Here is a 144,179-nt window from a genome sequence, read left to right on the forward strand (position 1 = left end):
ATAGCCCCCACCTCCTGTAGCCTGCGGGCCTTGGCAGCAAACATGCAGTCGCCACGCAGTGCAAGGGCAATGTGCCCACTCAGCTCCTGAGCATTCTCTATGGGCCCACATGCTGTGTAGGGAGAGGTCTTCACAATGCTGCCCTTCACCTTGGAGAGGAACAGGGTGTGTGTGTGTGTGTGTGTGTGTGTGTGTGTGTGTGTGTGTGTGTGTGTGTGTGTGTGAGTGAAGGGAGGAGAGATTCCTGTAAATACTCCATACAGTAGTGACACATGCAGACATCCAAAGAGCTCCAGAAATATCCAAAACTAATGCTGACATGGGTAAATATTTAAATTTGAGTCTTTGGGTGATACATTTAAGAGGACTAGGAGATGCATGCCTGTCTTTTATCAATATTCTGAGTGACATAGAAAGCAAATACAAATAAATGCAAGATTCAAGAAAGCTCACCCCATGCTCCTGCTTGATTAGGTCCATTCCAAACTTGGCTGGTCCAGCAGTCAGGACCGTTCTACCCAGATACGGGGGGGATATGAGCTGAACGATGAGGGGCACTACTTCCTCCTCTGGGGTCTGGGTCACCTCTGCCACCAGTTTCACCCTGTAAACACCTTCATGTGCCTCATTAAAAGAAAGACATTGGTGAAATGAATTACACAGGAGCATGAGGGAGACAGAGTAATGTTGCCCTGCTTAGCAATAGAGACAATAGAATGCTAGACCACATCCCAAATTGCACCATATTCCCTATATAGTTCACTACATTTGACCATGGCCCATAGGGTTCTGGTCACAAGTAGTGCACTATATAGGAAACAGGGTGTCATTTGGGATGCAGACCCAGAGGCAATAGAGTGCTATAGATAAATAAGCTGCTCAATCATCTTACCCCATGTGTGTCTGTTGCCCCAGCGTCATTCAGTGGGGTGAGGGAGATGCCCATGCTCCTCAGAAACTCCACTGGCTCCATACCGTGGTCGTGAAGTGGCAGCTCGATGCCCCTGCAAACACACAATCATCAGATAGGGAGTTTGATTAAGCTGAACTGGGGTAGGCCCCGGGCAAAAGCGGTGAGGGAGTCTCCTCTCAAATCAAATAGTCATCTGCGCTGCCTGGTCATATTGTCAACAAGGCAGCATGGTGCAATGTTCAGAAACACACAAAATGTATTTTACATAAAGTATGTTAGAATTTTCAAACTAGTTTTCCTCAAGGTGGCAGATAAAGCACATATGTTTTTATCAGGGGAGCATGTGAAAACTTGGAATCCTTAGACATTACTCCACATTAGGGTTGGATAGGTTACTTTCTAAATGTAATCAGTTAGTTACTAGTTACCTGTCCAGAATTGTAATCAGTAACTTTTGGATTACCCAAACTTTAACGTAATCTGATTACTTTGTTACTTAGATTACTTTCCCCTTAAAAAGGAAAGATTCACCCATTTTGAACATTATATTGTTTTTTTTTCATCTCTGAGCAATATTCTACCGATTCCCGGGTTCATTACACTGTATCTGAGCTATTGCCGTTGAAGAAGGCCGACATTTGGCTGGTATGACGCATTTATAACTAACTCGAGATGGTTCATCTGTGTGGTTTACAGTGGGAGCAAATGAAGCAGTGGGCAGAACAAGCACGAGCTAGTGATATCCTATTGGCGCGTTGTAGAATTTATTTGCATATTTCCATTAGCGAAAGCCTTCTTTGAAGTGCGCGTGTGCACAAACTCAATTCAATCTTGCACTCCTAAACAAGGTAATTTTCTACAACCTTGGCAAATCGTCAAGTCTATAAAAAAAAAACTTTGTGCACTGTGTTCGTAACAGATTCTAGTTTTGAGAACAGAAATGTATTGAGATTTTGCAGAATGTCGTCCCAGTTTCACCTAGTTCCATCCTCTCCCACTACCCGCGAATGAAACTTCCTCTCACTACCATATTTGGTGGTGATAAAACGTTCTAAACGGACACTTCAGTTTTATAGCCCCTGTGACGTTTCTGGATTACTCAGTCTGTGACGTGTCATTGCGATAAAGCCGCTATCACTACACTGGGAGTTAATATGATTACGACTTTTAGATTGTGAAAACATCTATTTTACATTACAAAACTGTCCGATGTCAAAACGCGGGAGGTTGTCTTCTTTCCAATGAGTCATTGATCATATTTTTGCGATACTCTGACCTCAAGAAATGTGTAATTTAACAGAGGGTCCACCATATTTCTCCTATTTGTCTGCCTCTTCAATCCAGGGTACATTGCATGGTGCTGTTGCCTGGCCATTGCATGTCAGATTACACTCTGCGAAGCACATCAATCTGCAGTGTAAACATAGTGAGATTGTATACTCCTAAATTGATAGTGGAGTTTGTTTAGGCCATTTTACACTTAACTACCTAATACACATTCTGATATAAACTTTGGTATTATTGTGTGTAGCTACGTTTGCTAGCTAGCTAGCCAGCCAACCCATAGAGCATTGGATTGTGGGTTTTGTAGTCGGCGTGAGCTGCAGATTTCCACAATGATTTTCCCGTTGCTACCAACCTTATAATAACAACAACATTAATAATTTGTTCACAGAAGATATTGTTGTCACAGTGTTATTTAACACTGTAAATTGCAGGAATTTGTGGTTTTGGGTGGATTTTTCCTTTAAGAGGTAATATAAATTGTTCTACTTCTAGAAGCAAAAAAAATAAAAAAACGTAATTACCAATTGAACGGCATTTATAGCAGGATAAATCAATGTTAGAGTTTACATAGCTGGCCATAAATGATGTTTCATTTTCCTTTATGTGTTGGTTATGTAGGCTTCTTCTAACCAATTTCTACTACATATAATAATATGATAAGGCCATATCTTTACATTAAAAGCAAAAGTCGTTCAGATTTTCAGTCCTTCCAATCAATTTAATATCCCTTGATCCACAAAAAAAGGACTTGGAAATATAGATTACCCAAATTGTTTTACCTGAGCAAAACCCAACAACTAAGGATGTATTAGCCTACTATGTTGTTTATGATTTTGTTGTCATGGAGGATTGATTGGGCTCATTGCTTAGTAAAAAAAAAAAAAGCTGCTCTCATGGAATGGCATGCTTTGAGAACTACAGAAAAGAGCCATTTGCATGTGAAAATGTAATGCCATATGTTGCATTTGCTATAGGCCTTTTGTCTTTTTTTTGGCGACACTTTCACATCTCGATAATTTGTTTCAAGTCTATCAAAAGTGTGAGAGTTTAAGCATGTGTCCATTAGGTCTTTGGATTTTTTTTTATCAGCATGAATTAGATCGAGCAATAAAAGCCCCACTCTTCTTAAATTAAACTACTTTAACAGTATGGACTGGAGCACAATATACCATAGAGGAGTTTAGAATGGAGGAACTCCCTCAAACGTTTATTTGAAAGGCTGCAAACCACACTATGAAGCTGTTGCAAGAGAGCATTTTTCATTGGCTGTCCACTGGTCACAAAAACAATGATTGATAGGTGGTTAAACTCATTCAATTCAACCATTATATATATATATATGTGTTAAAATACACATAGGCCTACACATTTAAACAGCCATCCACAACAACCACAATCCATCCGTAAGGCGCAAATAGCTAAATGAGAGAGCAGCAGTGTGATTCACATCAATGCGCTATGTACAGCAGATATCAATAAGTGATATCAGTATCGCCAGTAGGCTACACCACTGATGTCATCCTTACCGCCAAGCGTTTATTCAAGTTGTATAATTTTTGGATGCCGGGGTTAACACGAAGGATGTAACAAAAGGAAAATTTAAAATAATAAATCTTAGTGAATGTGCAGCTATTTACAACAACACATGAACACGGACACAGACACACCTGTCAGGTGAAGCGTGGAATGCCCGGCCCACCCCAGTCAGGTACTTGTAGCTGTCCCTTATGGTCTTGGCAAAGGAGGGGTTGTTGGGGAACAGGGTCTGGGTGCTGGGGCACGAGTAGGTGAACAGGTCCTCCTCCACGGCAGTGGGCGCTTCCTGGAACGTATAGACACAAAATGGCGGATCAGTTTCAGCTCTTCTGACCATAACATAACACCCGTTCATAACTGGACAGCTGGTTCAAATAGACACCATATGGCAATCACAACTGTTGGTAACTGACTGAGCCTCACCGTGTTGTTGCCCCGACAGGGGGGCTGTGAAGTGGACAGGGAGACAGGCAGCAGGTGGGCCTCGGTGGTGAAGATGTATTCGTCGATGTCGAAGTGAAGCTGGTTCTTCTCAGAGAACAGAAGGTACAGGTACTTAAACATCTCCGCTAGGAAGAATGAGTCCATCCTAAAGAGAAAGGGAATGTTTGAAATCACTTGAACAGAACAAATAATGTGTCACATGACACTGTCATTTGAGCTCTCTTGCTAAAGACCAACATATCCATTAGTAATATTGGAAATAGCAGTTGAAGGCTGGAGTGAGAAGGAATCAGTGGAGATGACCTGAGGTTTCAGATTTTAACCCATATGTTTCACTGTGTTCCCCTACCTATCCTCGTGGGTCCCTGTGCGGACATCCTGCACGGCTGCAAACCCACAAGGCACCCTGGTATGAGCATTGAGCTTCTCCACTATGGACTGGCCCACTCTGAGGTAGTAGGGGTCACCTGTGGCCTGTGGAAGGGAAAACATGGTTTATCCCATTCCCAGCCCCTCTCAACCAGTTCAGAGTACACCATTTACTATGCACGTTGGCTTTTCACAGCGGGAACAGCATTACCTTGTAGAGGTAGTAGGTGCTTTCTGCAAACTCTGGCCTCAGAGGGTGTTGACCCCAATGAACTCTGAACTCCGTGGTGAAAGCCTGCAACGTGAGGAATACCATGCAGTCAAGCAGAGCTGAGAGCAGATTTTATCCTCTTGACTCAAATGTCACTTTTTCTGACCTCAGGGAGAAACTTGTGTTGCTTGGTGACCTGGTAGAGCATTTCATGGGTCTCTATGGCTGGTTTCAGGTCTCCTCTCAAAACCTATATTGAAGAGGTTGATAAGGCAGTCTTTACTATGAACGATTCCCTTTCAGAGCGTATACTTGATCATACAACCCACTTGAAAACTATAGAAACTCAACCTAAAAACCAGAGAACCTTCTTCTGCTGTAGTGGAAAGAGATGTGGTCATGATGATGTCATGCTACAAACAGAGTGTCTCATTGTTCACTTATGTCATATTTGTATTCCAAATAGCACAATATGGGCCCCCCAAAAAAGTAGTGCACTGTATAGGCAATAGGATGCCATTTGGGATGCATGCTATGTCAAATTATTAGAGGCAGGGGGGCTAACCATAACAAGTGGCGATGATAGAGGACGTGTTATGGGACTCACCTGCAGGCCGGGGAAGAAGGCAAGTAGGGAGTCCATCCAGCTGCGGACGCTCACCGTGGGGTTGTGCATGTGCACGTTGAGCAGCAGCGGAGGCTGGCTGATGTACTTCATGATGGCGCTGTAATGCTGTAGGAGACAACAGACAGCCGGGGTCACTAAAGATACCTACATTATGCATGATGTTTTGATATGGGGGGGGTTAGATCACTGATGTGACTGAGACCCCGTTTACACGTCATACTAATGTACATCTTGTTTTATCTGATTTCTGTCTGACCACAGTTAATCTGAACTCAGAGCATTTGATATGAACATGCATTTTTTGTTGTCTGGTTCTGCAATCTGGATGCAGGTAGCATTTTAAATTCAAATGTAAATGGTGTCTGAGAATTTGGAGTGTTATCTACAAGCATAGAGCAATACATTGCAATATATCTGCAGCTGGTGATAGTACAGTAGAGTCTCACAGTGTTGAACCTCTCCAGGTAAACGTTGTCTCCCAATAGAATGTAGGCCTTCATTAGGTACTCATAGTAGGAGTCAATGCCAGCACCCACACCACTGTCTGAAGATACACAGAGGAGGGGAGATACTGTTAATATAGGACCTGACTGAGCTAATGTAAATAACAAAACAAGCAGAGACACGTATTCAAAACCAAACTAGTAGTATTGGAAGTGACTAAATAGTATATAAAGGAACTGAGTGGGACAATGCGTCATCACATGATGCGAGGTGATAAAATGTTTGTTCCTACGGATACATTTTGACTTTAAATTAGAGTGGTTGACTATGTGTGAAGGTGAGGGCGAGTGTGTGCTTTCTGCTAGAGGTCGACCGATTATGCTTTTTCAACGCCGATACCGATTATTGGAGGACCAAAAAAAGCCAATACCGATTAATCGGACGATTTTTATATATATTTGTAATAATGACAACAATACTGAATGAACAATGAACACTTTTATTTTAACTTAATATAATACATCAAAATCAATTTAGTCTCCAAAAAATTATGAAACATGTTCAATTTGGTTTAAATAATGCAAAAACAAAGTGTTGGAGAAGAAAGTAAAAGTGCAATATGTGCCATGTAAAAAAGCTAACGTTTAAGTTCCTTGCTCAGAACATGAGAACATATGAAAGCTGGTGGTTCCTTTTAACATGAGTCTTCAATATTCCCAGGTAAGAAGTTTTAGGTTGTAGCTATTATAGGACTATTTCACTCTATACCATTTGTATTTCATATACCTTTGACTATTGGATGTTCTAATAGGTACTTTAGTATTGCCAGCCTGATCTCGGGAGTTGATAGGCTTGGAGTCATAAACAGCGCAATGCTTGAAGCATTGCGAAGAGCTGCTGACAAACGCAGTAAAGTGCTGTTTGAATGAATGCTTACGAGCCTGCTGCTGCCTACCACCACTCAGTCAGACTGCTCTATCAAATCATAGACTTAATTATAACATAATAACACACAGAAATACGAGCCGTAGGTCATTAATATGGTCAAATCCGGAAACTATCATTTCGAAAACAAAACGTTTATTCTTTCAGTGAAATACGGAACCGTTCCGTATTTTATCTAACGGGTGGCATCCATAAATCTAAATATTCCTGTTACATTGCACAACCTTCAATGTTATGTCATAATTACGCAAAATTCTGGCAAATTAGTTCGCAACGAGCCAGGTGGCCCAAACTGTTGCATATACCCTGACTCTGCGTGCAATGAACGCAAGAGAAGTGACACAATTTCCCTAGTTTAATATTGCCTGCTAACATGAATTTATTTTAACTAAATATGCAGGTTAAAAAAAATATACTTCTGTGTATTGATTTTAAGAAAGGCATTGATGTTTATGGTTAGGTACAGTCATGCAACGATTGTTCTTTTTTTCCCGCAAAAGCGCTTTTGTTAAATCATCCCCTATTTGGCGAAGTTGGCTGTCTTTGTTAGGAAGAAATAGTCTTCACACAGTTCGCAACAAGCCAGGCGGCCCAAACTGCTGCATATACCCCGACTCTGTTGCACAGAACACAAGAGAAGTAACACAATTTTCCTAGTTAAAAGAAATTCATGTTAGCAGGCAATATTAACTAAATATGCAGGTTTAAAAATATATATACTTGTGTATTGATTTTAAGAAAGGCATTGATGTTTATGGTTAGGTACACATTGGTGCAACGACAGTGCTTTTTTCGCGAATGCGCTTGTTAAATCACCCGTTTGGCGAAGTAGGCTGTGATTCAATGATAAATTAACAGGCACCGAATCGATTATATGCAACGCAGGACAAGCTAGATAAACTAGTAAGATCATCAACCATGTATAGTTAACTAGTGATTATGTTAAGATTGATTGTTTTTTATAAGATACGTTTAATGCTACCTAGCACCTTACCTTGGCTCCTTGATGCACTCGCATAACAGGTAGTCAGCCTGCCACGCAGTCCTCATGGAGTGCAATGTAATCGGCCATGACCGGTGTCCAAAAATGCAGATTACCGATTGTTATGAAAACTTGAAATCGGCCCTAATTAATCGGCCATTCCGATTAATCGGTCGACTTCTACTTTCTGCATGGTTGAGTGTGTGACAGTGGATCTTTGGCTCACCCCTGCGGACCCAGTCTCCATTGTGGATATTGATGACGGTGCCAACGAGGTCACTTCCTCGCTGTCTCTTCTCCCACAGGACGTCCAATGCTTTCCTAGCATGCTCCTGTGGGACACAGAAACATTATCTTCATGCACACTGGCCAATAAATACAAAACAACACTATCGATTATTACTGGAATTACTAATGTACCTCGAACACAGCCTCCCCAGACAGCCGACTGAGAGCAGCAAACTCCAGAATCATGGTCCCTGCACAGGCTGTACAGGTGTCCGACTCAGTGCCTGTGCGTGACAGGGGGTTAAGGACCCCATACCTCAGGTTTACCTGGAAACAAACAGACAAGAAGTAAGTATATTGAATGTACTACATGCATATTGTCAGATAGTAATAAGACTACAAAGCCATCTTGAATCACTTTTAATCCTCTATTCATATTTGACTGGACAGTCCGGTCAGACCTGAATCTGGTACTTTTCCGTTCATGTGACATTGTGGAAGTTCTGATAAACAACGTTTTTCACCCAGGGGTCCAGAAAAAAACAGAAGCATGGAGACTGAGTGAGGTGTGTTACCCTGGGGTAGGGAAGGCCACTGGTAGTGTTGAAGGCAGGCAGCAGTCTGTGGCCCAGCTCCTTGGCCATGTGGAGCAGCTCATCTCTGTACCACTGCATCCTCTCCCCCCGCTGACGGAGCATGTCAGCCATCACATGCGCCCCCAGCAAGCCTCTGTAGGGAGAGCAAGATGGTGTGGTGGGCAAGATGGTGTGGTGAGCATGTGGCAATGCCCAGCCAATTTCCCATTCATCTCAATATAAAAATACTGACAGCCCTATATTATGAAGTCATATAGTTATTTTATCATACAGTCAATAAGACATTTGGACCAGTATCGTACACAATCTTGGTGAAGCTCTGTGTAGGAGTGAGACAATGCATTGCATAGGTTCGTACCCCAGGACTCGGATGTTGGTCTCAAACACAGACACCACCACATCATTGTCCAGCCTGACATCCCTCAATGTCCTCCTAACTGCATCCTCAAATTCATCCAGCTTGTTCAACACCTGGACATATGTACAAGACAAATGCGTTAATAGGGTAATAGACAGAATAAATAAGTGTTTCATTACTTAGGCAAAAAAAGACTTACATAAAAACACATAGCTATTTGAATAATTCCTGTGAATTACGACATTCAATGATTTTTTGCTCAGGTTTCCAGAACCGTAAGAAGGACTATCCATTTAATATATACTGCCATTGACTGTATGTGTGTGGCTCTGAGGGGTTTCAGGACAATGGATCCCATTTGCTCATTGATTTCTCTACAGACATTTGTGTTCGTATAGCTGGCTCAAAAACTTACAGACAGGATAAGACACTCACCACTAAAGTATCCAGGGTGTCGACCAGTGTGAGGGAGAACCTAAGAGAGAAAACAGGGCTATATTCATTAAGGAAAGGGGGATACCTAGTCAGTTGTACAACTGAATGCATTCAAAATATACCTTTGAAATGTGTCTTCCACATTTAACCCAACCCCTCTGAATCAGAGCACACCATAGCAAATGTTTTGCAACAGTTTCAGTCATTTTCTTCCATTTGGTGCTTAATACATATGACCCAGGTCAGGAGGATGGCGCACAGCAGAGGAACTGGATCCTGCGCCATGTCAGCTTCACCATGTAGTCTCATCGTCTATTGTGCTTCCAGGTTAAGTGTGTTTTACAAGGTCTTAAGGAAGAATCAGAGAGAGGTCGGATTCCCTTAAGAGATGTGTTCCTTCCTTGTATTTTCATAATAGGCTAGGTTTTCCCCACATGATTTCACAACGCACCTCAATTAACTTCCTTTTCCTATGAAAATTACATATTGAAAAACATGGGACATCTTTCTCTACCTAGCCCCCGTCCCTCCATCAGTGCAGGGGATGACATAACAGACACATAATGAATCCATTGTGAGACTGAGTTGGCTGAGTGGCTGTCTCTCTCTATACATCAAGAGACCCCTTTGAGTACAAAAGTAAGCCGATAAACAGCTAAAATCACCACAAAGGCTAAACTCAGAGAAACCACATGTTGTGAGGAGGCTTTCCGTGCAGTTATACTCACTTCCCCAGAGAGTCATCGATGTCTCCCCTGTTGGGCTCCAGGCCACGCACTCTCCCCCTGCAGCTCAGAGGCATCAGCTCGTCCGCTGGGTATGCATATTTCTGTGGCAGAATCAGGGCACGGGGCTACAGTCAGGGTACGGTACACATACTCAATAGGAGGAACATTTGATTAAATGTTTGAACCAGCGGAGGTTGCTGAGGGGAGGATGGCTCATAGTAATGGCTTGAATGCAGTCAATGGAACGGTATCAACCAATGGAAACAACATTTGATACCATTCCATACCAGCCATTATTATGAGCCGTTCTCCCCTCAGCAGCCTCCACTGGTTTGAACTTAGAAGTATAGGCCGAGTGTATGGCACACAGTCAAGTTAGAGAGGCTGGTTTGAGCAGTAACATAATATCATCTAGGGCCGGGACGATACCAGTATTGCGATATTTGTTAGTATCGTGGCAAGGAAACAAAACACCAAGCGGATTTGACTTTTTCAGGGAAACAGCCATAATGTTGGAAACAAACAGCATTATGATGTCATCCAGAGTCACATTTATATATTTTCCAAGCTCTAGTACACAATATTTAACATAACATTAAAGGACCAAAAAGTTCTCTGCTTCGTGTTTTCATTTTGCCATGAAAAAAATATTGCAGTACTGGTATTATCACAGCCCTAACATAAACCATAATGAAACCGTCAACAGCAGCATGCCCTGGCCTGCGACATGGTCAGTAATACAGATGGACAACAATAGCTACGGGTTGAAACATCCAACTTTGCTCAGTGTAGTTGAGTGGCAATTATGTGGTCAGACACAGACCTACCATATAGCTGCCATAGGCATGATCAAACATCTCAACAATCTGGTCCCTGTAACAGAAAGAAATACACAAAATCAACATAACCAAGTCATTTCTAACAGACAAGTGGACGGATAGATAGTGATGGTGTGTTTAATGATTTAGTCCCTTCATCTTTATAGTATGGACTTTGCCACTCAGTAGAGGTGGGCATTGGGTAATACTGGAGTGTGTGATCATACACGGTTGTTATCTCACCTGATTTTGGTCTTTTCTTCAGGTAACATGGTCAGACCTTCTTGGCCATTGGCCCAGCTAAGAAGGCTTGTGAGGAGTAGGGCTCTCAGCATCATAGAAATGCCAGGAGAATCCTGTGGTGAGCAAAACAGTTTTTCTCCCATTTAATCTTTGACAGGTCTGTACACAAGTAGGTGTTCCTGTGCTCTCAATGACGCCCCAGAAATATCAAATAATCCAATGCATTTCCTCTGCATGGTGTGGCCTCATGGACAAGCACCAAGAGTTCATAAAGTTGACAACTGGCTGTCTCCACTACAGTTGATGGTTTTAGCTGTCAAGCTAGTTGTCAAAATGGCTAATTGACAACAATGTCACATTAACCCATACCGTACAAAAAAAGATTGCAGTTTTGAAACGGCAGTAAACGTGCAGTAGACTGTGGTATTTTGGACGCAGTAACTGCAGAATAATACAGTGCAGTCACTGTAACAGTAGTTACACTGCAAAATCACTGCAGTTTAAAAAAAAATTGGACGCAGTATTTGCAGAATACTGCAGTTATATAGCACTTTAACTTCTGTTATACTGCAACGTTTTTTCGTAAGGGATAGCAACTGTCAACAACTAACAGGTTACTTGATATGTACACAATGACAAGGCATGTTACCCCTGGCAGCTAAGGATAATTAATTAGTTAGCTGGCTTAACAAGTGAACCAGTTGACATCTGTACAGTTGACGTGTACCTAGCCAACTTGCTAGCTAGCTAGTAGCTATGTCCATATACTTCGAATCACACACGAAGCTCCTCGTGTTCACTACTAGTGTGATTTCCCAGTCTATGATCAGGTGTATACTCCAAAGAACAGGGAGGATCTCCATTAGGTTAGCTTGCTTGCTGGCTAGCAGTTAGTTAACTAGCTAATTAACAAACAAGACTGAACGCCGGTGGTGATGTCTTCTTTCATATTGCAACACAAATATCCCTATTATTCCGTGTCAGTCCCAGTCTCACAAACAACGCCGGGTCTCCCAACCCAAAAAGGGTATTTCAACCAAACCGTCGATGAAACCCCAGCGAGAAAACTATTTTCGGAAATAAGACTGTGCTCAGTTTCTTTGGTGCTTCTTTAGCTGGCTAACGTTACTTTACTAGCTAGCTACTCAACAACCCTTGACAAGCTGGCGACTGAGAGTGCCTCTTCATTCTATTGGTTAAGGCGGCGGAAGTAAAATGAAAACATTATTACATTTGTATCACGATAAAATGGCGAGTGATATTGTTTTATAAAGTTACATTCTTACTAGTTATGGGCATAATATTGAATTACAATGTATCCGATCCGTACTTTTTAACTTGAAGAAACATGAATTCCTCCAGTCTTTTAAAACAACACTGCAATGTACCTATCTTTTTATATATGCATTATTACTTGATTATACCTGAAATGTAGTGTATATACAGATTTTTAATTTTTATTTTTTTTGGAAAAATAATTTTATTTTCATTTCTCATTGAAATACAATTACAAAATCAGTGCATTACATAACATCGATTCATAAAAACAGTATCCAAAAGTAGTGTAACAATATAACAATAGCAAAACTATTCAAAAAAGTGCTGTTCTGCAGAACCTGACCAGTATTATTACATTCAAGTTTAACTTGCCTCTAACAATCTCCAAAAAACAATACAAAGAATTCTATAAATACAAACATATACATATACCAAAGTGAATTCTGAATAAACCTCAGTGTATATCAAATATGTACAAAGGCTTAGCCTACATTTCAATTGGCTCTAAAAACATTTACAGTGAAGGGTAAATCCCTTTCCATTTCTGTTTCACTGATACAATGCCCCACTTATCTATTTCGAATTGTATTATTTTCCAGATGTCCTGTTTTATAAATTCAACTAATCCCGTCGGTGACCACTTGAGGGTGTCATTGACCGCACCACATCTGGCCTCCCAAAGTTTGGTCTTGATAAGGGACACCAGTCACTAATGCTAATAATTGCACCCTTTCCACATTTGTTAGTTCAAGTTTGGCTACCCCTTCATAATCAATGTTTTTTTAAATCTCAAAAAATAGTTTAATTTTTCTCCAAACTAATTTGGCAAAGGAACATTCCCATAAAACATGGGGAATTGTTTCAATTGCAAAACAATTGTCCCTGGGACAAAATTTATTCAGGGTCAAATTATGATCGTGTAATGTTGAACGGACCGGAAGACGTCTGTGTAAAACAAGCCAATTAAAATCTTTCAGTCTGTTGTCTAAACCTTTTAATTGTGTCCGTAGCCAGGTGGAAGGCGATATTGGTAATCGGTCTCTAGGACGACAATTTTCTATTAATTTCGCGTATAGCAATCTGTGGTTGATTACGTTTTCTTTTACTTTGCAGACAGGGGTTTTCTTTGCCCATTCCACTATTTTCTTAAAATGTAATGGGATACTTTCAGCTTTTGGCTTACTATTACCCCATTCCACCATGAACCTTAACGGTACAGACAGACAGAATTTGATTAAAATGTGACATTTGTGTACAGAAGACGACAAAAGACAACAAACGTTTGAATAGAACAACGCATCTAGCTTGAGAGGAATATGAGGGAAATCCCTTCCACCAGCCTCTATAGGCTGGTACATCCGATCTCTACGGATGTACTCATATCCCCCCCAAAAGAAATTAAACATACTGCATACGCATAGTTGCCTCCAGCACGTAATTGTATAATGGACACGAGACTCCAATTACCATCTGCCCTTGCGATATTTTAACGTCACATGGGGGCGGGCTCATGCTGTTGATGGTAGCCTACATCCCTGCGATCAAAACAAGTATAAGTGGAACGCAGCTAAATTACTGCAAAAAAATGTCTGCAGTTCGCTGTCTTCTGTGATGGGGAGTCGAGTGACCCGAGGATTCCCCCATAAAATTCTTATTCGTCTGCTAAAGTTGATCAATCATGTCTGTAAGTAGTTTCTTCGCCTAGCCTTCTATGTGTTGCCTTTGATTTGTCCCCCCTAAAATACAGCTTTTTTTAAAGGAACTCAGCCCGGCTTTAAATTTACTCTTGAAAGTTGCAATAGTAGAATGCACAAGGTGCAATTTCGAAATTGGGTAGTGCATCATCAGTTCCTCTTGTCATGTTAGTCATTGCATACCTAGGAAAGCTATTTATACTAGCCCATGTCAGCTAACGTTCTTTAATATTTTTTTTTGCCCATAGATATTGTTGTATTGTTGTAGTCACTCAAATATAACATGAATAAACATTAGACATGGCAAAATGTATAGAATTGCCATAAAATTAGCTTTAAAACTGCAAAATGTTCTTTGCACCCTGTGACAAGATGTGTAGAATTGCAGAAAATAAGGTTTAAACCTGCAAAATTCTCTCCACCAACAAGAGGGGTGTGAACAGTTTGTGTCATGAACACTGCTTGGAAAAGTTAGAGTCCATCCTCCCCCGAGTTAAGAAAATATAATTTTCATAGTCATGGCATGCTTTGTGAATGAATGAAGGTGTGGATTATTCTCCATCCACCCGAGCTATTGAAGATTTTAAAGCCAGAATACATTTTTTTACTACATTTCAAAAACAAAAAAATCTGTGGATTTTTGTCCATCCTCCCAGATTCAGAATATATCATTATCATAGTCATGGCACACTTTGTGTAAGAACTATCGAATATTGAAATCCGAAATCGTATTGATTAAAAAATAAAATAAATTGAGGTTTGGATTATTCTCCATCCACCCGATTCAGAATATACCGTCTTCATAGTCATGGCATGCTTGTTTCAATAGCGAGTCACGAGAGAGAACCGAATATCCTGTATAAAACGAATTGTACCTCGTAATTAAACCGTCTGATATTAGCTCATGAGGGAAGGCTGGGCTGTTTTTCAATAGTAGCTGTGTCAGTGAAAGCAGCATCTGTTTGCTCCAAGCATTACGTGGCCTCTGTCATTAATTGCCACAAACGATTTGGTCTATTGGATTAGATTGGAAGACAGAGACACCCTTTAAAAAAAATGCAAAACCTGACAAAGGTAGGTAGAGGGGCAGGTAAGGAAAGGTTTTGAGATTTTACGGGGCCGTTTCCCCAAAAGTATCTTAGGTTCCAACGATGAACGTAGCCTTAAGTAAGAGCATCGTTAACCGTTGTTACTAAAGTTTCTCTTGAAAACGCTGGTTATTTAACGATTGCCTCAAACCAGTCCACTCGTAAACTGCTACATCGTTAGATGCTTTTTTTTTTGCCTTTCTGTGTCACATACACAGATCTCCCGTGTGGTCCCGTGTGGCTCAGTTGGTAGAGCATGGCGCTTGCAACGCCAGGGTTGTGGGTTCGATTCCCACGGGGGACCAGTACAAAAAAAAGTATGAATGTATGTACTTGTAAGTCGCTCTGGATAAGAGCGTCTGCTAAATGACTTAAATGTAAAATGTAATCTCCGCTAAACACAAAATCAAGATTGTTCTGTCTTTCTGTGACACTAGATACAGTATGTTTCCATTAACTTGTCCAGGGGTTTCTTGTCGACATTAAGAAAGTTTGCATGGAACATTGATGCGACAATTGCCTGCTAGGATGCGTTTACATGTAACTATCTTGTAGATAAAAACAGCTGGGTGTAGTGACGTCGCACCTAAAAAAAAACATTTTCACAAAACCTACGGTGTCGAATAAAAAGTGTTTCCATTACCCATTCAGGCAAATTGCACATTAATTTATTGGCGACAGCCTGTAATGACCTCGCACCTATCGGTTTCATGGCTCAGGTAGCCCGCGAAAGCCAGCAAATATTTGCCACTTTCTAATAATTATATGCCAATGTATCCCCACGGTTCGTGCCATGGTGAAACTTGCAGTTTGACAAAAGAAAAATACACTCCTGTCGAATGGATGAAAATGTTGATCTTTAGAACATTTCTGCAGTAGACTCTGTCATTTCCATTACACATGTCCCAATATATTTATGCCAAATTAACCTGGGTCAATGGAAACCTGCCTAGAAACTAAAAATACAAAATTGCAATTTTCTTTGCATAACAAAGGATATAAAACCGAGAACTGTATTAAAATATAAATACAGTATAGGCCACATAGACCTATATATTTCAATGACAACATATTTCAATAGTTTTATGTAGCTATTTGTAAGTTTTTGTCTTTAGGCAAATGTTTTGCCTCAATATATTTCATGATGTGTAACGTGCAGAATGATGCGCCAAATCTTGATTTAGTTTATTATTATTATTTTAAATTTAACTCTGCAAGCCAGTTAAGAACAAATTCTTATTTACAATGACGACCTACACCGGCCAAACCCTAACCCGGACTTCGCTGGGCCAATTGTGCACCCCCCTATGGGACTCTCAATCACGGCCGGTTGTGATACAGCCTGGAATCGAACCAGGGTCTGTAGTGACGCCTCTAACACTGAGATGCAGTGCCTTAGACCACTGCACCACTCGGGAGCCCAAAAAATGTTGTGCATTATTATAGGATATGCATTAGAATATGCTGCCTCAATATTTGATATCTCTCTAGGAGATGATTCGTTGTCACTATTGTGGAATAATTTGAATTTTAAGGTAAGATTTAAAAGGGAGAATGCTGATCCGAGAGCAGTGCTTCCGTTCTTTCGATCCTATCAGTATCGACACATGCCTCTACGATGAACTTAACAAACGTTGTCTCTGCTTGGTGTGTTGGGAAATGCATGTTACATCTTGGGCCGTTGTAGGAAAGAAAGATGCATCATAAACCACTCGTAAACCTAAATTCCAGATCTATGCATCAGGAAACCGGGCCCAACTTTTGTATACTTCCCCAAGATGTAGAGAGAATGAGTTTGATTTCCTCTTACCAGAGCTACAGCTAATTGCTTTCACGTGGTATAATAATGAAGTCCACATCATGGCCTCACATACAGTTACACAATTCTTTATTGTGCATGATCAGCTCCTATGATCAGTCATTCCAATGGAGGACTATTGGACAGGTGCCATATTAACAGGACTGCATCTGTCTGGCAGAGTTTGGGTAACACCAGCAAAGCACATTCCTGTGTTGTCATTATCTACCTGACTAAATAAAAAATATTTTGTACATTTTATATATTTGTTGATGTAACCACTGTTCATTGGTTAAGGATTTGCTGCACAGGTCCCAGATCTGGTCTTCTGCCTTGGAGTATATTGCTGTTCTTTATTGTAATTATATGGCTCTCTTTTCTCATACAGATGACCTTTGAGGCAGGGAGTAGAGTGAAGCTGCTGTTTGACTTCTGGGATGTGCAGGGACCCGCAGGTAGGCTAACATTGATGACAGGCCTGTGCCTTCATGATAATCTACACAGTAAATCATATAGTTCAGAACCTGTTTGTCTGGCAGTCAAAGTGCAGTATAACTGCAGTATGCTGCAAATACTGCATCCCCAAAAAGTTATTTTTAACTGCAGTAGTTTTGCAGTATAACTGCATAGTGTTTCAGGTACAACAAATTCACTTCTTGCAAATGAGATATTTTAGATCTGTTTCAATAGGGCCCCAAGTGATGGATGTACTGATTTCTCACATTCTTAGATTAGGTCACTGTTGTAGTCTGTACAGTACTATGTACAGTTGAAGTCGGAAGTTTATATACACTTAGGTTGTTGTCATTAAAACTCGTTTTTCAACCACTCCACACATTTCTTGTTAACAAACTATAGTTTTGGCAAGTCGGTTGGGACATCTACTTTGTGCATGACACAAGTAATTTTCCCAACAATATTTTACAGACAGATTATTTCACTTTTATAATTCACTGAATCACAATTCCAGTGTGTCAGAAGTTTACATACGCTAAGTTGACTGTGCCTTTAAACAGCTTGGAAAATTCCTGAAAATTGTCATGGCTTTAGAAGCTTCTGATAGGCTAATTGACATAATTTGAGTCAATTGGAGGTGTACCTGTGGATGTATTTCAAGGCCTACCTTCAAACTGTGTCTCTTTGCTTGACATCATGGGAAAATCAAAAGAAATCAGCCATGACCTTAGAAAAAAAATGTAGACCTCCACAAGTCTGGTTTATCCAGTATTAACACCATGGGACCACGCAGCCGTCATACCGCTCAGGAAGGAGATGCGTTCTGTCTCCTAGAGATTAATGTACTTTGGTGCAAAAAGTGCACCAATCCCAGAACAACAGCAAAGGACCTTGTGAAGATGCTGGAGGAAACAGGTACAAAAGTATCTCTATCTACAGTAAAACGAGTCCTATATCGACATAACCTAAAAGGCCGCTCAGCAAGGAAGAATCCACTGCTACAAAACCGCCATAAAAAAGACAGACTACGGTTTGCAACTGCACATGGGGACAAAGATTGTACTTTTTGGAGAAATGTCCACTGGTCTGGTGATACAAAAATAGAACTGTTTGGCAATAATGACCATCGTTCTGTTTGGAGGAAAAACGGGGGAGGCTTGCAAGCCGAAGTACACCATCCCAACCGTGAAGCATGGGGGTGGCAGCATCATGTTGTGGGGATGCTTTGCTGCAGGAGGGACTGGTGCACTTCACAAAATAGAAGGCATCATGAGGGAGGACAATTATGTGGATATATTGAAGCAACATCTCAAAACATTAGTCAGGAAGTTAAAGCTTGGTCGCAAATGGGTCTTCCAAATGGACAATGACCCCAAGCATACTTCCAAAGTTGTGGCAAAATGGCTTAAGCACAACAAAGTCAAGGTATTGGAGTGGCCATCCCAACGCCCTGACCTCAATCCTATATAAAATTTGCCCCAAATTTGTTGACAGAACTGAAAAAGCGTATGCGAGCAAGGAGGCCTACAAACCTGACTCCGTTACACCAGCTCTGTCCGGAGGAATGGGCCAAAATTCCCCCAACTTATTGTGGGACGCTTGTGGAAGGCTACCCGAAATGTTTGACCCAAGTTAAACAATTTAAAGGCAATGCTACCAAAGACTAATTGAGTGTATGTAAACTTGTGACCCACTGGGAATGTGATGAAAGAAATAAAAGCTGAAATAAATAATTCTCTACTATTATTCTGACATTTCACATTCTTAAAATAAAGTGGTGATCCTAACTGACCTAAGACGGGGAATTTTTACTATGATTAAATGTCAGGAATTGTGAAAAACTAAGTTTAAATGTATGTAAACTTCCAACTTCAACTGTATAGTTCCAGACCGAGCTGTGGTCACTGAACATTATTGCTGTCAGCCATGATAAGCTCTGTTGTCAATGTGTTTGCAGGGATGGTGCTGTCTGTGTTCGTGGTCCTCCTGTTGACAGTGTTCTACGAGCTGCTGAAGGTGTGGAAGGTCCAGCTGGGAAAGCCCTTAGAGCAGCCCACTCAGCCAGCCTTCCCACTGCCCTTCCTCCCTCCCCTCCACTCCTCAGACTGCCAGGGAAGCAGCGCCGTGTTTGCCAGTAGCCTGTCAGAGTCTTCTCTGGCCCCCACGGAACAGGCTGCTCCCACTCCCTCCCCCATGAACAGGTAGGATTCACACAGGAGCCCATGTAGTTCTCTGTAATTAACATGTTCCAGGGATGCTGGCTTTAATCTACTGCTTCACAAATTGTCAAGAGTGCGCATGTGTAACAGTATTGCTTCCATCCGTCTCTTTGCCCCAACTTGGGCTCGAACCACAGACAACAGTCACCCACAAAGCATCATTACTTATTGCTCCACAAAAGCCACGGCCCTTGCAGAGCAAGGGAAACTACTACTTCAAGGACTAAGAGCGCGTGACATCACTGATTGAAAAGAATCCACCGCTAACTAGTTAGCCATTTCACTCCCTTCCCTCCCGGAGGACCTGAGCCCTGGGACCATGCCCCAGGACTAACTGGCCTGATTACGCCTTGCTGTCCCCCAGTCCACCTGGTCGTGCTCCTGCTTCAGTTTAAACTGTTGTCTGCTGCTATGGAACAGCCAGAAGAGGACTGGCCACTCCTCAGAGCCTGGTTCCTCTCTAGGTTTCTTCCTAAGTTCCTTCCTTTCTAGGGAGTTTTTCCTAGCCACAATGCTTCTAGATCTGCATTGCTTGCTGTTTGGGGTTTTAGGCTGATGTAAAAAGGGCTTTATAAATACATTTGATTGATTCACACAGGTTACACATGCACCTGGTTTCCCATGCCTACATAATGCACTGATAAATGATGAATAATTAACAGCTGATAATTAGACCCATGAGAACCTGAACTGTGCACCTCTATATAATGACTCCAGAGAGAGTACTGCTGTAGTCCCAGTTGTATTAGATAGAATGTTGTGGCCCTGTCCGCCTGTGTGGAAAACAACCTGTGGTTACCTAGGTTATCCCATTGGCTCACAGAAAAACATTGCCTGCATTCTCACTACTTAGAAAAATGTAATGTTAGGACTTCCCTCATGCCCCTTTTCATGACGGCGCTAGCAGCCACAAGAGTGCTAGCTAGCTACCAACTGAAACATTAAGCTAGCCAAAAACAACACAAACAAACGGTCTACACAGCTACAAGTAGTGAGTGGAGTTAGTTTATACTAAACAAGTTAAATGTCTTATCTGTGATGAAATGTTTTTCACACACATAGCTATGTGTAGCCTACTTGTACACCGGGTCCCCACATTTCCCACTGAATATCCCAAAGCAACAGGCTACATGGAAGCATTGCAACCCGTAGGTCGGGATTTTGTTAACCTAATTACATGTACATTGAACAACAGAAGCTTTTCGGCATGTTTTGTTATTTCTGTATAACAACTTTGACAGTTGGCTCTTTTACAGTGGGGGTCAATGTTTTCCCCAATTTGTTGGTGGTGGTCGAGGGGAAATTCCTTCTTATGACCCGAATACCGACTTGGAGTATATTACTCTTCTGTCTCCTCTCCACCAGATGGCGTCTTCATGGTATCCAGACAGCCATACACATCCTGCAGGTGACTCTGGGCTACATACTGATGCTGTGTGTCATGTCCTACAACACCTGGATCTTCCTGGGGGTCATCTTGGGCTCTGTCCTGGGATACTTCATATGGTTCCCTCTACTGGGTCAAATCTGATCAAACAGCGGAATCGAAAAAGTCCTTTTCCTGGACTACAGATCTACAGGGACTAGATATCCCATACCTGTTGGTCAAAGATTTGATCTGAAGAGCATATCGTACAAACTCCCATGGTGTTTGTCATTCTGACTCTGTTGTGCACTGATGCGCAATATATCTCCCTGTGACTGTGTCGCTTATCAAGTTACCTGAAGTGGAAGGTTGTCACAGTATTTCTTCCCTACTTATACATGATCTTAAGTAAAAAGCAAGATGGAGACTTCCATATAGTGACAGATGTACACAGAGTACAGCATGGTAGATGAGTGATCAAGCACACCCATGGTACCTTTTTATCACAAAGTTTCATCAAGTTTTACATTTTGTGTTCAAGCAAGGCAACTGTTACCCTGTACTATGTACTACACATCCACAGTCATAATTTTGACCAGGGCCCGTGAGTAGCTACAGGGCTTGAGTTCAATGTTGTCAACCTGTGGTTACTTGACTTAATGCAGGGCTGCCCAACCCTCTTCCTGGAGATCTACTGTCCTGTAGGTTTTCTGTCCAACCCTAATTTAGGATATCTAATTAGTAGAATCAGGTGTGTTTAAATTAGGGTTGGAATGAAAACCCACAGGACTGTAGATCTCCAGGAAGAGGTTTGGGCAGCCCTGACCTAAGGTTTGTCATTCTACCATTTCACTCCAAGGTCAGACTTCCAGCCAGCACTATAGTCACAAGACAACATTGAGGAATTGCCACCTTGACAGCACAGAAGCATGTGATGGAGTATTGTAAACTCCATAGATACCCAATGAGCCTGACATGCAGTAACAGATTGTTCTAGTGCTCTGAAATACAGAGAACAGAATCTGGGTCATGTTGCGTTTTTTAATCATTTGCAAGAGAGCCACTGTGGAGAAACCAACCATTTAGTGCCTTTTATATCCAATAAACAGATGGATATTTTCATTTTAATTAGCTATTTTCTGTTGAATTATCCAGTAGCCTAGTTTGAAAACATGGATGAATGCAATCCTTTTTTTTATGCCCAATTGATCTATAAAGTCAACTGAAAGTAGATAACGGACTATTCATACAAGGCTTCTAAAGTGGTTTTGTTCAAAAAGTTCCTATTGAGAAATACCCATGTAGACATGTGCTTACTGTTGTTTTAGTGTAATTTTATTCTAATTATCAATAAATACCACCAACTTTAAGAATTTTCAGAAAATCGAATATGATATAATTGATTTGAAAATGCATTTTAGTCTAGAGATACAGATGAACAATAGGAAAACCATAAAATCAACTTATTTATTAATCCATACAACTATACCCAGTCATACATATAGCTAAACACAATCAATAAAAAGTTATTGCATGGAGCTTTACATATAAAATAAAGAATATAGCAGAGGCTGGTGCATTGAGCACCACACAGTATGTGTCATAAATAAGAAGGAAACAGAGGCACTGAGTGAACTAACCCTTTAAGTCATGGAGTTACATGGAAATAATTTCCTCAAGGCTACAAACTGATTAAGCCTGATTTAAGAACAATGTGCCTTGAATATACAGTGTCCATAAACATAGCATTGATAGTTTAGGAAATAATACATTTGATTTCCCTCATTTTAAAAGAGTGGGGGAAATGACTTGGTTATTTTCCCATGATTCCCTTTGTTTGGCCAGAAGAGACTGACACAGAGGCCTCTTCATGACAAGGTACATAGCCTGCTGTCAGTCATCCAGACCTCCCACACGCAGACAGCATTCTATCTCAATGAGATTCTGCTGATGCGTCACAGTCAAAAGTTATCAGCAGAGAAAGTCCCTTTAGTAACAACTGTAAGCATAATTATGACGGTGGCATTTCAGTAGCACTGTAGCCGACATGGGACCTCTAGCATCTATAATACGACTGTAGTGACTGCTACCATTTGAGCAGCTCCCCTCACACTTAAGGGTTGGACTAACATGCATAGAAAATCAGTCAGTAAGCAAGTGCCATTTCATGCTGAAGTCATGCACTGTAAAAATATAGTGTTGAAACAATAAGGCCACTTGTGAAAATAAAACAATTATGGTTGAAAAAGAGGCTCAACATACACTTATTCAAGACAAAATGTCTGACTGGTTTTATACAAGTTGCTAAGTCAATGTAAAAACATGTTAAAAAGCAGTGCTCCCAGACCCTGAATAGAATGACAGCTACATCTCTATAATGATATGTTATACACAACAATGTCCATTACAGTAGGATAACATGCCAGACTGTTTGCGTCAACCGCCTGCCTACAGTGCCCCCTACTGCTGAATAAAAGGACATGTAATGACCAGTGGGTGTGTGACTGCCCATGAACCATAGAGTTCTAACTATCTATGTCATGCATCTCTGTGAACATATCCTTAGGGCCCTTGCAGATAGGCCTCTGTAGTGTAATGTGTATCTTCTGCATCCACAATTCTCCCCACATCCCTTATCCAATTCTGACTTAAATTCCTTACTCCTTAGTGACCACACAATCTAAGGATAATGCAGCAGATACCTGGGGTTCAGTGTCACACACAAAAGCTTGAGGAATAGAGTAAAATAAAATGTAAAATTAAGAGAAATTAAACTTGAACAAACATGACTTCAGATGAGAGGTTGGATGTCACAGTTAAATAGGCCACTCTTGTAGATGTGACTGTACGGAATATAAACCAGAAAAACAATGCTGAGGGGTCAGGAATTATCAGTTAACACCGACTAAAATGAAACGTTTATGCTCCCTTGTCCTACCATTCAAAATCTTATATACAATTTCTGTCTTGCCTTCTGCTGTTTTCCCAGTGAAGTCCTCCCCGGTCTCACTCGTTGTGCAGTGCAGTGTCTCCCGGCTCTAAAACCACCACCACCTCTCCTGGGTCGACTACAGTGTCCTCTGTTTTCAGAGCATCCATGATTGGCTGAGCTTTGCCCTCATTCAAGGCCTCATTGGTAGGCGGCTGGAAGCCGCTGTCATCATGCCCCCAGGGGCTGGAGTCGGCCAATGGCGGGGCCAGCTCTGCGTCAGAGTCTACGGCACACTCAGTTATCCTCTCTCCATCCTCTTCCTGTACCGCTATCTCTATTTCCTGTATGGCGTTCTTGATGGCCGCCTCGTCTTCCTCCCCCTTGCCTTCAATAGCTGCCTCCCCCTTTTCCTGAAGCCCCCCCTCAGCTTCCTGGTCTGGACTTCCTGTTTCTACCAGCTGCTTGTTCACTTCCTGTGGGGCGCGCATCCACTGTGGTGACTTCCTGTGTGTCTCCTCCACCACGGTGGTGATGAGTGTCACCTCCTCCTCCTTCCCATCCTCCAGCGTCAGCGTCCCTGTCCCATTGGTGAGAACAGCTAAGTCCTCCTCTGAAGCCGAGACCATCTCCACCACCGGTTTGCTGTGGTAACAGATCTCCTGCACGCTGTCTGGAGAATCAGGCTCCTTGGGGGGGTGTGGTTCCGTGGGGGTCTCTTGCTCCTTGGGCTCCTGAGCTTTAACCTCCACCTCCTCAATCTCTCCCTCCTCGGGGATGAAGTCCACCCCCGGCACCTCCAGGCATGACTCGTAGGGCAGTGGACCCATCTCGTCCAGCTGGATCATGGAGACCACTTGCCTACGCCTCCTGCTGGACTGGCCGCCTCCTCCCAGGGCCCCCTCAGGCTCCTCATTCCCACCCCTGAACTGGGTGGCCCAGTCCACCGAGGGGTTCTCCCCCAGCAGGTGGAGGTTGGGGTCGCTGTTGGTTAGGATCATGCTGTCTCTGTACAGGTTGTGTTTCTTATGGACCGCCGCCTCTTTCACAGCTGTAGGCAAACAGAATCACTACCATGCTAACAGTTCATTTGTGTCACATTTACATCAGGGCCATATCACCAATCACCTCAGAATAGCACTGCTGGATCTGCTGATCTAAGATGACCATATAATCTTGTTCAGTACTCTGAGATGCTTTGTGAATCTCTCCAATTATCTAGTCTATGCCAGGCCAGTGTCTCCATGTGTGTCCACCACTCACCCATCATGATGTCCTTGGTGACAGACTGCAGCACCACCTCCTCAAACACGTTCTCCACCAGAATGAACTGGGAGAAGTCCTCAAAGATCAGCTCCTGAAAGCGAGGGAGGTCCTGAGAGGTAGGAGATGAGGTTACAGACGAATGCATTCAACATAGGTAACGTCCCAAGTGGCACCCCAGTCCCTATATAGTGCACTACTCTTGACCAGAGGTTATAGGGTTCCATACGGGTGGCTAAAGTCTGAAGGGTATCACTATATTCAGTGAGCCTCACCAGATGGAAGGAGGGAGAGAGCTGCTTCAGCATGTAGGGGATGATGATCTGTAGCAGGGCCTCTCTGAAGAACTTCTTACGCACCGTGCTACTGTCATAGTCATATTTCTGAGAGGGATAAAGACACAAGACCTTAGACTCTTTGATCCGTGATGGCAAGGGTTGCAAAATTCCATAAACTTTCCCAAATTCCCAGGTTTTCCAGCCTCCCGATTGGAATATTCCCGGTAACAGGTGGGAAATCTGGAATCCTCCAACCAGAATTTCGGGAAAACCTTGGAATTTTTGGAAAGTAACTGGAATTTTGCAACCGTATTGAGGGGCAATCTATTCTTATATCAATCAATTAATCCATTCAATCAATCCAGTCTTCATCCTAATCCACCCTCAGACTAACTAACGAACCTTAAGCACTCTGTCTTGACAGCAGTGGATGGTCTTACACAGGTCCTCTCCTCCCTGGACCTTTCCCTCCAGACTCTGATGGAGCAGATGCTCAAACGTGTACACAGCATTGTCCATTTGCTGTTACAGAGGAGAGAAGACATAAGTGATACATGTGGGGGGGAGGACATTCCTACTGATCATTCCTACTGATCTGACACACTTGTTTGCCATTAGCCAATTAGCGTTTCTCAACAAGTTCAAAACACGTGAATGCATCCAACTAATATTCACTACTTCACAACTAGAAATTACCACCTTCCCACTTGGTTATGAACACAGCATCAGAGCTTCAAAAAACTAAAGTGTTGGTAGTCTGGTGTGGCAGGGCACATCCATGCCCACTATGCCTACTAGGTGGTGGGATTTGTGGGTTAAGGTCTCACCTCTCTCATGAGGATTTGAGCCCTTTGGATGAACACGGAGGGGCTTGACACATCAAACCTCTGCTGCAGTCCCTCCAGATTCAGCTGCTCCACCTTCTCATAGCAGCTCTGCATCTTCACCGGGTGGAACGCCAGCATAGAGATCTTCTCCATGTGCTGAGAGAGTGATGGTGAAAGGGGCGAGGGGAAAGAAGGAGAGACAGAGGGAGCGAATGAGAAAGAGGTGGGGGTAGGTAGAGAGAGAAAGGGTAGGGGAGCGAGAGAAAGAGTGTGGGTTAAAGACAGACAGAGGGATGAGGACTTGGCACCAAAGACAATCCCCCAGGGTCCCTGCGAACCCCTCTGGTGTGTCCAGTCCGGTGGTCCACTCACCTCCGCCAGTTTGTCCTTGCCCCCTCCGTTGAGCGTGTTCTTGCTGACCTCCACCAGCTCTCTGAAGAAGACGTCTCGGACCTCGGAAAAGCCTCGGCTAGTGGGCTCCATCAGGGCCTCCAGGATGGAGCTGAGGAAGGGCTGGACGCTGACCCGCAGGAGCTGCTCTGCCCTGGGCAACACCAGAGCTACAGAGTGGGGAGACATGGAGGAGTATTGTTAGTCACCATGGTGGTCAGTAGAGAGTAAACACCCACACTTCCAGACCACAGTATTACCCAGAGCATTACCTAGCAGCCTAAACTCCACTCCATGGTGAAGGAAGTTTCTGATGAATTTCACCAATGGAGTGGATCCGAGACCAGGCTTTGTGGAATCTAGCTCTGACTGCATCGATTCGCCCAAGGTCAATACTTTAAAAAAAATACAAATTATGAAATGGCCACCTTTGTACCTTTGTAGTTACGTGCCTCTGTTTGCTGAAACCATACTTTTCTAATAAACGTTAATCAAATACAACCAACTGTTTGCTCTTTGGTGTTGCTCTAAGATTTCAACTCAGCGCAAATGCGCATGTGGAAATTGAATCTCAACAAGGAAAAAGTCGGTGGCGGTATTTGATTAACGTTTATTGAAAAAGTATTTCTGCAAAGAAAGGCATGCAACTACAGAGGACAAAGGTACAAGGTTGGCGTTTCATCATTTAAAGTTGGAGCTAGATTCCACAAAGCCTTGTCTCGGCTTACCCAAAGGCATCAGACTGAAAAGTCCGGAAGAAAGCAAGGGTGGGAACAGGTTCAGGGAACAGAACACAAAATAATGACATTATTTGAGAAACAGAACTCGAACTGAAAACGAAAGTGATCTATACTGTTCCTGGAACAAAGCCGTTATATTATAAGCATGGAAACTGTTTAATAACATTATTTTACGTTCCGGGCATTTTTTTTCCAGTCACACAAAAATCCTAACAAAGCGCCTATGCAAAGCCCTCACTCCGTCACTCAGAAACTTATTCCAGCATCTGCCTGCCAGCTGGAAATCTTTGCTACTGGGCGTGTGTGTGTGTAGGCTACCTGCCCCTCCACACTGAAGCATAGGTTACTGTAGCCTCCTGACAACGTTACATAGGTTACTGTAGCTTCCTGACAACGTTACATAGGTTACTGTAGCCTCCTGACAACGTTAAATAGATTACTGTAGCCTCCTGACAACGTTACATAGATTACTGTAGCCTCCTGACAACGTTACATAGATTACTGTAGCATCCTGACAACGTTACATAGATTACTGTAGCCTCCTGACAACGTTACATAGGTTACTGTAGCCTCCTGACAACGTTGCAAAGGTTACTGTAGCCTCCTGACAACGTTGCAAAGGTTACTGTAGCCTCCTGACAACGTTGCAAAGGTTACTGTAGCCTCCTGACAACGTTACATAGGTTACTGTAGCCTCCTGACAACGTTGCAAAGGTTACTGTAGCCTCCTGACAACGTTACAAAGGTTACTGTAGCCTCCTGACAACGTTACAAAGGTTACTGTAGCCTCCTGACAACGTTACAAAGGTTACTGTAGCCTCCTGACAACGTTACAAAGGTTACTGTAGCCTCCTGACAACGTTAAAGGTTACTGTAGCCTCCTGACAACGTTACTGTAGCTTCCTGACAACGTTACATAGGTTACAGTAGCCTCCTGACAACGTTACAAAGGTTACTGTAGCCTCCTGACAACGTTACGTAGATTACTGTAGCCTCCTGACGACGTTACTGTAGCCTCCTGACGACGTTCCGTAGGTTACTGTGTGTGTGTGTAGGCTACCTGCCCCTCCACACTGAAGCATAGGTTACTGTAGCCTCCTGACAACGTTACATAGATTACTGTAGCCTCCTGACAATGTTACATAGATTACTGTAGCTTCCTGACAACGTTACATAGGTTACTGTAGCTTCCTGACAACGTTACATAGGTTACTGTAGCCTCCTGACAACGTTAAATAGATTACTGTAGCCTCCTGACAACGTTAAATAGATTACTGTAGCCTCCTGACAACGTTACATAGATTACTGTAGCCTCCTGACAACGTTACATAGATTACTGTAGCCTCCTGACAACGTTACATAGATTACTGTAGCCTCCTGACAACGTTACATAGGTTACTGTAGCCTCCTGACAACGTTACAAAGGTTACTGTAGCCTCCTGACAACGTTACAAAGGTTACTGTAGCCTCCTGACAACGTTACAAAGGTTACTGTAGCCTCCTGACAACGTTACAAAGGTTACTGTAGCCTCCTGACAACGTTACAAAGGTTACTGTAGCCTCCTGACAACGTTAAAGTTTACTGTAGCCTCCTGACAACGTTACGTAGGTTACTGTAGCCTCCTGACAACGTTACGTAGGTTACTGTAGCCTCCTGACAACGTTACTGTAGCTTCCTGACAACGTTACGTAGGTTACTGTAGCCTCCTGACTACGTTACGTAGATTACTGTAGCCTCCTGACGACGTTACTGTAGCCTCCTGACGACGTTCCGTAGGTTACTGTAGCCTCCTGACGACGTTCCGTAGGTTACTGTAGCCTCCTGACGACGTTACTGTAGCCTCCTGACGACGTTACGTAGGTTACTGTAGCCTCCTGACGACGTTACGTAGGTTACTGTAGCCTCCTGACAACATTACGTAGGTTACTGTAGCTTCCTGACGACGTTACGTAGGTTACTGTAGCCTCCTGACGACGTTACGTAGGTTACTGTACGCTCCTGACGACGTTCCGTAGGTTACTGTAGGCTCCTGACGACGTTCCGTAGGTTACTGTAGGCTCCTGACGACGTTCCGTAGGTTACTGTAGGCTCCTGACGACGTTCCGTAGGTTACTGTAGGCTCCTGACGACGTTCCGTAGGTTACTGTAGGCTCCTGACGACGTTCCGTAGGTTACTGTAGGCTCCTGACGACGTTACGTAGGTTACTGTAGGCTCCTGACGACGTTACGTAGGTTACTGTAGGCTCCTGACGACGTTACGTAGGTTACTGTAGGCTCCTGACGACGTTACGTAGGTTACTGTAGGCTCCTGACGACGTTACGTAGGTTACTGTAGGCTCCTGACGACGTTACGTAGGTTACTGTAGGCTCCTGACGACGTTACGTAGGTTACTGTAGGCTCCTGACGACGTTACGTAGGTTACTGTAGGCTCCTGACGACGTTACGTAGGTTACTGTAGGCTCCTGACGACGTTACGTAGGTTACTGTAGGCTCCTGACGACGTTACGTAGGTTACTGTAGCCTCCTGACGACGTTACGTAGGTTACTGTAGCCTCCTGACGACGTTACGTAGGTTACTGTAGCCTCCTGACGACGTTACGTAGGTTACTGTAGCCTCCTGACGACGTTACGTAGGTTACTGTAGCCTCCTGACGACGTTACGTAGGTTACTGTAGCCTCCTGACGACGTTACGTAGGTTACTGTAGCCTCCTGACGACGTTACGTAGGTTACTGTAGCCTCCTGACGACGTTACGTAGGTTACTGTAGCCTCCTGCCGACGTTACGTAGGTTACTGTAGCCTCCTGCCGACGTTACGTAGGTTACTGTAGCCTCCTGCCGACGTTACGTAGGTTACTGTAGCCTCCTGCCGACGTTACGTAGGTTACTGTAGCCTCCTGCCGACGTTACGTAGGTTACTGTAGCCTCCTGACGACGTTACGTAGGTTACTGTAGCCTCCTGACGACGTTACTGTGGCCTCCTGACGACGTTACATAGGTTACTGTGGCCTCCTGACAACGTTACAAGCGTGATTCAGAAATTAGGGAGAGATGTTTAAAAGAATGTATTAACTTTTTTCAATGCTAGTTAAGGATACTATAGTTATCACGTTTCACATTGGATTTATGAACTACAAAAAGGTAAGACGTGTTTTTAATTTTAGTGCTGCTCTGCAGACACAAGCCTGTTAGCTAGCTCTGGTTAGTTTGCTCTGGTCCAACGTTAAACCAAATCGAAAGTTCAAAGACATTTAAAGTTCCTCAATAGATGCCGCTCCTCCATCACATAGTGGACCTGTGAGCCCTGAGCCCGGTCTTAAGTGTACCAGTGGTATAAAGTGAACATTGGACTCCAGTGACATCTAAGGAATGCAGTCTTTCAACATTGGCTCCATGGGAAACAAAACACAAGAAAAAAAAAAAAGTGCCCTTTTTCTTTTTAGGTGGAATGGTGACAGTGCTAGAATAAAATAGTGAAAGATGCTTTATGGTTAAAACAAGCAGGCAGGCAGACGAGAGAGAGAGAGAGTGCTATGGTAAAGAAAGAGAGAGATGGGAGTAAGGGATGTGGGAGAGTAAAGAAACAGAGTAGAAGTTTGAAATGTGAGAGGGAAAGGGAGGGTCAGTTACAGTACAGGATCCCTCTGGTGGCAATTGTCCATAGAAATTCACCAGTAACATGATGCCATAGTCTAATACTGTAGTGTTACTCAATGTGCGCATCCCAAATGCCACGCTATTCCCTATATAGTGCACTTCTTTTGACCAGGGCCCATAAGGCTCTGGTCAAAAGTAGTACACTATGTAGAGAATAGGGTGACATTTGGGATGTAACCAGTAACTGGTCTTACTGCTTTACTGTGCCAATAAGCCCTTAGCTCTGCACTCAACAAACCAAAACCACTAGAAGTGACAAACGGTAGGCACTCTAACAATGGACATTACAGACGCTAAGACTGCAGAAGTACAATTGTTGAGAGAACTAATACAGTGTGATTTGATTAGGATCTCTTTTAGTCCCGATTTGGATGAAGTCTACATATCAGTAAGGAGTGTTTTCTATGGGTGCCGTGTGTGCATGTCTCTCACCGCGGATCTTGCCGCTGACGTGTTCCTTGGACGTGATTATCTGGTCCATGTCTGTGCGTAACACTGCGTCTAGACGGGATGTCTGAACCTCACAGGCCTGGACTAAAGCCTCATACTGAGCCTGGGTCTGAGACAACACCTGCTTATACACCGCCTCAGAGATCTGTAGAGGGGGAGAGAGCGAGAGGTTGAACACACTCTCTGCGTCCCAAATGGCACCCTATTCCCTACATAGTGCACTACTTTTGACTGTGGCCCATAGCTAGTGCACTATGTAGGCATGTCAAATGTAATGCACTATTTAGGGTGCCATTTGGGATGAGGACCATTTGACCAGGGCCCATAACATTAGCTGAACCATACAGTGGCAAGAAAAGGTATGTGAACCCTTTGGAAATACCTGGATTTCTGCATAAATTGGTCATTACATTTGATCTAATCTTCAGCTAGGTCACAACAATAGACAAACAGTTTGCTTAAACGAGCACACAACCAATTATACGTTTTCATATCTTTATTGAACATACCGTGTAAACATTCACAGTGCAGGGTGGAAAAAGTATGTGAACCCTTGGATTTAATAACTGGTTGACCCTCCTTTGGCAGCAATAACCTCAACCAAATGTTTTCTGTAGTTGTGGATCAGACCTGCACAATGGTCAGGAGAAATTTTGGACCATTCCTCTTTACAAAACTGTTTCAGATCAGCAATATTCTAGGGATGTCTGGTGTGAACCTCTCTCTTGAGGTCATGCCACAGCATCTCAATCGGTTGAGGTCAGGACTGACTGGGCCACTCCAGAATGCGTATTTTCTTCTGTTCAAGCCATTCTGTTGATTTAATTCTGTGTTTTGGGTTGTTGTCATGTTGCATCACCCAACTTCTGTTGAGCTTCAATTTGTGGACAGATAGCCTAACATGCTCCTGCAAAATGTCTTGATCAATGGAATAATAAATTCCGAAGTTTATGATAGCAAGCTGTCCAGGCCCTGAGGCAGCAAAGCAGCCCAAACCATGATGCACCCTCCACCATACTTCACAGTTGGGATGAGGTTTTGATGTTGGTGTTGTGTGTTCCTTCCAAACAACTCAACTTTAGTTTAATTTGTCCACAGAATACTTTGCCAGTAGCGCTGTGGAACATCCACGTGCACTTTTGCAAACTTCAGACGTGCAGCAATGTTTTATTTGGACAGCAGTGGCTTCTTCTGTGGTGTCCTCCCATGAACACCATTCTTGTTTAGTGTTTTATGTATCGTAGACTTGTCAACAGAGATGTTAGCATGTTCCAGAGATTTCTGTAAGTCTTTAGCGGACACTAGGATTCTTCTTAACCTCATTGAGCATTCTGCGCTGTGCTCTTGCAGTCATCTTTGCAGGACGGCCACTCATAGGGAGAGTAGCAACAGTGCTGAACTTTCTCAATTTATAAACAATTTGTTTTACCGTGGACTGATGAACATCAAGGCTTTTAGAGATACTATTGTAAACCCTTTCCAGCTTTATGCAAGTCAACAATTCTTAATCTTAGGTCTTCTGAGATCTATTTTGTTCGAGGCATGGTTCACATCAGGCAATGCTTCTTGTGAATAGCAAACTCAAACTTTGTGATTGTTTTTTATAGGGCAGGACAGCTCTAACCAACATCTCCAATCTCGTCTCATTGATTGGATGAAGATCAGATGAAATTTGATTACCAATTTATGTAGAAATCCAGGTAATTCCAAAGGGTTCACATAGCATTTAGGCTTACATTAGCTACAACTTTAGCGTATTGAAGTTAACTTACAACAAACCAGACTTCATTTGACCAATATCATGCAAATCATTACATTAAAAATGTTTCATTGCGCCTGAAAATGTTGGTAATTCACTGGGGAGATGCTGCTTGCAGTTCCTGCCTGCTGTGTTCTGAGATTCCCTTAAAGCTACAGCGACCATTTGAGTAACAGGCTATTACAGCAATTCCAGGTAAAACATATATAAAACAAGTCTAAAGTATAAGGTAAATGTCTATACATTTCAGCTGTTTTAAAAACATTGCTCTGCTATTAAGATTTTTACTATAGGGGCAAACATTTCTCTTGGATACTATTTTGTTTACATGAACTGCTTTGCGGGGGCAGTCTCGTACGAGGAGGTGGTGTAAGAGATGTAAAAAATGAATCAAGATTCTAGTCTTTACACTATTGTAATACATCTAGCCGCGGGTATTTTTTCCGATTTCTCTCGGGAATCTATCGTAGTGTAAATTCACTCTGTAGGGAATAGGGTGCCATTTGGGACGCCGGCGCAATCAGCAATGTGGTTAGGAATGGTAGGTTCAGGAGTTTTCCTGACTATGTGACCTGAATGGGAAAAACTTAACATGTGGTCGGGGTAAACTCCAGGTTCTAGGAAAGAACACAGTGGAGCATGTAGGAGGGACAACAACTCACCAGCATCCAGTTCCTCTGTCGCTGTTGTATCTTCCCCTTTAGACGAGGACCAATCAGATTCCTCAACTCTGGATGGAGGGTCTCCATCACTAGGTTGGCTAGGATCTACACACACACACACACACACACACACACACACACGGTGGAGACAAAAGCAAACACTTTATGCATTATCACTTACACTCCTTCTTAGGGCTGCAATCCCGTTAACGGGATCGATATGACAACAGCCAGTGAAAGTGCAGGGCGCCCAATTCAAACAACAGAAATCTCATAATTAAAATTCCTCAAGCATACAAGTATTTCCCACCATTTTAAAGATAAACTTCTTGTTAATCCCACCACAGTGTCCGATTTCAAAAAGGCTTTACAGCGAAAGCACCACAAACGATTATGTTAGGTCACCGCAAAATCACAGAAAAACAGCAATTTTTCCAGCCAAAGACAGGAGTCACAAAAAGCAGAAATAAAGATAAAATGAATCACTAACCTTTGATGATCTTCATCAGATGACACTCATAGGACTTCATGTTACACAATACATATGTTTTGTTCGATAAAGTTCATATTTATATCCAAAAACCTCAGTTTACATTGGCGCCATGTTCAGAAATGCCTCCAAAATATCCGGAGAAATTGCAGAGAGCCACATCAAATAACAGAAATACTCATCATAAACTTTGATGAAAGATACATGTTTTACATAGAATTAAAGATTAACTTGTTCTTAATGCAACCGCTGTATCAGATTTCAAAAAAGCTTTACGGCAAAAGCACAATATTCAATAATCTGAGAACAGCGTTCAGCCACAAAAGGAAGCCATACAGTTACCCGCCAAATTGTGAAGTTAACAAAAGTCATAAATAGCATTATAAATCTTCACTTATCTTTGCTGATCTTCGTCGGAATGCACTCCCAGGACTCCCACTTCCACAAGAAATGTTCGTTTTGTTCGGTAAAGTCCATCATTTATGTCCAAATAGCTACTTTTGTTAGCGTGTTTGGTAAACAAATCCAAAGTCACGAAGCACGTTCACTAAAAGCAGACGAAATGTCAAAAAGTTCCGTCACAGTCAGTAGAAACATGTCAAACGATGTATTGAATCAATCCAACCGGTGTTCCAACCGGAGAATTCCATTGTCTTCAGAAGTGCAATGGAACAGAGCTCCCTCATGTGAACGCGCATGGTCAGAGCATGGTCAGCTCATGGCAGACCTTACCCATTCCTGTCTCCTTCGGCCCCACTTCACAGTAGAGGCATCAGACAAGGTTCTACAGACTGTTGACATCTAGTGGAAGCCGTAGGACGTGCAAACTGACCCATATCCCACTGTGTATTCGATAGGCAATGACTTGAAAACCTACAAACCTCAGATTACCCACTTCCTGGTTGGATTTTTTTCTCAGGTTTTTGCCTGCCATATGAGTTCTGTTATACTCACAGACATCATTCAAACAGTTTTAGAAACTTCAGAGTGTTTTCTATCCAATACTAATAATAATATGCATATATTAGCAACTGGGACTGAGGAGCAGGCAGTTTACTCTGGGCACCTTTTCATCCAAGCTACTCAATACTGCCCCTGCAGCCATAAGAAGTTTTAAAGTGTGTAGGAGGTGTCTCTATAAATAACCCAGAGGAGTAACTAGTGGTTGGCAAAACTTGGCATTAAGTAAAAGAATAAGACTTCAGAGAAGCTGAATGAGTCAGGTGTTTCCACAACAGAGAAAATTACATGGTGTTGAGTGCAGGAACAACTTCTGAGTCACCCATATGAATGGGTTGAGTGGTGTGTGATTCAGAGGATTTAGTACATGGAAGTGGGAAAGAGGGCAGTGATGTTGAAGCACTACAATGAGAAACAGCATTATGTGGCTCCTCTACAAAACATAATAATAACTAAATGTATGAGTAAGGTGCCGTTCCCAATACAAGGTACCATACAATACCTATCAATACAACACCAAATAGTTTAAAGGTCGTGTAATAGATTGTTCTGTGAAAAGTCAACTGAATTAAAAACTGTAATATCATATGTATTCAGTGCTATGGTATTGTCTCCCTAATTGTCTCAGCACCCACAACTTCATGAAATACTATTTTCTCTCTAAAATGCAGTAAAATACTCACACACTCCAAAGAAGCCCAACACGCATAAATCTGCTTGGAGTGGGTTTGTCAGAGGGCCAGTTCTCCATTTCCATTAAATGGAAAATAATTCAGGGTATAAATAAGATCTAAATATTAAACACAGCATTCAGTCAGTATCATCTAAAGGTGCAGTGGTCTTGGCTGCAGATTACAAAACCATAACTCACGTGTTTTAATTGAATATGCTTGTACCAGGGCTTGACTTGGCCCACTCTGCTTTAGACCTAATTGAATAATCGCCTCAATGCGGTCCAGGCAGCATATTGGAGCTGAACAAAGTGGCTAGATACATGACATGCAGAAGATGTTTTCCTTGAGCATAGATGTCCATATAAAACTACTGTGTTGTTGGTGAGGTACAGTTCATATTTTAGGATGCCTGTGATGCTCTGGTGCAACTAATGCTACGTAAGCTAGAAACACACTATTAGTCCTTCCAGGACAGCTGTTATTATACTGAGCTAACATAAAACGCAACATGTAACAATTTCTAATTTTACTGAGTTACAGATCATATAATGAAATCATTCAACTGAAATAAATTCATTAGGCCCTAATCTGTGGATTTCACATGATATAGATATGCATCTGTTGGTCACAGAAAAAAAAGGTAGGGGAGTGGACCATAAAACCAGCCAGTATCTGGTGTGACCACCATTTGCCTCATGCATCTCCTTCACATAGAGTTGATCAGGCTGTTGATTGTGGCCTGTGGAATGTTGTCCCACTCCTCTTCAATGGCGAAGTTGTGTGAAGTTGTTGGATATTGGCTGGAACTGGAACACACTGTCGTACGCGTCGATCCAGAGCATCCAAAACATGCTAAATGGGTGACATGTCTGGTGAGTATGCAGGCCATCGAAGAACTGGGACATTTTCAGCTTCCAGGAATTATGAACAGATCCTTGCGACTTGGGGCCGTGCATTATCATGCTGAAACATAAGGGGATGGCAGCGGATGAATGGCACGACAATGGGCCTCAGGATCTCGTCGCGGTATCTCTGTGCATTCAAATTGCCATCGATAAAATGCAATTAAAGTTCGTTGTCTGTAGCTTATGCCTTCCCATGTCATAACTTCACTGCCACCATGGGGCACTCTGTTCACAACATTGCCATACATGTGGTCTGCGGTTGTAAGGCCGGATGGACGTACTGCCAAATTCTCTAAAAAGACATTGGAGGCGGCGTATGGTAGAGAAATTAACATTAAATTATCTGTCAACAGCTCTGGGGGACATTCCTGCAGTCAACATGTCAATTGCACGCTCCCTCAAAACTTGAGACATCTGTGGCATTGTGTTGTGTGACAAAACTGCACATTTTAGAGTGGCCTTTTATTGTCCCCAGCACAAGGTGCACCTGTGTAATGATCATGCAGTTTAATCAGCTTCTTGATATGCCACACCTGTCAGGTGGATGGATTATCTTGGCAAAGGAGAAATGCTCACTAACAGGGATGTAAACAAATTTGTTCCCAAAACTTGAGAAATAAGCTTCTTGTGCATATGGAACATTTCTGGGGTCTTTTATTTCAGCTCATGAAACATGTGACCAACACTTTACATGTTGCATTTATAGTTTTGTTCAGTGTACACAGGGCCATGATATTGACATGATAAATCTTGGGTGCCTGTCTGAATAGCACCCTATTCCCTATAGTGGACTAATTTTGGCCAGGGCCAGTTTAGGGTGCACTATATAGGGAATACGGTGCCATTTCAGATGCAGACCTACTGTCTAATGCCCAACACTTGGACCCCTTTAAAGTTTAGTGTCTCATTTCTACTGAGTAAGTGTGATCACTTCAGGACTTCACAGAGTAACAGTGTCCCGTCCCAAATGGCACCCTATTACCTTTACACTGCAATACTTTATCAAGTGAAACCAGAGTGATTTGACTCAGGGAATGACACCCCTTAGTCCCTACTTGTACCTTTACAATGGTAGCAAGCAAAACAAACACTCCCAGTCCCACAGTAGGCACAAACAGGTCGACAGTGGGAAGTGTTGATGATAATCGGGGGAAATGGAGCTAGAAATGGAGCTCTTTTAGGGGAGACCCCACCCAGAGGAGCAGAAGTCTGGCATCACTGACAGAGGGAGGTGGTGAGGTACAGCATGTTCTCTACACTGTTTTCTCAGGGAGAAGATTTTTCTCCTTCCACGTGTACTCTCAGATAAACAGTCAATCCTCAACAAACAGCTGTGAAATACACACCGGCTGCCTGACTGACATCCATCATGGCCACTGACCACTCAAGAGGTTTAGCTAAGGCCGGGAATGACCTGCTGTAAGATTGCTCCTGAACTTTGGTTAGCGATCTTGAATACAGTACATATACTGCAAGGTGTTAGCATCACTAATTCAGAATACATTCAAATGAAATGAGATTGACTAAATGTAACAAAGTCCTCAAGAGCTAGAGCCAGCTCTATAGTGTTCCTCTCACCTGTGGTGGCCCTCCACACATCATGTCCCAGGTGCCGTAGTGTCCCTGAGCCTGCCTGTGGAGTCGCATCGCATCTGTGAAGGCCGGGGTCTGCACCCTGCACTCCTCTGACAGACCTGGAGGGGGCACCAGAGAGCACATATTTTGGATAGGTTGGAGCTTCTGCAGTGGTGGTGGTTGACATGTGTGTGTCCAAAAGGTGATAGAGAAATTTGAAAAATCTTTTCACTTTCAGGAAGTAGGCACTCACCGTGTGGGTTGGTTTATGTGGTGAAAAAAAAACAGCACTCAAAATCAGGGGATCCTGAAATGAGGATCTGTTTCTATTAAGGTCTCTGTATTGTGACACCCTCTAAAAGTGAGTGTGTTGAGAAGTGTGGCCATGAACTGAATAGCCACAAGCGGGTGTGCCTGCCTCGGTCTGCCATATGGATTGACGGATGAGACAGTGCCACAGCATGTATACAAAGAATACACAACACGCAAACACACAAGCCAGTTGATTAGGTACACCCATCTAAAACCAGGGCAGACCCCCCCACCTCCCACTTGCCTTACAAGGTGTTGGAAATGTTCGTTGCGCAATTGGTATTAAGGGACCTAACAAGTGCCAGGAAAACATTTCCCACACACCAGTACACCAGGCTGGATGGGGCCATGGACTCATGCTGCTTACACCAAGTCCTGACTCTGCCATCAGCATGATGCAACAGGAACCGGGATTCGTCAGACCAGGCAATATTTTTCCACTCCTCAATTGTCCAGTGTTGGTGATCGCGTGCCCACCGCTTCTTCTTGATTTTAGTTGATAGGAGTGGAACCTGGTGTGGTCATCTGCTGCAATAGCCCATCCGTGACAAGGACAGATGAGTTGTGCGTCCCGAGATGCCGTTCTGGACACCACTTGTTATACTGCGCCGTTATTTGTCTGTTTGTGGCCCGCCTGTTAGCTTGTACGATTCTTGCCTTTCTCCTTCGACCGCTCTCATCAACGAGCTGTTTTCACCCACAGGACTGCCACTGTTTTTTGTTTGTTGCACCATTCTCGGTAAACCCTAGACACAGTGCACAAATGTGACAGGTGGGATCGAACTACTACAACACTCCACAGAATCAGTAGAGGATGGCTCTCAGCTTAGTAGAAGCCAAGCTACCTACTGGGAAAGGACTGTACAAAGGAGACCCCTGCTAAATATAACCAAGAGGTATAGCCATATATGGTAAAAAATTATGTCTGACATAAGCTCCAAAAACAGCATCACATATCACTTCATGACTCCACAATAGTCAAGCATACAGGAAAAGCTCAACTTGAGTGTGAGTGTCTGTGATGTAGTGTAGTCATGTAGCAACAGTGGTGGGAAAAGTTAAATTGTCATACTTCAGTAAAGGGAAAGATACCTTAATAAAAAATGACTCAAGTAAAAGTCACCCAGTAAAATACTACTTGAGTAAAAGTCTAAAAGTACTTGGTTTTAAATATACTTAAGTATCAAAAGTAAATGGAATTGCAAAAATATACTTAAGTATCGAAAGTAAAAATAATTTCAAATTGCTTATACAGTGCTTTCGGAAAGTATTCAGACCCCTTGATTTTTTTCCCACATTGTCAGGTTACAGCCTTATTCTAAAATTGATTAAACATTGTTTTTTTCTCTCAATCTACACACAATACCCCATAATGATAAAGCAAAAACAGGTTTTTAGAATTTTTTGCAAATGTATTAAAAATAGAAAACTGAAATATCACATTTACATAAGCATTCAGACCCACCTTTGGCAGCGATTACAGCCTTGAGTCTTCTTGGGTATGACGCTACAAGCTTGGCACACCTGTATTTGGGAAGTTTCTTCCATTCTTCTCTGCAGATCCAAAAGCTCTGTCAGGTTGGATGGGGAATGCTGCACAGCTATTTTCAGGTCTCTCCAGAGATGTTCGACGAGGTTCAAATCCGGGCTCTGGCTGGGCCCCTCAATGACATTCAGAGACTTGTCCCGAAGCCACTCCTGCATTGTCTTGGCTGTGTGCTTAGGGTCGTTGTCCTGTTGGAAGATGAACCTTCGCCCCAGTCTGAGGTCCTGAGCGCTCTGGAGCAGGTTTTCATCAAGGATCTCTCTGTACTTTGCTTCATTCATCTTTGCCTCGATCCTGACTAGTCTCCCAGTCCCTGCCACTGAAAAACATCCCCACAGCATGCTGACACCACCACCACGCTTCACCGTAGGGATGGTGCCAGGTTTCCTCCAGACGTCACGCTTGGCATTCAGGCCAAAGAGTTTAATCTTGGTTTCAGGTCTGAGAGACCTTTAGGTGCCTTTCGGCAAACTCCAAGCGGGCTGTCATGGGCCTTTTACTGAGGAGTAGCTTCCATCTGGAAACTCTAGAATAAAGGTCTGACTGGTGGAGTGCCGGAAAGATGGTTGTCCATCTGGAAGGTTCTCCCATCTCCACAGAGGAACTCTGGAGATCTGTCAGAGTGACCATCGGGTTCTTGGTCACCTCCCTGATCAAGGTTCCTCCCCGATTGCTCAGTTTGGCAGGGTGGCCAGCTTTAGGAAGAGTCTTGGTGGTTCCAAATGTCTTCCAGTTAAGAATGTTGGAGGCCACTGTGTTCTTGTGGACCTTCAATGCTGCAGAATTGTTTTGGTACCCTTCCCCAGATCTGTGCCTCGACACAATCTTGTCTTGGAGCTCTACGGACAATTCCTTCAACCTCATGGCTTGGTTTTTGCTCTGACATGGACTGTCAATTGTGGGACCTTATATAGACAGGTGTGTGCCTTTCCAAATTATGTCCTTTCAATTGAATTTACCACAGATGGACTTCAATCAAGTTGTAGAAACATTTCAAGGATGATCAATGGAAGCAGGATGCACCTGAGTTCAATTTTGTGTCTCATAGCATAGGGTCTGAATACTTATGAAAATAATTTCTAAAAACCTGTTTTCGCTTTGTCATTATAGGGTATTGTGTGTAGATTGCTGAGATTTTTTATTTTGGAAAAATAAGGGGTCTGAATACTTTCCGAAGGCACTGTATTAAGCAAACCGGACAGCACAATGGACAGCACAATTTTCTTATTTATGTATTTACGGATAGCCAGGGGCACACTACAACATGCAGACATAATTTACAAACAAACAAAGCATTTGTGTTTAGTGAGTCTGCCAGATCAGAGGCAGTAGGGATGACCAGGGATGTTCTCTTGATAAGTGCATGAATTGGACCCTTTCCTGCTAGCATTCAAAATCTAAAGATTACTTTTGGGTGTCAGGGAAAATGTGTGGAGTAAAAAGTACATTATTTTCTTTAGGAATGTAGTGAAGTAAAAGTAAAATAGTAAAGTACAGACACCCCAAATAACTACTTAAGTCACACTTTAAAGTATTTTTCCACCGCTGTGTAGCAGATGTGTGTTTTTGATTATTTTACCCTACTCTTACAATAAGTGCCATGGAATCTTTAGTGACCACAGAGAGTCAGGAAACCCATTTAACATCCCATCCTACACAGGGCAATGTCCCCAATCACTGCCCTGGGGCATTGGGATATTTTATTTTAGACCAGAGGAAAGAGTGCCTCCTACTGGCCCTCCAATACCACTTCCGGCAGCATCTCCCATCCAGGGACCGACCAGGACCAACCCTACTTAGCTTCAGAGGCAAGCCAGTAGTGGGATGCAGGGTGGTATGCTGCTCGTGTGAGAGTCTATCTTGCATGCTTTGGCTGTGGGTTAGACAAAGACAGGAAATAAACGGAGAGAGTTGGGGAGGGGTTGACAGGAAGCCCTCTCTCTGCCCGCTGTGCCAACTCCGGGCTGATGGGTGAGGGTGAAACAGGGCTAGATTGTCTAGGCATTGACTCTCATGAGAACACACTGGACATATAGATCAGCTGACCGAGGCTGCATCCCAAATGGCACCCTATTCCCTATATAGTGTCCTAGCCGTATCTTATAAAGTGCACTCAAAACTAATGCACTATATAGGGAATAGGGCATCACTACGGACGCACACCAAGAAAAATGTGTCACTAGGGATGAAGTTTGAACCCCTTTTAAAACAGGACTGCTATGAATTCCTTCATAAAAATAACAATTTCTCATACCATGTTCCTCTTGGGACATGGAGACTAGTGTGAACCTTTACTAAGTTACATGTATTTACACTGAGTATACAAAACAATAAGGACACCTGCTCTTTCCATGACAGATGAATCCAGGTGAACGCTATCATCCCTTATTGATGTCACTTGTTAAATCCACTTCAATCAGTGTAGATGAAGGGGAGGAGACAAGTTAAAGGATTTTTAAGTCTTGATACTATTAAGACATGGACTGTGTATGTGTGCCATTCAGAGGGTGAATGGGCAAGACAACATATTTAACAATGGTCCACCCCTCAAAGGACATCCAGCAACATGGGCCAGCATCCCTGTGGAACGCTTTCGACATCTTATATAGTCCATGCCCCCGACAAATTGAGGCTGTTTTGATGGCAGTCAAAGGGGGCAATCCTGGAAAAGGGAATAAATGTTTGATTCAGAATATGACTTGTTGGAAACCATTACTTATACCAAGATCAGGGAGCAGATTGCATCCAGAGTAGCATGAAAAAGTGTGAGTGTGTAAAGTGTGTGTGTGTGTGTGTGTCTGTGTAAAAATATGTGGTAGCGTTTACCATGGTCTCTTTATTTGAGACATTTCCCTGTCCATCTCTGCACTTCTGCAGTTGGCGTGACTCCTGCCACAGCCAGATCCCAGTTCCCTTCACATCTAGCCTGTGCGTGTTTATTGTTAATCACTTGTTTACAGGAGTCTGCGAGACAGTACCGTCAACCGGCTCTCCGTCAGCTTAGAGGCAAGATGGGTTCAGAGTTCAAGTGTATACCACGATAGCACCTCATGGTAAGATACTGAAACGTACTATAGCCCTCAGCTCTATTCTCTACAACCAAGCTCTGACAGCATTACAAAACTCCTTCACATGCTGTCTGTCACAGCCTGGGTGTGTACCAGCCTCACTACGATAAACACACCAGGACAAACAGAACCCACTCTACAGTCAGCCAACACATTATGAAAACATACAATGAACCACACTATGGTAAACATATGCCCCACTCAGTCTGCTAAGGGTTAAAGCAGTGATGTGGAGGTGTGGTGCTCAGACCAGAGGGGTATAATACTACAATGCTAGCTATATCTATTCAGGATTTTAGAAAGCTAGCCAGCTTTATGTAGCTTCACATTCCAGCTCAGGCTTTATCCATGTTAAGAAGGTGGATTTTGATCCTGCACCTGCCGCTTATTTAAGCCAGGCTTGTAACTGCACGTGGCTAGTGGAACGCCGAACTCTTCATTAAGACAATGCTGATACAGCAGTTGATGGCTCCCTGGTGGCTGGTGGCAGCCCAGGGCTAGCTCTGACTGCCAATGAGATGCACCGCCCTGCAGGAAATACAACTGGTATGGTGATAGACCATGGCTTAGACTGACAGACAGGCTGACTAATCATGAGAGATCATCTCGATCACATACCATAAGCCGACCATAAGCACAGGACTATGAAAAGTTCAACCAAAAGGAGAAAACGTGCTGGAGAAACAGTATGGAAATAGTCTGATCTTATACAGAAGAGACAATTAATTATATCTGCACGGCCTTGATATATTACATTTTACCTTTATTTATACAGGTTTTTTCTCATTGAGATAATATATCTTTTCCAAGAGAGACCTGGTCCAATAGCAGAACATTGATTGAAGTCAGCTTTTGCACAAAAGACAAAATCCCTCATGAGTTACTATTCTAACCGTGTGGGTGCATTGGTAATGAAGATGTCATCAAGTGACAACAATACCGTCATCTACCACAGGTAAGACCACAGGAACGAGTGGGCGGTTTTTCTGAGTGGTTGTCATGGACACCAGGTATAACAGCAACATGGCAATTATCCCCCACAGTGACAAGCACCTGTGAGTCTTCCCTATTCTGCTCTAACTCTCTACAAAAGGGAAAATAGAGAAATCAGCCATTTCCTTCCATGCACTCCACTAGCTTTGTGCTGAGGCCTCAGCTTTTATTACATTTCTCAAAGAAGGCTTATATTCAAATAGGACTCAGGCATTTCATACAGCAGGACACTGAGCCACAAGCACAAAACCAGCCTGAGTCTGCATCCCAAATGGCACCCTATTTTGAAAAAGCTGCACACTATTAAGGGTGCCATTGGGGACTCAGCCCAACCCAGTCCTACCCCAGCACACAATAGATCCTCTGAACGTGATGCAAAACACTGTTGCTAACACTTTTACTGGACTGTACTTCATGATAACCAATTCCGCTGCGAGTATGCAGCAAGCCACACAATGTGTGTGTGTATTGGTGGTTAGACTTATCAGGTTGTTTCAGATTATATCACAACGCAGTATCTCCAATGACACACGGCTCTCGACCTTCGCCTCTCCCGAGTCCGCACGGGAGTTGCAGAGATGAGACAAGACTGTAACTACCAATTGGATACCATGAAATTGGGGAGAAAATATACAGTGGGGCAAAGAAGTATTTAGTCAGCCACCAATTGTGCAAGTTCTCCCACTTAAAAAGATGAGAGAGGCCTGTCATAGGTACACTTCAACTATGACAGACAAAATGAGAAAAAAAATCCAGAAAATCACATAGTAGGATTTTTAATCTATTTATTTGCAAATTATGGTGGAAAATAAGTATTTGGTCACCTACAAACAAGCACGATTTCTGGCTCTCACAGACCTGTAACTTCTTCTTTAAGAGGCTCCTCTGTCCTCCACTCGTTACCTGTATTAATGGCACCTGTTTGAACTTGTTATCAGTATAAAAGACACCTGTCCACAACCTCAAACAGTCACACTCCAAACTCCACTATGGCCAAGACCAAAGAGCTGTCAAAGGACACCAGAAACAAAATTGTAGACCTGCACCAGGCTGGGAAGACTGAATCTGCAATAGGTAAGCAGCTTGGTTTGAAGAAATCAACTGTGGGAGCAATTATTAGGAAATGGAAGACATACAAGACCACTGATAATCTCCCTCGATCTGGGGCTCCACGCAAGATCTCACCCCGTGGGGTCAAAATGATCACAAGAACGGTGAGCAAAAATCCCAGAACCACACGGGGGGACCTAGTGAATGACCTGCAGAGAGCTGGGACCAAAGTAACAAAGCCTACCATCAGTAATACACTACGCCGCCAGGGACTCAAATCCTGCAGTGCCAGACGTGTCCCCCTGCTTAAGCCAGTACATGTCCAGGCCTGTCTGAAGTTTGCTAGAGAGCATTTGGATGATCCAGAAGAAGATTGGGAGAATGTCATATGGTCAGATGAAACCAAAATAGAACTTTTTGGTAAAAACTCAACTCGTTGTGTTTGGAGGACAAAGAATGCTGAGTTGCATCCAAAGAACACCATACCTACTGTGAAGCATGGGGGTGGAAACATCATGCTTTGGGGCTGTTTTTCTGCAAAGGGACCAGGACGACTGATCCGTGTAAAGGAAAGAATGAATGGGGCCATGTATCGTGAGATTTTGAGTGAAAACCTCCTTCCATCAGCAAGGGCATTGAAGATGAAACGTGGCTGGGTCTTTCAGCATGACAATGATCCCAAACACACCGCCCGGGCAACGAAGGAATGGCTTCGTAAGAAGCATTTCAAGGTCCTGGAGTGGCCTAGCCAGTCTCCAGATCTCAACCCCATAGAAAATCTTTGGAGGGAGTTGAAAGTCCGTGTTGCCCAGCAACAGCCCCAAAACATCACTGCTCTAGAGGAGATCTGCATGGATCACAGTGTGTGAAAACCTTGTGAAGACTTACAGAAAACGTTTGACCTCTGTCATTGCCAACAAAGGGTATATAACAAAGTATTGAGATAAACTTTTGTTATTGACCAAATACTTATTTTCCACCATAATTTGAAAATAAATTCATTAAAAATCCTACAATGTGATTTTCTGGATATTTTTTCCTCATTTTGTCTGTCATAGTTGAAGTGTACCTATGATGAAAATTACAGGCCTCTCATCTTTTTAAGTGGGAGAACTTGCACAATTGGTGGCTGACTAAATACTTTTTTGCCCCACTGTATATATAAATATATAATATATATACAGTATATCACAAAAGTGAGTACACCCCTCACATTTTTGTAAATTTGAGTATATCTTTTCATGTGACAACACTGAAGAAATGACACTTTGCTACAATGTAAAGTAGTGAGTGTACAGCTTGTATAACAGTGTAAATTTGCTGCCCCCTCAAAATAACTCAACACACAGCCATTAATGTCTAAACCGCTGGCAAAAAAAAGTGATTACACCCCTAAGTGAAAATGTCCAAATTGGGCCCAATTAGTCATTTTCCCTCCACGGTGTCATGTGACTCGTTAGTGTTACAAGGTCTTAGGTGTGAATGGGGAGCAGGTGTGTTAAATTTGGTGTCATCGCTCTCACACTCCCTCATACTGACTGGTCACTGGAAGTTCAACATGGCACCTCATGGCAAAGAACTCTCTGAGGATCTGAAAAAAAGAATTGTTGCTCTACATAAAGATGGCCTGGGCTATAAGAAGATTGCCAAGACCCTGAAACTGAGCTTCAGCACGGTGGCCAAGACATTTTTTACATTTACATTTTAGTCATTTAGCAGACGCTCTTATCCAGAGCGACTTACAGTAGAGTGCATACATTTTATTACATTTTTTTTTACATACTGAGACAAGGATATCCCTACCGGCCAAACCCTCCCTAACCCGGACGACGCTATGCCAATTGTGCGTCGCCCCAAGGACCTCCCGGTTGCGGCCGGCTGCGACAGAGCCTGGGCGCGAACCCAGAGACTCTGGTGGCGCAGCTAGCACTGCGATGCAGTGCCCTAGACCACTGCGCCACCCGGGAGGTGTGTCATGCAATAAAATGCAAATTAATTACTTAAAAATCATACAATGTGATTTTCTGGAATTTTGTTTTAGATTCCGTCTCTCACAGTTGAAGTGTACCTATGATAAAAATTACAGACCTCTACATGCTTTGTAAGTAGGAAAACCTGCAAAATCGGCAGTGTATCAAATACTTGTTCTCCCCACTGTATTTCAAGGCCTACCTTCAAACTCAGTGCCTCTTTACTTGACATCATGGGAAAATCAAAAGAAATCAGCCAAGACCTCAAAAGAAATTGTAGACCTCCACAAGTCTGATTTATCCTTGGTAGCAATTTCCAAATGCCTGAAGTTACCATGTTCATCTGTACAAAAAATAGTACGCAGTAATAAACACCATGGGACCACGCAGCCATCATACCGCTCAGGAAGGAGACGCATTCTGTCTCCTAGAGATGAACGTACTTTGCGAGAAGTGCACCATCCCAACCGTGAAGCACAGGGGTGTCAGCATCATGTTGTGTGGGTGCTTTTCTCCAGGAGGGACTGGTGCACTTCACAAAATAGATAGCATCATGAGGGAGGACAATTATGTGGATATATTGAAGCAACATCTCAAGACATCATTCAGGAAGTTAAAGCTTGGTCGCAAATGGGTCTTCCAAATGGACAATGACCCCAAGCATACTTCCAAAGTTGTGGCAAAAAGTCAAGGTATTGGAGTGGCCATCACAATTTTATAGAAAATGTGTGAGCAGAACTGAAAAAGCATGTGTGAGCAAGGAGGCCGACAAACCTGACTCAGTTACACCAGCTCTGTCAGGAGGAATGGGCCCAAATTAACCCAACTTATTGTGGGAAGCTTGTGGAAGGCTACCCGAAACGTTTGACCCAAGTTAAACAATTTAAAGGCAATGCTTCCAAATAGTAATTGAGTGTATGTAAACTTTTGACCCACTGGGAATGTGATGAAAGAAATAAAAGCTGAAATAAATCACTCTCTCTACTATTATTCTGACATTTTACATTCTTAAAATAAAGTGGTGATCCTAACTGACCTAAGACAGGGAATTTTTACTAGGATTAAATGTCAAGAATTGTGAAAAGTGAGTTTAAATGTATTTGACTAAGGTGTATGTAAACTTCCGACTTCAACTGTATATCTGGAGTATTTCTCCTGTATGAATTCTCTCTCACATCGGCTATGAAAAGCCAACTGACATTTCCTCCCGAGGTACTGAGCTGTTGCACCTTCTACAACCACTAGTTATTATTTGACCCTGCTGGTCATCTATGAACGTTTGAACATCTTGAAGAACAATCTGGTCTTAAATGGCCATGTACTCTTATAAACTCCAACCAGCACAGCCAGAAGAGGTCTGGCCACCCATCATAGCCTGGTTTCTCTCTGGGTTTCTTCTTAGGTTCCTGCCTTTCAGGGAGTTTTTCCTAGCCACCGTGCTTCTGCATTGCTTGCTGTTTGGACAGCTGGCAGGCCTGGACATGTAGGGGGAGTACAATGACTTTGATTGGCTCCAGGCCTGGACAGGTAAGGGGAGTACCATGGCTCTGATTGGCTCCAGAGGGGCCAACAAGGGTTGAAGATTCTGGAGCTTCTTATTGTTCGTACAAAGAGTCAGAGACGATAGTCAATGTGCAGCTGAAGTGGATGTGTTAAGCCCACTTAAAATATATATCCTATTTATGAGAATGTTTTAGTAACCAGAGCTGATTACAGGAGCATTTCGGTTTAAGTGCCTTGCTCAAGGGCACAGACAGATGTTTAACCTCGTAGTCGGCTAGGGGATTCGAACCAGCGACCTTTCAGTTTCTGGCCAAACGCGCTTAACCGCTAGGCGCCGCCATAAAAATAGGCAAATGATGAGTCTATGAGAAAAAAGTATGTACTTATAGTTCTACTAACTATATACTGCATGGAAATGACTGTATATAGGATGCTTTAAATCAATCAGCAGAAGACATTTTCAAAGGTTGAAGTCAAAATGGACACAAACACTGTGTCAGCACCTTGTCAGTGTGTGTGTGTGTGTGTGTGCCTGCATGTGTGTATGCACGTGTGTATGCATGTGCGCTTTGATCCCAAGTGAACACGGCTCAGATCCTCCCAGGGTGTGGGGTGTTAGTGGTCGAGACATGCAAGTGTGTTTATTTAAAGTGCATTATGGGAAGGTGCTGACGTGATGTCGGAGGACCATCAGTGGATCAGTGCAGTGATCACCATTTTATTGTTGAGCTGCTTCTGCAACCTGTGGGATCCTAGCAAGTCTGTTCATGTGATTTCATCGGCCCACTTTGTCACTCAATGAATAATCACATTGTTTCACCTTCCTGTGAAATCCTCCCTAAGGGGATTTCTCACTTCTCCAAGTTTCTCTGAAAATGTGTGTGCGTGTGTGTGTGTGTGCTGGATGAGGTACAGGAATACACACAAGCACATTTACGATTGCCATGGAAAGGGGGGGCTCACCTCATCCTATACCAATGTGTAACCCATTAGGCCTCTGGACAGAAATAATGCACTATATAGTAAATAGCGGGCCATTTGGGATGTTTCCCAAGACAATAACTTCAATAACACATTCCTGCCCTGCTGCGTTTCACCGTCACTGATAGACCAGCTCATTGTGATGGTATGCAAACTTTCACAAGACACACACAGGTCTGTGTTGTGAACACTGGCAGTGAGGCAGAAGAGTAGTAATTGGTCAGGGTGGAGCTGAGGGAGAGTCTCTATGTTGTTCTCTATCTGAGATGGGTAATCCTCTATCATGCAGAACCACCAATTGGGTTTGTCTGCATGAGGTGATATTCTTGCTGTAAATGTGTAGTGTAGAATTTTGAATGGAAATCAATTTTAGGTCCCGACAAGGATAGTATATGCTGTTTGTGTGCGTTATTATGACAGTGTGTGGTGTGTGTGTTCAGACAGCTCCTCACCATTGTTGCTGTGTCTGACACAGTCCTGAAGCACAGCGTGCCACTTCTTCTGCTCCTTCTCTGTCAGCACACAGAAGTAGTGGTGGCGGGCGTACGGGTGCCACAGGATCAGGGGGAACTGGGTGGCACACTTCACAAACGGACCACTGCCCACCTTGGCCTTTATACCTAAAACACAAACACACATTCAGGTTTATAGGTGTTCATAGCCTCCTCAACAGGGCACCAAAACAAAGAAAACATATTGAATCAGAAAAGGAATTCCAGAACTTGTCCAATAGGAAACACTCATTGCTAAATATTTTGCTACAGTATTCCCTAATGAATATGGCCAAGCTAGTCACTGAGTACTTTAGTACTTGATCTCACATTGGGGAAAGTGCTGGTTATACCAAAATCCAACAGTGTCTATGATCAGCTGTTTATTATACACAAATCAGCTAGTCAGGTGTAACCAAATGATATCTCTTACCTGGCAGGCTGGTGTTGATCAGTTCAAGATACTCCTCCATGGAAGTTAGAGCTTTGTATCCAGCACAGTTGATGGTTCCTTTAGGGCGCAAGCTCCTCTCGTGAGCCTATCAGAGTACAGATTTCAAGGAAAGAGGGTGAAAAATGTACAAACAGTTCAGAACCATCAAACCACAGTTAAAGTTGTGACCTAAACGATTCAGACTAGCTGGCATGTAAATCTGTCTGATTATGAAAGTAAAAACAAATCTAGCAACAACAAAAAAGAGATGGTTTCAGTTTTCCGACCACCCTCACCACTTTGTTTTCGTAGAAGCTGATGTTGTAGGTGTCGGCCACAAAGACAAAGCGGTTCCTCCATCTCTTGTTTTCCTCCAGGTACTGGAACAGACCGCCAGAAAAGATGGAGTGGTCCTCCAGAGGGTTCTACCACAACAGACAGTTAGCATTAGAGCTGCTGTCACTTGTATTATTGTACTACATGCGATTTGGTTTGATTAGAGAACAAATCGATACAATTCGGTTCGATGCACTAACAACTGTTGCATAAACACATTAATTTTCCATTCTAAATGAAACTCTGAGCTGGGCCTGTCTGAGCTCGGCCTGTCTGAGCTGACTTCTGTTTGTGTGTGTGTGTGTGTAAATGATGTATGTCTATGGTGTATGTATTATGTAGGCACTTGAGCTGAGCCATAAGGGAGACTAGGCATCTACTACCCCACTACGACTACCAGATAAAAAAAATTACCTACGCAAAAACAAAAGTATTTTTCATTCTATAGCTTGTTCTCCATCTTCTTTTTAAATAGTAATCCAACATGTTTCCAGCACTTATTTCCATGACTGATCTAGCCAATTAAACTCAACTCCACGATTTACGATGCAGTTTATTGGCGACTAGTGTGGGCAGACTGGAGCTCCGACAACACAAAAGGCTTTCATAAAAAACTACTGATTTCAGCACCCAATGAATAGTGCGCAATTACACAGGACAATGTCATATTGTATCGGCGTCTAAGTATCGTGATAATATCGTGTCATGAGGTCCCTGGCAATTCCCAGCCCTAGTTCGTTAGTACCAGCAAAAGCAGTAATGATGGGCTTCATCCCGAATGGCACCCTATTCCCTATATAGTGCACTACTTTTTACCAATTCTGGTCAAACACAATGCACTATAAAGGGTATAGGGTGCAATTTGGGACACAACCGTGGTGTTTGCAGTTGTACAAGCGATGCTGATCTGCACGGTCAGTTAGTTACCAAGTTAATTACAGATCAATCAATCTAATTCAGACACTATTTAAAAGGACTGAAAACCACACACTAAAGCTGTTCAGGAAATACATTGGACACCATTGGTCTAAACATGTCTTGTAACATACAGAGAAGGCATCCCGTGTGTGGAACAACAAGGTCCTGACACAGACAGGCTGCATCTCAAATGGCACCATAGGGCTCTGGTCAAAAGCAGTGCACTATATAGGGAATAGCGTGCCATTTGAGACTCATACATACAGTAATGTAAGGCCTGATATCATTTGACACGCTGGTGGAGGTTGAGACTGGATGGCTAAAGTGAGAACACACAGGTGTGGTATATTGTTTACACCACCACTTTGTTTTTAGATGTCCTGTTGTAGAACAAATACTGTAACTCAAACAGCATAATCCCAGCTGAGGAAGAAAGGAAGGGGGGTGGAGCTGGAGAAGAAGAAAGGTTGTGTGTGCTTGGAAGGTGCTAACTGGCAATGCTTGGTTAAAGGTGGTGCCTATGAGGGCCTCTGTTTTAATCTGAAAGAGTTTTGCTGTTTTGCTGTTTCCTTGTGTGAATGTAAGTATGTGCATGTGTGTTTGTGTTTGTGTGTGTGCGCGCATGTGTTGATGTGTGCATGTCACTACCCAGAGCATCACTTGGGCACTGAAGAGAATAGACAAGGAAAGCAGTCACAAGATTCTTAGCACCATCACTGTTTGTTCATGTGTGAAATCTGCTTTAATTCCCTCCAGTGACTCGATGGTGGAGACTAACACAGAACTCAACAGTATTACAGTGGAGATAGCTACAGTACACGTTTCATATCTGTGTCCATAGCATTTTGACTGTTAGAGTGTAAACACTGACTGTTAGGTTGACTGTTAGAGTGTAAACACTCACGACCTAACAATGAGATAAAATCTTAAGGGAGACTCAGAGGAGGATGGTGAGGTAGATAAAAACAGAGGATGAGGAGCGGAGGAGGATGGTGAGGTAGATAAAAACAGAGGATGAGGAGCGGAGGAGGATGGTGAGGTAGATAAAAACAGAGGATGAGGAGCGGAGGAGGATGGTGAGGTAGATAAAAACAGAGGAGGAGGAGCGGAGGAGGATGGTGAGGTAGATAAAAACAGTGGAGGAGGAGCGGAGGAGGATGGTGAGGTAGATAAAAACAGTGGAGGAGGAGCGGAGGAGGATGGTGAGGTAGATAAAAACAGTGGAGGAGGAGCGGAGGAGGATGGTGAGGTAGATAAAAACAGTGGAGGAGGAGCGGAGGAGGATGGTGAGGTAGATAAAAACAGAGGATGAGGAGCGGAGGAGGATGGTGAGGTAGATTAAAAACAGTGGAGGAGGAGCGGAGGAGGATGGTGAGGTAGATAAAAACAGAGGATGAGGAGCGGAGGAGGATGAGGAGCGGAGGAGGATGAGTAGGAGAGGGACAGATGGCGTGGGAATACTGTGATAGAGGAAAATGAAGTAACTGAATAAACAGAAGAGGGACAGCTTAATGTGTAAATTAATGTATAGAATTTATTATAAAAAGAGAGAAAATTCACAAGGGTGCAGTGAGATACCCAATGATCGGATACTTTTACCATCAATCATCTCAAAAAATATATACTTAAAAACAGGAAATCAACCAATCCTCCACCATTAACACAATGAAAAGGTCAAATGCATTATCTAAATGTTGAAAGTGCGTGGGTGACAGAGAGAAACAAAATGGTGCAGTTTGAGGCCATGTGGAGGAGGGTAATGTGGGCGCTGGAGATGAGGGTGTGAGCAGGTGGGTCTGGGCAGGTGTGATGTAGTTGATGTTTGTGTGTGTCTGTATGCTGTCGTTTGTGTATGTTTTGTATTGTTAAAATATATATATATATAAACATAAACTCAGCAAAAAAAGAAACGTCCTCCCACTGTCAACTGCGTTTATTTTCAGCAAGTTTAACATGTGTAAATATTTGTATGAACATAAGATTCAACAACTGAGACATAAACTGATGAAGTTCCACAGACATGTGACTAACAGAAATGGAATAATGTGTCCCTGCACAAAGGGGTGGGTCAAAATCAAAAGTAACAGTCAGTATCTGAGGTGGCCACCAGCTGCATTAAGTACTGCAGTGCATCTCCTCCTCATGGACTGCACCAGATTTGCCCGTTCTTGCTGTGAGATGTTACCCCACTCTTCCACCAAGGCACCTGCAAGTTCCCGGACATTTCTGGGGGAATGGCCTAGCCCTCACCATCCGATCCAAAAAGGTCCCAGGCGTGCTCAATGGGATTGAGATCCAGGCTCTTCGCTGGCCATGGCAGAACACTGACATTCCTGTCTTGCAGGAAATCCCGCACAGAACGAGCAGTATGGCTGGTGGCATTGTCATGCTGGAGGGTCATCTCAGGATGAGCCTGCAGGAAGGGTACCACATGAGGGAGGAGGATGTCTTCCCTGTAACGCACAGCTTTGAGATTGCCTGCAATGACAACAAGCTCAGTCCGATGATGCTGTGACACACCGCCCCGGACCATGACGGACCCTCCACCTCCAAATTGATCCCGCTCCAGAGTACAGGCCTCGGTGTAACGCTCATTCCTTCTGCGACGGTTGGATTCCTTCCGCGAATCCAACCGTCAACACTGGTGAGACAAAACCGCGACTCGTCAGTGAAGAGCACTTTTTGCCAGTCCTGTCTGGTCCAGCGACGATGGGTTTGTGCCCATAGGCGACGTTGTTGCCTGTGATGTCTGGTGTAGACCTGCCTTACAACAGGCCTACAAGCCCTCAGTCCAGCCTCTCTCAGCCTATTGCGGACAGTCTGAGCACTGATGGAGGGATTGTGCATTTCTGGTGTAACTCGGGCAGTTGTTGTTGCCATCCTGTGCCTGTCACGCAGGTGTGATGTTTGGATGTACCGATCCTGTGCAGGTGTTGTTACACGTGATCTGCCACTGCGAGGACGATCAGCTGTCCGTCCTGTCTCCCTGTAGCGCTGTCTTAGGCGTCTCACAGTACGGACATTGCAATTTATTGCCCTGGCCACATCTGCAGTCCTCATGCCTCCTTGCAGCATGCCTAAGGCACGTTCATGCAGATGAGCAGGGACCCTGGGCATCTTTCTTTTGGTGTTTTTCAGAGTCAGTAGAAAGGCCTCTTCAGTGTCCTATGCCATTCCCCCCTGAAATGTCCGGGAATGTGCAAGTGCCTTGGTAGAAGAGTGGGGTAACATCTCACAGCAAGAACTGGCAAATCTGGTGCAGTCCATGAGGAGGAGATGCACTGCAGTACTTAATGCAGCTGGTGGCCACACCAGATACTGACTGTTACTTTTGATGTTGACCCCCCCTTTGTTCAGGGACACATTATTACATTTCTGTGAGTCACATGTCTGTGGAACTTGTTCAGTTCATGTCTTAGTTGTTGAATCTTGTTATGTTCATTTAAATATGTTCATTTAAATATTTACACGTTATGTTTTCTGAAATAAACGCACTTGACAGTGAGAGGACGTTTCTTTTTTTGCTGAGTTTATATATAAATAAAAAAATGGAAGAGGGACAGATGGAGCGAGAGAAGAACAGAGGAAGACACAAAAACAGCAACAGGGGGTAAACGAGTGTGACAGACAGTCGTTTCCGGGCCGGCCTCTTGCCTTGCGGTGCAGGAGTTGTGACTGGGGTTCTCCTCCCCCCTCGATCTTAAAGCGGACACTGTTGAAGAGGGCCACTGCATACTGCTGCTCGTACACATGGCCAAATTCCCCCGTCAACTGCCTGGTACGAGCTGTGGGCAGAGATAGATGACAGTTAGAACTTACAGTTAGAGACACATTCACAGAACACACACACACACACACACACACAACACAGCTGCAGAGCAACACAGTCTGAATAACCCAGTATGTAACGTAAATGACAACAGGTGCCAAGTTACTCAAACATCAATGTCAAAACAGACATGTCAATGTGACAAAACACAGTCACACACACACAGAGAGAGAGACAGAGAGAGAGAGACAACATGCTAGACAGTCACAGAAAAACAGACAGAGAGTGAGAGTGAAAGAATAAGAGCAGCAAAGAATGCGGGAGAGAATGTGGGAGAGCGGGAGAGAATGTGGGAGAGCGGGAGAGAGAGCACAGCTAGGCCACACAGTCCCAGAAACTTCAGCTGGCAGCAGGGCCAGAGCATGACATCAGTAATGTGACTCATCAGAGCGCAGAGGACTTGGTCTTGAAGAGAAGCTGTGAGACTACCGAAGGGGACAGACGACAGGCTTGTGGAGAGGCTATACTATAGGGTGACTCGTAACGAAAGGTGGACTGGACCGGACTCAGACAGGTAAAGCAGAGAGACTGTGTGAGAGGGCATTAACCCTCCAGTATTTTTACCACCTTTCTATCAGCCGTATATGAAAAGCCAAGCAGTAAAATTGCTCTCACATGTCACTATAAGGAATTATACCAAGTCATGAGTTATAGTATGTTTAAACAGAGACTTCATTAATTGAGAAAGGGCTAAACACACAGAGTGTACAAAACATTAAGAACACTTTCCTAATATTAATATTGAGTTGCAACCACCTTTTGTCCTCAGAACAGGGCATGGACTCTACAAGGTGTCGAAAGCACACAGGAAACTGTTGAGCGTGAAAAACCCAGCAGCGTTGCAGTTCTTGACACACTGAAACTGGTGTGCCTGGCACCTACTACCACACTCTGTTCAAAGGCACTTAAATATTTTGTCTTAACCATTCACCCTTGTTTCAAGGCTTAAAAATCATTCTTTAAATCTGTCTCCTCCCCTTCATCTCCACTGATTGAAGTGAATTTAACAAGTTACATCAACAAGGGATCATATCTTTCACCTGGATTCACCTAGTCAGTCTATGTCATGGAAAGATTTCCTAACGTTTTTTACACTCAGTTCATAAAGGTAGTACAATAAATTAATTCTAAATTGGAACAGATAATGAAGACTTCTACAGTCAAGGCACATTAGGGCCTACAATAACATTGTACCTACTGAATTTGTACCACACTACAGACTATATGGAGATTCAAGCATCAGGATGTTGAATGGTAAAATACCATGGTCTAACCAGCAATAAAGACCATCTTCTTTACTATAAAAACAAGTTATTTTTGGAAGGACTTTTCCTAAGATACCAGTAGTACTTTTCCTAAATATAGCCCTTTTCCTAAAGATCCCTTATAGTCCACGGGCTTAGCTTGTGGTGGCTCCGTGTTCTCAGCTCAACTCTGACATGACACAGTAATCTGTGAGATGTTTATGGTAGGGGCACCACAGGAAAGAGAGAACAGTCTTTGAGTAGGAGGGCAGGAAGGAAAGACCTGACAAGATAGGAAAGAGGGGAGAGAAGTAATCTCAAAGTAGCACTCAAACACACGTTCACACTAGGTGTATTTTAATGCACTGTATAACAAAAATATACTTGGTTCAATCCTGGGTTTCAGAACCCAAAAAATAAATACTGAGAAGGATCTAGACATAGATACTAAAAAGGGTGTTCCCCTCAGTTCCACCTGTATAATATATTCCACGCTGGTCTAATTCATCATGACACCACCCTCAGTGTGTATTTGTATAACAGTGGAAACAGGCCAGCAGGGCTTGGATGTTTTTTGAGTCATCATGAGGGTACCAGATATCTCCTGCTACATCTGTGAGCACTTTGATCCATTATTTCCCACACATCCTCTGTACTGTGCCTGTGACCTCTGACTGAGAAGAATACACTAGACACCCGTGTGTGTTCTCTGAGGACCAGAGCTAGCCCCATTCACAACCAGAGGCTAGAGTTGCTATTTCATTCACATGCTGCACTTTCCACAGGCTGGGTTAGTGTGCCAAAGCCTGCAGACTGGCCACAGGGAGAGTTAGGTCAAATGACACACTTCCCCACTGGAATGAAGGCATGGCTTGAACGACAGTCTGCATCAAACTAAACTGATGGAGATCTGATTGCACTTAAGGGCTAAATTAGGAAACTGTGTGTGTGTGTGTCTACTTAGTGCCCTGTCATCCCAAATACAAGGAGCAGGCACCCCCAGTGCCGGGGATTAGAGACTGACAGCACAACCACCTACTTCTAGCCTGTGTTTGAGAAAGAAACAAAGAAAGGCAGACAGAAAGGTAGAAAGGCAGACAGAGTGAGTGAGAGTACAGTAGTCAGAGTGCATTGATCATTTCCCTTCCTGTTTCCATTGGGTGCAGACCGTCTAAACAGCTGGAAAACTCTAAGAATCAGCAGACATCCTGTAGCTTGAATGGTACACTGTCACACTGGGATGTAGGCTAGACCTACTGTACCATATTGTATAATGTATTAACCCTCCTACTGTGTTCCGGTTGAATTGGACCGATTTACAAGTTCTCTCTGAAAAATGTAGTTAATTTAATCTGATTGTCAAAAGGTTCCATGACTTTGTCCACACAGAGCATCTGAACACACAAAATACAATGATGATTTTCATTACATTTTGGGTGTTTTATCTAACTTTTGTACACCTGTGGCGTTCCCGGTTTTAGTGTATAAAATTTCATCAGATGGACACACTTCCTCTCCCAGACCCCCACATGCATGTGTGTTTTAGCACACACACACACCTCACTCCCCTTCTTGGATTCCATGGCAACCCCCACAGGAACCTTTCCCCCAATAGAATCTTTCCCCCACGGGAACCACACCTGTTGGCATTCTCACAAACAATCACAACATTGTTTCAATAATATATAGAACTTTTCTTGCAGCTCTGGTATATAAAGCTTTTTGAGGCCTTGCACACATTTCATTCTGTGGCAGCACAATGACCAAACGATATACTGTATGTGAGACTCTTGATCATATCTTTGATCATGACACTGGTGAGGAAAGAGTCCTTATTAAACTGACACAAAGTAGTCTGTGATAAATAGCACAATATGTTTCATCTTAGTATTTGTTATAGTAAAAATAACCCAGACATTATGCTTTTTTTTACTCAAAAACTAGTTGTATGAGCTCAGGTCAATGAGGCCTACAGGCCATAAATAGCAAACAGAAGGAACACAGAATGAATTAACATGAAGCGAACACAATAGGAGGGTTAAAGGGATGAAGGAGCGACGGACTAGGTTCAAGAGGTTCACTGACACCTGATTAACACAAGTCTAGGAGTAGGAAAGATAACAGAAATGTGTGTGTCAAAGAGGAGTTCAGCTGCTGAGAATGTGCCTTGACAGCAAATGTGGAGACGTCGACCAGTACAGCCAACTACTCCAAACAGTATACTCCCAAAGGAAAAGAGCTGACTAACCACTCCTCCCACAGGCACAAACATGTGCGCAGACACACACACACACTGCTCTCACCTGGGTAGTGACTGTGAAATAGACAAAAGGTTTAAGATGAAACAATAGAAATATGACAGGTAGAAAGAAAGCTGCATAGAGAATGAAAAAAACTTTATATAGGATTTTTAGGCCAAAAGAACTACATTGTGAAAGAGCGAGGGAGAGACAGAGAACAAAAATAGGGCAGTGTGTGAGAACCAAACTGGCTTTCTGCTCAGTAATCCCAAGGCATGTTCCTACCTGTTTCTTCTTCTGTACACACACTCACTTCCCTCTCTTTCCTTCTAAATCTGCAGCTTTAGACATCTTTAGAAGCTACACAGGGACAGAATCCTGAATCTCTCAGCCTCATGGCAAATGATGTAGACTAGCTTGAGATGAGCTAAAAAACAGCACATTTCTCACACCCATGACAAAATGTAGTATTGCAGGAAAGTATCTTTAAAACCGCAACATTTTCTCTTAGCCTCATGACAAAATGTGTAGAATAGCATTAAAAAAAATAATCTGTTTTCCAAAAATATTAAATGAGCATACGAAACATAAGAAACACCTTCCATAATATTGAGTTGTGCACCCCCTTGTTGCCATTAGAACAGCCTCAATTCATTGGGGAATGGACTCTACATGGTGTCAAAAGCATTCCACAGGAATGCTGGCCCATGTTGACTCCAATGCTTCCCACAGTTGTATCAAGTTGGTTGGATGTCCTTTGGGTGTTGGATCATTCTTGTTTTGTACACTCAGTATATATAATAGTCAACCGAGAGTCATCGGTTCTTTCGACCAATCGATTGGTTGAAATTTTAAAACGTGTATTTTTCAATATGTAGACACACCCCATGTTAGACTAAAATCAACTATATGTAGGCTACTTTGTCTGATGCTTTAAGCACTGCAATAAAAAATGAAGACACAAATTACGAAAGAGGGAACCTGAGATCAATATAGCTTAACCAGAAGTAAAAACCTGTTCCCAACCCTCCTCCTCCCGCTGCTGGCCTTTGCAGATTCTGCCATTTTGCTCCTGAAGTTGCCGGTAATAGGCTACACCAGCATTCTGCAACCTTTTCCATTTGGAGTGCCAAGTTATTATACCATTTCTACTGATCTGCATGCCAGTTATGATTTTCATATGCACATTTTCATGGAACAGTTTAATTTATAATAAAGTCTTCATATCTCAAAATCAATGTAATGTGGTTAATCAAAATTCTATCTAAATGAAAATGATACAAACCTAATAGTAACTTCTATTCCCATTGCCAATACTTAAAAAATAGCCTACATAAACCAACAAATAAAAACATTGCAGCCCGCAGGTTGAAAATATCCCGATAAAAATAAATATCCTATAAATCACATTGGCTCTGTATGGCCTGTCTGCAAGGAACTTGAAACATTCTATCAACTATTAACTTGAGTCAGGCCTGAAGCTGGTGCTAGCAAACTTGCAACATTGTATACAATATTCTGGGCCCTCAGAGTTTACCATGCCAGTGAGCTCCAGACAGACAGCTGTAGGGTATGTGCACAAGGGATAAGAAGTAATCAGGTTGGCTTACTTTATGACATTTGCATCGGATCAGAGCATGAACTACTTTCTCAATAGATGTAAAAACAGACTTTGTTCACTTGCTTTTTGAGGCAAAGAAAAAATTACTTTGAGAAGCTCCACAATGATGGTGAGTTAAGAAATAGTATCAGATTCCCAAATGGGCACATTTATAAGCCTAAATTTGCGCACAGGCCAGGTAGCCTAGGCCTAGTTCTATGCATAACTCAAATTTGACAGGAGCGCTCCAAACAAAAGACAATGAATAAATTGACTACTCGTAAACGGAATCAAATAAATAACATGCCCACTCCTGCAATGAGAATGGTAAGACTATATTATTATTACTACATTGAATGCATTAACAGAAATGACCTTATCCAAACAAACATTGTAGATTAGAGATGGTAAATGTACTATTGGTGAACCATCCCCGCGGTTTACACAATGGATTAGACCACTCAGACAGGCGTGAATCAGACAGGCGTCTCGTGTGCCATAACATTTATTTTGATATATTTGCCACAGCTCGACAAAAAAAAAATATTGGTTGACCAACATCCTATCGACCAGTCAACTAAATGGGGTCAGCCCTAATAATAACAACCATCAAATCCATGATATAATAACCATCATATCGAAGTAAACTTGGAGTCATGCGATGACATGTTGTGTGGTCCTCCCACTACGACTCGGGAAACCATGCAGTTTATTAGGCTACAATAAGTTACGATGAACTTCACAGGGTGGTGAAAGTGCACTGTGATGAGCTTGATGCGCCTTAAATTGAGGGTCTTATTCTGGTGACATGATGATCGATGCTTGGCTGCCATTTGACAAATAAAAATGATCTTGCTCTTATCCAAAATAATAATTTGGTCAAACAGAAAAGTACATTATCCTCATGATTCCTGTAATGACAGTGTCTGCCTGCCCCTGTACCCATTTCGTTGGGGCCTGTTGCTGTGTCAAGTGAACCACTCTTTTTCCCAGGGGGGGAAATGCTCTGGGAGAAAAAAAGGGTTTTCTGATTGTATAACATTTAAAATCATATTGTGGGGAAAACACAGCCATTCTGTTGCCACAGTTGAATAAATGAGGTTATCAGCTTTCTATAGCTATACTTTCTATTTCGCAGCTCTCAATTTTGAGCTCAATAGCAACTATTTTTACAACGAAAATATGTTATATGGCTTTGAGATATGGAGCGCATGAAATACGCACTGGCAATTGCGATTACCTAGGCAGGGCATTAAGTGATATGCAGTTTGCCAACGATTCATTATTTTTGAACTAACTCTTTGTACTGACTCGAGAGTCATGATTAGTTTTTTTTTGAGTGACTAGTCATTTGTTTGACCTGCTACTGCTGGCCAGGATTAATACACGCTCCTCCGGCTCAGCGGCTCAGAGACATGCTTTGACCACCAATTATCTGTCATATGCGCACAGGAAAATAGTTAATGAGCAAAGAGAAGAAAAACCCATCTACCAATAGGTGCCCTTCTTTGCAAGGCATTGGAAAACCTCCCTTGTCTTTGTGGTTGAATCTGAATTAGGCTTGCCATAACAAAGGGGTTGAATACTTACTGACTAAAGATATTTCAGCTTCAGTTTGAGTTTCCAATATAAACTAGCCTTTCGTATTAGTGCACATTAAGACTTAGGCAAATTCATTCAATTGGAGAATTATTTTTTCTTCTGGAGCCCTATTTTAAAATGTAAAATAAAACATCCTAATAAAACACCCACTCACATACAAGCTGCTGCTACTCCGTTTCTTATATCCTGTTGCCTAGTCACCTTACCCCTACACAGGGGCGCAACTTTCACTGAGGGGGGACATTCTGAATTTGCACCCCCCCCCCCCCCCCCCCCCCCCTCAGTTTTATAATTGGAATGTGATACAAAACGAGACAATGGTGTGCTTTAGGACCATGTGGACGCCTCCGAGCGGTCGGGTAGGCTGTTTGGAGTGTTTATCCGATCGGATAAAAAATTATAATAATTGTAAAAAAAAGAATGCCCCCCCAATTCTAAAACCGAAGTTGCACACGTGCCCCTACACATATACCTCCATCACTCCAGTATCCCTGCACATTGTTAATATTGCATTGCAACGGACCCTGTATAGTATGCTTACTTACTTAGTTCTGATTCAGAGGGGTTGGGTTAAATGCAAAAGACACATTTCAGATGAATGCATTCAGTTGTACAACTGACTCGGTATCCCACTTTCCCTTCATATTTTTGTGTTTTTTTCTAGTATTACATAGTTATTGATTATCGCAATATTGGGTTTCGAGATTTCAAGAAAGGCATTTCACTGTACTTATGCATGTGACATTAACTTGAATCACAACATGAAACAATGTATTACTTGAATACGATCAAATTTTTTAGTAAAGCACTGAATTACTTTATAAGATAAAAAAATATATATATTATGTGACGGCGTTGTGTGACCAAATCATGGGCTGGTGCAACTGAAAAACTTAGTGGCACCAGGGGAAAATGTTAGTCTGGAGCCCTGTGAGGGTGAGTCTGGGGGGGAAAGTGGCATACAGTGTTTCCAGCCACAACCACACACACATATCCTGGATTCTGAGGTTGGAACCCCAGACAGAGTGGCTAGCCATGGAAAATACAGGTCTGGAGTAGCCTGATCAGACCACAGTTCACCCAAGCAAACTCGTATAATCAATTCAACATGACTGAATTGAGAAATGGTTCAGTGAAACACACCTCAGCAAACATGACCCCCATTGGCCCCATGTGGGTTTTCACACCAGTCCGACATGAGCTAGTCATTCCAATAAGTGTTCTGTTGTGTGATGACCAATTTTTCTTTATCTTGTACAATGCCAATGACGAAGTCTTTAAAGATACTTCAATGCCTAAGTGCATGTGACATATGAGAAACGTAAAAGGGACATTTCACTGCTGCTCTATTTATGCCCATTAATATGTTATTAACATGTGAATAAATTCTTGATTTTTATGACTACACGGAAATCGAGGGTTTCTGCATTTCACCGGTAGAAAACGGGCCATCTACATTTGCTGGTTGTAAACCAACCACCATATCCAGAATTCATAATTTCAGGATGTAGTACCGTCCTGGTGGAGGTGGATCCAGTTGATGTGAATACTCCCATGGAGAAATAAAAATGTCTGTGTTTGTGGCCAACACTTTCAGACAACGGATTTTGAAACGGATCGGAAGTCTCAACTCATGGTGTTGCCAGGTCGAACGTTGAAAAGTGACGCTATCCCATCGATTTCCCCCCTCACGTCAAAGAAGAAGGCATCCGATCAGCCGACATCAGCGCAGCAGAAAAGAAGAAGTCGAGCTGACGTTACCTAGCCAACTAGCTAGCGAACTACATTTGTTTATCTAAACCAGCATTTCCCCAGCTTTCATAATACGCTGGCTATTCAAAAAATATATAACATTTTTTGTTTTTCTTCATTCCACACTAGGAAGAGCTGGCCGCATGGCCAAACTTCTTCAATTTTAGAATGATGGAGGCCACTGTGTTCTTGGGGACCTTTAATGCTGCAGACATTTTTTGGTACACTTCCCCAGATCTACCCTTGCCTCGACACAATCCTGTCTCAGAGCTCTACGGACAATTCCATCGACCTCAGTCTGAGGTCCTGAGCGCTCTGGAGCAGGTTTTCATCATGGATCTCTCTGTACTTTGCTCTGTTCATCTTTCCCCCGATCCTGACTAGTCCTCCAGTCCCTGCTGCTGAGGAGTGGCTTCCGTCTGGCCACTCTACCTACCATAAAGGCCTGATTGATGGAGTGCTGCAGAGATGGTTGTCCTTCTGGAAGGTTCTTCCATCTCCACAGAGGAACTCTGGAGCTCTGTCAGAGTGACAATCGTGTTCTTTGTCATCTCCCTGACCAAGACCCTTCTCCCTCAACTGCTCAGTTTGGCCGGGTGGCCAGCTCTAGTAAGAGTCTTGGTGGTTCCAAACATCTTCCATTTAAGAATGATGGAGCCCAATGTATTCTTGGGGACCTTCAATGCTGCAGGCATTTTTTGCTACCCTTCCCTAGACCTATGCTTCGACACAATCCTGTCTCGGTGCTCTACAGACAATTCATTTGACCTCATGGCTTGGTTTTTACTCTGACATGAACTGTCAACATGTGACCTTAGACAGACAGGTGTGTGCCTTGAACAAATCATGTCCAATCAATTGAATTTACCACAGGTGGATTCCAATCAAGTTGTAGAAACATCTGAAGGATGAGCAACGGAAGCAGGATGCACCTGAGCTTAATTTCGATTCTCATAGCAAAGAGTCTGAATATTTATATAAAGAAGGTATTTGTTTTCTCATTTTTACTACATTTGAAAACATTTCTAAAAACCTGTTTTCGCTTTGTCATGATGGGGTATTGTGTGTAGAAGGATGGATATTTTTTTTAATCAATTTTAGAATAATGCTGTAATGTAACAAAATGTGGAAAAAGTGTACAGACAAGTGACTAGATGATTCCTGCTGCATCGGAAACCAATAAAGTGTTGACTTCAACATCTGGATCGTCTCATTGTGGTATTCATTAAATGAATTTGCATAAACTAGCTATAATCTTACTGCGAAAACAGATACTTTCAACTAAAATTTGTTGGCAAGTAAACATGTTTCAATAAAACAGTAGATTATTCTGTCAAATAAGTAAACATGGTTTGTTTAAGACAAGTTTATTTGCTCTGGAGACCGAGGTGAGTTTACACAGCAGTAAGCAGGAACAGTTATGGCAACATATGACATATATACAATAGAAGAAAAATATACTAACGCCTATAATAAATACTACAGTTTTACAAAGGGAATACTTGCATATGGTGGGTTTAGGTGGTGCAGTGAGGTGTTCGGAGTCACTTTGATACAAGGGGAGATTGTTGTTATGGGACCTTTCACATCTCTTTTTGAGAGTCATCAACTTCTTTGTATCCAAGCGGAATTGTCTGTGAAAGAAAGACAAACTCTATTAGACATTTGTGGGAAATCGCTGTGTACTGTCTATATTCCTATTGTAGCAACATGATTTAGAATTAAGCAATAAGGCCCGAAGAGGTGTGTTATATGGCCAACATACCACAGCTAAGGGATTTTCTTATGCACGAGTGCCTGGACACAGCCCTTAGACATGGTATATTTGTCATGAACCACAAACCCCCGAGGTGCCTTATTGCTATTATAAACTGGTTACCAATGTAATTACAGCAGCAAAAATACATGTTTTGTCATACCCGTGGTATACGGTCCGATACTGGTCTTTCAGCCTTCAGAGCTCGAACCACCAAGTTTATAATATGAGACACTTTGAAATCTCACAGACACACATTAGCTAGCTAGCTACAACACACAAGTATAGTTACTCCAAGACTAATGAGTCATAAAGCCAGAGTCATTCCTTTACTCTTCGTCATCAAAATATTTCCCTAGTTTTGCTCCTAATGAGGTGCACTGAAGCTAGCTAGGCTAGTTAGCTAGCTATAACTTCAACTACAGTACATTTTAGGTATAGGAAACAAAGCTAGCTTCAAAAACGTGGCTTGTAGTGGTACTAGCAAGCCCCGTTATGGCCGAATCAATCACAAAATTGTACTGAACAACACTGCCTCATGTTAAAAGAGCTTATATTGCTAGGTAGCTATCGACTGCAAAACAACTTACTTGTTTGTCATTTGCACTCCTTATCCAGCCGCTGCTGCTGCTTGCTGGTCTCGCAATTATTTTTCTCGCTGTCTCAACTCCTCTTCAGTGCATTACGGCTCAAATAAATAGGGCTGTACCTTCCTATGTAAAAAAATATATATTCTTTGTCCAGCTCTTCTTGGGAAGAGGAATAATCAGAAGCAGCTATTGTAATTATTTAGTGCATGGTAAAATAGCTCCCATGAACCTGTAGAAACGAATACCGGCCCCGTTTTGAAAAACAACAATTGGACAGGGTCAAACTACTGCCCAAACATTATGATCAAGCTGACTGTCCTTGGGAAAGCAGTTATTATCTTAGCTACAGATTGGTAGACCAGATAATGTGATTTAACCAAATATTTTTGTATCCATTACTGGGAGTTAAAGGTTAGGTACTGTTTGGTGTAGCACAGAACATTTACGACCAAGCTTAACTTGGCGACAATATTTTTGTTCTCGATTCGGCCAAACATGTATCTTCTAAAATGTATGTGTCCAGTTGCAGATGGTGCATTTGAATTTAGAGAATGCTCCATTATTAAAATAAATCCATTTGAAATATTGCTAAGTTAAGGTTGGTGGAAAATGATCTGTCCTATACACCAAACAGTACCTAACCTGTAGCCCTTGATCGTGACTCTCAGTTCCATTACATTACACAAATGAGTCATTAGACAAAGGCATTTTCTGTATGGGGGAGTTTGTGGTAGGGTTTTGGAAGCATAAGGACCTTATCTTTCATATCAGCAAGAAATAATTATATATATATTTTTTTTTATAGGTTAAATTGATACACACCTTTATAAAAGGTTCCCACAACGCCATATTTCCATGTTACATCGCTTGTTTACAGTGGTGTAAAGTACTTAATAAAAATACTTGAAAGTACTTCTTAAGTAGTTTTTTGGGGTATTTGACAACTTTTACTTCACTACATTCCTAAAGAAAATAAATGTACTTTTTACACCATACATTTTCCCTGACACCCAAAAGTACTTGTTCTTTTGATAATCATTAAAATCTCTGGTCCTCCCTACTGCTTCTGATCTGGCGGACTCAATAAACACCTTTCATTTGTAAATCATGTCTCAGTATTGAAGTGCTGAGCTATCCATAAAAATAAAAATACATTTAAATAGTAACGTCTGGTTTGCTTAATATAAGTCATTTTTAACTATTTAATACTTAAATATATTTTAGCAATTACATGTACTTTTTAAAGTATATTTGTAACCAAATATTTTTAGACTAACTCAAGTAGTATTTTACTGGGCAACTTTCACTTTTACTTCAGTCATTTTCTTTTAAAGTATTTTTTTGACTTTACTTTTTCTCCCCAGTTTTGTGTTAACCAATTGGTAGTTACAGTCTTGTCTCATTGCTGCAACTCCCGTACGGACTAGGGAGAGTCGAAGTTCGAGAGCCATGACTCCTCCGAAACACGACCCTGCCAAGCCGCGCTGCTTCTTGACCTACTGTTCGCTTAACCCGGAAGCCAGCCACACCAATGTGCCAGAGGAAACACTGAAGTCAGCTTGCAGCCACCCCGCACGCCACAAGGAGTCGCTAGAGCGTGATGGGACAAGGACGTCCCGGCCAGCCAAACCCTCTCCTAACCCGGACGACGCTGGGCCAATTGTGCGCTGACTCATGGGTCTCCCGGTCACGGCCGGCTGTGACACAGTCTGGGATCGAACCCGGGGCTGTAGTGACTTCTCAAGCGCTGCGATGCAGTACCTTAGACCGCTGCGACACTTGGGAGGCCCTGTATCTTTACTTTTACTCAAGTATGACAATTGGGTACCTTTTCCACCACTGCTTGTTTACGGAAAACATACGGAAGACAGAGTGCTAATTAGCTATCTGCTTCGCCGTACACCTGTGTGTGGAAATGGAAGACAGACGCCACAAACGTGTTGTCACTGAAAAAACTGTTGGCTGCAACTGTGTAAAAAAACAGTTAAAACAGAGTACAGTGTGTATTATGCATTTGTGAAATTATTTTGTGATATGAAAGTAGATGGATTTATGGTTCTAGAACCATACCACAATGGAGAATCAATTCACGTTTAGATGGAGTATTTGGCTGTTTTGTCTTCCAGAGACAATTCACCTTTTAAACAGAACGTGTAATGTCCTTGGATAAAGGAGTAACATTAGGCTCTTTTTAAGCGACCTAACCTGTAACTCCCAGTAATGGATACCAAAAATATTTGGTTAAATCACATTATTTTGTGTAACAATCTGTAGCTATTATCATCTCTGAGAAATAAGGTCTTTCAGACTGGGCTTGATTCAAGTAGGGAGAGTTTGTCCGTTTAGAATGTAATTCAGCTGAATTTTATGCGAGGCAACTTGACATTATGTACAATTCTAATTTATTGCAACAATGTACATTTTAAAACTTTCGAGGGATGCTGACTGTCGAGTAAGTTTCCTGTGCGGGAATAGAAAAAACAGTGGGTAAGGAGCCCATATCCTTTTAAATGAATTGTCTTGTATCCTTCTTCACATTTTACGCAAATATATTAAGCAGCAATTCAAGATGTAAATTGGAGGGAAAGTCAAGGAGGAGCTTACCGGTAATCATCTCTCGCTTGCCTTCGTCCAGGTGAGTGGAAATTACATCCCCCATCGTTACAGCCCCGCTGGTTAACCAACAAACCCCAAGAGAAGGGGCAAAAAGGCGCGTTGGCCAATGTCAAGGACAGGATCTCAACCTAGGAGAGGAAAAAATACACGAGCCTACCGCGTATGACTTCGCCTTTCCCCGAAATGACGCCACATACAATGTTTGAAACGCAAGTTGGTCAGAAAATCTGGGTCGACAAAAAGTTGTGGAAGAGCGTGTCCTGTTGTACCTTTTCTGGATCGTGAGAAAACTCAAATGAAAAGTTAGAAAGTGGGCAAAGTTAGTTCATTCTGACAAGACACACCCTCTCAAAATCATCACTCCATCGTGTTCAGCCTGGGTGTGGCCTTTAAAGGAATCTTCCGGGTATACAATTACCAGACTGTGGAGTGCGTAAAGTACTCTTTTGTGATTTACAGAAATGATATCTGGCCCAAATTTCAACTTCATTATTGACGTGCGGAAATGTTGCTTTAAGCCTTTGCAAAATAATGTAGGCTAATAATCGTTTTTCAACACTAATATAGCGTAGGCTACAATACAGCCATCTATCATGTCATGTGTTATGATGTTATTATGTAAAGTTTTTGTCAAATGTTTGAATACTGTTTTTGTAAGAAAGTCATCTTTGACAGGAAACAAAATGCCATGTTTAGGGAGAGGATGATGAGCTAGGGATGGGGATGAGACTGCTCAAACGAGGAGGTATACTGCCCCCGTGTGGACCATCAACATTGGCAAAAGTGAAAGGACCACCACGGACCATTTTCATCCAGTTTTGGCTGAAGATTCTTGATACTAATACAAATTATTATTTATTTTTTTAAACGTTACAGACTATTATAACGCGTCGGTGATTCGTATAGCCTACGTAACATAATTGCACTACAAATGTACTCGAAAAATCAAAAGTTGGGCCTATCAACAAATAGGGCCTATCAACAAAACACATAGATGCAATTTGGCAATTAAAATGACCTACACCTATTAAGAAAAAACGACAGAGATGAACTACATAAGGAATTAATTAGTAGCTTAAAGATTAGGATCCATTAGGAAAAGTATCAGTGGCGATTTTAGTATGTCAATCTTGGTGGGGGAAACTCAAAGAAAAAATGTGACATGCATGCCAACAAAGCCACAACACAACACTAAAGAATACATAAATTCAGGCCTGGACAATTATTTTCTATTGAGGGCCACATTAGAAAATATTTTTGCCATCGCGGGCCAGAATCATATTACAGGATTATACATAATGTGTATGACTATGTTGACAGATATATCTACTGTAAATCACGTCCAGATATGCTACTTATTTTACTTTTTTAACATGCACAGAAATAAACCACATCAATGTTCTCCTTTTGGTTGGTATTTTCATTATTAAACATGCAATGAACTACACGGAGTGAAAAGTACACTGTGCATTCAGCACCACGGACAGAACTCTTGATAACGTGTATGCACAAAAACACAAGAAAGAGAGAGCTCAACATTACATTTTAAACTACTCAATCAGTGTGTGGAGTGAAGTCTCTGATGGGCATTAACTAGAGCAGTGAAGTCAGGTATAGTTTCTGACGTTGCTATGCACAAGATTGCTGAGAGATGAGAGTCAGTAAGAGATGATCTGTGCCTTGACTTGTTATATTTCATCACTGAAAATGTCTGTTCACATACATAGGTTGACCCAAACAGTACATACACCTTCTGAGCATGACTCCTAATTTTTGGAGAGTTTTGTTCATCGAGAGATGCATAGAACCTCGTCAGTGACATTGTTTTGAATAGTTCTCCAATCACTGCATCAGACTGAAGACCAATAAACTCAAGTTGCAGGTCAGTGGTTATCCACATTGAAGGTGAAAGGAGAGGAAACCAACAGCATGTCATTTTCCAACACTTTGAAATCCTCAAAACGACGAGAAAACTCACCGTTCAAAGCACGCAGCCGCGATGTATACTGCTCCCGCTGGTCATCTGATAAGGAACAGACTAGTAGTGTCGGATGGTGGGAGAGATCGTTGGCTTCTACTTGGCGGGTCAGAAGGAGCAATATTCTCTTGAAGGCTTTGACAAGGCTGTACATCTGATGTGCAAAAAGGCCCTTCCCCTGTAGTTTGGAATTCAGTTCATTCATGAAGGCCATGATGTCCACGGTGAATGACAAATCATCCAACCATTCTTTATCTTGCAGTTGAAGGAAGTCCACATGTTCCTTTCATTTGCAAAAACTCAGCAATCTCACGTTTGTGTGGTAGGGGAGATCTCCATGACCCGACTAGGTCTCTTCCAACAGTGAGACAAACTGCCTGTGGTTTAAAGATTTTGCTCTTATGAAGTTTACCACTTTAGTGACTGTATCCACAACATGGCTCATTTTCAGAACACATTTTTACAGAGCACCTCCTGATGAATAATGCAATGCAGGAAAATACTTTTCTGATCTGGGTTCAGCTCAGCTACTTGATCTTGTATCATTTTCAAAAGGCCAACGTTTTTTTCCTGTCAAGTTTGGGTACCCATCAATGGTCACACTGAATAACTTTTCAAAACTCAGTCCCAGTTTTGCCTCACACACTTATTAACCTCCTCCAATAAATATTTCCCTGTGGTTGTGCTCTTCATTGACTGCACTGAAGCTAGCTCCTCTGTAATTTCAAAGTCTGGGGTTATGCCTCGTAAGAATATCAACAACTGTGCCGTGTCACATGCATCACTGCTCTCATCCAGGGCCAAGGAGAAATAGGTAAAATCCTTTACCTTGTCTTTCAACTGTTGATCCGTATTCTCTGCGATGTCCTCGACACGATGTGTCACTGTTCGTCTTGACATGGAAACATTTTTAAACAGCTGTTTCTTGTCGGGGCAAAGTATTGCTGCAGAGTCAATGAAACATTATTTAATGAATTCGCCCTCAGCGAATGGCTTGCTATGTTTAGTAATTCCGTCATTTGCTGAATGCAGTTTAGTGAAAAGTCCCTGCTGCTTTTGCAACTGAGAAAGCAACTCTTTTGATGCACTTGCCCTCTGCTCAGAAGACATATTCCTATATTTCTCTGCATGCTTCGTCTGGTAGTGTCGGGACAAGTTGTAGTCTTTCAAGACAACGATGCTCTCTTTGCAGACTAAGCCCACAGCTTTCCCTGATACCTCAATAGATACTGTACATATTTTGATGTCCACTCTTGCTGGAACACCCTACATTCATTGTCTACTTTCATTTTCTTTGAAATATTTGAAAAAGTAATTTTTGTGCAATTTCTAGCTAACTATTTTTCGTAACTGTGACATGTGTCAGCCTGTCAGTCACTGTCTGTCCTCGTGCAGTTGTTATTTATACGTGCCTTCAAAATAAATGTCCCACAAACGGTGGAAGTTAAATCATTACACAAAGGCTGGCATTCATTGGGCTTTTAATTTGAATAACAAATACGTTTTTCAAAACTTTACTATTGTAAATTCTTTATGTGATCTGAGCATGATTCCGCGGACCGTACTGAATCAGGTCGCGGGCCGCATCCGGTCCCCGGGCCGGCCTTTGCCCAGGCCTGCATTAATTGCACTATAACTGTGACAAACCGTGCCCACAAACTGTTAGGGCCTACATAACGCTCTCCCAACAGCAGAGCTTTATTTTCAGCACCATGGAGTGAATCCTTACCTCTGCTACACCTGGCTGTCAGCGGAGCATTGACTGGCAGCGAAACAGTACATTTAGCCTAATTTACTGCCTTTTAAAAAAAACTCGCTGATATGGCTGACTTGCTTAAACAAATGTTTGTTCAGCACTTTTGAAACGTATAGCGACAGAATTCAGAACATGGGCGTTCTTACAGTATTCTTCTTGTACACCAAGTCAGAACCGTAGGATAAATATAGAGGGCATATAAGCAGACAATGAAAGCTCTTACAATATTCAATGATTACATTTCTATAAAACAGGCTATAGGCTACATGTGCACCACCAAGTCAGAACAGTAGGCTAAGTTATGAAGGGGAAAGGGACTAAATTATTAGGGTTAGGCACACAGCTTACTACACAACATACACTTAGCATTAATTTCTTCGCTCAGTTTACATATCTCCCTGGCATATTACATCATTATGCAGCAGCATACAATACATTTTTGGACTCACCTTGTTGTGCTGTGCTCACTTGAACAGGAAGGTGGCGCGGTGGTCACTGTGGACCGTTCAAAATCTATTTTCCCAGTCGGAGCTAGTTTTTTTCAGAGTTTTCAGTTGTCTTAAACTCATTGAAGTCTGAGATTTCCCGGTTCCGAGTTTCCAGTTGTTTTGAATGCCGCCGAAGTCATGCTGCATTGATAGCATGGCCAATGTATTCAACCTTTTCTGGCCCATGACATGTGAATGTTTATCCTTTTAAGCTTGGAAAATAGACACTTAAACCCAGACTTGGACTACACACCCACTCCACTGAATAGCAGGCTAGTGATTGCTTTGCAACGCTTGCAGTTAGCCACTGATTCCTTCCAAACCACTCATTGTTGAATTTGCGATTCCCAACTTGTTGTGTAATGTTTATGGCCAATGAGCACCGATACGTTTTATCTATAATTTATCTCCATATGACAAGGTTTGAAAAGTATTTGCCAGTAGATTGTCGACGTGATTCATGATGATGACTGCTTGTCTAGCTTGCTAGCTAAGATTTTTAAAGTATGATGTTGACATGATCAGTCCAATCAAAGCTACGGTAGAATAACGTGGTTTGATGTCATTTTATCTGTGGCCAATGACCTTGAGCCTTCTTGGATGGGCACTTCTAATGAAACTCTATGGCAGCACCCATAGAGTGCTGCCATGAATTTTCGAGCTCTCCCCATAGATTTTGAGGTGACATTGTGTCCCCATGAGTGACAGAACACTGAGCCAATCACTGCGCAACTAGAGAACATTACCAACCCCTACACTGTATTTTCTGCTGGCTGCCCCACCACCATAAAAAGCACTGAGCTAGACTGAAACACCTGCATTTTGTTGCTGCCTTACTCAAGAAATTAAAAAAGAGACCATGTTTGTATGCGACTGTATAAACTCAATCATTATTTCATTTTTTACATTGTTTGCAAACTGATATGTTTGCAAACTTATTCATGTAAAAATAACATGCTAACAAATGTGGCTCTGCCCCACCTGCCCTGAATAACGGGTCTCCACTAAAACATATAATAATGACATTTTTATAAATGTAATTGGCTAATGTAGCCACTGATATGGGGGTGGAGAGATAAGCAGTGACGTCTCCATTCGAAGCTCTGCAGCGATGTGAGGTGTGCACATTCGGTCGAGCAGAGAAACGAGAGGAATACTGCGAGGGAGAAAGAAGGAGTCAAAGGGAGAGATTGAGAATACGGTCAAACACACAAGAGCATCATGGCACCCATAGGACTCAAGGCGGTGGTTGGTGAAAGTAAGAATACCTTATTATATTTAGCCTATTGACCATTTTATATAGATTGAACATCCATTGATACACATCGATGGGACGCACTGTGCGTTTTTCTCGGACAGAGTGGTGATGTGCATGAGCCAAGGACCTATAGCATGGGCCAGGGAGCTATAGCATTAGCCAGGGACCTATAGATGTGCAATTTCTCTGCTACAGCGATGCTGATGCGCATTACAATGTCGACTAAATAGGCTATAATCTGAACGCGCTGCGGCCAATTATCAACTATGAAAAATCGAACTCTGCATAAGAAGGTGCTTTGGTCGAGAAAGACACAGATACGCCCATACTACGAATCTGAAATTAAAATACAAACTGCGGCAGTAGGGTGACATTACACAACGTCTAAAACCATATGCTATTCCAGGCCAGTGATTTTTTTTATTTAGGCACAATGTTAACTGCACAGTAGAACGTTGTAGACCGATAACAATTACATAATTTCATGTCATTGATGATTAGATGGATCGTAAATGAATATTCTCCACCCAGGAGCGCTGCGTCTAGAGCGTTTATGGGATTCCCGTGTTTCAGAAATGCCTCACCCCTATGATGGATCACCAGTGCAATACGCTGCGTAGAACATCATCCTTCAGCATGAACGGTTCAAACAAGAAAATTAAGGTTAAACATCATGATATTCTTGGTCTGCAGTATTAGAGTGATGGCGGAGGGTGAGCTGTCCTCTACATGGAGGACAGGAATGAAATAGACAGTAAAAACAGAAAAATCCGCATTCGGTATGTTAACACACCTTTCCGAATACGGATATTACGGTGTTTTCATCCGCGTATAATAGGAGGCAATGCGCCTTGACTCATAGGCCTACTTGCCCACGATCTACAAGCATAATTTGCGCAGTATAAGTAGCAGTTGAAGCCTAATGAAACCGCATCAGTGTATGGTTTCAAAATAAGCATCGATGGTTGTTTTCAGACAGTGCTGTCACTAGGCCTATTGCCCAATCACATGGAGGTTGTAGGCCATGGATGTTGTAGGCCATGGATGTTGTAGGCCATGGAGGTTGAAGTCCATGGATGTTGTAGGCCATGGAGGTTGAAGACCATGGATGTTGTAGGCCATGGATGTTGTAGGCATGGAGGTTGAAGACCATGGAGGTTGTCGGCCATGGAGGTTGAAGACCATGGATGTTGTAGGCCATGGATGTTGTAGGCCATGGATGTTGTAGGCCATGGATGTTGTAGGCCATGGAGGTTGAAGACCATGGATGTTGTAGGCCATGGAGGTTGTAGGCCATGGAGGTTGAAGTCCATGGATGTTGTAGGCCATAGATGTTGTCGGCCATGGATGTTGTAGGCCATGGATGTTGTAGACCATGGAGGTTGAAGACCATGGATGTTGTAGGCCATGGATGTTGTAGGCCATGGATGTTGTAGGCCATGGAGGTTGAAGTCCATGGATGTTGTAGGCCATGGAGGTTGAAGTCCATGGATGTTGTAGACCATGGATGTTGTAGACCATGGAGGTTGAAGTCCATGAATGTTGTAGGCCATGGATGTTGTAGGCCATGGATGTTGTAGGCCATGGATGTTGTAGGCCATGGATGTTGTAGACCATGGAGGTTGAAGTCCATGGATGTTGTAGGCCATGGATGTTGTAGGCCATGGATGTTGTAGACCATGGAGGTTGAAGTCCATGGATGTTGTAGACCATGGAGGTTGAAGTCCATGGATGTTGTAGGCCATGGATGTTGTAGGCCATGGATGTTGTAGACCATGGAGGTTGAAGTCCATGGATGTTGTAGGCCATGGATGTTGTAGGCCATGGGCATGTAGGGGCTTTTGAGACATCTCTCTAACTGTTCAAACGAAATATTCTGTACACTCATAGGAAAAAAGGTTCTGGATAAAACCAAACATGGTTATATTGCTTGCTTCATATAGCATATTGCACCACTAAAGGTTCTATATAGAACCCTTGTGTAGGAACCCCAGGTGTTATTTTTGACTGAACCAAAATTGATTCATATTGAACCATTGGGTTCCATATGGAACTTTTACGGGTGCCATATACAAAACAAGTTTAGAACACTTTTTGGTTCAATCCAGAACCTTTTTTTTAAGAGTGTAGCATCACAAATCAGCTGGCAAAATGTGTGGACTAGTGGTGCGCAGGTCAGCTGTTTGTTCAGCCGCCCGCAATTGTTAACCCATCCGCAACTGTCCGAGTATATGTTGTAAAGTGAAAATCTGAGGCCGAACACGACCCTAATCCGCTAATATATAAAATGCGCAGCAGGCTAGTCAGAGAAGGCGTAACGCTTTTTTGCCTGATTTAGATATGTTTCTGCTTATCATTTCCTACATTTTGGTAGGCTATTTGTTAGTCAACTTGTCTATAATTAGATACATGCAGCTTTTCTTTAGTCATTGAACTAAATAAACCTCTGCTCACCAGAATAATGTCATAAATCGATAGAATGGATGCTTCAATCAAGTTTTCACTGTCACCTCTGCTTCTTTTACGGAGCAAGTACGTTTAGGTTCAGGGGAGAAAATACAGTACCTAAAAACCTGGAAAGATTTTCTGTGCAAAATTTCCAAATGACATCAGTTTGACCGGTCCTAAAAAGAAATAGAACGATTTGAAAATGACACTACATGTTTCTGCTTGGATGCATATTTTATTGGTTGAAATAGCTTTTATGCTTTTATGATACTGCTATAGATAGCACCAGACGATAGCCCATCTAACGCATTCGCATTCTCTCAAGATGCTGAAATAAATAAATAATATTTATCCACGGCTGTTCCCAAGTCAAAACTGTGCCTACGTTTGGTGTATCATTATACTGCAAGAAAATATTAATTCTGCAGGAGTTAATATTAAGGCTATGTGAGAGATTATAGACCTACAGTCAGTGTCCAAATGTCAGTTTCCATTTAACCCATCTGAACAGTAGGCTACAGTTCCCTTGACCTGTCATTGGCCTATTTGAAGTCCTTGTCTTGTGACTGTCGTATTTGTATAACGCCTCACAATCATCACGCAAAACATAACAGGTGTTGTGTCGAATATCTCCCCCCTGACAGAACCCCCCCCCCCCCTTCTAATTTCCTTAATTTTGTGGCTAGTGTCAAATACTTTCTGTGACACACAGAGTCAAATACTTTCTATAGAACAAACTTCACGTCAGGATAGGCAACAGAAATTCATAATTCATGTATGTGTGTTATATTAAACATAGGGGAGGGAGTAAAATGTTGGCAAGCAATAAACATTTCAGAACAACTATGGCTGAATTATTATCCTTAACACTTTCAAAAAATAGTAGTCGAATAAGACATGGGAGAGATGACGAATTTTGGCAAAGAGATTTATTTATACACTAATACAAAAACCAATAGCGGATTTAGGTACGGGCGACATGGGTAGCCGCCCACCGCGGGCGGCATCTTGCCGGGGGAGGCACGGGGCGCCCCCGGGTGCGGGTGGGAGCGGGCGCTGAAGGGGCGGTTCGCTCAGGGCGCCATACAAGCTAGAACCGCCACATACACTTGAAACAAATAGCCAAAGCGAAAACTGCAGACAAAAACATGTGTGCGCATCTTAAACATAAACCACATTTATTACGGGGTGAGGCATTGTCCTGGGTCTAAAGGCTCACCAAATGTATGTTGTTTTAGGATTAAACATGTTCTTATCGGATAATGGCGCCATCAACAGCAACGGATTTATATCCAGAGGTAATTGTGGATGTGTAGGCATAGCCTACAAGCCTACTATCAGTAATGGTAGTGCAATTAGATATGCAAAGAATATTCAATAAACGAACCCAATAGATTGATTCTCAAGAGATAGCCTATTGATCAGGTTAGCCTACCCAAATACCAACCTGGACAGAGAGGCAGACGTAACATAGTAAACGGAAATCCGGGCCATTCAAATGAGTATGATATGTTACGTTTGGTATGTTATGTATCAATTTGTGGATGTCCATCATCCATTTCATATGATATGTTACGAATTACAATTCGTATGATATGTTACGAATTGCAATTTGTACATTATGTTACGAATTTGCAGTACCTATGATATGTTACAAATTCCAATTTGTTGTGGCTAACATGAGCTAGGTGGCTAGGTGGCAAAAGCTAATGTTAGCTAGGTGGCTAACGTTAGCTAGGCTAGGAGTTAGGGTTAGGGGTTCATGTTAAGCTTAGGTTAAGGTTAGGAGTTAGGTAAAAGGGTTAAGGTTAGGGCAAGGGTTAGCTAAAATGCTAAAATGCTAAGCTAACCCTTGCCCTAACCTTAACCATTTTACCTAACTCCTAACCTTAACCTAAGCTTAACATTAACCCCTAACCCTAACTCATAGCCTAGCTAACGTTAGCCACCTAGCTAACATTAGCTTTTGCCACCTAGCTCATGTTAGCCACAACAAATTGGAATTTGTAACATATCATAGGTAGATAAAAAATAGTAGGTACTGTAGATTCGTATAACAGAGAAATTGTCAGAAATCTTTTTTTTTAAATCATTTTAACAGGACCATGGGCTGCCAGCCATGTCACCTTTTTCATTGTTTTATTTTTATATAAAAACATAGTTTTTTTTGTGTGTCAAATTCGATCAGCCCACACAACTAAAAAATGGTCCAGCCCATCTGACATTTCCCAGAATTGCCAGATGGTCAATCTGCCCCTGCCTAATCCCTGCCTACATGTGCATATCTACCTCAAATAGTCCAGTATCCCTGCACATTGTACATTAGGTACTGGCACTGACACAGTATATAGCTTCTTCTCTTATTTCATACTTATTGTTATTTTGTGTGTGTTTTTTTCTCATGAATTATACTTTTTTTATATTGAATAATGCACTGTTGTTGGGTAGGGCCTGTGAGTTAAGCATTTCACTGTACTGAATTTATACATTAATAACTATGTGTGAAATAAAAGCCGAACACAGGTTTTCAATGTCAATTGAATTCCACATTTGCAGAATTAAGCCTAAAGTAAACATTGTGTGATGACCCACCTCTCCATGTCGATAAAGGCAGGGAGGGATGCATCGAGCACCTGCGCGCTATTTAACTGGGTTGATGGTGAGGAGATTGGTTTACAACGGGAACGTACGCAGTAAGACGCGATACACCACGGGCCCTCTGCAGCACGCGCAGTAGCAGCCTCTGTTGAAGGGGGATGGGCAGCGTATAGCGTTTATCTCTCTCCCTCCGCTTTCACGACTGTGAGCATCAATTCCATAAAGCAGCAGACTACAATATAGGGCTAGCGATAGGAATGAAAGGCCAAAGTCCATAGATGTGTAAATACAATTTTGACATTCATTTATAGGCTGCCTACACCCCTAAACGAAATGAGAGGGATCAATTCTAGTTGCATTACCTGCCCTTAAAATGAATTTATTTAAAAAATAATTGAGAATGCTTACTATGGTAGCCTATATTTTTATCATTCAACAAAATAATTTATTTTTTCAGCAACATTTTGCAACATAAAACCATCTCTTTGCTCTCTTTTTTATCGCCACTATAGTGAATCAGTGGTATTGCAGGGGCTAGGGTGCTGTCTGTGCCCAGTCTCATCTGTGCTTCATACAGTATGAAAATGTATGCACTCACTACTCTAAGTCACTCTGTATAAGAGCATCTGCTAAATTACTAAAATGTAAAATGTAATACAGTGGACTTTTATGTTTTACTTTTATATGGATCAGACAAGAAGGATGCCACACATCTTGGTCTCAATTCTGTCATGTCTTGATCATATCACAGGGTGTGATATGAGGCTTGTGTAGGTAGCTTGACAGTACAGGGGCTGTGAGAAGAGACTATCCTGACAGTGCAGAGGAGGAAACCAGGAGTAGTGTGATCATGACTGTAAATCCAGTGTGACACATGCCAGATAAAGACACAGTAGCCCAACTGACCCAAGCGACTGCATCCTACCCAATGACTCATAGTATTTCCCCCACTTCATTGTCCCTGCTGCTTGAGTGGGTGGTTTTAATAGTCTGCAGTGGACATCACTCAGTTTGTTAATAAAATGGTCCAAGAGCACCCCACATCCCCATGTGGGCTGTGACTGCTGCTAAGATCTTCCAAATCTACAACAGAACGTGAGAAGCCTGGGTTTTCCGAGGCTTGCTAAGATGTGATTCCAAAGTTAGTCAGAAGGACAGAGAGATGACCATGCAGGGAGAGGAGAGGGATGGAAGGAAGGAGGGTCACCACCATGTAGGACTTCAGGGTTGACCAGGCTCTGCAGTATAGGGAGAGAGGGAGTTACTGTACATCTCATTACCCCAGCCCAAGCACTCATCAGCTGCACAGCCCAGGCCAACACCAGGATGGACACACGCACACACGCCGCACGCACGCACGCACGCACGCACGCACGCACGCACGCACGCACGCACGCACGCACGCACGCACGCACGCACGCACGCACGCACGCACGCACGCACGCACACACACACACACACACACACACACACACACACACACACACACACACACACACACACACACACACACACACACACACACACACACACACACACACACTGACCTTGGCAGGGATACTTAGCCAGCCTCACACACACACTTGCTGGGTTCATTGTGTGACGCAGTGCCCTCAGCCTGCCACTGTAAACACACAGACAGACCCAACATTTAATATATTTTCTAATGACTTTCTAGACACAGACTAGCCCTCTTTATATGCTAGATTAGAATAGTCTTGATTATGAACATTAATAATTACATCCCATTTTCCTTGATTAAGAAGCACTGCTGCTGTGTCAGCACTGGCAGGGAGTATTCCTCCTTCCTCCCACTCAACTCTCCAGCAGACCTCACTCACACACAGCAAAGACATACTTATATTTAGATTTGAGATTCCTCTGCAGCGAAAAGCACCATACAAATTAAATATATTATCATACTTAACAGAGAAACATAAAAATGTACCAGAGACCGTCAAGAGGCTTGCTGTAGCAGGGCCAAGTAGCATCGGCCAATACTGCCATTCCTGCGGAAGAAAGAGAGGAACAACATCACAGAATGCAGATTAGGCTGCCACTGGGAGAGATGGATAATGACATAAGGAAGAGGAGGAGAGCGAGTGATGGAGGAGAAGTAATGTAGAAAGTAGTATTATTGCATTATGGGAAGGGATTTAATCTAGATGGTGATGTGCAGAGTCATTAAACCCTCATACCTCAGACCTCATGAGATTGCAGAGCTCCTTCACCTATCACAGCCCCCCTCCCCTCCTCACTCAGACACCAGACACTTACGCATGCACACATTCTACTCAGACTTCCGACAGAGAGAGAGAAACCTTGTTTTAACTGATCTTGCCAGGACATAGCAGCCTGCGGCAATGCAATGCATCACTTGCTTCTCCATTGACATTTTTTACTGCCTGACATTTTCAGCACTAGACTAGGCATTTTGTAAATTGCTTTAACGTTGCACTTGACTGCAGTCAGTAGATACAGCTTTCAAATAAGGAGGAAAATGAACTCAAACATAGAGGGAAATGTATCTGCAGGGGGATTTATCATGTCTTTTTTTGTGCTAAAACCTCGCCCGGGCTAGATCGAATAGGGTTGCATGTTGCCCAACCCTGCTCTAGTCTATCATTACACTGTGTTGTAGGAAAATTAAGAAATAGATGGAATTTTACTCCCAGACACCAGGAGAGATTATTCTGGCAGACAAATACTTTACCTCAACATACTAAGAATACAATATTTATGTGAGGGATTGTTCACGGTCTTCATCTTGTCTGTGTTTGTTAGAATCAGAAGTCTATTATTTTTCCTCTCACAATACCCTGTTCCTTTCACACTGGGTGTGGCTACAGCAGAGTCACACTCACATCCATCCATTTCCTGCTCTAAGAGAGTGGTCATGACCGGCAGCCAGCCTCTGACAACACAACCTTTGACCCAGTCTGAGATGGGGATGAGAGTAGTCGCTGCTTGCTTGTTATTCCTGTTCAGTTCTCCTGAGATGTCTCTCAGCTGATCTGGAATCTGTTTTGTGGTGACGCTGTGAGAGACAAGAGGTTGCGTAACGGCAGGCTGGCCTCACAGAGCTGACTGAGGTACTGTCGACTCATGGCTGCCTGTGATTGGCTAAGTCTGTGGAAGGGCACTATGAGACACTCTGCTCCTTCTGTTACTGAGGATCATACCAGGGAGAGCAGTAGTCAATATCTACATCTGAGAATCCATTCTCCTCTGTTTTTTATTTGTGTCATATCCACACTATTACATACATGTTAGAACTGTGTTTAGTATTCTTAATGAAGTATGAACAGGGCATAATTAAACCAAATATGACTATTTTACCAAATGTGTCTATTCTCTTCTTGTCTTTTCAAGAGCCATCCGAAATGTCAGAGAGGACCAAATCAGTCAAGATCCTAATCTTTTTAACTGAGATAATTAAGAGTGAATGTACCTCCTGCTGTGTGCCCTCCAGGACTAGAGTATGGTTCTGATGATGAGAGGGAGATGGGAGGGGCTGTGTCCTGCTAAAATGGCCGCCCTTCTCTTCAAGAGCAGGGTTGTTACATTCCCTGGGGACTAATGCTGATATCCAGAGAAAATGGGTCACTCAATCGTAGGCGCCAACCCCCAAGGGAGAATAGGAAGGTAAAGGGGGAAAGTCTCAGTGTTGAGTAGCGAAAGCTGTGTGTTTGTTGGGGTCAATGTTGAGGATTCTACAGGAGTGGATGACATAATGCACAACCATGACAAAACCAATACACATCAATGACACAACATACAGCCAGCCAGCCTCTCAGTGAGACAAATTGTTCCTGTGTGGATAAAAGGCTTATCCTGTGCTAGGCACACCTATGACCTACAATAAAGGCTGAGAAAAATCAGGCAATGCCTCAGTCTGTCTATGAATGATTATACTGCTTCAACTTACTATACTGCTTAGAAGCAATAGCATACTATGTTTTACCACAATTATATCTATTTTGATGGGGGTTAATGTTTCATACGAAAACATATAGAAGTGGAAAGGATAGTGATCTGATATTCTGCTAGTTTTGTTACACTGTGTTGGTTATCTGTATGAAGAGTGTGTTGATTGACTCCTGCTGGAGCCTACCATTATGGTATGGGTTGATGCTAATGCTAGCCTAGCAGTGTGGTATGGGTTGATGTTAATGTTATTGTTGATGCTAATGCTAGGCTGCTAAAGCGACAGCTGTTGAGTATGCTGTGAACACAGAGTACTGCCTTCCTGTGTGAGGTGAATGGCTGGGGAACATCTGTATGTGTCTAACCCATTCCAATTCTCTCTGCTCTACTTTGGAAGACAAAAGTCTGTATCAAGATTCAGGTGAGGGTTATGTATCCCCCTAATTTGAACAACTCTGAGATGTCAAATTGATTTCGTATTTACAGTGACACACGGATCAGGCTGAGGACAGCTATGCCTGATTCACCTAGAAAGAGCTCTGGTTCCAACCCATCTCACAATGGACAATTTCTTACACTGGTCTGGTCACAGACACAGACTGACACAAACACAGAGAATATTTTTAATACATTTTTTAATTTAACCTTTATTTAATTAGGCAAGTCAGTTAAGGAACAGTGGGTTAACTAGGAACAGTTAGCCTAGGAACAGTGGGTTAACTGCCTTGTTCAGGGGCAGAACGCTTGCATACTGTATTACTCTACTATTTATGTTTGGTAGCATATGACCAGACCTATCTGAAGGAGACTCCTGCGTGTGGCTGAATGAGACGGTGAGCCTCTCTACTCTGCTAGTTGACACAGCTGCTCCACTGTGTTTGTTCAGGTTCCTTCCCTCCTCTCAGTCTGCCTGCTATGGGACTGCATTGTTATGCCACACAGGGGTCAAGGAAGAGCCAGAACAATCCCAGAACAGCCTCCACTTCCACTTCCTCCTATGTGCTTTGTTCATCTTGATGTTTGTCTTTTGGCTATCCCTCAGTCTCTTTGTCATTTACATACACATACCTCAGCTCAGGAGAAGGGAGTCAGAGACAGTATACATGTATGTACCCCATGCCCTTGAAAAAACAGCCATTTTGGTTCTAACTTAATTTTATGTCTATGTGCAGTCATGTGGACTGGCAGTTTGTGTTTCTGTATGAAGGAGAGAGAGGGGGAAGATAGGAGGGCAAAGAGAACCACACAGGACAGAGGAAAAGGGAAATTGAGAGAAGGATATCCCTTGTGCTCCTACAGTTCTGTCATCCTGTTTGCTGACAGTTTCTTGTGACATAGCCTAGAAAGAGCTGGAAATAGACAAGAGCTGAATCAAGGATTCACTCTGGATTCACTCTCTGCCATTCCCCACAAAGATTGCAAGATTACACTCTTTCCCTACCGAGGTCACATCATGATGACATCAGTGCATCTACGGTTGGAGTGCTGTATTATGTACAGATCTAACCCCCTGGCTTTGAGTGGCCTGTGCTTAAAGGGAAAGTCCACCCAAATGACCTTGTCCTTTGACTGTGTACAGGGTATAAGGAAACCAATATGTCATGTAGTAAATTGGGTGAGCTATCCCTTTAGTCATCATGTGAATGTTGTCCTTACAAATTACTATCGGCAGCAATTACCCAACAAATCCCCCTCATTCTCTGAATGGCCCTGTAGTCTCCACGTAGCACATTCACACACACAGCCTGTTTAATCTGTTATAATCCATCTGTATCTCTGTGTATGCCCAGATGTTGGGCACTACTGCGCCAAAGGGCTTAGCGGTTTTTATATGGTGATACTGCAAAATGTTAAAGAGAGTCATTCTAAATGGATTTATCCCAATACTGCAGCCAGATGGCCAACAACAGCGATCAGGCTAATAATGGCTCCGCCACACACACACATGGCCCTGCCTTGGCCTGATCCACAGATGACCAATGGGATGAGTTTATTCATACTGCAGCAGAGAAGAACTAGAGCCAATGGGAGTCATTCAAAAATAATTGATTTGTAGTTTTTCAGAGTTCAGAGAATGAATTTTGCATCTAGCAAAAATGTGTCTTCTCTATTGGATAATACATTTGATTCTTTTTTTAGCTGTAATGGAGTCAAAATAGATTCAGTCCATTCTGGAATGGAATTGCATGAGAAGGCAATAGACAAGCTGTATTTCATCATGCATTTTGACTCATTGGTGGAGGCAGCCCTCCATTTTGCTAGCTACAGTGTAAGATAGAGTAGACATGATGCTTTCAGAGACCTTCCCTCCAGTGATAGCATTTAATACAAAGGCAGTGATCTGAGTAGCATTGTGGATTTGCTAGTTTCTTGTGGCTTTTAGCTCCATGTCAAATTACTTCTTTATCTGATACTGTGGGTACCTTTGTATACCACTAAAAGCACTTGGCACATAACATAAATATGAAAGAAAATTGTGTCCAATACAGTGCCTTTAGAAAGTATTCATACCCCTTGACTTATTCCAACATTTTTTTTGTGTTACAGCCTGAATTCAAAATTGATATTCAAAAAAAATACATTCTCACCCATCTACACAGAATAACCCATAATGACAAAGTGAAAACATGTTTTTAGAAACGTGTGCAAGTTTATTGGAAATGGAATACAGAAATATCTAATTTACATACGTATTCAGACCCCTTTGGTATGGCACTCTAAACTGAGTTTAGGTGCATCCAATTTCCTTTGATCATCCTTGACGTCACTACAACTTGATTGGAGTCCAGTTGTGGCCAATTAAAATGTTTGGACGTAATTTAGAAAGAAACACACCTGTGTATATAAGGTCCAGTTGACAGTGCATGTCAGAGCAGAAACTATACCATGAAATCCAAAGAACTGTCCTTAGATCTCTGAGATAGAATTGTTATGAGGCATATATCTGGGGAAGGGTATAAAACTATTTCTAGAGTGTTGAAAGTTTCCAAGAGCACAGTGGTCTCCATCACTGGGAAATTTAAGCTAGAATTGGCCATCCGACCAAACTGGGCAACCGGGCAAGAAGGACCTTGGTCAAGGAGGTGACCAAGAACCCAGTGACCACTCAGACAGAACTACAGAGTTCCTTGGCTGAGATGGGAGAACCTGCCAGAAGGACAACAGTCTCTACAGCACTTCACCAATCTGGGCTTTATGGGAGAGTGGCCAGACGGAAGCCACTCCTAAAGGAAAAGGCACATGTTAGCGCCTAGATTTTGCGAAAAGGCACGTGAAAAACTCAGAGCATAAGGCAAAAGATGCTGTGGTCTGATGAGACAAAGATGTAACTCCTTGGCCTGAACACAAAGCGCTATGTCTGAAGAAAAACTGGACACAGCTCATAACCTGCCTAACACCATCCTTACCGTGAAGCTTGGTGATGGCAGCATCATGCTATGGGGATGCTTTTCAGCAGCAGGGACTGGGAGCGTGGTAAGGATAGAGGGAACAACGAATTGAGCCAAATACAGGCAAATCCTTGATGATAACCTGCTTCAGAGTGCAATCGACCTTAGACTGGGGCAAAGATTTACATTCCAAAAGGACAATGACCCCAAGCATACAGCCAAAGCATAAAGCCAAAGCAATGCTGGAATGACTTCAGAATAGGAATGTCAAAGTCCTTGAGTGGCCCAGCCAAAGCCCAGACTTGAATCCCATTGAACATCTGTGGAAAGACTTAAAGATTGCTGTTCACCGCCGCTCCCCATCTAACTTAACAGAGCTTGAGAAAATCTGCAAGGAAGAATGGAAGAGAATCCCAAATCCAAATGTGCAAAGCTGATACAGACATACCCAAGACAACTCAAAGCTGTAATCACTGCCAAAAGTGCTCCTACAAAGTATTGACTCAGGGTTGTGAATACTTATGTAAATGAGACATTTCTGTATTTAATTTTAAATAAATTTGCTAAAATTTCTAAAAACTTGTTTTCACTTTGTCATTAAGGGGTATTGTGTGTAGGTGGGTGAGAAAAAAAAGGATCCATTTTGAATTCAGGCTGTAACGCAACAAATGTGGAATAAGTCAAGGGGTATGAATACTTTCTGAAGGCGCTATACATACCTATAGGTATGGACCTAGCAGAACAGACAATGTAGGTGCTTATGTTTGTTCTATTTCACACATGTACAACTGTGTATTATACATGAGCTTTTTGCAAATCCCATTCCCCCTGAGACACCCTTGCAGAGTGTGGTCACAGATCAGCCATTATTGACAGCAACCCTGGATCATTTAGGGTTAAGTGCCTTCCTCAAGGGCAAATCGACAGATTTTTTAACTAGTCGGCTCGGGGATTTGAACCAGAGACCTTGGATTCTGGTCCAAAGTTCTTAACTGCTAGACTATCTGCCGAATTGTACCCACAGTCATACCCAGAGTCACAGACACATGAACTCTAGCAAATAGAGCGTAAAACCTCAGTATGAGCCATATGTTCACAATGATGTGAGTATTTCATTACGGTCGGCAATGCATGCATGAATAAACACACACACTCACACACAACCCATTCACTTAATATAGAACAGAACCCTTGCCAGCATGCTGATGTTTTCTTAAAGGGGTCCGATGACCAGCAATTATACATGACAGCTATGAGACAGGCTGTCAAGAGCATATAGTAGCAATGCGGTCCAATAGAACCATATATAAGGTTCAGTGTGCTCTGTGGCTGATCTGGGAGTGGAGCTCACTGCAGGGATGTACTATTCACCTGGCCCTACTGTCATTCTCAACATATTCTCACTCGTTACTTTTCTCACAAGCGTGTGTGTGTATCTGTTTGTGAGCATGGGGCTCTCTGGGCACAGCCTGACTTAGGTGTGTTTGGCACAGCAGGATGCTGATAGATTCCTGACAGGGTTAGGGCTTGGGAGCAAGCAAAGGGCTGGGGTGTGTGTGTGTGTGTGTGTGTGTGTGTGCGTGTGTGTGTGCGTGTGCGTGTGCGTGTGCGTGTGCGTGTGTGTGTGCATACGTGTATGAGTCCTCTATAGAGGAATGACTCTTCTCACGGCCTTGTTCCCAGATGCGAGTGTGAGAGTGTTTTTTTTGTCTCCTGTGCTCCACTGTCACTCATCACTATGGAAACAGTCTGCTTCCTGTCAAGGAAATTAAATCAGACAGAGAAAATGACTGTATATTATGAACCTGTACTGTACACTCAAATCTATATGCTAGGGGTTTTGACATTGAAAATAACAAAAATAAAATTGTAATCAACTGAAATTGGTCAGATGCACACACAGTGAAGAAGCACGTGAAGAAAATAATGTTCTGACCTGTGCTTCTCCTCTCTTCTCGCTCACAGAGATTATGAATGATGTCATCAAGAAGGTGAAGAAGAAGGGGGAATGGAAGGTGAGAGTTTATTTTCGCAGTCCACCTTGTGTTCCTTTCTTTTCTCTTTTTTACACTTTGACACTTAGCAACAAATGGGTGTGATCATTCTACTGTGGTCCCTGCAGTGTACTCTCAAACTGCTGTGATTAGAACGTCCAGTTTCGATTGACGCAAAAGTCAGCGTTTGAGCTGGTCACACAGTTTTTTCATTGAAACATTTTGCACAAACACAGGTCCTGAATGTGACCAGTTTATTTTTGGATCCAATGTCCAGATATTCACAAAAGTACAGTGGGTCCTCATTTAAAAGTTGCATCATACAGCTTGCGGGATGCTGCGCAATGTTATGGCATGTCAGAGGGCATCTTTATGAAGCTTGTTGGTGCTTGCTTACTTTTACAAATAATCCTACAGAGGTCCATGCAGGCCAGATGTTTTGATTGCTAAACCCTATCCGAAAGTTTTTAATGAAACTAGTTTTTCCAAGCAACACAAAATGTCTTACAGATGGTCTCTCTTTCAGAGTGAAACGGTGCTGAAATAGTTGACCACAATCCGGCTATTGCTTCAAATCCTAGTATAACAATTGGATGACTCTGGGTGTTTCAGTAATCAACAATTTCATGCCACCAATTGCATTAGCCTACTTTATTCCAATATTTGTGTCATTCAGTGATATTTATTCCCATAGTAATTCGTTATGGATCCATCCAGATGTGGTTAGAAAACAGTGGATGTGGTGGGCTATGCAAAGAGATGGGTGAAGTGAAATGCTGCACAAACACTCATTAATAAATGTAAAGTCCCTAAACTCGGCAAGAGTCTATTGTTCTGCTAAACCATTTCCACCTGGCCCACAGCCTTGTTGAGTACTTACAGTACGGTGCACTTTCACTCTATTCTCCGCATGACTCTCTGCCACCAGATGCTTCTTTCTATTGTTGTTATCTATTCGGTAACATTCCACAGGTAAATGTAATAAATAAAACACAGCTCTGGTCTGGAAAACATGTTAAACCTTTTTTGGAGTTTTATTTATCTGTGTTTAGTAGCTGAGGCTTTATGGCTTCGCCATCAACTTGTTTATTTAGCAGACATCACTTGCATATATTCAGTAAACCATATATTTTACGAATATAACAGAATATAACATAACATTTTAGTTTATCTTAGAATAAAAACCTTACAGTGTAACAACAGTTGTAGTAAGTAACAGCTACAGAGGAAGAGCAATTCTTACACTATTGTTCTAAATTCAATCACCCTCTTCTTCTTCATCATCCTCATCAATCAGCTCATTAAAATTCAATTGTAATACATTTTGTCACTCCCGTTCAACAACTCCAAATCGCTTTTGCATGTGCTCCAAAGGGATAACTTGAAATAACATGATATAGGTTCATTAAATAATCCAAAGGAAAATGTGATTATTTATTAGCCTAATGTATATAAGTATTTGAGGCATATCATGTGAATTAGGCCTCATGTAAAATCATTGTCAAAGTGCAAGAGATACTGTTGCATGACAAACAGGGGCTGTTAGATTACAAAATAATTGTTCTGCCCATTTGGAACAGTGTAAACACTAAATACATTATAAGTAATAACAGAGAGTCTGTTCTAATGATTTTTTTTTTTTAAGCCTTTAATATACAGCATAGAAAAGTTTAAAAACAGACAGATTTGTGAAATGGCTTTATCTGACATGTTGCATTGCGTGAGGCTTGGTGATCACAGAATCAGTAGGATATTAAACAAACACTCAAATAGGCAACAGAAGCAGAAACAGATGCATAGGGCTGAGTGACTCACTTATTTCTGGCTTTTGTTCATATTATCATGTAGGGTTAAAGACACATTCTTTCTGATTGTCTTTAGCGTATGCAGTCTCTCTCCTCTTGCTACATCTAATTTCATTTGAATAATTATGTGATTATAAGAAATGTATATATTTGCAGGGGTTGATGCATTTTTTGTTAGGGCAAATCAGGTCTGTGATATTGAAAGGAAAGGAGTTCGAAATGTAAAACTTTAGAGGACTTAAGCATCAAATACATTGCAAGTTTGCCCTTTTGGGCCATTAGGCTATACTTTACAATAGGACTCAACTCTGACTGACCGCATTATCTATCAGTAGTCTAAACTGTGCACAAATTGGGGGATTTTTCACACCTAGCTGACCTATTAGACTATCCTTTGGTAAATTAATTGTGGTGTGAATATTTCAGTCTGAGAGTCTCTCTCCTCTCCACTAGAGTCCTACATCGGGCAAAGAAAAATCAGCTGGCAGGTGGTCCCTGAGTTGAGAGAGAACTTGGGTAAACACAAGGGCACAATAATAACCTACTGTCTGTAGTCATAAAAACAATTAGGCAAAATAAATATGTTATTTTGTTGGGTAACGAATCGGCTCTCGGAACTCGTTAAGAGGCGGCTTCTATCTTCAATATAATCATTAATTCAGAAGGTTCGACCCATAGGATTTAGGCCTGCAGTAGATTAAATTAGATTATCAGGTTCATTTGTCATTAGGTTATAATGATCCATGCCTTCTGGGAATGTTATAAAGTCCAAAGTTGGTGGTGGCTGTAACGTTCGTCTGAAGAAGAGGACCAAAGCGCAGCGTGGTACGTGTTCATGATAATTTATTCAAACTGAACACTGAAACAAAATAACAAAGTGAGAACAAAACGAAACAGTTCTGTCTGGTGCAGACACAAAACAGAAAACAACTACCCACAAAACACAGGTGGGAAAAGGCTGCCTAAGTATGATTCCCAATCAGAGACAACTATAGACAGCTGCCTCTGATTGGGAACCACACTCGGCCAAAAACAAAGAAATATAACACATAGAATGCCCACCCTAATCACACCCTGGCCTAACCAAAATAGAGACTTAAACCCTCTCTATGGCCAGGGCGTGACAGTGGCGTTACAAAGTTGGCTGTCAGAAGTATTACAATGGATTTTTTAAAATCCTTCTGTCTGCATATTTCAAGACATGACATGTAACGGTGCAATGAGATACCCTATGGGTTGGACAATACTTTTGTAGTCAATCAACTTGAAAAAAAGTTTACTTAAAAACTGAAAATCAACCAATGTCAGCCTTTAAATTCTTTATTATCCAAGTGTTGAAAGTGTGTGGGCGACGGAGAGAAACAAAATGGTGCATTTTGAGGCCTTGTACCCTGTGTAGCTCAGTTGGTAGAATATGGTGCTTGCAATGCCAGGGTTGTGGGTTTGAATCCCATGGGGGACCTGTATGAAGATGTATGCCAGAATGGGGTGTTACACACTGATCCGTAGCCACAGCCTTCTTTTCACAAATATGCGGGTCACATTTTACTGTTTCATAAACCATGTCACAAGCTGTATTAAACTACTCGGGCTGCAGACTTGTTTGGTAACCAACAACCTGGTAACTTGATGAGTATGGTTTAAGATGGCACTGGAAGAAAGGAAAGGGGCTCCTGGATAGCTACTTCAGGACATGTCTTTCAAAAGTAGTCACATTGGCCTAATGTAGGCTATCTAAATGAATTTAGATCAATCTCTTTTTCTGGTGCTCCTGAATACTGTTTGGTCAGGTGCTTCTAACTTTTAAAAGTTGGGTGCACCAGTGCTACCAATGTTAAAAGTCAACATGGTTAGAGACTTTGTTTTCTGAAACCTCTGACTGACTCTTTCGTGTATCTCACTCTCCCTGGTTTCTCATTGGTTTCTCTTCCTGTCTCAGGCGCTGATTGTGGACCAGCTGAGCATGAGGATGCTGTCCTCCTGCTGCAAGATGACAGACATCATGTCAGATGGCATCACCAGTAAGCCATTGTTATCACCATTGTTATACTGCACTGCAGCAAAGATACTGTATATAATGACGAAATGGTCTTGTCTCCTCCTTAATGAGAGTTGTTGTTCCAAAGGCCGGAAGACAGACAGTCTGCTTATTCTACTTACTACTTATTGTGGACAGATTATGATGAGATTGAACTCTCTTGCTTCGCCTCTTCATCTCTGACTGTAGCTACCATTTGGTAAACATGTTATATTGCCATCAGCAAACATGATATAACCACATCTCTCCCTTCTGTTTCTGTGTTTTCTCTCTCTCTAGTTGTGGAGGACATAAACAAGCGGCGAGAGCCTCTTCCCACCCTGGAGGCCATTTACCTGATTACCCCCACGGACAAGGTACACACACACACACACACACACACACACACACACGCACACACACGCACACACACGCACACACACGCACACACACGCACACACACACACACACACACACACACACACACACACACACACACACACACACACACACACACACACACACACACACACACACACACACACACACACACACACACACACACATCTCACTATCTTGTATCCTTCATTTTCCAGTCTGTGCAGACCCTGATTGGAGATTTCAAAGACCCCCATTCAGCCAAATACAAAGCAGCCCACGTCTTCTTCACTGACTGTGAGTAGATACATGAGGAGCCTCTCCACTACACCTTGAGTGCTCTGCAGATTCACTACACAGGTCATTACAGTTTTTTACAATCACTTTGGCACTAATTTCGGAACCTTGATGTCATTTTTCAAAACTCTAGACACAAAACTCACAGCCAATGATCAAAATGTGTCACTCCCTGACCGTAGAGAGCTTTTTATGTCTCTATTTTGGTTTGGTCTAGGTGTGATTTGGGTGGGCATTCTATGTTCATTTTCTATGTTTTGTATTTCTTTGTTGTTTGGCCGGGTGTGGTTCTCAATCAGAGGCAGCTGTCTATCGTTGTCTCTGATTGAGAACCATACTTAGGTAGCTTTTTCCCACATGGTTTTTGTTGGGTAGTTATTTTCTGTTTTGTGTTTTCTGCACCTGACAGGACTGTTTCGGTTTCGTTCATTCTCTTTGTTGTTTTGTTATTTAGTGTTCAGTTTTAAATAAAAAGCATGAACACTTACGACGCTGCGCTTTGGTCCGATTCAAATCGAATCAAATCAAATTTTATTTGTCACATACACATGGTTAGCAGATGTTAATGCGAGTGTAGCGAAATGCTTGTGCTTCTAGTTCCGACAATGCAGTAATAATCAACAAGTAATCTAACCTAACAATTCCACAACTACTACCTTATACACACAAGTGTAAAGGGATAAAGAATATGTACATAAAGATATATGAATGAGTGATGGTACAGAACGGCATAGGCAAGATGCAGTAGATGGTATAGAGTACAGTATATACATATGAGATGAGTAATGTAGGGTATATAAACATAAAGTGGCATAGTTTAAAGTGGCTAGTGATACATGTATTACATAAAGATGGCAAGATGCAGTAGATGATATAGAGTACAGTATATACATATACATATGAGATGAGTAATGTAGGGTATGTAAACATTATATTAAGTGGCATTGTTTAAAGTGGCTAGTGATACATTTTTACATAATTTCCATCAATTCCCATTATTAAAGTGGCTGGAGTTGAGTCAGTAAGTTGGCAGCGGCCACTAAATGTTAGTGGTGGCTGTTTAACAGTCTGATGGCCTTGAGATAGAAGCTGTTTTTCAGTCTCTCGGTCCCTGCTTTGATGCACCTGTACTGACCTCGCCTTCTGGATGATAGCGGGGTGAACAGGCAGTGGCTCGGGTGGTTGTTGTCCTTGATGATCTTTATGGCCTTCCTGTGACATCGGGTGGTGTAGGTGTCCTGGAGGGCAGGTAGTTTGCCCCCAGTGATGTGTTGTGCAGACCTCACTACCCTCTGGAGAGCCTTACGGTTGTGGGCGGAGCAGTTGCCGTACCAGGCGGTGATACAGCCCGACAGGATGCTCTCAATTGTGCATCTGTAGAAGTTTGTGAGTGCTTTTGGTGAATTTCTTCAGCCTCCTGAGGTTGAAGAGGCGCTGCTGCTACCTGCTACCTGCTACCTGCTACCTGCCCTCCAGGACACCTCATCTTCATCCGACGACTGTTACAAAATGCAAATTTTTCAAAACTCTAACACTTTTTTCCAATTGCTTGGATACAATACACATAAAGCTTAGATCATTTGTTCATTGAACTAAAATCACCTGTTCAAAATGACACAACTTAACATCAAAGTACTACCATTTCAAAATGTAATTCACACATTACATTTGAAATAACTGTCTATTCATTTCATTACAATGATCTAACTATCAATTGATACAACTGCTCAAAATGATAAGTAACTGTTGCATTACTCTTAATGCATAGTTTTATGGAAACTGACGAACAATATTCCATGTTTAGATCATGAACGTTTCAGGATAACGAGATCCATTGACACCAATTACCGTGGAACATGAACCAATTGGACTACATCATCTATGGATGTAATATTTCATCATCATTCTTTATCAGACACTGTTTCTATGGTCCCATGTATCACTATTCCAGACCATGTTTTCAGTTTTATTAGGTAGACCTATCTAGTACTGGGTAGGACCCCCTTTTGCCTCCACAACAGCCTGAATTATTCACGGTGTTGTACGTTAAGAGATGCCCTTCTGCACACCACTGTTTTAAACAGCTGTTATTTGAGCATTTGTGGCCTTTCTGTTTTGCCCACAGAACTGCCGCTCACTGAATGTGTTTTGTTTATCGCGACATTCTCTGTAAACTCTAGTGACTGTAGTGTGTAAAAACCTCAGGAAAGCAGCTGTTTCTGAGATGTTGCAATCACCATGTGGGGCATCAACAATCATACCACGGTCAAAGTTGCTAAGATTACGTATCTTGCCCGTTCTAATGTTTGGTCGAACAACATCTAAAGCTCTCTACTCTATATACTCTATATATTGAGTTGCAGGCAGCCACATGATTCGCTGTTCGAATGTAACCTTCCTTGATGAGCTAATTCAGGTCTGTAGAGCTGATGGCATGACCTATGTCATTGTGTGGGATAATGTCAGGTTCCACCATGCTCAAATGGTGCAAGCATGGTTTCAGGCCCAACCACAATTTACCACCCTGTACTTACCCCCATACTCTCCTTTCCTTAACCCGATTGAGGAATGTTTCTCCACATGGAGGTGGAAGGTATATGATAGGCGCCCTCACGAACAAGCCACCCTTCTCCAGGCCATGGATGACGCATGCAATGACATCACGGCAGACCAGTGTCAGGCCTGGATTCGCCATTCTTCCCAAGATGTTTGGCTAATGAAAACATCCATTCTGATGTGGATGAGAACCTGTGGCCAAATCCACAAGACAGGATTGATGGAAATATAGAAGTACAGTAATCAATCTTTTGTTTTGCTTTTTACAGTAAGCCAGGTGAGGAACACTGCAGTTGACATTTAAATGTTTTTTCTTTTTTTGTAGCAAATTATTTTTGCTTTGATTCAAAGAAACCTATGTTGTGATTTTATTGTATTTCATCAATAAATGTCATATTTTGTTCAATGATTCCACTGTCTCTGTAGTATTCTCTCTGCTAGTCCTTTTAGTGATGTATTTACGTTTAGTAGCATAATGAAACATGTATCACATATTTTGTACTACAATATTTAATGATTGTACGAACAACTACACAGTGAAACTATCGGTATCTTGTGTGTGGGTGATCTAAATGAATGTTCCTATGGTATTTCATGATAAATGAGTTATTTGAACCAATGATTCTGCAAGTGCAAGGTTTCTTTAAAGATATGAATGCACAATGCAATGTTTTGAACATTGGACAGCCTGTGTTACAAGTGATGACCATTTTGAGTTTTGTGTCTAGAGTTTTGAAAAATGACCACAAGGTTCTGAAATTAGTGCCCAAGTGATTGTTAAAAACTGTAAATGCAACCACAGACATTCGCCGGTGAAATACCACTACTCTTATCGTTTTTTCACTTACCCGGTGAGGCGGGGAGGCGAGCCCCGAGCAGGCTCTCGCTTCTGGCTTCATTGAATGCAACCACAGTCATTCATTGAATGCAACCACAGTCATTCATTGAATACTCTCACAGCCATTCATTCTTAGTGGAGAGGGCTGTGATGTTGGTAAAAGGGTTTCATGGAAGGAATAATGTGTAACCAAAGAGAATACTTTTTTTCACTGTTCAATTTATTACAAAACTGGAGTTGATCTAGACATCCAAAATAGAAAATCGCTCTGAATTTCACCAACATAATCCTATGAAACAGGAGTTTTCAATATACAGGCACATGTTTTAATACAATGTAGTATATGCCATTAGCAGATGCTTTTATCCAAAGTCTCTTACAGTTGTGTGTGCATACATTTTCATATGGTTGGCCCCAGCAGGAATCAAACTCACGATCCTGATGTTGCAAGTGCCATGCTCTACCAAATGAGCTACACAGAAGCAGCACTAAAACTCACATCAACCTCTCCCTGTTTCAGCCTGCCCGGACCCACTGTTCAACGAGTTAGTAAAGAGCCGTGCCTCCAAATCCATCAAGACCCTGACTGAGATCAACATCGCCTTCCTGCCCTACGAATCACAGGTACTAAACAGAGGGAAGGAGAGAAACAGAGGGAGGGAAAGAAACAGAGGGAGGGAAAGAAACAGAGGGAGGGAGAGAAACAGAGGGAGGGAAAGAAACAGAGGGAGAGAGAGAAACAGAGGGAGGGAGAGAAACAGAGGGAGAGAGAGAAACAGAGGGAGAGAGAAACAGAGGGAGGGAAAGAAACAGAGGGAGGGAGAGAAACAGAGGGAGGGAGAGAAACAGAGGGAGGGAGAGAAACAGAGGGAGAGGGAGAGGGAGAAACAGAGGGAGAGAAACAGGGAGAGAGAGAAACAGAGGGAGGGAGAGAAACAGGGAGAGAGAGAAACAGAGGGAGAGAGAGAAACAGAGGGAGAGAGAGAAACAGAGGGAGAGAGAGAAACAAAGGGAGAGAGAGAAACAGAGGGAGAGAGAGAAACAGAGGGAGAGAGAGAAACAGAGGGAGGGAGAGAAACAGAGGGAGGGAGAGAAACAGAGGAGAGAGACAGAGATATATATGCCATAAATAGATGTATAGATAGCAAGGAAAGGACATAGGGATACGAAGAAAAAGGGAGCGAGTCAGAATGAAAACAAAAAAGTGAGGGAGAAAGACAGAAGATTGAAAGACATATCCAGCCACCTAGGTACCTATATCCCCAGGGCCATGGCAGCTTTAACACCACAGTAGGCTGACGGAGTCTGCGCGCCAAATGGTACACACTATTCCCTTTATAGTGCACTACTTTTGACCAGGGCACACTATATCGGGAATAGGGTGCTATTTGGGACGTGGACTGACTGTGTGAATCACCAGTGAGCTAAGGTTTGTTTACTGATAGACTGTTTACTGATAGACTACTCCAGAACTACTCACAGCTCTCTGGCTGCCTCATCCTGTCATCCTGTCTCAGATCATTATTTCAGAGCCATAGGTTTTTGCTGCTGGCGAAATGCTGCCTCATAAGCCTGTCTAAGGACCCCGCCTCATTGGCTCCCTCAGCCTCCCCGACCATACGACAGCCAATAAGAGTGGGGCAAGGAGAGGGACCCATATGCACAGCAGAAGGGTGGTCATGTGACCTTGGGCAGATGGGGCCGCAGGGGGGGTGGTTGTGTTCTATAGGAAGGGGCGAGGAGAGGAGAAGGATAGGTAAAGGAGGGGAAAGAGAAAAGTGGAGTGGAGGAGGGGAGAGAAGAGGAATGGTAGAGGAATGGCGAAGGAGAGGAGAGAGAAAGGACAGAAGAGAGGAGATACAGTGAGAGAGACAGACAGTGAATGTGATGAAGGGTGGGGGAGGAGAGGAGAAGAGAGGAGATACAGTGAGAGAGACAGACAGTGAATGTGATGAAGGGTGGGGGAGGAGAGGAGAAGAGAGGAGATACAGTGAGAGAGACAGACAGTGAATGTGATGAAGGGTGGGGGAGGAGAGGAGAAGAGAGGACAGAAGAGAGGAGATACAGTGAGAGAGACAGACAGTGAATGTGATGAAGGGTGGGGGAGGAGAGGAGAAGAGAGGACAGAAGAGAGGAGATACAGTGAGAGAGACAGACAGTGAATGTGATGAAGGGTGGGGGAGGAGAGGAGAAGAGAGGAGATACAGTGAGAGAGACAGACAGTGAATGTGATGAAGGGTGGGGGAGGAGAGGAGAAGAGAGGACTGCAGCAGAGACGAAGGCAGGAAGGAAAGGCCACAGTCTAGGCACTGTCACTGAATATCAGCTCATACACACATACAGAAGCTAGGAGGCCTGATTTTGCCCTCAGAAAGACCCAGAGCAGGCCAGTAGTACAAAACAGGAAACCTAGATAGAAAATACTCTGTTGTTGCTATCAAATGATTACACCATCACAATCCTTAGAACATAATATACGGTGTAACTGTGGATCTACATGGTATAGAACTTAGCCTTGTAGAAAAATGATAAGACCCACACACACATAAATTTGACCTCTGCACATTTATTGAGGTTGACGTTTCGGTATGATACTGTACACCTTTAATTTATTTTTCTACAATGTAGATTTTTGGGGCAGTAACTCCCAGTACCACAACTGTGGTAAGCCTGGTAGTGTGCATGATAACTATCTTCTATAAAACGGAGTTTATCAACAATGCAGTTGGCTAGAGAATGATGCTCTTTTCCCTGTCAATGTCTGCTCTGCTTACATAAAGCACTATACAAATAACATTTTATTGATCAAATTTGATTGTGTGTGTGTGTGTGTGTATGTGTGTGTGTGTGTGTGTGTGTGTGTGTGTGTGTGTGTGTGTGTGTGTGTGTGTGTGTGTGTGTGTGTGTGTGTGTGTGTGTGTGTGTGTGTGTGTGTGTACGCGCGCAGGTGTACTCTTTGGACAACCCGGATGCCTTCCAGAGTTTCTACAGCCCCCATAAGACCCAGCTGAAGAACCCAGTGATGGAGAGGCTGGCAGACCAGCTGGCCACCCTGTGTGCCACCCTGAAGGAGTACCCTGCTGTTAGATACCGAGGGTGAGCCACAGGGGGGCGCCACTGAGACAATAGGGACACAAACATGACTGTGTCCCCCTATTCCTATATAGTGCACTTCTGGGCACTGGTCAAAAGTAGTACACTATGTAAATAATAGGCTGCCATCCTTTCATTTAACTAGGCAAGTCAGTTAAGAAAAAATTCATATTTACACTGACAGCCTATGAACAGTGGATATAACTGCCTTGTTCAGGGGCAGAACGACAGATTTTTACCTTGTCAGCTCGGGTATTCGATCTAGCAACCATTCGGTTACTGGCCCAATGCTCTAACCACTAGGCTACCTGCCGCCCCCCTCATTGACAGGAGGGAGGTAACCTCTCATTGACAGGAGGGAGGTAACCTCTCATTGACAGGAGGGAGGTAACCTCTCATTGACAGGAGGGAGGTAACCTCTCATTGACAGGAGGGAGGTAACCTCTCATTGACAGGAGGGAGATAACCTCTCATTGACAGGAGGGAGGTAACCTCTCATTGACAGGAGGGAGGCAACCTCTCAAGGACAGGAGGGAGGCAAACTCTCATTGACAGGAGGGAGGTAACCTCTCATTGACAGAAGGGAGGTACCCTCTCATTGACAGGAGGGAGGTAACCTCTCAAGGACAGGAGGTAGGCAACCTCTCATTGACAGGAGGGAGGTAACCTCTCATTGACAGGAGGGAGGTAACCTCTCAAGGACAGGAGGAAGAAAACCTCTCATTGACAGAAGGGAGGTAACCTCTCATTGACAGAAGGGAGAAAACCTCTCATTGACAGGAGGGAGGTAACCTCTCATTGACAGGAGGGAGGCAACCTCTCAAGGACAGGAGGGAGGTAACCTCTCATTGACAGGAGGGAGGTAACCTCTCATTGACAGGAGGGAGGTAACCTCTCATTGACAGGAGGGAGGTAACCTCTCATTGACAGGAGGGAGGTAACCTCTCAAGGACAGGAGGGAGGTAACCTCTCATTGACAGGAGGGAGGTAACCTCTCAAGGACAGGAGGGAGGTAACCTCTCATTGACAGGAGGGAGGTAACCTCTCAAGGACAGGAGGGAGGTAACCTCTCATTGACAGGAGGGAGGCAACCTCTCATTGACAGGAGGGAGGTAACCTCTCATTGACAGGAGGGAGGCAACCTCTCATTGACAGGAGGGAGGTAACCTCTCAAGGACAGGAGGGAGGTAACCTCTCAAGGACAGGAGGGAGGTAACCTCTCATTGACAGGAGGGAGGCAACCTCTCATTGACAGGAGGGAGGTAACCTCTCATTGACAGGAGGGAGGCAACCTCTCATTGACAGGAGGGAGGTAACCTCTCAAGGACAGGAGGGAGGTAACCTCTCATTGACAGGAGGGAGGTAACCTCTCATTGACAGGGGGGAGGTAACCTCTCATTGACAGGAGGGAGGTAACCTCTCAATGACAGGAGGGAGGCAACCTCTCATTGACAGGAGGGAGGTAACCTCTCATTGACAGGAGGGAGGTAACCTCTCATTGACAGGAGGGAGGTAACCTCTCATTGACAGGAGGGAGGTAACCTCTCATTGACAGGAGGGAGGTAACCTCTCATTGACAGGAGGGAGGTAACCTCTCATTGACAGGAGGGAGGTAACCTCTCATTGACAGGAGGGGGGTAACCTCTCAAGGACAGGAGGGAGGCAACCTCTCATTGACAGGAGGGAGGTAACCTCTCATTGACAGGAGGGAGGCAACCTCTCATTGACAGGAGGGAGGTAACCTCTCAAGGACAGGAGGGAGGTAACCTCTCATTGACAGGAGGGAGGCAACCTCTCATTGACAGGAGGGAGGCAACCTCTCATTGACAGGAGGGAGGTAACCTCTCAAGGACAGGAGGGAGAAAACCTCTCATTGACAGGAGGGAGGCAACCTCTCATTGACAGGAGGGAGGCAACCTCTCATTGACAGAAGGGAGGTAACCTCTCATTGACAGGAGGGAGGCAACCTCTCATTGACAGGAGGGAGGTAACCTCTCATTGACAGGAGGGAGGTAACCTCTCATTGACAGAAGGGAGAAAACCTCTCATTGACAGGAGGGAGGTAACCTCTCATTGACAGGAGGGAGGTAACCTCTCAAGGACAGGAGGGAGAAAACCTCTCATTGACAGGAGGGAGGCAACCTCTCATTGACAGGAGGGAGGCAACCTCTCATTGACAGAAGGGAGGTAACCTCTCATTGACAGGAGGGAGGTAACCTCTCATTGACAGGAGGGAGGTAACCTCTCATTGACAGGAGGGAGGTAACCTCTCATTGACAGGAGGGAGGTAACCTCTCATTGACAGGAGGGAGGTAACCTCTCAAGGACAGGAGGGAGGTAACCTCTCATTGACAGGAGGGAGGCAACCTCTCATTGACAGGAGGGAGGTAACCTCTCAAGGACAGGAGGGAGGTAACCTCTCATTGACAGGAGGGAGGTAACCTCTCATTGACAGGAGGGAGGTAACCTCTCAAGGACAGGAGGGAGGTGCAGCTAATATTTTCAGTTTTCAGTATCTGTCCTCTTTGTCTGTCTGTCTGTCTGTCTGTCTGTCTGTCTGTCTGTCTGTCTGTCTGTCTGTCTGTCTGTCTGTCTGTCTGTCTGTCTGTCTGTCTGTCTGTCTGTCTGTCTGTCTGTCTGTCTGTATCTCTCTCTATCAGTGAGTACAAAGACAATGCCACCCTGGCCCAGCTGTTGCAGGACAAACTGGATGCCTACAAGGCTGATGACCCCACCATGGGAGAGGTGAGGCAGGGATGGAATGAGGGAAGGAGGGGAGAGTGCTTATTAGATAACAAAATGAGAGGCAGAAGGAAATGTTTTAGCAGTGAAAAAATGAGAACATAGAAGAAGATACTAAACTGAAATGTATTGTTATCGTGTGCTACTTTAACAGGCACCATGCTACAAAAGATCCCACCTTGCACTCACTGTGGCACTTTGTAATTGTCTTTCAATGAAAAGCGTGTTATAAATGAAATGTATTACTATTATTATTATTATTATTTATACTACATACATCTTTCATGTAGGAGCTATCAGGACACAGAGTGAATCTGCACCTCTCTCCTCTACCCCTCCTCCATCTCTCCATCCCTCCATCTCTCCATCCTACTTTCTCTGCAGGGTCCTGATAAGGCTCGTTCTCAGCTGATCATCCTGGACAGGGCTTTTGACCCCGTCTCCCCCGTCCTGCATGAGCTCACCTTCCAGGCCATGGGCTACGACCTGCTACCCATCGAAAACGACGTCTACAGGTACGCGCGTGCGTGTGTTTGTGTGTGTATGTATGTGCGTTTTCCACTGTGTGTGTGTCTCTGTATTCACATCCCTGTCTTCAGCTGTCTCCAAGGAAACAGACAGGCTGAGGCCTAGCTAGCTGCTAAGGTTTAGGTGTAACTACTGTAAATAGAAGAACACAAACTGTACAGGGAGGGCTGCTGTAGCGCCCACAAAACGTTCACTACAAGGTAATCATCTGTGGTGTTTTAGATCACTAGAGACTTTGATCAGAGTACCTTTCCCATCCACACACATTCAGGCCTCGAGCATCTGTGCCAGGTTCGAAGAATAGATTTGGTTTGGTTTTGTGTTGAAATACTTGGCTGTGCTTGAAATCCTATGTGCTAGAGTTTCTTTAGTGTAGAAAAAGTAACACATAATGTTGCTAAAGTTGATCACAGTAAATATACGTGAAGTGCTTTTTTATGTATGGATCCAATTTATCTTTGTCTCTCCCCCTGTCTATCTGTCTGACTGTCTATCTGTCTATCTGTCTAACTGTCTGACTGTCTATCTGTCTATCTGTCTGACTGTCTATCTGTCTGACTGTCTATCTGTCTATCTGTCTGACTGTCTATCTGTCTATCTGTCTGACTGTCTATCTGTCTATCTGTCTATCTGTCTGACTGTCTATCTGTCTATATGTCTGACTGTCTATCTGTCTATCTGTCTGACTGTCTATCTGTCTATCTGTCTGACTGTCTATCTGTCTGACTGTCTATCTGTCTATCTGACTGACTGTCTATCTGTCTGACTGTCTATCTGTCTGACTGTCTATCTGTCTATCTGTCTGACTGTCTATCTGTCTGACTGTCTATCTGTCTGACTGTCTATCTGTCTGATTGTCTGGCTGTCTGGCTGTCTGTCTGTCTATCTGTCTGGCTGTCTGGCTGTCTGACTGTCTATCTGTCTGACTGTCTACCTGTCAATCTGTCTATCTGTCTGACTGTCCATTCATGTCTGTCTGTCTGTCTGTCTGTCTGTCTGTCTGTCTGTCTGTCTGTCTGTCTGTCTGTCTGTCTGTCTGTCTGTCTGTCTGACTGTCCATTCATGTCTGTCTGTCTGTCTGTCTGTCTGTCTGTCTGTCTGTCTGTCTATCTGTCTGACCATTCATGTCCGTCTGTCTGTCTCTGTGTGTCTTTCTTTCTGTCTGTCTGTGTGTGTGTATCAGATATGATTCCCCTGGGATGGGAGACACTTCTCAGAAGGAGGTCCTGCTGCATGAGGATGATGACCTGTGGGTGGGGCTCAGACACAAACATATCGCTGAGGTGTCCACGTAAGTCATCACACACCCATTTCTCCCTCTCCCTCTCTTTCTCTCTGCTTCTCTCTCTCTCCCTCTCCCACTCTTTCTCTCTGTTTCTCTCTCTCCCTCGCCCTCTCTTTCTCTCTCTCCCTCTCTTTCTCTCTGTCTCTCCCTCACCCTCTCTTTCTCTCTCTCTCTCTCTCTCTCTCTCTCTCTCTCTCTCTCTCTCTCTCTCTCTCTCTCTCTCTCTCTCTCTCTCTCTCTCCCTCTCTTTCTCTCTGTCTCTCCCTCTCCCTTTCTCTCTCTCTCCCCGGCCCTCTCTTTCTCTCTGTTTCTCCCTCTCTCCCTCCCTCTCCCTCTCTTTCTCTCTCTCCCTCTCCCTCTCTTTCTCTCTGTCTCTCTCTCTCCCTTTCTTTATCTCTCTCTCTCTCACTCTCCCTTTCTTTCTCTCTGTCTCTCTCGCTCCCTCTCTTTCTCTCTGTTTCTCTTTCTCCCTCTCCCTCTCTTTCTCTCTGTTTCTCGCGCTCCCTCTCCCTCTCTTTCTCTCTGTCTCTCCCTCTCCCTCTCTTTCCCCTTGTTTCTCTCGCTCCCTCTCCCTCTCTGTCTCTCCCTCTCTTTCTCTCTGTCTCTCTCTCTCTCTCTCACTCTCTCGTGTATGTCACTGCCACTGGTTGATATTAACTCAATAAAGTCAGAACAAAGTCGAGCTCTACTACTTACAAGTTCTCTTATGCTATCTATCTTCGCTAACTGCCATCAGGGAGGTGACACGCCAACTGAAGGACTTTTCTGCTAGCAAGAGGATGAACACTGCTGGAGAGAAGGTAAGGAGGTAGAGATTGCATCCCTGTCAGTACGTTTTTATGGCTGAGTGGAGAGAGAACGTGACCATGCTCTGTGTTCTGACAGACCACCATGAGGGACCTCTCTCAGATGCTGAAGAAGATGCCCCAGTACCAGAAGGAGCTGAGCAAGGTTAGAGTGTGTGTGTGTGTGTGTGTGTGTGTGTGTGTGTGTGTGCGTGTGACGTGTGTGTGTTTGTGTATACTGACCTCTCTGTGTGTGCTGCAGTACTCCACTCACCTGCAGCTGGCTGAGGACTGCATGAAGCACTACCAGGGCACAGTGGACAAGTTGTGTCGTGTGGAGCAGGTAAAGGAGAGGAACAAGAGAGGAGGGGAGGAGGGGAGAGCAGGGAAGGGGTAGAGGGATGGAAGAGGTGGAAAGGGATGAGAGGATGAGAGAGAAGAGACTCATTCTAGGGCACTATAATGAACTCAGTGGTTAGTGTCCGCTCTGATGTTGGAAGGTTGGGAGTTCGATCCCAAACCGAGCCATACCTGTAAAAAATAGGACCCGATGAATCCTCTACTTGACACTCAGCATTAAGGAGATTGGGGGTAAGGCCCTGTGATAGACTAGCGTCCTGTCCAGGGAGGTTACTTGTATATCTAGCTAACTAACACTACAGAAACAGGAGATAGACTAGCGTCCTGTCCAGGGAGGTTACTTGTATATCTAGCTAACTAACACTACAGAAACAGGAGATAGACTAGCGTCCTGTCCAGGGAGGTTACTTGTATATCAAGCTGCCTCACGCTACAGAAACAGGAGATAGACTAGCGTCCTGTCCAGGGAGTGTACTTGTACATCAAGCTGCCTCACGCTACAGAAACAGGAGATAGACTAGCGTCCTGTCCAGGGAGTGTACTTGTACATCAAGCTGCCTCACGCTACAGAAACAGGAGATAGACTAGCGTCCTGTCCAGGGAGTGTACTTGTACATCAAGCTGCCTCACGCTACAGAAACAGGAGATAGACTAGCGTCCTGTCCAGGGGGTGTACTTGTACATCAAGCTGCCTCAAGCTACAGAAACAGGAGATAGACTAGCGTCCTGTCCAGGGAGTGTACTTGTACATCAAGCTGCCTCACGCTACAGAAACAGGAGATAGACTAGCGTCCTGTCCAAGGAGTGTACTTGTACATCAAGCTGCCTCACGCTACAGAAACAGGAGATAGACTAGCGTCCTGTCCAGGGAGTGTACTTGTACATCAAGCTGCTTCACGCTACAGAAACAGGAGATAGACTAGCGTCCTGTCCAGGGAGTGTACTTGTACATCAAGCTGCCTCACGCTACAGAAACAGGAGATAGACTAGCGTCCTGTCCAGGGAGTGTACTTGTACATCAAGCTGCCTCACGTTACAGAAACAGGAGATAGACTAGCGTCCTGTCCAGGGAGTGTACTTGTACATCACGCTGCCTCACGTTACAGAAACAGGAGATAGACTAGCGTCCTGTCCAGGGAGTGTACTTGTACATCAAGCTGCCTCACGCTACAGAAACAGGAGATAGACTAGCGTCCTGTCCAGGGAGTGTACTTGTACATCAAGCTGCCTCACGTTACAGAAACAGGAGATAGACTAGCGTCCTGTCCAGGGAGTGTACTTGTACATCAAGCTGCCTCACGCTACAGAAACAGGAGATAGACTAGCGTCCTGTCCAGGGAGTGTACTTGTACATCAAGCTGCCTCACGCTACAGAAACAGGAGATAGACTAGCGTCCTGTCCAGGGAGTGTACTTGTACATCAAGCTGCCTCACGTTACAGAAACAGGAGATAGACTAGCGTCCTGTCCAGGGAGTGTACTTGTACATCAAGCTGCCTCACGTTACAGAAACAGGAGATAGGCTCCTGCTCCTATGAGCCGTTCTGACTCTACTTACTTACTTCCTTATATAGGGCACTATATATTGAATAGGGTGCTATGGGATGTATCGCTAATCTCCTCTCTGTCTCTGGCACGTAGGACCTAGCCATGGGTACAGACGCTGAGGGGGAGAAGATCAAGGACCCCATGAGGGCCATCGTTCCCATCCTGCTGGATGCCAATGTCACCACGCACGACAAGATCCGCATCATCCTCCTTTACATCTTCCTCAAGAACGGTGAGATTGAGAGACGCTTGACCTTTAACCCTAACATTTACCCTAACCCTAGCTTCATATCCACATCCCAGTTCAACCCTCAACCACAACCCTAACTGTAACCCTAGCTTCATGTCCACATCAAAGTTCAACCCTAGCCTCAAACACAACCTTAACCCTAACAGCTGATCTAGGATCAGATTTTCCTGTTTATTCCTGAAGCTTATTTTAAACCCTACATACAAACGTAATGCAAGCTGCGCAAATTGGCAGTAGTTGCGTATCAATATACAAATGTGTGCAGCGACGCAATTTGTAATCCATCCAACGATGCTGGATTGCCATTTTGCGTGGTATACAACGGGTATAAATGATGGTTTAATGGTAACCTATAAGAGCTTAACAACCTGTGGTGTGTTGTTGGGTAGGCATCACGGAGGAGAACCTGAACAAGCTCATCCAGCATGCTCAGATCCCACCTGAGGACAGTGAGATCATCACCAACATGGCCCACCTGGGCGTGCCCATCATCACAGACGTGAGTCAGCACTTCCACCTTCTGTCTATCCAGCCTCCTCTTCCGTCCATCCTGGAGCTGCAAACAAGGGCATAGATGCACCAGCACCTTTTCAACACCTACTACATACCATCTCTCTCTCCTGCCCATACTCTCTCTCTCTCTCTCTCTCTCTCTCTCTCTCTCTCTCTCTCTCTCTCTCTCTCTCTCTCTCTCTCTCTCTCTCTCTGTCTCTCTCTCTGTCTCTCTCTCTCTCACACACACACTCTCTCTCACTCTCTCTGTCCTCTCTCTCTCTCTCTCTCCTGCCCATAATCTCTCTCTCTCTCTCTCTCTCTCTCTCTCTCTCTCTCTCTCTCTCTCTCTCTCTCTCTCTCTCTGTCTCTCTCTCTCTCTCTCTCTCACTCTCTCTGTCCTCTCTCTCTCTCTCTCTCGCTCTCTCTCTCTCTCTCTCTCTCTCTCTCTCTCTCTCTCTCTCTCTCTCTCTCTCTCTCTCTCTCTCTCTCTCTCTCTCTCTCTCTCTCTCTCTCTCTCTCTCTCTCTCTCTCTCACACACACACTCTCTCTCACTCTCTCGGTCCTCTCTCTCTCTCTCTCTCTCTGTCACACACTCTCTTCTACGTTCCTACCATATTATTCCTTTCATATGGATTCAAAATAAACACTTAAACAATCGGATGAATAATTTCTCTCTATCCCTTTGTTCTTTTCACCCCGTGTTCTTCCTCCCTCCTCTAGTCCACCCTTCGCAGGGGAAAGAAGCTGGACAGGAAGGAACGTGTGAGTGCGCAGACCTATCAGCTGTCCCGCTGGACACCACTGGTCAAGGACATCATGGAGGTCAGTTACTGGCCATTCACATAGTCTGTGTGTGTGTGTGTGTGTGTGTGTGTGTGTGTGTGTGTCAAATCAAATCAAATTTTATTTGTCACATACACATGGTTAGCAGATGTTAATGCGAGTGTAGCGAAATGCTTGTGCTTCTAGTTCCGACAATGCAGTAATAACCAACAAGTAATCTAACCTAACAATTCCACAACTACTACCTTATACACACAAGTGTAAAGGGATAAAGAATATGTACATAAAGATATATGAATGAGTGATGGTACAGAACGGCATAGGCAAGATGCAGTAGATGGTATAGAGTACAGTATATACATATGAGATGAGTAATGTAGGGTATATAAACATAAAGTGGCATAGTTTAAAGTGGCTAGTGATACATGTATTACATAAAGATGGCAAGATGCAGTAGATGATATAGAGTACAGTATATACATATACATATGAGATGAGTAATGTAGGGTATGTAAACATTATATTAAGTGGCATTGTTTAAAGTGGCTAGTGGTACATTTTTACATAATTTCCATCAATTCCCATTATTAAAGTGGCTGGAGTTGAGTCAGTATGTTGGCAGCGGCCGCTAAATGTTAGTGGTGGCTGTTTAACAGTCTGATGGCCTTGAGATAGAAGCTGTTTTTCAGTCTCTCGGTCCCTGCTTTGATGCACCTGTACTGACCTCGCCTTCTGGATGATAGCGGGGTGAACAGGCAGTGGCTTGGGTGGTTGTTGTCCTTGATGATCTTTATGGCCTTCCTGTGACATCGGGTGGTGTAGGTGTCCTGGAGGGCAGGTAGTTTGCCCCCGGTGATGCGTTGTGCAGACCTCACTACCCTCTGGAGAGCCTTACGGTTGTGGGCGGAGCAGTTGCCGTACCAGGCGGTGATACAGCCCGACAGGATGCTCTCGATTGTGCATCTGTAGAAGTTTGTGAGTGCTTTTGGTGACAAGCCGAATTTCTTCAGCCTCCTGAGGTTGAAAAGGCGCTGCTGCGCCTTCTTCACAACGCTGTCTGTGTGTGTGGACCAATTCAGTTTGTCCGTGATGTGTACACCGAGGAACTTAAAACTTTCCACCTTCTCCACTACTGTCCCGTCGATGTGGATAGGGGGGTGCTCCCTCTGCTGTTTCCTGAAGTCCTGAAGTGTGTGTGTGTGTGTGTGTGTGTGTGTGTGTGTGTGTGTGTGTGTGTGTGTGTGTGTGTGTGTGTGTGTGTGTGTGTGTGTGAGTGTGTGTGTGGGGGTTTCAGGCCATCCCAGCTTGTCTTTAGTGTGTATTTGCTAACCGTTCTCTTGCTCTGCCTCTCTCCTTGTCATCCCTGTAGGATGTTATTGAAGATAAGCTGGACACCAAGCACTACCCCTACATCTCTACCCGCTCCTCTGCCTCCTTCAGCAGCACTGCAGTCAGGTACACACACACACACACACACACGCACGCACGCACGCACGCACGCACGCGCGCGCGCACACACACACACACACACACACACACACACACACACACACACATACACACACACACACACACACACACACACACACACACACACACACACACACACACACACACACACACACACACACACACACACACACACAGGAATGTATTGCAGTATAGTTACTGGAATGTATTGCAGTATAGTTACTGGAATGTATTGCAGTATAGTCATTGGAATGTATTGCAGTATAGTTACTGGAATGTATTGCAGTATAGTCATTGGAATGTATTGCAGTATAGTTACTGGAATGTATTGCAGTATAGTCATTGGAATGTATTGCAGTATAGTCACTGGAATGTATTGCAGTATAGTCAGTGGAATGTATTGCAGTATAGTTACTGGAATGTATTGCAGTATAGTCATTGGAATGTATTGCAGTATAGTTACTGGAATGTATTGCAGTATAGTCATTGGAATGTATTGCAGTATAGTTACTGGAATGTATTGCAGTATAGTCAGTGGAATGTATTGCAGTATAGTTACTGGAATGTATTGCAGTATAGTCAGTGGAATGTATTGCAGTATAGTCACTGGAATGTATTGCAGTATAGTCAGTGGAATGTATTGCAGTATAGTCAGTGGAATGTATTGCAGTATAGTCACTGGAATGTATTGCAGTATAGTAGCACTATTGAGATTACAAAGAATGGAGGGTCGTAGATTAATAGCAATTTGAGCTCCGAGGGGGAGGGGAGATCAATACTCTGATTGGCTGTAGAAGAGAGAAAGGGCGGGACTAAGAGCAGTGAAACCAAACAAATATTCTGTTACGGAGAAGAGGGCATTTAATGAAACATACAGTACTGCAACAGAGGGCTCTGTTCAAACGTAATGCACAAAATAAGGAATAAGGTGCCATTTGGGACACAGCCAAGGTATCTGACCCTCACACTACTACCACAGGGAGAGAGGATTGGTGGTGTTGTGGGCACTGGGGAATGATGAGAGGGTGCTGACACATTGACACATTGACCCCTGCATCCTGCATATCCCTCTCCCCTCTAGACCTTCATTGTGTGCGCATTGATCAGATCTGTGCTGCTGAGAATGTGAGCCACCTCCACCACCATCCACCAGTCACTCCCCCCTCCAATGTTATTGACTTATTGGGAAAGAAGCTCTGGGAATCCAAAGGCAGGCTCAGTTACATGAGCGCATTTCACACCTCGCACATCCATGCCACAGCCAAACACGCTCACACACACTGGTCGCAATCCAGACTGACTACATTACAGACGTTAGACTGCGCAGTGAGGCATCAGATTGCTATATCATATGATGTGGTTTGCTGATACATTATAACACTTGCACTTGACTCCCCCCTAGCTATCTTAAGATGAATGCACTAACTGTAAGGCATGAGGATAAGAGTGTCTGCTAAATGACTCAATTGTAAATGTAATCCAGGCGTTGTGAGATCTGGCATGTGTCTGCAATGTATTCAGCCTGGAAGGTGGCGGTGTGTGTTATTGACTCAGTTGGAGACAGACCCTGGAACAAAGACAGGTGGATAAGATTAGCTAGTTCTCTCCACACAGAGAAGGACCCTACCTCTGCCCTCTTACCTCTCTTCCTAGTTAGATAGACTCATTCCTAACTCAGGACAGCAGTGTTGAAATAGTTCAATAGAGTAAGACTGTGATATTCCACCCTTGTGATTGTGCTTCTCCCTCCCTGGCAGTGCCCGTTATGGCCACTGGCACAAGAATAAGACCCCAGGCGAGTACCGCACCGGGCCGCGCGTCATGGTCTTCATCATCGGAGGCGCGTCCTTCAGCGAGATGCGCTCTGCCTACGAGGTCACGCAGGCCAATGGGAAGTGGGAGGCTATCATTGGTGAGTCTGACACCGGGGGGCGCCACTGGGCGCAGGCCGAGGGGGGATACGAGGGACTCCTCCGTAGGGAGTGTGACATTAGTGGTACATTAACACACAGATTCCTTTAATTTATGCAAGAATGCGGTCCCGTGCGGCTCAGTTGGTAGAGCATGGCGCTTGCAACGCCAGGGTTGTGGGTTCATTTCCCACGGGGGGACCAGGGTTCAATTCCCATGGGGGGACCAGGATGAATATGTATGAACTTTCCAATTTGTAAGTCGCTCTGGATAAGAGCGTCTGCTAAATGACTTAAATGTAAATGTAATGCAGATTCATTTCAAATGGACACATAGCCCCTCCCTCTGGGTACTTGTAGGTCTGAAAAGTCTGGATAGGTAGCCACAATATGGTAATATGTCCACAATGCCCTCTGATAGGCTAGGTGGAATGGCTTATATCTACACAATTATTTTCAAGATCTACACAAGGTGCCTTAGGGATGGGTGCTAGGACATAGATTGTGAAATGGGCGTCCTTCACTAACTGACTGACTCTCGTACATTAGCTACTTCTGTTATGTCCCCATTCATTGTGGTCAGCATAGCAGAACATGAATACATATGTGTCTGCCATCACCAGTGCCAATGTAACTGTATTCTGTTCCCACTGTGTTGACCACAAGTGAATAAAGAAGATGAAGCAGAGAAGTCATCCGTATAATCTTTCTCTCTTTTGAGCGTCTACCGCCCTCGACCGTACTTCATGAACATTTTGACTCATCCACACACCAACATAGTTGACCTCAATTCACTTTCTGACTCCCATACACCCACACCATGAATCCCAGTAGGTAAAGGTTAATTAAGCGTAAGCTTATGTCATGACCCTAGTTTGTCTGTTGAAGCAATCAACACTATTTTTTTGTGCTAGACTTAGTGCTATATCTAGCTACTTAGATGGAGGAAAACGTTATGTTTCTGATGAACACTTATCTGGAATACCACCTGTGATATGTTTAAACCCCTTTTGGGTGACATGTGTTCCCTGTTCATTGAATGTTGTCTGTCGAGTCAGCCAGTCCTTGTCCTAAGGGAGGGGGTGTCTCCTATGTTGTTTTTGCTGTGCTATGCTTTTGCTTTTGGATTCAGTCTTGTTCTGTCTAAAACACTGTTGTCTTTGAATTGCAGCTACACCCTGTCTTTTTCTGTGCATCTGGGTTTCGTGTGTGTGTGTGTGTGTGTGTGTGTGTGTGTGTGTGTGTGTGTGTGTGTGTGTGTGTGTGTGTGTGTGTGTGTGTGTGTGTGTGCGTGTGTGTGTGTGTGTGTGTGTGTGTGTGTGTGTGTGTGTGTGTGTGTGTGTGTGTGTACAGTATGTGGGTGGTGCTGTGCAGTGGCGTGTTTAACCCCTTCTTTTGGAGATGGCAAGGAAGGGGCAGAAGAGAGAAAGTGGCATGGGAGGCATGGCATGTGATGAGAAATGAGCGTGAAGCGCCCTCTGTTCCTCCACAGGTTCCACCCACACCATCACCCCCATCAAATTCTTAACGGACCTGCAGCACCCTGACTTCCGAGAGTCCACTAGGGTGTCCTTTGAGGAGCCAGACGCAGGCTCAGACGAGTGAGACAGACAGAGAGAGGGAGGGAGGGAGAGACAAATCACACTCTGACAAAGTAAAGGCAGCCGCGCAAAGAAGCCCTTTCTGAACCCCCACAGCACAAGGGCTTTTTCCCCCTCCGTACTCCTCTTACTACACTCAGTACTGTTTCAACTCCGCCCCCTACCCTCAGGGATGGCTGTCTGGTCCCTGGCTCACTGCATTTCCCAGTTACCTCAAGCTCCACCTCCTGCAGGCCAACACCCAATCACAGCGTGATACAGTGTGATTGGTGACCCCCAAAGCCAATAGCGATTGGCCATGCCATGCTGCTGACAGATAGAATGGGCATGTGTTGCAGTATCTGTCTGTTGGGCCTTCAGGTAGTGAAGCCTGTGTGAGCTGGCCTTGCTACAGGTGTCCTGACCTCATCCCTGCTGCCCCTCTCCACCTCCACATCATCTCAGCTGGGTGGATTAAATCACCCTCTCTGCCTTCAGGGCCCTCAGCCTGTTCCATACCCTACTTCCCCGAGATCCATCTTTTTCTACTTTATTATTACGATCTAATTATTTTTTATAATTAACACCTTCAAGACAATCAACTTGATTTAGTGGTTTCTTACAGGATAGGTCCTTGAGTTGATGTTGGATTTCAAGAAAGGATTCTCGTTTTTTTCGTTCTCTCTTTTTTTTCTCTCAATCTTCCAACTTTCTCCCCCTCTCCTCCACTTCACGCTCTCTCAGTCCACCAGACATCACATGCATGCTTACATGGCCCACGAGTCATCTGCAGAGAACACTAATGTATGTCCCTACTGCTATCTCCACTCCCTCGGACACTGTGCTTCTCTGCAGACACTGACACTGGGAATGTAGCGATGTTCACTCGATATGCTTTAGCACCTAGAAAAGATGCGACACATCATAAAAAGCCTTCACAATTGCCCCCCTCACTTTCTTTCGCATATAGCTCCATATTTCCCCCCTAGCAACACCATATGTTGCCCATACAGCATAGTCAACCAATAGTAGACCAATATGGGTATTGGGACATAAAGACAGGAATATAAAAGCACATATCATAGGTCTACTTTTCGAACACCAATATTATCAATTACCACATCACTGCCTAATTTGGGGATTTTGTTTAATTAAGTAAGTAAGATTTCCCCCACACTGTCAAAGATATTTTCCTGCACACTTTGTTAAAGGGATAGTGTGAGATTCTGACAATGAAGTCATTTTTTTCTACTTCCCCAGAGTCAAATGAACTAGTGGATATAATTCTTATGTCTTTGTGTCCAGTATGAAGGAAGTTAGAGGTAGTTTCGCAAGCCAATGCTAACTAGTGTTAGCACAACGACTGGAAGTCAACAGGTACGCTAGCGGTATCCACAAGTTCATCTGACTCTGGGTAAGTAGAAAAACGGCTTAATTGCCAGAGTCTCGCACTGTCCCTTTAAAGCTGTCTCCTGAGTGAGTTTCCCTCAACACATTAGCAAAGGACATCCATTTCGTTCTTGCTTATCTGCTAAAGCTATATCATTTTCAAACAACTTTTGGTTTTATGGTTTTGGTGTTTTCTTAGTAAGTATCGATCACCGTGCAGTATGGACTCTTTACCACATACTGCCACATTCAACACTTCCAGAACAAAATGACCATTGTTTATTTACAAAAAACCTGTTTGTTTCTGTTATCTGGATTTGGATATGTAGTGAGTGTTGGGGAGCAACATGGATCAAAGTGTTGTGTTTCTGGCCAGAGGCCTGCAAAGCTGTGTGTTTCAGACGCTGACAGACAGGAGAGAACCAGGCAAGGCCAGTCCAAAGTTGATCTGTGACTAGTGCTCACCCCAACCCCACCTCACCCCACCTCACCCCACCTCACCCCACCCCACCCCACCCCACCCCACGCTCCCTTACTCCCATGATGCCTGCATCCCCATGGTGACCCAACTTAAGATGGACTTGCCTCTTCCTCTCCTGTCTCTGCCTATGCCTATTGATGCTGGGATAAACCACTCCTGATTGGCTGTCATGCCACAGCTAGAAAGGCCTAACTGCCAGGACCAATTAGATTTACTGAACTTTACTTGAATTCTACCTAGCAACAGGTAAACCTATGCGTCTTCCTTGTTGAGCCAATATGACAGAAACATGCAGCTTTGCTTTAGAAACAAACCGATGAAGAATAACAATACTACTGATTAAACTGTTGAGTAGGTATGGGGAGTAAATCAAAACTTTGGTCCAGCGGTTTGCTTTATGAAGGCCTTGGTTTGCCCAAGATGGAGGGTAAGCCATTGACACACTCAACATCTTAGTGACAAAGTGATAAACTAGATGGACAAATGTTTGGTTGACTCCAATCCTATACCTCCTGAGCTATACTGTGTCCGAAATGTGTCTTCAGCTATGAAAAAGTCAGCTCATTCATATTTTGGTGGTGCTGTTGTGTTTAGCTTTCAATTTCACGTTTTCATTCACAAGCATAGGCAAAATTACTTCCCTGATGTCATCCAATCAGAGAATGGTTGGACTGAAATCTGCTTTTCTTTTTTTTGCAGTGTTTTGACCAGGTTTTCATATTGCTGATGTTTGCATGCACTGTGATAAAAGCTTCTTAGGTCACATGCACAAGCTCACAGCTGGTTCGCTGCACTCTGCTATAGGTGTGGTCACAGGGTTCTACCACCAGTGCTTTGCAGCTCACAGAATCCTGCCTGCTCTGTGATGTCTGTGCATGTGCGTTTTTGGCAGGCAGTCCAATACCCCACCAATCTTCTTTCAATCTCTAAAACGTGTGAATAGCCCACACATCGTATGATAACCAATAATGATAACCAATACATTCTCCAAATGCTATTGACTATTGACTATGATTTCAAGTTTTTTGGTTGTATGTATATGTTTATCTTATTTCCCCGAAAAAAATTCTCAAGAATACAGTGGTTTCATCTAAGCATTCAGAGCAAGAGCTGAAAACACATTTTCCTAGCAGGCTTATGTTTGGGCAGCTCTAATATAATGCTCTGTCTGTGTGCTTCCTCTGCTGCGTATCTGTCCACCTCCCTAGGATCAACCCACGTCTTCACCCCCACCGCCCTCCTGGAACAGCTCAAGACCATGAACAAACCAGACGAGGAACCAGCAAGCTAAAATCACCCAGCCCCATCTATCTATCTCCTTTCCTCTACCCTACACATCCCCCAGTCACCCTCCCAAAAATCCTTCATGAATTGTGAAAGCATCTCATCTTGCACGAGAAGAATAAAAATATAAAACAATGATAGCATTGGTGAAAAAAATATATGTTGAAACAGAAATAAAATCATGTTGCAAGTATTCTCATGTTTTACAATGGATGCAAATAATGGAACTTATTTAAAAAAGGTTTAAATATCAACTAAGGTCATTTGAAACTGAAAGTACCAAATGTAATATTGTATGCTATGAAACCTGCTAGAATGTGTAAAACGTAGAGGTTTTCTCTGTTCCCTCAGTTTATCTTATTGGTGTGATTTTTATTGGTAGTGGGTGGAGGAGGGATGCCTTACTGGAGTTGGTTGGCACTAGGAAAGTCAATGCAGTAAGATCATATCACTCAACATGCAATATAACTCATCCCTGTCCTATTAGGGGGGAGAATCCGAGCTGGTCAAGACATTTGTATCAGTAGCATACAGGGATGGAACCTAAGGATTTGGGCACTGACCAGCCAGGCTAGTAGACCGCAATTTTTACTAGTCCAAAATCTGTGCCATGCGATATTTGAAAATACAACATTTCACTAGCCGTTGGACTAGTTGGGCACATTTTCTACTAGCCCGGTCTGAAAAGTACTAGCCATAGGCTAGCAGGCTAGCTTAATTTCCATCCCTGGTAGCATGCCTGAACATTGTGTGGACTGTTACTGTATATCCTTTAGTATGGCAATACTGAGACCAAGCAACACAAGACATCCTTTAATCACAGTGCTATCTGTGAGTTAGACAGTAACAAACAGCCAAACTGACCCTAGGTCTGAGGATAGAGAAAAACGGGACTCTGTAAATAGCTACAGAATGGTAGAAGCATCCTTCCTCCAGCCATAAGACCAGACGTATTTACTCACCACATTCTTTTCCTTTTCTCTGGAGAGATTTCACGGTTGAGTGTCAAAAGGCCATTGCTTGCAGATGTTTAAAGAATAATCATAAAGGGCCGATTTGTATTTCAGTATTGTATCCTGTCACATTGTAAGTCTTATCATTGGTTAGTATCAAAATGTTTAACCGGGTCATGCACTGAGTAGTGTGTTGTGTATATGCCATATGTTGATGTTTTAGTGTCTCACTCTTGACTGGTGATGTTTCTGACTGTGAAGTAGTAAAAGATTTCCTTTAAAAAATGCCAATGTGAAGTCACGTGTTTGTGATGTTTTAGCTGTAGCTGTAGTGGTCAACTGGGAAAAGAACTAATATCTATATTTTGTTTGTCTGTCCGTTAGTTTTATCTTCTGGTACATTTTAACTCTTCCAATGGTGAATGGCTTTGCAAAGAAAATGTAACCCCAATATTTCAAACATTTTATTTCTCCATTTTTCCTCTCTATTTCCTGGCAAAACAGGTTGTATATTGATAGCACTATGCGTTTTCTGTTATGCCAACAATTTATTTCATTTTTTCTATTATCAGTTGCTGTTGTAAAGGGTTCACTGTCTATTCAATTAATTTATATCCAAGTTATTTGTCAGAGGGAAGAAATATTAATAAATGAAACATAAGTCTGTCCTAAACCGGTTTAACTTATTGGGATTCTATATTTGCAAGTGTTGAAGCACAAACAAAAGTATACTTCATGTGTACCAATGTACTAAGGCTGTCTAATAAATTGGCTTCCATTACAAGGACAAGACTCATCACATTCTTAGCTACATTGTAAGCTACTCTGTTGCAATTATGCTATTCTTCATTGTGGTGTATCTGTGCTGTATCTGTGAGTTGACATTCATTTCAGGTTCACGGTTCCCATTTTTCATTAAGATCCTGCAGAATATCTCTGGCTCCGTACATAGGTTGTATAACTAATGTACAACACATTTCAAATCAAAGTTTATTTGTCACGTGCGCTGAATACAACAGGTGTAGACCTTACAGTGAAATGCTTACTTACAGGCTCTAACCAATAGTGCAAAAAAGGTATTAGGTGAACAATAGGTAGGTAAAGAAATAAAACAACAGTAAAAAGACAGGCTATATACAGTAGCGAGGCTACATACAAACACCGGTTAGTCAGGCTGATTGAGGTAGTATGTACATGTAGATATGGTTAAAGTGACTATGCATATATGATGAACAGAGTAGCAGTAGCGTAAAAGAGGGGTTGGCGGGTGGTGGGTGGGACACAATGCAGATAGCACGGTTAGCCAATGTGCGGGAGCACTGGTTGGTCAGCCCAATTGAGGTAGTATGTACATGAAAGTATAGTTAAAGTGACTATGCATATATGATAAACAGAGAGTAGCAGCAGCGTAAAAAAGAGGGGTTGGGGGTGGTGGCACACAACGCAAATAGTCCGGGTAGCTATTTGATTACCTGTTCAGGAGTCTTATGGCTTGGGGGTAAAAACTGTTGAGAAGCCTTTTGTCCTAGACTTGGCACTCCGGTACCGCTTGCCATGCGGTAGTAGAGAGAACAGTCTATGACTGGGGTGGCTTTGGTCTTTGACAATTTTTAGGGCCTTCCTCTGACACTGCCTGGTGTAGAGGTCCTGGATGGCAGGCAGCTTAGCCCCAGTGATGTGCTGGGCCGTACGCACTACCCTCTGTAGCAGTTGCCGTACCAGGCAGTGATGCAACCAGTCAGGATGCTCTCGATGTTGCAGCTGTAGAACCTTTTGAGGATCTCAGGACCCATGCCAAATCTTTTTAGTTTCCTGAGGGGGAATAGGCTTTGTCGTGCCCTCTTCACGTCTGTCTTGGTGTGTTTGAACCATTCTAGTTTGTTGTTGATGTGGACACCAAGGAATTTGAAGCTCTCAACCTGCTCCACTACAGCCCTGTCGATGAGAATGGTGACGTGCTCGGTCCTCCTTTTCCTGTAGTCCACAATAATCTCCTAAGTCTTGGTTACGTTGAGGGATAGGTTGTTATTCTGGCACCACCCGGCCAGGTCTCTGACTTCTTCCCTATAGGCTGTCTCATCCTTGTCGGTGATCAGGCCTACCACTGTTGTGTCGTCTGCAAACTTAATGATGGTGTTGGAGTCGTGCCTGGCCATGCATTCGTGGGTGAACAGGGAGTACAGGAGGGGACTGAGCATGCACCTCTGGGAGCTCCAGTGTTGAGGATCAGCGTGGCAGATGTGTTGCTACCTACCCTTACCACCTGGTGGCGGCCCGTCAGGAAGTTCAGGATCCAGTTGCAGAGGGAGGTGTTTAGTCCCAGGATCCTTAGCTTAGTGATGAGCTTTGAGGGCACTATGGTGTTGAACGCTGAGCTGTAGTCAATGAATAGAATTCTCACGTAAGTGTTCCTTTTGTTCAGGTGGGAAAGGGCAGTGTGGAGTGCAATAGAGATTGCATCATCTGTGGATCTGTTTGGGCGGTATGCAAATTGGAGTGGGTCTAGGGTTTCTGGGATAATGGTTGTTGATGTGAGCCATTACCAACCTTTCAAAGCACTTCATGGCTACAGACATGAGTGCTACGGGTCTGTCGTCATTTCGACAGGTTGCCTTTGTGTTCTTGGGCACAGGAACTATGGTGGTCTGCTTGAAACATGTTGGTATTACAGACTTAATCAGGGACATGTTGAAAATGTCAGTGAAGACACCTGCCAGTTGGTCAGCACATGCCCGGAGCACACGTCCTGGTAATCCGTCTGGCCCCGCAGCCTTGTGCATGTTGACCTGTTTAAAGGTCTTACTCACGTCGGCTACGGAGAGCGTGATCACACGCCTGGAACAGCTGATGCTCTCATACATGCCTCGGTGTTGCTTGCCTCGAAGCGAGCATAGAAGTGATTTAGCTCGTCTGGTAGGCTCGTGTCACTGGGCAGCTCGCAGCTGTGCTTCCCTTTGTATTCTGTAATAGTTTGCAAGCCCTGCCATATAAGACGAGCATCGGAGCCGGTTTAGTATGATTCAATATTAGCCCTGTATTGACGCTTTGCCTGTTTGATGGTTCGTCGCAGGGCATAGCAGGATTTCTTGTAAGCTTCCGGGTTAGAGTCCCGCACCTTGAAAGCGGCAGCTTTACCCTTTAGCTCAGTGCGAATGTTGCCTGTAATACATGGCTTCTGGTTGGGGTATGTACGTACAGTCACTGTGGGGACGACGTCCTCGATGCACTTATTGATAAAGCCAGTGACTGATGTGGTGTATTGCTCAATGCCATCGGAAGAATCCCGGAACATGTTCCAGTCTGTGATAGCAAAACAGCCCTGTAGTTTAGCATCTGCTTCATCTGACCACTTTTTTATAGACCGAGTCACTGGTGCTTCCTGCTTTACTTCTTGCTTGTAAGCAGGAATCAGGAGGATAGTTGTGGTCGGATTTACCAAATGGAGATCGAGGGAGAGCTTTGTACGCATCTCTGTGTGTGGAGTACAGGTGATCTAGAATCTGGTTGCACATTTAACATGTTGATGGAAATTTGGTAGAACTGGTTTAAGTTTCCCTGCATTAAAGTCTCCGGCCACTAGGATTGCTGCCTCTGGGTGAGTGGTTTCCTGTTTGCTTATTTCCTTTTACAGCTGACTGAGTGCGGTCTTAGTGCCAGCATCTGTCTGTGGGGGTAAATAAACAGCCACGAAAAGTATAGCTGAAAACTCTCTTGGCAAGTAGTGTTGCCTGCAATTTATCACAATATACTCTACTTCAGGTGAGCAAAATCTAGAGACTTCCTTAGATTTCGTGCACCAGCTGTTGTTTACAAATATGCACAGCCCCCCCCCCCCCCCCCGTCTTGTGCTGTTCTATCCTGCCGGTGCAGCGTGTATCCCGCTAGCTGAATATTCATGTCGTCATTCAGCCACGATTCCGTGAAACATAGGATATTACAGTTTTTGATGTCCCGTTGGTAGGATCTTCGTGATCGTACCTCGTCTAGTTTATTGTCCAATGATAGCACGTTGGCGAGTAGTATTGACGGTAACGGCAGCTTTCCCACTCGCCTTTTTCGGGTCCTGACCAGGCATCCAGCTCTTTGTCCTATGTACCTGCGTCGCTTCCTCTTGCAAATAATGTGGATTTCGGCCCTGCCGGGTGTTTGGAGAATGTCTTGTGCGTCTTGTTTGTTGAAGAAAAAATCTTTGTCTAATCCGAGGTGAGTGATCGCTGTCCTGATATCCAGAAGCTATTTTTTGCCGTAAGATACGGTGGCAGAAACATTATGTACAAAATAAGTTACAAATAACGTGAACAACCCCCCACATAATAGCACAATTTGGTTGGCCGCCCGTAAACCTGCTTCCATTTCTTCCTGCGCCATTTCTTCCGGCGCCACGTTGGTTGTGATACAAATTATATTTTTGTGATACAGAGTTGTGTGGTGTCTCCACAACACGTGTGTAATTATTTTTGTACAGAGAAACTCTGCATTGTATCAAAAGGGTTGTGTCAAATGCATTATACATCAGTTGTACAACTTCAGTGTGTATGGGTCTCTGACAGTGTGACACCCAGGTGACTCATCCATACCTGCAGTTCATGGCCAAGAGTAATAAGCTGGTTATAACCAACACAGGCCTTACTTAATAACAACTATTAGTACAACTTTGCAAACCATTAGAGACAGGTGCATACTGTAATGTACTCAGTATTACCTGAGAAATATAGAAAACGGTTTCAAGAATGTGACACTATTAAGTGTTCTGTGTTCTGTTTTAACATCAACATTTATTTGGCTTCAAATCGGAAATACAAATGTTTTACTACAAAATATTTGAACAAAAATCATTTGATAATCAATCACAGTACAAAAGATACCAGAATCTAGATTTTTCCAAATCTGCATTTCTGAAATCCTATAAATGTGTATTTCTGAAATCCTATAAATGTGTATTTCTGAAATCCTATAAATGTGTATTTCTGAAATCCTATAAATGTGTATTTCTGAAATCCTATAAATGTGTATTTCTGAAATCCTATAAATGTGTATTTCTGAAATCTTATTTTTGTGTTAAATTTTCGTATAAAATAAGTTTACACTACAGTAACACTGACACCAATTAGTAACCTTATTAACTAAATATTACACACAATACACAAATGATTAAGAACAAAATACAAAACAAATCATTTAGAATCAAGAAATGAGGGTAAAAAAATGGAAGAAATCTGTCACGTTCCTGACCTGTTTTATGTTATTTTTGTATGTGTTTAGTTGGTCAGGGCGTGAGTTGGGGTGGGCATTCTATGTTTTGTGTTTCTATGTTTAGGTCACTTGTAATTAGCCTTATATGGTTCTCAATCAGGGACAGGTGTTTGACGTTTCCTCTGATTGAGAACCATATATAGGTTGGCTGTTCACACTGTTTGTTGGTGGGTGATTGTCTTTCGTGTCTGTGTCTGTGCACCACACGGGACTGTTTCGTTTGTTCGTTCGTTTGTGTCGTCTGTACCAGTTCATGCGTTCTTCGTGTTATGTAAGTTCCATGTTCAGGTCTGTCTACATCGGTTTTGTTATTTTGTGAATTCTCAAGTTTGTTTAGTTTTCGTCTTGTTTAAATAAATATTCATGTCGTATCACAACGCTGCGTTTTGGTCAAATCCCTACTCCTCCTCTTCGGACGAAGAGGAGGAGGAAAACCGTTACAGAAATCAAAGTGTGAATAGTTCATCTCCTCACCTGAAGATCCATAGCAGCTATTTCTTTTCTCTTGTCACAGTCATTGTTCAAATGTAACAAAACAAATATAAAAAGAATATTCCAGGTTTCAAAGCAAATTAAACAAACAACGAGCATATGTCCGTTATTTTGAAACGTAAATCATTCATATATAAATAATTCAGATTCCAGTGCATTTTATGAGTAAGAGATGCATTTGTGTTGTTTCTATATGTTACCTGAGATTGTAATATTGGCACTCCACCTTTGATCTAAAGCTATAACATGTACTGTACAAAGTAACCTGTATAAAGTACAGTGTGTGTAGACCCTACCTTACTATCAGTGCTGAGCCACTGGGTGACGATCAAATAGTTCCAAAGAAGCCAGCGGCTTAATGACTGGGTTGAGGTCCTAGTATCCGTACCCAGGCACTTGCTTCATGTTACTCCACATATCAAACTCTTACACCGAATATTAAGTGTACAGTACACATAACGCCACATTTAGAGACATCTGTGTCCTCACAGAGTGGTTAGTCCAAAGACTTGCCTGGTCGTATTCATTAGTGCAAACCGTAACAAAATGTTTTGCAATGGAAAACGGAAACAAGCGTTTCTTATTGGACAAATTCAGGAAGTCCCTCCCCGTTTCAGTCGGTTTTCTTCTGCTTGGTGCCTAATAAATACAACCCTGGTGTATTTCTGGTCTGATCCATCTGTGCATGCGGGACTGTGACAGCGCCTTCTGGTGGTGCAGTCCAGTGGCGATGGAGCGGGCCATGCGTTTGGAGGCCTCCCTCATCTCCCTGGCCGCCTCAATGGCATGGTTCAGAGAGTGCAGGTCAGCAGACGGAACGGCCAGATCCACCTCTGACCTGCTCACGACTCCTGACCCCAGAGGCCACACCCCCACTCAGAGACACATAGATGGGCTGGGGGTGGGATGGAGCTGCCTTTATCACTGGGCTGGAGTAGTACCTGCAGGGAACAGGACAGATTCAGAACTACACTTACTTACTACATAGGTGGAGAAAGTGGGATGTTAAACAATGATGAAATCACGACAGATAATTATGTGTGATTCAAATATTCACACTAATAAAACTATTAGAGGATTAATGCAAAACGTAAGCACCTATTTCCTCAAGTCATGATTTTGAGAGAGAGAGAGAGAGAGAGAGAGAGAGAGAGAGAGAGAGAGAGAGAGAAAAACATCTAAGAAATAAATTGAGAAACCTGTCCAACCAAAAACATAGAGACCCGGAAAACCTGAGTCTACGCCTTCACTATGGTGAATCACTAAAACAATACAGAAATACACTACGGAAAAAGAAGGAACAGCACGTCAGAAATCAGCTCAATGTAATTGAAGACTCCATAGACTCTAACCAATTCTGGGAAAATTGGAAAACACTAAACAAACAACAACACGAAGAATTATCTATCCAAAATGGAGATGTATGGGTAAACCACTTCTCCAATCTTTTTGGCTCAATAACAAAGAATAAAGAGCAAAAACATATACATGATCAAATACAAATCCTAGAATCAACTATTAAAGACTACCAGAACCCACTGGATTCTCCAATTACCTTGAATGAGTTACAGGACAAAATAAAAACCCTCCAACCCAAAAAGGCCTGTGGTGTTGATGGTATCCTTAATGAAATGATCAAATATACAGACAACAAATTCCAATTGGCTATACTAAAACTCTTTAACATCGTCCTTAGCTCTGGCATCTTCCCCAATATTTGGAACCAAGGACTGATCACCCCAATCCACAAAAGTGGAGACAAATTTGACCCCAATAACTACCGTGGAATATGCGTCAACAGTAACCTTGGGAAAATCCTCTGCATTATCATTAACAGCAGACTCGTACATTTCCTCAATGAAAACAATGTACTGAGCAAATGTCAAATTGGCTTTTTACCAAATTACCGTACAACAGACCATGTATTCACCCTACACACCCTAATTGACAACCAAACAAACCAAAACAAAGGCAAAGTCTTCTCATGCTTTGTTGATTTCAAAAAAGCCTTCGACTCAATTTGGCATGAGGGTCTGCTATACAAATTGATGGAAAGTGGTGTTGGGGGTAAAACATACGACATTATAAAATCCATGTACACAAACAACAAGTGTGCGGTTAAAATTGGCAAAAAACACACACATTTCTTCACACAGGGTCGTGGGGTGAGACAGGGATGCAGCTTAAGCCCCACCCTCTTCAACATATATATCAACGAATTGGCGCGGGCACTAGAACAGTCTGCAGCACCCGGTCTCACCCTACTAGAATCCGAAGTCAAATGTCTACTGTTTGCTGATGATCTGGTGCTTCTGTCACCAACCAAGGAGGGCCTACAGCAGCACCTAGATCTTCTGCACAGATTCTGTCAGACCTGGGCCCTGACAGTAAATCTCAGTAAGACCAAAATAATGGTGTTCCAAAAAAGGTCCAGTCACCAGGACCACAAATTCCATCTAGACACCGTTGCCCTAGAGCACACAAAAAACTATACATACCTCGGCCTAAACATCAGCACCACAGGTAACTTCCACAAAGCTGTGAACGATCTGAGAGACAAGGCAAGAAGGGCCTTCTATGCCATCAAAAGGAACATAAATTTCAACATACCAATTAGGATCTGGCTAAAAATACTTGAATCAGTCATAGAGCCCATTGCCCTTTATGGTTGTGAGGTCTGGGGTCCGCTCACCAACTAAGATTTCACAAAATGGGACAAACACCAAATTGAGACTCTGCATGCAGAATTCTGCAAAAATATCCTCCGTGTACAACGTAGAACACCAAATAATGCATGCAGAGCAGAATTAGGCCGATACCCACTAATTATCAAAATCCAGAAAAGAGCCGTTAAATTCTACAACCACCTAAAAGGAAGCGATTCCCAAACCTTCCATAACAAAGCCATCACCTACAGAGAGATGAACCTGGAGAAGAGTCCCCTAAGCAAGCTGGTCCTAGGGCTCTGTTCACAAACACAAACACACCCCACAGAGCCCCAGGACAACAGCACAATTAGACCCAACCAAATCATGAGAAAACAAAAAGATAATTACTTGACACATTGGAAAGAATTAACAAAAAAACAGAGCAAACTAGAATGCTATTTGGCCCTAAACAGAGAGTACACAGTGGCAGAATACCTGACCACTGTGACTGACCCAAACTTAAGGAAAGCTTTGACTATGTACAGACTCAGTGAGCATAGCCTTGCTATTGAGAAAGGCCGCCGTAGGCAGACATGGCTCTCAAGAGAAGACAGGCTATGTGCACACTGCCCACAAAATGAGGTGGAAACTGAGCTGCACTTCCTAACCTCCTGCCCAATGTATGACCATATTAGAGAGACATATTTCCCTCAGATTACACAGATCCACAAAGAATTTGAAAACAAATCCAATTTTGATAAACTCCCATATCTACTGGGAGAAATTCCACAGTGTGCCATCACAGCAGCAAGATTTGTGACCTGTTGCCACAAGAAAAGGGCAACCAGTGAAGAACAAACACCATTGTAAATACAACCCATATTTATGCTTATTTATTTTAACTTGTGTGCTTTAACCATTTGTACATTGTTACAACACTGTATATATATAATATAACATTTGTAATGTCTTTATTGTTTTGAAACTTCTGTATGTGTAATGTTTACTGTTAATTTGTATTGTTTATTTCACTTTTGTATAATATCTACCTCACTTGCTTTGGCAATGTTAACACATGTTTCCCATGCCAATAAAGCCCCTTGAATTGAATTGAATTGAATAGAATAGAATAGAATAGAATAGAATAGAATAGAGAGAGAGAGAGAGAGAGAGAGAGAGAGAGAGAGAGAGAGAGAGAGAGAGAGAGAGAGAGAGAGAGAGAGAGAGAGAGAGAGAGAGAGAGAGAGAGAGAGAGAGAGAGAGAGAGAGAGAGAGAGAGAGAGAGAGAGAGATTCCTCCTCCACAGTAACTAAACACAACAGCCTCTGAATACCCCATATACTCAAAAACAGATCAATATTGTTGACAAGTTTATAATAGGCAAACTCAACCCTTAGTCTTGTTGCCAACATTCCCTCCAGCATTCCCACCACATCCACAGACCCCTGTCCCCGAATACTGTTCTTTCGGGTCTTCCATATCGCTAATTTTGCTGCCCTGACACAGAGTTATGCAACACAACTACACCCTTTTGACTGAACCTGTACTTTGGCCCAAATATAAACAGCTGGGAAGATAAAACTTCTCCCAAAGCTTAGAACCAACTAGTGATCAGGTCAATCATCCCGACCAACCTGGGACACAGTAAAAACAGATGTGCCAGAGTTTCAGACTCAGTACAGAATGGACACCCCTCCCCAACAGTAGGATCCAGGTGTACCAGATGCATGTTGGTGGCTATGGCTCCATGTATTATCCTCCATTGGAGGTCAGCTGTCCTCTTATCAATAGGCAGTTTGTATAATGATCGCCAACAGCCTTTTGGGGAGGCACCTGGACCAAGCACACCCGCCCACCTCGTCGATTTTACCCCTTCCGGGGAAGAGGCATGGGACACCTTTACACATATTCTGTACATGCCCTTCTTTCCCACCTCCTTGAACTCCCCCAGCTCCGGAGTATGGAAGGAAAGCAGCATCCCCACGTCCTCCTCGAATGCCCGCATCGCAGCACTAACAATCAGTGCAGGGAACATATAATCCAGACCCTCCTTCCACCGATCAGAATTGGAAGTGTCAGTCACATACTGCAGATGATGCACTGGCAAGGACTCACAGACCTCAGCGACGACCTTCCTCAGTAGGCGAGATTATCGGATCCCTGCTCTTTCTCCCAGCTCCTCCAACGATCTGCTCCTGCTCCGTATCAGATGACCCAGCTTGGTACACCCCACGCCTAACAGGCATGAACGTAGGCTGGCTGAACCCAGAGCACGGGACTGGATGGCAGTGTTGTAAAAAAAGAGGCTCTTCAAAAAGCCAAATCCCTGGTGGCGTGGTTACGGGACTTGACAAGGACTCTCCAAGCCTGCATAACAGACTCATAAAATGGAGCCAGGCCAGGCAAATCACTCCCCTCTAGCTTTAAGAGGAAAAGGTGCTTGTTTAAGCTCAAACAGCCCGCTCTCCTCATCATCAAGTGTAGGCTGTGTCGACCCAGCTAGAACCGTCACTGTACAACAGTCTCTGGGCTGCTTGAAGCCGGAAAGCCATGATCCTAGAGGAAATGTCCACCAGGCCTTGCCCACTCTCGTGCAGTGGCAGGTACAGGGGTGCAGCTTTAATCCAGTGTTGTACAGACCAGAAAAAGTTGACAAGGGTCCTCTGAAGCTCTTGTATCAGACCCTTTGGTGGCTGCAAAATCATTAGTCTGTGCCACAGGGTAGAGGCAGCAAGATTATTAGCTACCAGTACCCTTCCCCTATAAGACAGCTGGGGCAGCACCCATTTCCATCTTGACAGTCTGGCACACACTTTCTCCACTACACCCTCCCAGTTATTTTTCTGAAAAACATCAGAGCCTAAAGAAGAAAAAAAAGTCTTCATCCCATCTCTGCCCCACTGAAGCCCCCCTGGTAACCGTGGAGCGGACCCCATCTGAGCTGACCTGCCCACAGCGATTCACTCTTTCCCCAATTGACTCTAGCTGAGGAGGCCCCCTCATACACCTTTAAAGCGTTTGAGAGAACCTTAACATCTTCACCCCCTGTAATAAAAACTGTCACGTCATCTGCATACGCAGTGCTATCGTGGGACCCTTCATTACACATGGCACAGAGAAACCAGTAAGCTTCGCTCTTAAAAAACAAAGCATTGGTTCAATCGCCAGACTATATAACTGCCCTGAAATTGGGCATCCCTGCCTGATGCCCCTTTGGACAGGGTTGGGGCACCTCAAACCACCCCCACCTTCACCATACACGAGGCCCCAGCATACAGTAAATTCATCCAAGACAAAAAAACATCCCCAAACCCAAAGGCTTTCATTGTTTTAAACAAGTACTGGTGGTCCACATGATCAAAAGCCTTCTCCTGATCCAAAGAAAGTAAACCCACATTTACATCAGACAGTTTACAAATGTCTAAAACATCTCTTATCAGAAACAAGTTATCAACGATAGAGCGATCAGGTACACAGTAGGACTGGTCCTTGTGGACCAACAATCCCAGATACTCTTTCAACCTATTTGATAGACATTTAGAAACAATTTTGTATTCTGCGCACAGCAAAGCAACAGGTCTCCAATTTTTTATGAGAGCCAAATCCCCCGTTTTTGGCAACAGTGAAAGCACCGCACGTTGACAGGATACAGGAAGAGAACCCTCATGAAAAGATTCACACACCACTTCATAAAAATACTCCCCAATAGACCCCCAAAAGTGCTTATAAAATGATAAACCATCAATGCCAGGGGCTCGGCATGATGAGAGCTGCATAACTGCTGTGGACAGCTCTTGCAGTGTAATGTCAGAGTCCAATACGACTCTCTGCTCAGGTCCCAATTGAGGAAGACCGTGTAACAACTGTTCAGTACACAGAGAGTCACAATCCTCCGCCTAATACAGGGCAGAGTAGAAATCCACGGCATGTTGGCACATTTCACTGTCATCCGTGGTCACCTTCCCATCAGGGTGACGAAGGCAGACCATCTGTTTACGTTGCAATGTCGACTGTCCTAGGTTTTTTTTTTAAAGCGCTAGGAGCATCCATATCCCTGAGGGAAGCGAAACGAGACCTAATCAAGGCACCCTTCACTCTTTCATGCAGAAAAGTCCTCAGTGTTTGGCTCCTGGCCTGTAAGTTCATGACTAGTCCGGGGTCGTTCTGAGTGAGCAGCTTCAATTCAATAGATTTGATGTCCTGTTCAAGGGCCTTGATAGTCTATTTAACTTCAATTTGAGACAGAGCAGTATACTGTAGACAAAATAATCGTATTTTGGCCTTCCCAACCTCCCACCATTGTCTCAAGGACTCAAAATTCCCTTTTGTAACCCTCAATTTTTTCCAAAACAACAAAAACCTTTCACAAAACATGATATCATGTAACAATTTAACATTAACATACCAGTAAGGTGATGACCTTCGTGGACAGGACAAGTGAATATCAACAGTAACAATATGATGATCAGAGAAACCCACAGGAGTAATGGCACACCTTCCAACCCTACTACAGTATTGCTCAGATACATACAACCTGTCTAACCTTGCTGCACTGACACAACCTTCATTAACTTTTAGCCATGTGTACTGCCTAACTTTTGCATTCCTTACTCTCCACACATCAGAAAGCTCAAACTCAGGTAATAGACCAGACAGGCAAGTAGCTGACCGCAGGTAAGGTTCTTCAGCAGTTTAGTCAACAGTAAAATCTACTGTACAATTCCAGTCCTCCCCTAAAACCATACACCCCTCTTGGTCACACTGTCTTAAGGTTTCCTTTATTTTATCAAAAACAACAATACGCTCTGTACCCTCATTAGGAGCATAAACATTAAAAAATAAAAATACATAACATCCACCTTGACCAATAAAACCCGACCCGTGACAATCTCTGTTGTAGATACCACAGTCACCCCTAAGCCTGAGGAAAACAAGATTGCCACCCCAGCACTGAAATTAGTACCATGACTGAGTATATGCTGCCCCTCCCACCACATAACCCAGTCAACCTCATTTTCCTCATCACTATGTGTCTCCTGTAGGAAAACTACATTAAGCCTTTTCTGTTTTATTACTTCTAATACCCAAGCCCTCTTATTCCTGTCCCTTCCCCCATTAATATTGAGACAACCCACCCTTAGTACCTCCATATAGAAAGGAGAAAGGAAAAGCAGAAGAAACCACAGAGAAACCAAAGAGAAAAAAGACACCCTATGAAGCATGATCATCATCATTATTTACATTTTCTCTTATTAACCTGACCACGTTTCCCACCACCTTTTGCTGCTGCAACAGCAGTAACAAATTTCCTCAAGCGAAACCGCTTCTTCTCACTCAACTGGTCTAACCCCACCGTCTTCTGTAACATCACAGCTGACCTCACAAATTTATCAACATCAAAATAATCTGCCAATTTGACAGATTTCACAAAAGTCTGATCCAGAAACCCATTTACCTCCTCTAGATCATAAATTGAGTCCTCACCAGCTGCTATCATATCAAAAGAGATATCCATATCCTTCTCCTGATCCTCCTCAGCTGAGGCCACAGACAACTGACTCCCCTCTACCACATCCCTTTCAACACTCCCCACTTGCACCCCATCACTCATACCAGGCATCTCCTCCACTACCTGGGAGACTAGCCCCACCTGAACCCCATTACTCGTAGTGGGCATCTCCTCGCCTACCTGGGAGCCTAGCTCGACATGAACCCCCTCCTGTACCACAGCACTCGTAGTGGGCATCTCCTCCACTACCTGGGAGCCTAGCTCCACATGAACCCCCTCCTGTACCCAATTACTCGTACTGGGCACCTCCTCACCAGTCTGAGGAAATGGCTCTTCAGATCCATCCTTACCTTCTACAACAATATTTTTCTGCTGCATAACATTTCCCTCTAATACAAGTTGCAACTCCGTGCCCTCAACATGGATAACTTGTTCCTCAGCAACAGGTGCTTGTGGCTGCTCAACCACTGTCGGCCCACCTCTCCCTACATCAGTGGGCCCAGGCGTTACGATGACCACCTGCGCCTCTCCCTCTGCCTTCTCCCTTTTCGGGCAAGCATGTCGCTTATGACCAACATCCCCACATTCAAAACACCGTTGACTACCTGTACTAGCATAAGCCATATACAGTCTATTGTCATACTTGATTTTAAACGATAACTCTAAAGTCTGCTCCGGTGAGTCCAAAAACATAAACACCTGTCGTCGAAACGACATAACCTGTTTCAACGCCGGGTGTTTGCAACCCAACGGGACAACCTTAATTGAACTTGCAAACTTCCCAAAGCGCAATAACTCTCGCTCCAATAGCTCATTTGGAATAAACGACGGTACATTTGAAATCGTTACCCTTGTTGACGGAGAAAAACGTGGCGTAACTTGAATAAACATTCCTTTAAGAAGTACGCCATGCTCAAGCATACGATCTACAAGGCGCTCTTCTTTAAGAAGTACGCCATGCTCAAGCATACGATCTACAAGGCGCTCTTCTTTAAGAAGTACGCCATGCTCAAGCATACGATCTACAAGGCGCTCTTCTTTAAGAAGTACGCCATGCTCAAGCATACGATCTACAAGGCGCTCTTCTTTAAGAAATACCACCACCGCTTTATTCATCCGTGACGCATAAGTAACATTCTCATATCCTACCTTCTCTCCTACGGCGACCAGAAACTCCTCCACCGTGACAGTAGCTTCAGTAACACACCTAAAGCCGTGCCGAAGTGACAGGGATGGCATCCCCATTCGGGCTGCCATCCCCGCCAAACTCAGGGTATTTTCGATACGAAAAACAAAATACTTAATTCTACCACAACAACAATAAAAATAATAACCTTAATCATGCACAGAAGAAAACAAAAAATGCCACCCAGAAAGAGAAAAACGAAAGAAAGTTCTGAATACCTAACTCTACACAACACACGCACTCCTTCGCTCATACAATTCCCAGCATGCAACAAACACTCCCAGCATGCAGAGAGAGAGAGAGAGATAGAGAGATGCGATTAGTTTTATCACTTACGATTAGTCAACTGACCAGAGCTCAGGGCCCGAGGGGGATCGCCATGGTGATAGGGTGCAGTGGTGGAGTGGCTTGGCTGGTAGCAGTGCTGGGGATTGGGTGTTCAGGTGGAACGGTCACTCTGTCCCTTGTCCTCCCCTGACACAGTGTGGACTGAGTAAAGATGGAGGAGAGAGGGTTTTAAAAGAGGGCAGGGGAGAGGTGGAGGATCAAATAAACTGACACTGATAAAGAAACAGCCAAACAGCTAGCTGCCTCCCTGCTTGATCTCAGGAGGGTACATGCTTCTGACACAGAGTAGACTGTGTAGTTACTAGACAGATATTAGTGCTTCATTACACAATGTTTTCATGTGTTCTTCAGTAGTGTTAGAACCGGTTCAGGGAACAGAATCGAAAACCAGAAAATCAAAAATTGTTTGAGGGATCTAAAGTGATCTATACTGTTCTAGAACAGAACCTTTCTTTTAAAAGTATGGGAATTGGTTAATAATAGCTTTATTTTACATTTCAGGCATTTGTTTCCAGTCCCACAACAATCCGAACAAAGCGCTAAAAAAATCTGTCACTAAAAAACTTATTCTAGCTGGAAATCTTTGCCACTGGGTGTGTGTATGTGTAGGCTACCTGCCCCTCCACACTGAAGCATAGATTACTGTAGCCTCCTGACAACGTTACATAGGTTACTGTAGCCTACTGACAACGTTACATAGATTACTGTAGCCTCCTGACAACGTTACATAGATTACTGTAGCCTCCTGACAACGTTACGTAGATTACTGTAGCCTCCTGACAACGTTACATAGATTACTGTAGCCTCCTGACAACATTACATAGGTTACTGTAGCCTCCTGACAACGTTACGTAGGTTACTGTAGCCTCCTGACAACGTTACATAGGTTACTGTAGCCTCCTGACAACATTACATAGATTACTGTAGCCTCCTGACAACGTTACATAGGTTACTGTAGCCTCCTGACAACATTACATAGGTTACTGTAGCCTCCTGACAACATTACGTAGGTTACTGTAGCCTCCTGACAACGTTACATAGGTTACTGTAGCCTCCTGACAACATTACATAGATTACTGTAGCCTCCTGACAACATTACGTAGGTTACTGTAGCCTCCTGACAACGTTACATAGGTTACTGTAGCCTCTTGACAACATTACATAGATTACTGTAGCCTCCTGACAACGTTAAATAGATTACTGTAGCCTCCTGACAACATTACATAGGTTACTGTAGCCTCCTGACAACATTACGTAGGTTACTGTAGCCTCCTGACAACGTTAAATAGATTACTGTAGCCTCCTGACAACATTACATAGGTTACTGTAGCCTCCTGACAACGTTACAAAGATTACTGTAGCCTCCTGACAACATTACATAGGTTACTGTAGCCTCCTGACAACGTTACGTAGATTACTGTAGCCTCCTGACAACGTTACATAGATTACTGTAGCCTCCTGACAACATTACATAGGTTACTGTAGCCTCCTGACAACGTTACGTAGGTTACTGTAGCCTCCTGACAATGTTACATAGGTTACTGTAGCCTCCTGACAACATTACATAGATTACTGTAGCCTCCTGACAACGTTACATAGGTTACTGTAGCCTCCTGACAACATTACATAGGTTACTGTAGCCTCCTGACAACATTACGTAGGTTACTGTAGCCTCCTGACAACGTTACATAGGTTACTGTAGCCTCCTGACAACATTACATAGATTACTGTAGCCTCCTGACAACATTACGTAGGTTACTGTAGCCTCCTGACAACGTTACATAGGTTACTGTAGCCTCCTGACAACATTACATAGATTACTGTAGCCTCCTGACAACGTTAAATAGATTACTGTAGCCTCCTGACAACATTACATAGGTTACTGTAGCCTCCTGACAACGTTACGTAGGTTACTGTAGCCTCCTGACAACGTTAAATAGATTACTGTAGCCTCCTGACAACATTACATAGGTTACTGTAGCCTCCTGACAACGTTACATAGATTACTGTAGCCTCCTGACAACATTACATAGGTTACTGTAGCCTCCTGACAACGTTACATAGATTACTGTAGCATCCTGACAACGTTACAGATTACTGTAGCCTCTTGACAACGTTACATAGATTACTGTAGCCTCCTGACAACGTTACATAGATTACTGTAGCATCCTGACAACGTTACAGATTACTGTAGCCTCCTGACAACGTTACATAGGTTACTGTAGCCTCCTGACAACGTTACATAGATTACTGTAGCCTCCTGACAACGTTACATAGATTACTGTAGCCTCCTGACAATGTTACATAGATTACTGTAGCCTCCTGACAACATTACATAGGTTACTGTAGCCTCCTGACAACGTTACATAGGTTACTGTAGCCTCCTGACAACGTTACATAGATTACTGTAGCCTCCTGACAACGTTACATAGGTTACTGTAGCCTCCTGACAACGTTACATAGATTACTGTAGCCTCCTGACAACGTTACATAGATTACTGTAGCCTTCTGACAACGTTACATAGATTACTGTAGCCTCCTGACAACATTACATAGGTTACTGTAGCCTCCTGACAACGTTACATAGGTTACTGTAGCCTCCTGACAACATTACATAGATTACTGTAGCCTCCTGACAACGTTAAATAGATTACTGTAGCCTCCTGACAACATTACATAGGTTACTGTAGCCTCCTGACAACGTTACGTAGGTTACTGTAGCCTCCTGACAACGTTAAATAGATTACTGTAGCCTCCTGACAACATTACATAGGTTACTGTAGCCTCCTGACAACGTTACATAGATTACTGTAGCCTCCTGACAACATTACATAGGTTACTGTAGCCTCCTGACAACGTTACATAGATTACTGTAGCATCCTGACAACGTTACAGATTACTGTAGCCTCTTGACAACGTTACATAGATTACTGTAGCCTCCTGACAACGTTACATAGGTTACTGTAGCCTCCTGACAACGATACATAGATTACTGTAGCCTCCTGACAATGTTACATAGATTACTGTAGCCTCCTGACAACGTTACATAGATTACTGTAGCCTCCTGACAACGTTACATAGGTTACTGTAGCCTCCTGACAACATTACATAGGTTACTGTAGCCTCCTGACAACATTACGTAGGTTACTGTAGCCTCCTGACAACGTTACATAGGTTACTGTAGCCTCCTGACAACATTACATAGATTACTGTAGCCTCCTGACAACATTACGTAGGTTACTGTAGCCTCCTGACAACGTTACATAGGTTACTGTAGCCTCTTGACAACATTACATAGATTACTGTAGCCTCCTGACAACGTTAAATAGATTACTGTAGCCTCCTGACAACATTACATAGGTTACTGTAGCCTCCTGACAACATTACGTAGGTTACTGTAGCCTCCTGACAACGTTAAATAGATTACTGTAGCCTCCTGACAACATTACATAGGTTACTGTAGCCTCCTGACAACGTTACATAGATTACTGTAGCCTCCTGACAACATTACATAGGTTACTGTAGCCTCCTGACAACGTTACGTAGATTACTGTAGCCTCCTGACAACGTTACATAGATTACTGTAGCCTCCTGACAACATTACATAGGTTACTGTAGCCTCCTGACAACGTTACGTAGGTTACTGTAGCCTCCTGACAATGTTACATAGGTTACTGTAGCCTCCTGACAACATTACATAGATTACTGTAGCCTCCTGACAACGTTACATAGGTTACTGTAGCCTCCTGACAACATTACATAGGTTACTGTAGCCTCCTGACAACATTACGTAGGTTACTGTAGCCTCCTGACAACGTTACATAGGTTACTGTAGCCTCCTGACAACATTACATAGATTACTGTAGCCTCCTGACAACATTACGTAGGTTACTGTAGCCTCCTGACAACGTTACATAGGTTACTGTAGCCTCCTGACAACATTACATAGATTACTGTAGCCTCCTGACAACGTTAAATAGATTACTGTAGCCTCCTGACAACATTACATAGGTTACTGTAGCCTCCTGACAACGTTACATAGGTTACTGTAGCCTCCTGACAACGTTAAATAGATTACTGTAGCCTCCTGACAACATTACATAGGTTACTGTAGCCTCCTGACAACGTTACATAGATTACTGTAGCCTCCTGACAACATTACATAGGTTACTGTAGCCTCCTGACAACGTTACATAGATTACTGTAGCATCCTGACAACGTTACAGATTACTGTAGCCTCTTGACAACGTTACATAGATTACTGTAGCCTCCTGACAACGTTACATAGATTACTGTAGCATCCTGACAACGTTACAGATTACTGTAGCCTCCTGACAACGTTACATAGGTTACTGTAGCCTCCTGACAACGTTACATAGATTACTGTAGCCTCCTGACAACGTTACATAGATTACTGTAGCCTCCTGACAATGTTACATAGATTACTGTAGCCTCCTGACAACATTACATAGGTTACTGTAGCCTCCTGACAACGTTACATAGGTTACTGTAGCCTCCTGACAACGTTACATAGATTACTGTAGCCTCCTGACAACGTTACATAGGTTACTGTAGCCTCCTGACAACGTTACATAGATTACTGTAGCCTCCTGACAACGTTACATAGATTACTGTAGCCTTCTGACAACGTTACATAGATTACTGTAGCCTCCTGACAACATTACATAGGTTACTGTAGCCTCCTGACAACGTTACATAGGTTACTGTAGCCTCCTGACAACATTACATAGATTACTGTAGCCTCCTGACAACGTTAAATAGATTACTGTAGCCTCCTGACAACATTACATAGGTTACTGTAGCCTCCTGACAACGTTACGTAGGTTACTGTAGCCTCCTGACAACGTTAAATAGATTACTGTAGCCTCCTGACAACATTACATAGGTTACTGTAGCCTCCTGACAACGTTACATAGATTACTGTAGCCTCCTGACAACATTACATAGGTTACTGTAGCCTCCTGACAACGTTACATAGATTACTGTAGCATCCTGACAACGTTACAGATTACTGTAGCCTCTTGACAACGTTACATAGATTACTGTAGCCTCCTGACAACGTTACATAGGTTACTGTAGCCTCCTGACAACGATACATAGATTACTGTAGCCTCCTGACAATGTTACATAGATTACTGTAGCCTCCTGACAACGTTACATAGATTACTGTAGCCTCCTGACAACGTTACATAGGTTACTGTAGCCTCCTGACAACGTTACATAGATTACTGTAGCCTCCTGACAACGTTACATAGATTACTGTAGCCTCCTGACACCGTTACATAGGTTACTGTAGCCTCCTGACAATGTTACATAGATTACTGTAGCCTCCTGACAACGTTACATAGGTTACTGTAGCCTCCTGACAACGTTACATAGGTTACTGTAGCCTCCTGACAACGTTACATAGGTTACTGTAGCCTCCTGACAACGTTACATAGATTACTGTAGCCTCCTGACAACGTTACATAGATTACTGTAGCCTTCTGACAACGTTACATAGATTACTGTAGCCTCCTGACAACATTACATAGGTTACTGTAGCCTCCTGACAACGTTACATAGATTACTGTAGCTTCCTGACAACGTTACATAGGTTACTGTAGCCTCCTGACAACGTTACATAGGTTACTGTAGCCTCCTGACAACGATACATAGATTACTGTAGCCTCCTGACAACGTTACATAGATTACTGTAGCCTCCTGACAACGTTACATAGATTACTGTAGCCTCCTGACAACGTTACATAGGTTACTGTAGCCTCCTGACAACGTTACATAGATTACTGTAGCCTCCTGACAACGTTACATAGGTTACTGTAGCCTCCTGACACCGTTACATAGGTTACTGTAGCCTCCTGACAATGTTACATAGATTACTGTAGCCTCCTGACAACGTTACATAGGTTACTGTAGCCTCCTGACAACGTTACATAGGTTACTGTAGCCTCCTGACAACGTTACATAGGTTACTGTAGCCTCCTGACAACGTTACAAAGGTTACTGTAGCCTCCTGACAACGTTACGTAGGTTACTGTAGCATCCTGACAACGTTACGTAGGTTACTGTAGCATCCTGACAACGTTACATAGATTACTGTAGCCTCCTGACAACGTTACATAGATTACTGTAGCCTCCTGACAACGTTACATAGGTTACTGTAGCCTCCTGACAACGTTACATAGGTTACTGTAGCCTCCTGACAACGTTACGTAGATTACTGTAGCCTCCTGACAACGTTACATAGGTTACTGTAGCCTCCTGACAACGTTACATAGATTACTGTAGCCTCCTGACAACGTTACATAGATTACTGTAGCCTCCTGACAACGTTACATAGGTTACTGTAGCCTCCTGACAACGTTACATAGATTACTGTAGCCTCCTGACAACGTTACATAGGTTACTGTAGCCTCCTGACAACATTACATAGATTACTGTAGCCTCCTGACAATGTTACATAGATTACTGTAGCCTCCTGACAACGTTACAACCATGATTCAGAAATTAGGGAGAGATGTTTAAAAGAATGTATTCACTTTTTCAATGCTAGTTAAGGATACTATAGTTATCACGTTTCACATTGGATTTATGAACTTTAACGTTTCACATTGGATTTATGAGCTACAAAAAGGTAAGACATGTTTTTAATTCTACTGCTCATCTGCACTACGGTCCAACGTTAAACCAACTCTGAAGTTCAAAGACATTCAAAGTTCCTCCATAGAAGCCACTCCTCCATAGGTATAATTCTGTGGACCAAATTCAGATAATGCATGTCATAACAAGATGCCCAGCGCTTCCTGGCAAGCTTCCTACATCCTCTCTCGCTCTCTCCTCACCTGCAAAATGTCAGTTGCATCTCCCGCCCTACACTGTGACTGGCAGCACAGTGTGTGTTTGTCTTTCATTATGATTAAACCATGCTGTTACGGCAAAATAAAATGTGCTCTTGACGACTTTCCTATACAGATTAAATCGCTTACCTGCTCCATAGCAAGCTGCTCTATCCACACTGATTGTGGATATTTTTTTTAAAAATATTTATTTATAAATTTTTTACCCCCTTTTCTCTCCAATTTCGTGATATCCAATTGCGATCCAATTACGATCTTGTCTCATCGCTGCAACTCCCCAACGGGCTCGGTAGAGGCGAAGGTCGAGTCATGAGTCCTCCAAAACATGACCGGCCAAACCGTGCTTCTTAACACCCGCTCACTTAACCCGGAAGCAAGCTGCACCAACGTGTTGGAGGAAACACTGTTCAACTGATGACCGAAGTCAGCCTGCAGGCGCCCGGCCCGCCACAAGGAGTCGCTAGAGCGTGATGAGCCAAGTAAAGTCCCCAAGGCCAAACCCTCCCCTAACCCGGATGATGCTGGGCCAATTGTGCACCACTCTATGGGACTCCCGGCCACGGCATGGGAACGATCCAGGGGCTGTAGTGACACTGTGATGCAGTGCCTTAGACTGCTGCGCCACTCGGGAGCCCATGGTTAAGTAATTTAATGTTGAGCTAAATGTAAAATGTTGATTTCGGAGGTTTGAAAAGGAACACAAAGGAACAATATAAACCAGTGCTTTTTCTTTGGTTCGAACCGGTTCAGAACTTTATTTCGCTGGTTGGAACAGTGTAACTGAACTAAAAAATGAATGGTTCTGTTCAGAACAAAACCATTGGGAAACAATTTAGGTTTCAACCACTGGTTCTAAGTCACTTCATGTAAGAACACATTTTGCAACATAACATAAATATGATGGTTATAGACAGAACAGCATGGACTCACTATGGTCACTGCCTGGTCCAAACTCACTGGTACCACTGCCAGCCCGGGGCTGGGGGAACATTGATGCTGAGGTTCTCAGCCCAGGTCTGGGGGAACCTGGATGCTGAGGCCCCCCCTCCCCTGGTTCTCCCTGAAGACTCTCGTACCCGCCTTGGGGTGCTGAGAGGAGAGCCTCCACTGTGCTCCAGCGAGGGGGGTCTCTGAGGTCTTTGTGAGGGGGAGGAGGAGGGGAGAGGGGGCGTGTGTTGGGGCTTCCCTGAGTTCTGCTCCTCTGGAACTGACAGGCTACACAGACTGGGGGGAGGAAGGGAACACAAAGACAGGAACACAAACTGATAAGATTACAAGGGAACCCATAAACTGTCTGTTTAAAAGTAATGGCGCAGGAGTAGATGGCTGCCATTTTATGGGTTCCTAACCAATTGTGCTATTGTGTGTGTTTTTCTGTGTTATTTGTAACTTATTTTGTACATAATGTTTCTGCCACTGTCTCTTATGACCAAAAAGAGCTTCTGGATATCAGGACAGTGATTACTCACCTCGTACTAGACAAAGATTTTTTCTTTACCGAGTCGGACGCGAAGGATTTACTTCAGACACCGGACAAGGCCCAAATCTCCGTCATTCACTTGAAGAATAGACAGAGATATTGGGGACGTAGGTCGGGTTGCCTTGTAAGGATTTGACAGCGAGTGTATAATCCGCCTCTACCATCAGCCCTATTAGCCAACGTGCAATCATTGGATAATAAAATGGATGAGCTCTGATCAAGACTAATCTACCAACGGGACATTAAAAACTGTAATATCTTATGTTTCACAGAGTTGTGGCTGAACGACAACATACGGCTGGCTGGGTTTTCTGTGCATCGACAAGATAGAACAGCTGCTTCTGGTAAGACAAGGGGTGGCGGTCTGTGTCTATTTGTAAATAACAGCTGGTGCATGAAATCGAATGTTAAGGAAGTCTCAAGGTTTTGCTCGCCTGAGGTAGAGTATCTCATGATAAGCTGTAGACCACACTATTTACCAAGAGAGTTTTCTATATTTTTCGTAGCTGTCTATTTACCACCACAAACCGATGCTGGCACTAAGACCGCAGTCAATGAGCTGTATAAGGACATAAGCAAACAAGAAAATGCTCATCCAGAGGCGGCGCTCCTAGTGGCCAGGGACTTTAATGCAGGGAAACTTAAATCCATTTTAACTAATTTCTACCAACATGTTACATGTGCAACCAGAGAAAAAAAACTCTAGACCAGCTTCACTCCACACACAGAGACACGTACAAAGCTCTCCCTCGCCCTCCATTTGGGAAATCTGACCATAACTCTATCCTCCTGATTCCTGCTTACAAGCAAAAACTAAAGCAAGAAGTACCAGTGACTCGCTCAATACGGAAGTGGTCAGATGATGCAGATGCTAAGCTACAGGACTGTTTTGCTAGCACAGACTGGAATATGTTCCAGGATTCTTCCAATGGCATTGAGGAATACACCACATCATTCACTGGCTTCATCAATAAATGCATCGATGACGTCGTCCCCACAGTGACTGTACGTACATACCCCAACCAGAAGCCATGGATTACAGGCAACATCCATACTGAGCTAAAGGTTAGAGCTGCCGCTTTCAATGAGTGGGACTCTAACCCGAACGCTTATATGAAATCCCGCTATGCCCTCCGACAAACCATCAAACAGGCAAAGCATCAATACAGGACTAAGATTGAATCGTACTACCCCGGCTCCGACGCACGTCAAATGTGGCAGGGCTTGCAAACTATTACGGACTACAAAGGGAAGCACAGCCGCGAGCTGCCCAGTGACATGAGCTCACCAGATGAGCTAAATTACCTCTATGCTCTCTTCGAGGCAAGCAACACTGAAGGATGCATGAGAGCACCAGCTGTACCGGACGACCGTGTGATCACGCTCTCCGTAGCAGATGTGAGTAAGACCTTTTAACAGGTCAACATTCACAAGGCCACAGGGCCAGACGGATTACCAGGACGTGTACTGACGTGTACGCGCTGACCAACTAGCAAGTGTCTTCACTGACATTTTCAACCTGTCCCTGACCGAGTCTGTAATGTTTCAAGCAGACCACTATAGCCCCTGTGCCCAAGAACACCAAGGCAACCTGCCTAAATGACTACCGACCCGTAGCACTCACGTCTGTAGCCATGAAGTGCTTTGAAAGGCGGCCATGGCTCACATCAACACCATTATCCCAGAATCCCCAAACCCACTCCAATTTGCATACCGCCCCAACAGATCCACAGATGACACAATCTCTATTGCACTCCAAACCACCCTTTCCCACATGGACGAAAGGAACACCTACGTGAGAATGCTATTCATTGACTACAGCTCAGCGTTCTACACCATAGTGCCCTCAAAGAACCATGGGACTAAACACCTCCCTCTGCAACTGGATCCTGGACTTCCTGACGGGCCGCCCCTAGCCACAATAATCCTCAACACAGGGGCCCCTCAAGGGTGCGTGCTCAGTCCCCTCCTGTACTCCCTGTTCAACCATGACTGCATGGTCAAGCATTACTCCAACACCATTATTAAGTTTGCCGATGACACAACAGTGGTAGGACTGATCACCGACAACGATGAGACAGCCTATAGGGAGGAGGTCAGAGACCTGGCAGTGCGGTGCCAGGATAACAACCTCTCCCTCAGCGTGATCAAGACAATGGAGATGATTGTGGACTACAGGAAAAGGAGGGCTAAGCACACCCCCATTCTCATCGACGGGGCTATACTGGAGCGGGTTGAGAGCTTCAAGTTCCTATGTGTCCACAACAC

At 43.3% G+C, this 144,179-nt stretch overlaps 4 protein-coding genes across 5 annotated transcripts in view; 2 read left to right on the forward strand and 2 right to left on the reverse strand.

Annotated features, from left to right (window-relative positions):
* LOC120025696 (ER degradation-enhancing alpha-mannosidase-like protein 3) overlaps positions 1 to 12,333 on the reverse strand; it is a 22,602-nt gene extending 10,269 nt beyond the window's left edge. Inside the window, exons 1-19 of one of the 2 annotated variants that reach the window (XM_038970268.1) lie at positions 11,893 to 12,333; positions 11,166 to 11,278; positions 10,932 to 10,977; positions 10,105 to 10,205; positions 9,377 to 9,416; positions 8,942 to 9,054; positions 8,563 to 8,716; positions 8,180 to 8,314; positions 7,986 to 8,091; positions 5,835 to 5,932; positions 5,368 to 5,493; positions 4,927 to 5,010; positions 4,761 to 4,844; positions 4,530 to 4,654; positions 4,160 to 4,325; positions 3,868 to 4,022; positions 893 to 1,004; positions 454 to 624; positions 1 to 149 (exon numbers count right to left, since the gene is read on the reverse strand). The exon at positions 1 to 149 is cut by the window's left edge and continues 17 nt beyond it. In XM_038970268.1, coding sequence (XP_038826196.1) covers positions 1 to 149; positions 454 to 624; positions 893 to 1,004; positions 3,868 to 4,022; positions 4,160 to 4,325; positions 4,530 to 4,654; positions 4,761 to 4,844; positions 4,927 to 5,010; positions 5,368 to 5,493; positions 5,835 to 5,932; positions 7,986 to 8,091; positions 8,180 to 8,314; positions 8,563 to 8,716; positions 8,942 to 9,054; positions 9,377 to 9,416; positions 10,105 to 10,205; positions 10,932 to 10,977; positions 11,166 to 11,260 — 2,060 coding nt within the window. In that variant the 5' untranslated portion in view covers positions 11,261 to 11,278; positions 11,893 to 12,333. Of the gene's footprint in view, positions 150 to 453; positions 625 to 892; positions 1,005 to 3,867; positions 4,023 to 4,159; positions 4,326 to 4,529; positions 4,655 to 4,760; positions 4,845 to 4,926; positions 5,011 to 5,367; positions 5,494 to 5,834; positions 5,933 to 7,985; positions 8,092 to 8,179; positions 8,315 to 8,562; positions 8,717 to 8,941; positions 9,055 to 9,376; positions 9,417 to 10,104; positions 10,206 to 10,931; positions 10,978 to 11,165 lie in introns of both variants that reach the window. The other variant, XM_038970267.1, reaches the window with a different exon arrangement.
* A 1,620-nt stretch (positions 12,334 to 13,953) lies between these two features.
* On the forward strand, positions 13,954 to 23,313 carry LOC120026268 (probable low affinity copper uptake protein 2). Its single transcript, XM_038971095.1, has 4 exons — positions 13,954 to 14,127; positions 17,412 to 17,478; positions 19,437 to 19,680; positions 21,064 to 23,313. Exons 1-4 carry the CDS (start codon positions 14,122 to 14,124, stop codon positions 21,227 to 21,229), a joined length of 483 nt encoding a protein of 160 aa, XP_038827023.1. The 5' UTR covers positions 13,954 to 14,121; the 3' UTR covers positions 21,230 to 23,313.
* On the reverse strand, positions 22,389 to 69,730 carry LOC120026269 (protein Niban 2-like). The gene is made up of 14 exons (XM_038971096.1): positions 69,443 to 69,730; positions 55,880 to 56,010; positions 51,268 to 51,396; positions 50,972 to 51,077; positions 50,500 to 50,667; positions 38,628 to 38,743; positions 34,021 to 34,125; positions 31,582 to 31,744; positions 26,734 to 26,921; positions 26,362 to 26,517; positions 25,937 to 26,056; positions 25,532 to 25,639; positions 25,257 to 25,368; positions 22,389 to 25,044 (listed from the first exon to the last, which is right to left on the reverse strand). Exons 1-14 carry the CDS (start codon positions 69,495 to 69,497, stop codon positions 24,071 to 24,073), a joined length of 2,631 nt encoding a protein of 876 aa, XP_038827024.1. The 5' UTR covers positions 69,498 to 69,730; the 3' UTR covers positions 22,389 to 24,070.
* A 5,087-nt stretch (positions 69,731 to 74,817) lies between these two features.
* Positions 74,818 to 118,901, forward strand: LOC120026131 (syntaxin-binding protein 1-like). Its single transcript, XM_038970951.1, has 20 exons — positions 74,818 to 74,934; positions 89,262 to 89,311; positions 93,035 to 93,116; positions 93,413 to 93,489; positions 93,709 to 93,787; positions 97,702 to 97,805; positions 100,129 to 100,277; positions 102,935 to 103,019; positions 103,401 to 103,531; positions 104,728 to 104,835; positions 105,566 to 105,629; positions 105,715 to 105,780; positions 105,877 to 105,957; positions 107,615 to 107,753; positions 108,161 to 108,270; positions 108,988 to 109,089; positions 110,420 to 110,505; positions 112,278 to 112,432; positions 113,923 to 114,084; positions 117,089 to 118,901. The coding sequence occupies exons 1-19, from the start codon at positions 74,898 to 74,900 to the stop codon at positions 114,033 to 114,035; spliced, it is 1,818 nt and encodes a 605-aa protein (XP_038826879.1). The 5' UTR covers positions 74,818 to 74,897; the 3' UTR covers positions 114,036 to 114,084; positions 117,089 to 118,901.
* The last annotated feature ends 25,278 nt before the right edge of the window (positions 118,902 to 144,179 follow it).

This window comes from Salvelinus namaycush, chromosome 31 (assembly GCF_016432855.1).
Source record: "Salvelinus namaycush isolate Seneca chromosome 31, SaNama_1.0, whole genome shotgun sequence".
NCBI lineage: Eukaryota > Metazoa > Chordata > Actinopteri > Salmoniformes > Salmonidae > Salvelinus > Salvelinus namaycush.

Bases quoted from the DNA above. Each gene is read 5' to 3' on its own strand.
- LOC120026269 (XM_038971096.1), bottom strand. From the start codon at position 69,497: ATGGGGGATGTAATTTCCACTCACCTGGACGAAGGCAAGCGAGAGATG. The intron at 50,668-50,971 runs GTAAGAGATATC...TTTGTGTTTTAG, and splicing joins GATCAACACCAGCCTGCCAG to GTATAAAGGCCAAGGTGGGC. The intron at 31,745-34,020 runs GTGAGTTGTTGT...CCCCCTCTACAG, and splicing joins GACAGAGGAACTGGATGCTG to ATCTCTGAGGCGGTGTATAA.
- LOC120026268 (XM_038971095.1), top strand. The intron at 17,479-19,436 runs GTAGGCTAACAT...ATGTGTTTGCAG, and splicing joins GGATGTGCAGGGACCCGCAG to GGATGGTGCTGTCTGTGTTC. The intron at 19,681-21,063 runs GTAGGATTCACA...CCTCTCCACCAG, and splicing joins ACTCCCTCCCCCATGAACAG to ATGGCGTCTTCATGGTATCC.
- LOC120026131 (XM_038970951.1), top strand. From the start codon at position 74,898: ATGGCACCCATAGGACTCAAGGCGGTGGTTGGTGAAA. The intron at 93,788-97,701 runs GTGAGTAGATAC...TCCCTGTTTCAG, and splicing joins CCACGTCTTCTTCACTGACT to CCTGCCCGGACCCACTGTTC. The intron at 104,836-105,565 runs GTAAGTCATCAC...AACTGCCATCAG, and splicing joins CATATCGCTGAGGTGTCCAC to GGAGGTGACACGCCAACTGA.